At 46.4% G+C, this 144179-nt stretch overlaps 3 protein-coding genes across 3 annotated transcripts; 1 reads left to right on the forward strand and 2 right to left on the reverse strand.

The window, feature by feature from the left end:
* Positions 1-17577: 17577 nt before the first annotated feature.
* chd7 (chromodomain helicase DNA binding protein 7) lies at positions 17578-67255 on the reverse strand. The gene is made up of 38 exons (XM_023818209.2): positions 66925-67255; positions 53115-55106; positions 44534-44928; positions 39565-39712; positions 38713-38850; positions 38558-38623; positions 37787-37842; positions 37096-37210; positions 36155-36238; positions 35908-36045; positions 35653-35774; positions 34999-35242; positions 34661-34837; positions 34422-34565; positions 33522-33792; positions 32984-33194; positions 32475-32670; positions 32212-32379; positions 31744-31923; positions 31497-31607; positions 30607-30812; positions 30006-30205; positions 29277-29436; positions 27903-27992; positions 27477-27580; positions 25638-25767; positions 25466-25538; positions 25326-25383; positions 25008-25239; positions 24713-24921; positions 23848-24603; positions 23555-23700; positions 22634-22864; positions 21823-22251; positions 20942-21169; positions 20569-20709; positions 20004-20108; positions 17578-19893 (listed from the first exon to the last, which is right to left on the reverse strand). Exons 2-38 carry the CDS (start codon positions 54933-54935, stop codon positions 18907-18909), a joined length of 9270 nt encoding a protein of 3089 aa, XP_023673977.2. The 5' UTR covers positions 54936-55106; positions 66925-67255; the 3' UTR covers positions 17578-18906.
* A 5354-nt stretch (positions 67256-72609) lies between these two features.
* rab2a (RAB2A, member RAS oncogene family) lies at positions 72610-91543 on the reverse strand. Its single transcript, XM_023818232.2, has 8 exons — positions 91307-91543; positions 83674-83745; positions 81645-81712; positions 79709-79791; positions 78924-79016; positions 78511-78622; positions 76494-76562; positions 72610-74088 (listed from the first exon to the last, which is right to left on the reverse strand). The coding sequence occupies exons 1-8, from the start codon at positions 91350-91352 to the stop codon at positions 73993-73995; spliced, it is 639 nt and encodes a 212-aa protein (XP_023674000.1). The 5' UTR covers positions 91353-91543; the 3' UTR covers positions 72610-73992.
* Positions 91544-97599: 6056 nt separating this feature from the next.
* On the forward strand, positions 97600-115055 carry ca8 (carbonic anhydrase VIII). The gene is made up of 9 exons (XM_023818256.2): positions 97600-98043; positions 100849-101040; positions 102767-102891; positions 104809-104904; positions 105480-105542; positions 106460-106508; positions 106812-106924; positions 109790-109961; positions 114111-115055. Exons 1-8 carry the CDS (start codon positions 97971-97973, stop codon positions 109922-109924), a joined length of 846 nt encoding a protein of 281 aa, XP_023674024.1. The 5' UTR covers positions 97600-97970; the 3' UTR covers positions 109925-109961; positions 114111-115055.
* Positions 115056-144179: the final 29124 nt, after the last annotated feature.

Consider the following 144179-nt stretch of genomic DNA (forward strand, 5'->3'; position numbering starts at 1 on the left):
AGCGGGGGGGTGGGGATCTCGCTATGCAGGAGCACGCTCCACATATGGCTGGTGTTTACAGAGTGCCTGCAAGGTAACAAGAGCCGCTTTGCACAGGTGGTCCATGTCTGGGCAGTGGTGGGGGGGAGGGGGGCACAAGCCACAAGCAACCTGGAGGCTACCGGGGGGCGCCGGCCACCTGTCCCAGGCCGCATCGAGGAGGTAACAGTCCCCCCCCCCCCATTCACCAGAAGCAACAGGTGAGGCAGGGGGTGCATTTATACATCAGGAGAACGTCAGCTTCTGGGAGACAAGGGATCCGAACAAAACATGGTGCTCTTTATCTCTATCTTAGCTGACGGTGTTTCGCTTTGGTTTTACAGTTGATTTTGTCATTACTGTAAGTATCACATTTGATTGTCTTCATGGCTGACCTAAAATATTTTGTCATGAGATAAAACAAACTCAACAAACAACTCAGTTTTGATAAAATGCGCGGCTGAGGTGTTCTGGCCTTGCTGGGCAATATAGGTGATTGCTGAACGAATCCTGACACGCGAAGTATATCATCGCCACACTACATCTTCATTCCAGGATCCATCCTCCATCTTCCTCAGACCTTGTTTACATCTCCCGGGGCCCCTGCCGGTTACCGGGGCCCGCATCCATGGACACTGAAGACAGGCAGGCTGCTCGTCATCGGCCAGTTTCACGGTCTTACATCACCCAGGCCATCATCCCTGGCGGCTGTGGCCACGCCTCCCTCGCTGCCGTCTCCCCCCCCCCCCGGGGGGCTCCGGGCCTCCAAGGAGGCCACCTTGTTTGCCTACCGTCACGGCGAAAATGGAAAACCTGCTTTCGTCTCTCTCGCTTCTCCTGCATTAGATGTATTATCAGCGGAAGGCGGCTGTAATTACCGCCGTTGTTACTGCTATTACACTGTGCTGAACAAGCTGTCGTAAGATGGATAGATAAATGATTGTTTCTGTTTTCTGATTATTCACCAGTGCAACAGACTTTTTTGTTCCTGACTTATTTAGCTTTGCGTTTCTATAAATGTAAACGAGGATCTATTTATCGCAGGATTTCAGAACCAAACCAAGGAGTGCCCCTAGGACCCTTTGTGGTCCAAAATGGATTGTACCCCAGCAGCCCTGCCCCTGGCACCCAGCATCTATGGAGCTGGTTTGCCAGTTTGACCATATGGGCTCCTTATTGTTCCTTTCTGATGTCTCATTGGTTCCACACATGCTCGTTGAGCTGGCCTTGAGATGCGCTTGCCTAATCTCAATGAGGTTTTGCAATGACAAAAGTGCCTGACAGGATGTTGCCCATAGCGGCTTCCTGTTCGGTTTCCTCAGGCACGTGCTATGGCGAGCATCGGGGACCACGGCACGCCAGCCGGCAGAAAGCCCAGGGACTCGCGTGTCTCAGACACATCCTCTTCTCCTTTAAGCTTTCCCGCTTATATTTGAAGGTATTGTCTGGATATAGGACCTGAATATGCCCAAAATTCTGCTGCCTGAATCATCTAAAGTGAATCAGATGCCCAAACCTGTCACTCATCCATAAACGGAAAGCGAACACTAACGCCTTCATTCAAATACTGAACCTATTTCTTAATATCTTATTGATATCACTGATCTGTTGTCAGACGTAATATTTTCTATAAATGATACAACAGAGCACACAGGAAAGTGTGTCCCATATCGAAACTTGGAACAGTAAATAGTATTCATGTCAGCATGACTATAATTTATATGGAAAAAAACTGCAGCACATTATATATTAATATGTTAGAAACATTAGTACAGTGTTACAATGTATTAAGTTACAATGTATTACAAATGTCTAATGTATCAAAAATCCTTCACACAATTTCACTAACAAATGTTAAACACACTGGCACATATGCACACATACACAAACACATTCACACGTATGCGCATGTACACAAACAGAGCACATTCACGTGTATGCACGTGTACACAGACAGAACAGATTCACATGTATGCACACGTATACACGTATACGCAGACGCAGAATGCATTCACAGGTATGCATATGTAAACAAACGCAGAATAAATTCACACATATGCACATATACACAAACAGAAAACACATTCACACTTGGTATTCGCACCACATACAGACACACAGCATGTGGTCACACACAGTACACATGGCACATACTGTATGTGGCATTCAAATCACCCATATTCATGAAACATAAAATTTCCTTCCTCTGATCACTTAGTTATTTCTAAAGCAGATATTTCATAAATGTGACTAGTTTTCACAACAACCAAATGTGCAATTAGGGATTATCTGGTAGAAACTGGCCATTTTATTTAGCAATTAGTTATTATGGTTTGAAAGACTAATTTATAATGGGGACTTTTATTGTGAGTTAGTCAAGATGGCTTTCAACAGCAGGTTAGTCAAAAGGGGTACTGACTGCAAAGTTTTATTTACTGTGAATTTAGTCTTGATGATGTTAGGGATTAGTGAAAGGTCTTTTATAGTAAACTTGGTCATGACAGTGTTTGGGATTTGTACCTACTGAATACTATAAGAGCTTATCCTGTGAAATCAGTCATGATGGTGTTAGGGATTAGTACCGAGTGACTACTGTACAGGCTTCTACAGGGAAATGAATCACGTGGTCTTAGGGATTAGTACTAACTGAATACTGTTAGGGGTTTACTGCAAAATCAGTCATGATAGTTATTGGGACTAGTACTGTTTGACTGCAAGGGCTTTTACTGTGAAACCATTAATGATGGTGTTAGGGGCTGACAGTGACTGAGTGCACCAGGCTTTTACTTTGAAGCCAGTGACGATGGCCCAGTGGTGAGTGGTCACAAAGGCTTTTATTATCGTGTTAGTCAGCCACCAGGCAACGCCTCTGCACTCCAGAAGGCATCAGCTTGCAGCTTCGCACGCAGACAAGGACGGGGGGGGTGGGGGGGGAGGGCGGGGGGGTGCAATAAGAAGCCTCAGAAGTCAACAGGGATGGCAGGCTATTTCGGAGAGGCACAAACATCCATCATCCACGGGGGAACGGTCCCGCTGGCACCAGGATCGAGGAGCAAGCCCCCAGCGGGGGCCCCTACTCACTGGGCAAGCATTTATCCCTCGCACCCCCCCCCCCCTCTGAGGCCCAAGCCTGACAGCCAGTTTCCCAGGCTGCTTTGCTGGGCCCCCGGAGGGACATCCCACCCCCCAAGCCCACCACACAGACCCACCCTTGTAGCCCAAAACACCGGGCCTCAGCTTCCACACCCCCCACCTCCCCCCGTATGCCGGCTGTGGCATGTTTGCGTACTAATATCCCAGCCAGTGTGATGTCACGGTGGAAAAACACCAGGGGGCCACTCAGCCAATGGCATCGCTCCGCAGCTAACGCTACACAATGCCGCTCGGCGCGGCCGCACGGGCGGGACACGTCGTAAATCTCATTAGCCGGGGCCGCGCGCAGCTGTCGGGGAGGTGACGGTGGGCGCGACTGCGGCTGACAGCCAGGGCGGCAGTGGAGAGGCGCATCGCGGGCTGGGCCAGGCCGCCACTAAGGAGGCCAAGTGTCAGTGTCTATCACAGAGACCCCCCCTGTGGACTCCCACCATGCTCTGCTCTCTCTCTCTCTCCATATTTCATGTGCCAAAGAGCCACAGAGACAGGAAGTCAGACGGGTTGCTGACATGTTACAAAAGGAAGCCACTATAGAGAGTGTCTGTGTGTGTTTCTTTGTTTTTATTTTGAAGTACTTTGAGGTGTGACGCTAAATAATATTTGGCTTAAAATCTGCTTAATTTTATAAAATCTGAACCTTAACAAGCATAAAAAATTTGGCATGTTGAAGCCTTCTAAATTCGATTGAAAATTCAGCAAATATTAATAAATAAGCATAGAAGGTCGTCCCAATTCCTATGGCCCCACGGCCCCTTGAGTGTGAAGAGTAATGTTGGTCACACAGTTACTGACCAGTGGCTGTGACTTTTGCAGAGTAATAAAACTTTACCTCAGATCATAACCGCACAGTATGTACTTAGTTATATTATGTGATTGGGCACAATGATTTTTCAAAATTACATATCATTTTCTTCCACTTTATTATATATTTATATTCATTCAATGAACACAATCATGTTGACAATGTAATAGTGTGTTAGGCTGCTGCTAAATTAGGGCCCATTTTAGAGTGACATCAGTTAAATTTATCCCGGTTGTATCTCTACTTTCTTTTTAACAGATGCTTTTATCCAAAGCGCCATATTATTGAGAGAGCAGAGTCAAACAGTCCCTGGAGCAAAACTCAAAGGTCTGAAGATCTCTGACCCAGGGATTTGAACCAGAGACCTTCAGCATCGTGAACTACTGGGCCACCCCAGCTTCAAGTTACTGGTGTTGTCATGTGGACCCCTGGGTCTCCTGCTCAGGTCCTGTCATTGACTGTCCTGCCTGTCTGTTAGTTTGTAACCTGCAGCCTAATGTACTGGGAAAGTTGCCATTTGTGTTTCGTAGGGCCGCGTTACGAAGTGCGTCGATCCGGGTTTTTGCAGCCAAGCAGCCAACACACAGGAGAAGTGAGTTAAAACCAGCGTGACATGGCCATTACACATGAGACTACACTCACTCTGAATCATTTTTATAACTGTTTAATTTTGGATCTATTCTCGTGTTGTGAGGGGTTCCGCTGGATAGGGCGATTTCCTCCTGCAGTCCAAAGACAAGCGGTTAGGCTCTGTAAGCGTGTGTGGGCGTGTATCCTGTGATGGACTGCTGTCCCATCCAGGGGAGCTCCTGTCATATGTTCAAGACCCCCCAGGGACCCTTTCCAGAAGGATAAATGGCTGGTTGGTGAATGGGTGGATCTCAATTTGTAGTGTGTGGCTCCGTGGGCTTCATCTCTCTGTCTGTGATCAGAAGGTTATAGGTTTGAATCCTATCCGTAGTAGAATTGTCACATTTCTGTTGGATTGCTGAGCAATGTCCTTAGCTGCTACCACCAAAAAAAATCTTCAGAGGTGCCTGATAAAAAGAGTGATCATGTGCTCAAGCTTCATTCCATTTGTGTGTGTGTGTATATATATATATATATACACACACACACACACTCACAAAGCAGAACTTCTTTGTCAAATATTAAAACTGTCCCATAGGAGGAGAGGTTAGTGACATTCCTACTGGACAATCCTTACATTTGGCTTAAGTTATCTGACTAATGAAAAATCCTGCTTTGTGGAATACCCCCATGTGCATTATTGAAAAGTAATTAATTTTTTCAAACATTTTTTTAATGTACATAATCTCACAAATACTGGCAGAAGGAGGCATTATATCAACAAATATATATTTTTTTAATCTTTACAGAATATATCAACAATGTATAGGTATCATCTGACTGTGACTGTAATACTGAAATGATAAAATAATTTATACAGCTAAATGTCCGGACTTGACATTATTTACCTTGAAAGATTGTGAGATTTCCTGTGGTACTGGAGAGCCTGGGTGTGTGAAAAAAAATATGTCAAATGCACTGTAAGAAGCGTGCCCCCCCCCCCCCGCCCCGCCCCCCCGCGTAACCTTGGCTAGTGTCGTATTCTGAGATTTAAGCATGAAAACGCAGCACTGAGGTAAGTAGGGAACTGGGTCAGACCCTGGCCCCAGCAGTCGGAGCTTCCTCTAAGATAAAAATAACAGCGTAAAGGCGCCGTGCATGTGAGGCCGTTTTAAGATGGAAAAAACAAAGCATCCTGTTCTCAGGCTGGGCCACTGCACCAGCCCTCAGCTATGTGGGGCAGGGGGCTAAGATAGACTCCCGTAAACTGCTGGATCAGAATCAGAATCTGTTTAATTATCGCCAAGTACGTTAGTGTGTACGAGGAATTTTGGGCTCATTTTGTCGGTGCAGTTATAAGAATTCAGAGAGCGCAGTGTGGAGCTCCGTGTGTTAGGATGCGGTCCCCGTGATCAGGAGGTTGTTGGTCTGAATCCCCGAGTCAGCAGAGTGATGTCACCCCCAATTGCTCCAGGAACTGGCTGCCCCAGCTTTCGCGAATGTACAGCACTCTGGATAAAATATATTTGATTTTTAAATAAATTAAAAAGACAACAATGAATAAGCTTACAGGAAACTTCAAAACAGAAAACCGTGATCAGGCAAGCTATAAACAAAACATCACAGTTAAAACTGTAAACCCAGTAATAGATCAAAAAGGCCCACAGGTTAGAATCAGTTGAGCCAAGATGTAACAACAGTTATAACCACTGGAAACCCATGCAGTGATGTAGCCAGGAAAGGTTTTTTCAGCGAAAACTAATAATGGCTGTATAGGAGACGGCAAGATGAAAGTGTGGGGGATTGCGCTCGACCGGCCGTGCCGCTAATTTGCATTTGTCAGCCGGGGCCCCGCGTAAGTGGGGCCAATTACCCACGCTTCACTGGGAGCTGCTCACTGGGAGCTGCTCTCCATCTCCCCTCGGCTGACGTCTCTGCGGCTCGATCACATCACTGTCACAAACCATTTTCAAGGGCGGCCCGCGTCCTGCCCGCTAATGTTGATTGCCAGTCTTTTGGAGGTGGGGGGGGGGTGGTTGTAGTAGAGGATATAGAGGAGACTTTCATCACGGAGAGGAAGGGGGGGGTTGTGTACCCGGCCGCCCCCCCGGACACTCCGAGAAGCCAGCCGGGGCACGGCGTGGCACGGGGCCACCGGCCGGCCTGTCAGCACGTCTAACGGAGCCCGGCACCCGCACCTCATTAAAGGAATGTCTCCCAATTAGCCGGCCGCTGACGCCTGATCACCTCATAATTGTTTAGATTAGTCTCACTTGGGCGACCTGACCGTGCAGGATGGAGGTGGCGGGGGGGCTCTGCACTGCACAGGGGCTGCGTCACTGCACTCCAGTGTGTTTGGGGGGTGGGGTCTCAGAACACATACACTCTATATAAATGCTATGTTTATATACATAAAACATATAACATATAATATATATGATATGTAATCCAGAGTGGGGGGAGAGTCTCACACAGTATACAGGATGTGGAGAACATCTCTATATCTCTATCTATATGACAAAGAGGAACAGACTAATAAATACATTTCATATATATATGTATACACACACACACACAGATGCACTGTGATAGCATATATATATAGTACTGTGTGCATACACTGCAACACTGTATATATAATGTATAATATATAGGCGATATGTAATAGATAATATAATGAGTTTCTTCCTGAATTTACAAGTCACACAAATGCGGCCTTGGAAAGATCCGTTTTAAAACCTTGGGTTTTACCTTGCTCTCCAAGGTCTGCCGCCCCCCCCCCCCCCCAGCAGTGGCGTTCTCTAGGCCACAGGCCTGTCTCTCCCCCCCCAGCAGTGGGACCTATTATTCATGTCCAGCATCACAGGTGGCGTGAAGGTGACAGATGACTGGCCCCCAGCCCCCAGCCCCCACGTCCCAGCATGCCTCTGTCCTGGTGGCTGTTTGCCCCCCCCGACCCCCCGATTCCCGCTTGGGAAAGCTGCCTGACCACCATTTACAACCCCCCGCACTTGTTCTCACACCTGCCGTGGCGCTCGCGGTTTTGGACGGTCCTGCGAGCTGCTGGTTTGGGGTGATCCGCAGCATGTGGGCCGAGCTGGGCCAGAATCCCCACTGTGGAACACTCAGGGCGGCTGCTGATTGGTTACTGCCTCATGCTGTCGTCACAGCAACCACTCTCTGAAGTGCTACATTACATCGGCTTTTCTTAGTCCAGTTCTGTCGATCTCTTAAAGGAATACATTCAAATATTCAAAATACTTTTCCCCATGTTTAAACATGGTACACTTCAAAATAGCATGATATTCCTGTTTTGCCTAGTAAGTTCGTTTGTAAATATGACACTGTAGGAAGTCATAAATATTCAAATAAATCTTCAGACAACCGGTAATCAGATGGAAAAGCAGGAATATTTTGAGGGAAACTGGACAGCAGATCATGGTATATTATTTTTTCTTTCTTCTAATGTTGGACAGTTGTGTGGTGCAGTGGGTAAGGGTTCCATACCTCTGAGCAGGAGGTTTCTGGTTCAAAGCCCATGGCGACTGGCATGGCCTTTAACCCAAATTGTTCCAGGTATGGGTTTATTTTATTGAAGCATCTGCTAGATAAATGAATAAATAAAACTGCAATAGGCGCTGAATAAAAACTAAGCAGTTTTACCATTCCTGACAAAAGAAACAGATTATTCTTGGAGGTGCGGCGCTCTGATAACATGCATCAAGTTACTCATTCACAGCTCAGATCAGTGACTCACTGCAAATGTCAAATGTATTCCTGTTCTGCAACTTTTATATGCACTGTGTTCCAACATGGCACTATACCACTCCTGTTTGTTTGGCAATTGCTGTGAAAATCCAACTAAAAAAGGACAGGATTTTATTTGACCTTCACAGGGGACTCTAATTGCCCTTAAATTAAGACCTCAATCATTGATAAAATGATCGTGCTGGGACAGTTTTGACATCACAGTGCTTTGCGAGTCGCAAACAATGCGGCGACGTGTATAATCCCGGGGCATTAAGCTCGCAGGAAAACTCGCTTTACAAACAGCCCTTTTATTTCTAGGAGAACGGACCATCCTACAAGTGGCAGCTCATTCCAGACGGGCTCAAAAAGTCTCTGGTTTACACGTCCAAATGCTGGAGGCTCTGTATCCCCGTGGAACACCGATGCCGCAAATCCCACTGTTGAATAAATAAAGATCCCAGATATACAATTCTGTCTCTTTGTAATGGACAGCTCAATTCCCCACTCTCTCTCCCTCTTTCTCTGTCTCTCTCTCTCTCATTCTCTCACACGCTGACACGCACCCTCCTCTCCATCCTGATCTCCTCTCAGCCAGCTGACGTGATCGGGGGGGCAGGGGTGGGGGGGGGTGGTTGTTGTTGCCAAGGTATCTTCCCTGGAGGACTGATCTCATTCTGATTCATTCCCATCAGCCTGTTCAGTGCACTCTCAGCAGGATGGCCTCCGCGTGCCCTGCCTTGCCCTTTCTGCTGAAGCCTCTCCCCCCCCCCCCCCCCCACCCTTGGTAACCGCCATGTTCTGGGGGGAGGGGGGGTGATGGGACAATGCATGTGTAGGACAGGGCGACCCCCACTCAAAATGTAAAGGAATGATATCACTCAGCACCAGCCTGTGGTCATTTCCGTCAACGAGAGACGAGCACATCGCACCGCCGGACCTCCGGCTGGTACAGCGCGCATATCAGTCCTAGTTCTTTCATTTCCAAAAAAAAAGTGATTATGGGAGTCTGCAAGAAGCACTGGATGCCCAGATACAACACAGACTATGAATACACACCAATTAGCTAATTTAATCCAATAATGGGATTCTGCCTGGCTAAATCAAATTATGGCGCAATTAACTCAAATCAGGTGAAGCAGAAGAGGGTAACCCTGGCTTATATTTGAGCGATTTGTACATTTTAATGGAGTCAGATTCAATTATGAAACTTCATATACTGGTGCAGGTACTGGTAACTGTGTTCAGGTCTTTCTTTTTCATCAGTAGAGGGAACAAAAACAAGGCAAGGGATAAAACAAAACACAAAACAAAATGAAGCAAAACATAACGTGAGCAACAAAAACAAAACAAAATTAAACCAAACGATAACACTAAACTTTCCAGTTCTTCTGTGTAAAACAGAGGTGTTAATCTGTAAGAAGCCTGCGTGTTACTGGCCTCGAGCATCCTATCCCATCGCTGGTAACCACATCGCACGAGGTCACCCCCGTCCCCAGATGGCAGACGCGCTGCGTGGACACAAAGGAGAGGCCCAGGGTCCTGCCCTGAGAAAAAAAACACCATCCCCTCCCTATCCCCTCCCCTCCACCCCCTCCCCCTGGGGCCTTGCAAAATCCAGACCCTGCCCACAAATAGCAGGCCTGAGTCAGGCTGGAGCACTCCTGCTACCCCCCCCCCCAACCCCCCGCCCCCTGTAAGCTCTCACAGTAACAGCATTCAGGTCTACAGGCTGGGGAAAAAGGGGGCGCAGATGCATAAGATACAGGCTTACGCTAAAAATCCACACAAACCTTCCTCACATATTGCTTCCAACAGGCCTATAGCCTGAAATGAAGGATTTAAACTTTAACTATTGTAGCGTTTCTTGATGACAGATACACTAACATGCACTATTCCAAATTGTGTTTTTCCTCTGTTCTGTTTGGTTCAACTTTATTGTCATTACACAAAGTACTCAAACAGCGAAATGCAGTCAGCAAAATAATGCAAAAGTGCGAGAAACCAAACTGTCCATCTATGTTAAGCTCTTGGCAGAAATCGGAAGTCTCTCCTAAACATCAGTGGGAGATTAAGTCCTTTTGGAAAGGACACGCTGTCACATAGCAATGCCACAAAGTCCATCATCCGCACGCGTCCCGGGTCTCTGTCGTGACTTCGGAGTTTGCTTCGGGTTTCCGCCGTTCCTCATCGTCCTCCAAAGACAATGGCTTATATTCATGAAACATTCACCGCACCTGTTTTGTCTTCCTGACAAGAATGAAGGAGAAGGAGAAGGAAACCACCCAGTGGCAAATTGTCCCCATAAATCTTTCAGGGTGTCGATTACGAGGCCCCATGACCCGTTAAAACATGGGTGTGCCACCCCCACCAGTTTCAGGTTCAGGCCCTGAACTTTTATCTGGTGGAGATATTGGCTACATGGCAGATTTTGCATTTTGAAGCACATTCACCCCCCCCCCCCCATGATCAAAGACTTCCTTGTACCCGTGCAAGGATCTTCCCCAGCCCTGAGACCGATAACCATTTCGCCGGGGGGGGGGGGGGGACACATGTCGTCAGCGTTCCGCTCCAAACAGGTACGTGCTGTGTCCTCGCGTCTAAGGCGTGATTAATTGACGGGCGAGTCGCTGCGGATTGCAGTGATTAAAGGGGAGGTGTCTCCGACAGCAGAGTCTTGCAACCTTTAATCATAGGCGATAACTTCAGGTAGGAACCAATTACAATGTCGCCCGACAGGAACCCCAGGCCAGGCCTATGCAAGCATAGTGTACTGAGGCGATTCTAGGATTCGACCCTTGGGGGGGAGTAAAATTTGTACGAAATGTCCACGACAATATAGGTCAAATCGCTAAAAGGATTTTGAAAAATAATTTTTCAGTAGGGCCTGTGAAGAAAATCTAGGTGGATAAAGTCCCCGTAAACAGGACCTGTGCTGTGTATGTTTCCCAGCGGTAAGAGTGAGCCCCCCCCCTTCCTCTTTCTCGCATTTGGATGACCCTGAACACTATGTGATGTCACTCCAGAAAAACATACAAACACAAACACAAATGCTACAATGTAAGATTTGTGGAAACAGGCTATGATTTGTTATAACGCTGTGCTGGAGTCTCCTGGTACCCAAAGGATGCCCCACAAATCAGCCCCCTGCCCCCCCAGGCAGAAACAAAGTGGTTTCCTGTTTTTATAGCTAAGGGACACAGAACAAAATAATAAATGTCTTGTAGTAACTGTGCTGAAATTCCCAGGCTGCTCCTGGGCCTGTAGCTCTAGTGAGACCAAAAACAATGGCGTCAGTCATAGTACTGAACAGGCTCCCGTTATATATGAAACATAGCACAAAAACATCGGCCTATTATTTTCAAATGTTGCACAAATACAAAATTCAGATCCAGCTCTACAATCACGAAGACGTACCAGGAGTTGCCTCTGTCTTTTTTTCCCGGACCAGTTACAGGTCCTTAACACAGTAGTCCACGCGACTCTGCCTCCCAGGCAGTGATGATGAATTATTGAACCGCCCCCCCCCCCCGGCCGCACCCCTGGCGCTGAAGCCGGGCCAGGATGCCAACGGGGCTCAGACCCATCTCACTTTCCTCTGTTCTCTTGGGTCGGGCTCTTGAAACGCGAGTCGCCTGGCGTCTGGGTCCGCCGAGGGCCACACAAAGCGCCTGCACCCTTGTATGCGGAACGTGCAACCTGAGATGGGGGGCAATTAGGTGACGGGGGGGCGGGGCGTGCTGCAAACGGAGGCGGCCAATGGGGAGAGAGAGCTCTTTTCCAGTTGGAATCCTCACACCGGAAGAAGGGGAGATGGCTGCTGGGCTTTGGGACCCCGATTACGTCATTGGGGTGGGATCCTGACACTAGTGGCCCTGGGTTCTCAACAACACCCTTTACAGCTGTTTAGAGGAATGGCTGTTTGGTGGCAGCATTGTGTTTTTTCTCTATTTGTCGGCTCCTCGGGACGTTTTCGTCAGGTTCCTGGCCTTGGCGACTGAGGTCTGATGGTGTTGATCAAAAAAGCAATTAAGTGGTACATCTAAAAAAAAAAACAAGGGGCACCATACAGTTTGCCCTCTGTATCCATGGATTCTACATACGCGGATTCAACCAAATGCGAATCACAAATATTCAAAAAAGAAAACAAAAACAAAACGCTTTGTATTTACTTTCCATATATACTTGTAGTTTAAATGTTGCGTTTTATTCTATGTATTTCCATTTCAGGTCATTAAACAAAAGCAATCGAACTTTCGAAAGAAAGAATATGTTACATTGTTGCTGACGTGTGTCATGTAGTTAATATACAGGTGTATCATCTGTATTTGGGACCGAGACCATGTATTGCAATAGTTATGGGGGAAAGGTAAAACAATAAGTACAGTACTGCAATATACACACAGAACTCGACATCAAATAATAGTTTAAATATAAAATCACTTTATAGTAAAAAGCTTCGCTCTATGTCCGCTTCTAGGCATCTGTCAGTCCATGTGTATTATTCATTATGGACCTCAGACCTAAATGTAACTGGATGTGACTCAGTCAATAAGACTGTAAGACTGCATAGTTAAACAACTATTTACATAGCATTTATATTGTATTAGGTATTTTAAGTAATCTATAGATGATGTATACGAGACGATGCACAGATACTACAGCATTTTATATACAGGAACCTGAGCATCTGTGGATTTTGGTATCTGTGGGGGGGGGGTCCTGGAACCAATCCCCCACAGATACCAAGGGACAACCGTATTTCAGACCTTTTTTAACAGCTCCGTGTGAATGTTTTGTGCTTCGATGTGGGGCAGGTGTGAGGGATCAAGGAGGGTCCTGGTTCAAAATGCAATGAAATTATTTTGGTGTCTGTATATGACTTTGAGTTCGAAATCCTTGCATTCGGCTGTTCAGGATCTTTGAGCGGCGTTAGAGGACAGCACCGTCATTGTTGGTGTTCATTGTTATCATGATGCCCCCCTCATATAGTAGCGGGCACCAGCCCCACACTCGAGATCTTACAAGCCTGGTCTGTCGAGAGCTGCAATTATGAGTGAAGCTGGCTGTAAATTTCCCCCCGTTCGCTCGGATGGGCCCGTAATGGCTGCCCGCTGGAGCGTGTGTGTGGACCCCGCGATGCCGGCCCTTCCTGTCAGGACGCATTATATCAGCAGGGCCCGTTGGGGTAATTGTGTTTACGGCGGGGGGGCACACTCCCCCACCTGCTGACCGCATCAGCCCCCGCCCCCATCATATCACGCCACTCGCCACCCCTCGGCCGGATTTGCAGCCGGGCACACCGGTCTGAAGGCTGCTTCTCCGAGAACGGCTGGACAGGCTCTGAGTGGGCAGCCATGTGTAGGTGGCCCAGGATGGCCTGTTCCGGCTTGTAAATTGAAAAAAATATTAAATATGTTCTTGCTGCTCTGACATTGATCTTTCGATATCACAAATACTGGACTTTAACGCAAAACAACTCAAATAAAAACAAATGACAGTATCACATCACTCGACACGTGAAGAGTGCGAGTGAGTGAAAAACTTGTGTGCAAAGTCCAACAACAATAGCGAGGAAATGCCTAAATTACAGAAATGGTAAATATACAATATATTAATAGGAAGAAGTATGAAAATTAGAAACAAATAAATACTATGAACAGTGTACAAAATAAAAATTAAAAAAACATCATAATATGGAAGATCGTCAAGGCAACACAATGAATAAATTTCTTGTGTTTTGAATGTATTTGTCAAGGGCATACAGCAACTTTCTGTTAGAAGCTCTCTCTGTAATCGTGATGTCACTTTGACCCCTACACAGGGAGTAACTGTAAAGATGTGAGTCTGATATCGTCGCTCACTCTCAAAATTCTGAGGATACCCCTGCACTAACTGACCACTCAAAAGACGTCACTGGAAGTAAGACGAGATCGGATAACCTTCACCGCTTATCTCGATGGGCAAGGTGACATTGCCTAGCTAGCCCGCTACACGATAAGGACCGTAACACGTTTCAGTCACTTATAGGCACCTCTGACTCTCTCCTGAGCCCTTTGTCTGTTTTGGGTTCAGATCCACTTTCTCGTCACTAACCTCAGCATGAACCGAGAGAATGACCCATTTCCTGGAAATGTTACAGACAGAAATCGAGACAACAAGCAACTCAGGGGCTGGCTAAGCCTTGTAGAGTGAGAATGGAGCGTGGATTCATTGCCCAGTAACCTTATAAAAATAAAAGACAAGTCTAATCCTCTAAATAACGTACAAAGTCACAAATCCTCCACACAACGCCAGGAGGTATCCGGCCACACGCATGAGCTCTCATATTATCTGAAAATAAAAAATAGTAAATTAAATAGAGAAATAGAAAATCTGTCAGCCAATATGGCGAGGACAGAGGTACAGCTACATGCCGCCTTTTTCACAGCAGCTGAATAGAAATCATAAATAATTAGCACAGATTTTTTCTTCATATGAGCTTAGTCATATGAATCCTTTACGTGATAATTACCAAAACCGCAAGCAAGCTCACAGTGTACTAGAGCCAAGCTTTAATCAATTAGTCATTGGCCTCCGGTTCATAAATGCTGCATAAGTCCGTTTTAAAAATTGAATTATTTATCAATGTATGTACAATGCTCTAAAACTAGTATTCACGAGGTACATAATGACTGAATAATTAACTGACACGCGATTAAATCGTCTGCACAATAGGCTTTGGCTTGAATTATCAGGCCTGGATGTTTGGCTAATATTTTTACCTAAGGTCTCATAATTTGGACATATTTACGTCTTTTTTAAAATATCTTCTAAAGTATATGGTCACAAACCTCAGACTCAGCTAAAGCTTATAGATATTACCGACTGAAGCTAAGGCTTGTGTTTACAGAGGAGGACAAAATAGGGCAGCTAGCTGAGCTTTATTTGGTGTTATCTTCCATTGCTAGCTACATTTAATACAATCAGCGATTCAGGATGTATCGGGTCTACATGCACCTCTACTTAATATTTAAACAACAAAACGAGACTCATAAATCTTCAAACGGTCACCGTTTGCGCAGTCTTTGCAAAGTTTGCCGTTTAATTCCAGTCTAAAGAATGTATAAAAAAAAACTTAATTCTACATAAAACACAGGACAACATGTGATGTTTCCAAAGGATGATTCAATGTGGCTCAGTGAAGAAGGGTGACACGCCACCTGCCCTAAGGCTACCCAAAATGTACAGTATCCCCCATCATGTTTTTTGGCTGCTTTTGTATAGGGGGGGTGTGTGTGTAATAAGACCACCTGGTTCATACCCAAGCGGATTCTGGGATAGGAATCACTCGCAATCCTGATGGTGAATGAGGATGTTAACCAGCTCAAGCACAATGTTGCCCAAACTGTTTTTAACACTCAGTGAAGATGGATAAATGTTTGAACGAAAGTCAATGTTCCACTAACCCAGTCTCGGAACAAACGAAAGCTGTCTACAACAGTTCGGGGCTGTATTGTCTTTCAGGAGCTTGGTGTTGACCGCTGGCAGGAAGTAGCTTTGTTTCTGGCACAAGCAAGGCAACAGAAGAGAGAACGTGACCTACTTCAGGTTCACGATGTCACCCTGGTCAGTCGAACCAAACAGCAAGGTGCTAGGATGCTCCTCTGAAGCTACAAAACTGTTTCCTCAAGCATGGGTGCTGTAAAGAGTCAAACAGCTTAATCTTCCTACCATTCGAATTTTATCAGCGGTACGGTCAGCTAACTTAAGAGCAGCGATTTGTGGAAAGTCACCTGGGTGACGAAAATCAAGACTGAAGCACTAACACTAGCTTTAACAACTCATTTGCACAAGAGCAGCTGAGGCTATTAGACTGAAAATAAATTCTTTCAAGGTGAATCTCACCCCATAAATCCTAGAAAACAAGTTAGTGGAACAAGGATAATTTTTCATTATTTCAAAACCAGTTGAAGATGGTAGAAGCTGTTTTCCTATAATCACAAGAGGAGACCCTTTGTTTTATCACCCTAAGTCACTTGCAGAATGGAAAGCTAGAGTGTCCATGGGGGGGAAAAAAAAGGAAAAAAAAAAAACCCAGATCACGACTTGCCCATCTGGCCACGGTCACCATCCCTCGCAAGACAGGAGAGAGAGGCGCAACGGTACAGGTGGTGGAGAATTAACTCGGCCAAGGCCCGACAACGGAGCTCTGAGGCACGCTGGCTCGTGCACCGGCTCTGCTCCGGTTCGCTGGCAGGAGTCGCGTGGTGCCAATCTCCACAGAGGGGAAGTGAGCTTGCAGAGAGCCCATATGCCTGGGACAAAAGGAGGCGGGCAGAGAGCCGAAACAAACGCTCGGGCATGAGGACGCAGCACTGCGCGAACGGGCACACACACACACACACACACACACACCCCACCCACCCACACACACACAGGAAAAGCACATCGCAGAGACTCTGCAAACAAACTGCATCGTGACGATTTTACGCAAGGAGGAAATGGATGCGCGCGACCGTCTAGACCATTCATTAGTTGTCTAGACGACAGTTTTTTTTCCCTCTTTTTTTTTTTCGGGTGACCACAGATGGACTCAGCGGCAGTCCGGTCATGGCACCGGAACGTGATGAAGTGAGATTTACAGCTTGGATTCACATTACAGATGGAGCCCCAATATTACTCACTGTCGCAACCAACCTGTCCCTGTTTAAAGGCTCAGGGAAGGGAGGGGGCTATGAGGGTGGGGGTGCAACAAACTACTAATTTGTCTAATAATGGACACAGCAGCTGGCCAAAATGGGTGACCATAGTAAGGTAGCAGAAAGCCATATGCTCCGTTTCCGGGGCAGTCGATGAAAACCTTGGAGCTGAACAGGTCATCCGAGGGATTCTGGAGCTTCTTGAAGGAGGGACATGATGTTCTGTTAGGCAAGGGTTGAGGCGGACAGACCTCGAATGCACGAATGTCCTCAGGGCTGCCGTTTTTACAGTCTACTTCCAAGGGCTGATAAAATCTTGCTCAAAGGTTTGTGAACCGTTTCAAAGCAACCTGCTCACTCTACAGGACCATCTTCAAAAGGGAATCGGTTAAGAAGATTCCTGTGCCAAGGTGGTTGCACGTCCAGCCCAGGACGAGGCCAAAAATTTGCTTTGGAGTAAGTAAATTGAGGCAGCGCAATGTTGCTGAGCAAATCTTGACATATCGAACAACCATTTTAATTCAATGGCCCAAGGACACAAAATGATTGTTACATAAATGAACCCACAAAGCACTGCCAAAACCTCAGAACACACACAAAGGAATGTAACATTTTTAAAAGTCTTTTATTGGAAAATAGAGGAAATTAAATAGACAACGTACAATAGATGGTTTGGACAAATGACCCTGCTCAGGAATAAAGGCCGCAGGGAGGGAGCTAGCTGGTGAGCAACGTTAAATCAGAACGTCGGCATTCAGTAGCCTGGAGCTGGTCATCCAATCCATTAGAGTTCTTAGGGGAGAAACAAATCCAGTGAAAGAATCCAGCCAACTAATAGCAACCCCTAGTCATCCTGTAATCACCGGGAACTGCCTCGTTTCATCTGAGCGACCAACTAGTGCGCCGTGGGTCATTCCCGAAGACAGAGACCTACAGAAAAGACCACATACATTCTGATTTGGTTTCCTAGATGAATATCGTGGGTCATTTTTATTAAAAGCTTCACTACAGTTGGCAGCAATTTACATTTTTATCATACATGGTTTCAAAAACAAGACATCACAGAGAAAAATAAGGGGGAAAAAACATTTACAAGTCATGTCTGTAAACTTCAAGGCTAGAATTGAGGTAATGCTGTTCAGCTTTGTGGCTAAAGTAACAAAAAGTCCTTTCAATAAGAGAAATGTACCTGATTTTTTTCAGTTTATACCAGTGCATGAAGACGAGAAATTGACTGTAGTATTTATTTTTTTTTTTAAACTTTTTGACTTTTTAATTTCATCAATCGTGCCACCACCCTCCCGGCATCGCTTTGAGAATAACCCGACCGTCAGCAGCTGCCTTAGTTATTGCTGTTTCCACAGGCTGAGCCACGCCTCTGCTGGGATTGTCAGCTTGTGAAACTGGGAACAGTCAGAGTGCTGGCATGATATGTATGAATTTCATCCTGATCTTCACAGCAAAACAATAAAAAATAATAAAAGGGTACAAAAAAGGTAAAGTTAAATATACATCTTCATGATTCCTCTCCTGCCGCAGTCACTAATGCCGTTTAAATCTGTGTCACAGGAATATTCAAACATCGCCGCGCATCGATTTCGGCGGTGGGGGTAGGGGGGCGAGGAGCTGTCAAGCGCAATTTTTGCGATTTAATTCTAAGACACCTGCGATAAGGGTGTTCACTCTCCTTGGATAATAAATAATGTGTTGCACAATACTCAGACACCAAGGAATACCCATTGTGACATCCAGGTAACATAACTGCTTCGCTACACTACATTAGACAGCTGTTTTCCATTTCATTGCCTTTGAAAACAAGAAAAAAAATTAAAAAGCCAAAATCTGTATATTTGGATATTTTACTGGCATGTAAACAGTAGGGCTAACCATTTGTCAAAAAGTTTAAAACACTTCTTGAAAGCGGGTGGGAGGAGCCTAGTCATCATCATCCTCTGCCTCTTCTCCCCCATCCAGGGAGTCCAGCTCCTCGGCCGGGCCCAGCTCATCCTCCAGCAGCGAAGACTCGGCAGTCTTGTTCTGGCTCTCGTCCGTGTCGCTGTCCTCCAGTACGTTCTCCCCGCCCTCTGCCTTTGCCTTGGCGCTGGGCTCTTTGCTGGCCGCCTCATCCTCCTCTTCCCCGCCGGGCCCGGCTCCGGCTCCCGCCATGGCGCTCTGCAGTCCGGCCAGCGTGGCCTGGTTGAAGCCGGGTAGGGCCAGCCCCCCCAGGCTGGGCGGGAGGAACATAGAGGGATAGAAAAGGCCTGGGGCCATGGTCGACAGGAGGAAGGGGTTGAAGGCCAGAGGGTTGGTCGATATGCCGGCGGCCGCGGCGGCTGCAGCTGCAGCAGCGGCAGCCGTCGAGTTGATAGAAGCCTCCCCATTGGGCTCGGCCGTGGCGCCTTCGGAGGTCTTCTCCGAGTCCTTTGTCTCGCCCTCTTCCTCGCTCTTCTTCTCATCAGTCTTGGCGACGGACCCTTCCTCGGGCTCAGCCGGGCTGGCTGCCGAGGCTCCGCCAGACACGGCCGTGGCGGCGGCAGCAGCGGCCGTCAGGTTGTTGTTGAACAGGCCGCCTAGGCCAAAGACGTTGGGCAGGCCGGCCATGCCTGGCAGCATGAGGGGCAGCATGGCGGAGGCGTGCTTGGCGTCGCCCCCGGCCGCGGCCGCCAGGCCCGGCGGGAAGCCCATGAGGCCGGCCAGCTGCAGGCTTTGCAGGCTCTGCAGGTTCTGCAGGCTGGCCAGGTCCATGCCTCCGAACAGGCTGCTCATCAGCAAGGGGTTGATGCCCGAGGACGAGGCCGCGGCCGCCTGCGCCGCTGCGCGGGTGATCTCACTCTTTGGTCTCCTGCCTCTGCGTCTGGTTCCCTCCTCACGCACCACCGGCCCAGTCAGAAGACGGTCAAACATGGACTCCGGAAGGAAGCCCTGTAAGCAGAAGATTCACACATGGCGCATTGGACCCCCTATTGGATACCACAGCTCACGCCTCACTAGACACAAAGACGGGAGTGTCAAGGCATGGACACTATACTGACCGACTGCTTGACTATGTCGGTCCAGTCTGGGGATATTGCAAACTCTGGGTTTTCTTCAAGCCACCTTGGCAAGTCCTTCATAGGTGGGGCCATAGCTCCTCCCATCTAAAAGGCATGAGAAGAGATAAGTCTCAGTCCAGTCTTAGTCAAAAATAACCTTTTCAGGTCTCAGTTCTCTTCTACATTCTCATTTATTAATTTGGCAGGCACTTTTTTTCATAGTGACATACAGGTGAGGCAGAAACTATACAACAAGCATACAGTTGTCAAGGAGCTAACTCTGGTAGTGCTAGTAGACTCAGTTTCCAATGAGGGACCAGTAACAAAGACAGGAAACACAGCCACAAACACTGCTTAGAGCCTCACAATAGAAACAGCAAAATCAGTGATCAACCGTCTATTCAGATCAGGCTAGTACTGAGGGTGATGTACAAAAAAGAAGCACCCAGTAATGCCAGGCAAAAGCGTATCAACAGGGCAGTCAATGAAGACAGTGAGCTGGAAAGGGTCCATGGTGAGGAACTGAGGTCAGTTGAAGTGTTTCCGGAAGAGGAGATCAACTTACCTTTTTCCCGTTTCTCCGATTCACCACCGGCACCCGCTCCTCACCAGTCAGGGTATTGATGTCGATCTTGTTGGGATTGCGACACCGGTGTCGTTTCTGTTTGGGTTTCTGGAACGGCGAGAGGAGATGGTCCTCATTCTTCTGGAAGGAGACAAGATGCTCAGGTCAATGTACAATACCATAGTGACATAAGGGGAAAAGCTCACAAAATAGTAATTTAACACTGAATTACTCTACACAATTCAATGAGGAAGTTACTCAATGTTTTGACCATCAAAAGAACCTAAAGGAAATAGCTATTATAGTTGTCCTCTTTCCCCTGTGGTTTTTGTGACCTGCTCAATGATTAAATCCAAGCAAGCAGAAAACCTACTGGTAGAAAACTTGGCATGTCAACAGTATAATTCGGGTGCTGGTTTAGCCACTCAATCAGGTCCTTGTTGGTGGGGGCGTCCTCTCCCACCAGCCGGCTACCATCCTCTCTATTGATGACGGGGATGTGGGCGTTGGGGTCGAGCTGGCTGGGGGATGGAATGTTTCTCTGGTGCTGTGGCAGCATGTGCACGCCATCCACATAAACTTTGGTCACTTCTGAATCCTCCTGCAAGTAACACACAGATCCCGACCTTCATTAGTCTGAAGCACACCTATCCACACCACCCCCTCATCCCTCCTCACAGTTTGCTGCCGGGTTGCATCACAGCTCTCGACGCTACAGCATCTGGCCTCATCTTTATCATCATCCCACACTGCAAATTTTCAGCCCCTTTAGCCAGGTTCTCATCTTGATCTTAGAAATTACATTTACAACTTCACCTTTTGTCCTCACATCGGTTTCGCCCAACTTTTTTGAAAATAGGCCAACATAATCGGCTGAACTTTTTCATTTCTGATAGATCATTTCATCATAATATGCTCCCCACTGACAACCAACAGCGAGCCCCCCCCCCAAATGAGGCATGGCAGCCAGGCTCGAAATTTAGCTCTCAATACCAAGCCTAATGCTTTATTGCTAAAACGAACAATAACAGATGTCGAGAGAAGCTGTATTAGCAGTTTAATGACATTTGCACACGAAGCTCCTACACCCCAGAGCTTATTTTCATTGATTAAAACGCTCATGGTAACAGTTCCAAAAAAATGAACATGATTAATAAATCAAGTGTGGACAAAGTATAGCACATTCTAAACTGAGAAACCTAAACATTTCTTCAGCCCTTGTCTTACATCCATCCATGCGCTCGTTGAACTTACTGCATTCAGTGCTGCCCTCTTGTTACCCATAAAGAGAAGGTCCAAGCCCTCTACATTTTTCCTACGGCCCCTCCTCCTCTTCATGGGCAGGTCCCCCTCCAAGAAGGAGCCGTTCATGAGGTGCCGGGTGGGGGTCCCTGAGAGCCCTGCTTGCAGCAGCTCCATTTGAGTTTTGAAGGCATCAACGGGCGGGTTGGAGGCATTGGCCAAGAGAAACTTGGAGGAGAGGTCTGAGGTAGAACTGGTGGCCTCCTGCAAGGCTTTAGTCAGGTCCACGGCATGCTCATGGCCGTCGGCAGCATGGGACTCCCTCAGCTGCGCCACCATCTCCATCAGGTTCCTGCGCTTGGCTGCCCGCTCCGCCTCGATCTCCACCTTCCTCCTCCGTCGCCGGCGCTGCCGGGGAACCGTCATGCTCAGCATCTCGTCCTGTGGAATGGAAGTTGTTACTTTTGGGGCAAGGAATGGCCCAGCTCTCAGTTTAACCTTCAGCAAGTGGCCTCGAGTTTACTATGTTACTCTCAAGAGTCCTGGCAAACTGAAGAAATTTAGACTACAAACAGTAGAATGAAAAGACCCATTTCTTAAGGCCATAAGAATTCATTGATTCATAATCACCAGCTCCCAACGACCATCATAGTGTTAGTCATTGACCAGAAACTCTGAATGGATGTTTATGAACAATGCTTCACTGATGCCTTACAATCAGAACGGGTTGTCTACATAGCCATTTATGAGGAACTAGTTCTAGCTACGAGGTTTCTCAGCAGACCAGCATGTAGCCCATGTCATCAGCGAGGCCCCAACTTGCCTTGGCCATCTGTGGGGAGAGGGTGACGTCTTCACTGCCGCTATAGCTGGCCTGGCCCACCATGGAGAGCTCGGCGAAACTGCGTCTTTGCAGGGGGCTGTCGGAGGCAGTGCTGGGCACGTAGCCGGGCAGCAAGCCCGGGAAGTCAAACAGCTGGCGTCGGTTGGCGGGCCACTTCCCCTTGACCACAGCCTCACAGATGTTATCCAGGCGGTTGATCATCACCCTGTCCTGCAAAGCAGAGCCAACAAACCTAAATTCAGTTACGGCACTGGAGGCCGCGGGCGGGAAAGCGTCCTTGTCTGCAGACACTGCAGTCAGCAGTGTTTTCTGTCTATCTTCATTTATTTGGTTTCAGAAGAGCACTGAAAAGGCCTAACTGACTTACCCCTAGGACATGGAGGGCAGTAGGACGGGAGGGCTTTGACTGGCAGATCAGACAGACGATTGATTCAATGCAAAAACTAGGTTACATTTAACCACAGTGCTCGTCAGGAGAGACCCTAGAAAAAGCATGTCAGGCTCACCCAACCTACTCTTAAACGTGCCGCAGGATGTTGTTACACCAAGGCCAAAACACAGGATCTGCAGGCTGGATGTAAACATTCTGCACTTAAAGGCTGGCTTTCCCTCCTTCGTTGCAGACTCCAAACTGGCAGCTCCTTACAGCAACCCTAATAGCTGACCCACTTCCCATCTGGCATGTCCCAAAAGATCAAAACAGCAGCTCTGATGCATGGAGCCCAAGCCCGGTAGTGGATAGTTGCATTTATCTAGGGCTTTTCCTTCAAGGATCAACACTCAAAGGCCAACAAATTTAGGATTTTTGTATGCAGCGGGAGACCCTAACTTGCAAGGTTGCGTTTTTGTCATGCTTGGGCACCAAACACACTCAACTTTATACCAGGGGCGTGAGCTCACCTTGGGCCAGAAGGAGAACGAGAAGGAACGCTCGGGGAGGGCTTGTGCGTCCTCGGCATAGAAGCAGTCTCGAGTCTCATCACGGGCTGTGCTCAGAGACGCAATGCTTTCCTCGTCAAAGTTCTTCCCCTGAGAGGCTGGGCCAGCTGCAGACGACAGCACAGTAAGATATGACCCACTGCCTAAAGTAAGAGTTTCTGTGTTATGAATCAGCACACAACACAAAGTTAAGCAAACAGTCCTATAACAAACACAAAATGATTTAACAACCTTTATTTTGCTACATCAACTACCTTCAGCGTGGGAAGATTCCTCAGACTTGTCATCCTCATCCATCTTGTCTTCATCCTCCTCCTCAGAGCCTTTTTCAGACAGCGACTTGGGTTCCGACGACAAAACCTCTGCATTTTCCTGGACTTCTGAGGGTTCCTGGGCCTCTGGTTCCTCCCCCTCCTGGTTGGCTTTCAGAAAGGCACTGTCCCCTGCCTCGAGCTCAGGCTCAGTGGGCTGCTCCTTGACCTCTCCATCGATTGAGGGCTCCAGGTCATCCTTCACTTCTTCCTTGGGAGAGCAGGCTAAGGGCTTCTTCTCCTCCTTAGTTACATCTTCAAGCTCCCCTTCTGCCTGGGTCTCTCCATCTTCAGTCTTTATAGATGGTTCTTTCGGGAGCTCCGGCTCCTCTTCCTTCTTAATAGGGGCTGCTGGAGTGAGGGGCTGATCGGGATGCTGGTAGGGGGTCCCGACACCCTTCACCTGAGCAAAGCGCCGGTGCGCCTCTAGGAAGCTCAGCTCAGGGTCATTGAGGATGTGGTAGTCCGTACGGCTCACGCCGTGCTTCGAGGCACCAATCAGCAGGTCACGGTCGTGCCGGCCACACTCCCACCACTCGGGCAGCTCAGGACTGGCCTGGCACAGGCGAAGGCGTGTCTCCAGCTCTGGGTGTGGCAGCACTTGCTCGCGGATGCGGCGCAGCAGCTCAATGCGATACAGTGTACGGGATGCGCGCTCTTCCGTGATGGGGTCCATGAGGATGGTGGGATCAGGTGGTTCTGCATGGGCAGAAGTACAGCGGTTTAACAATGTGGCTGATGGGAAATCCTGAAATGTGATCTAGTATCTCAAAGCTGTAGGCAGGGGGTGAACAAACAGAACTCATACCCTCCTCCGGCTTGATGGGCATGCGACACACCCTTTTGCACATGGCCACAAAGGCGAAGAAGTACTTCTCCAGGCTCTCATCAGTCTTCTTGTCCAGGCGAGCAAAAGTTCGGAACTGGTTCCAGTCGAAGCGCTGCTTGCGGGAGTCATACATGACGCCAAAGGTCGACACCACGCGATAGAAGTCCGCCTCCTCCCTACGGGTCCACCTGGTGGAGGATAGCAAGCAGGTGCAGAGTGAAAATAGGTACACGGTTACCGGGAGGAGGGGGAGAGAGACAGGAAGATGACTCACTTCTGCCGTCGCTCGGTGATGATGGCTTCTCTCTCGGCTACCATGGCCCGCACCTCCTCCCGGGGGCGCCTTCTCCGCCTGTCCGTCCGGGTCATGGCCTCCTGCCGCATCTGCTCCCGCTTGTATGTGCGCTGGTAGGCCGTGATGAGGCGCCGCAGGCGGGTTGTCAGCGCCGAGCTGCTGGGCCAGTACAGGTTGCCCAGTTCCTGGCTCTCGTTAGCCTTCCTTGCAGCTTCACAGTAAGGACACAAATGTCACAAGTGACCCCCACTTTGGGTGTTAAAAAAAAGTTTTGCTGCTGATTAGAGACAAACTCACCAATGTTATCACCATCAATGACCTCTTCCTTATCATCTAAGGGCGAGTCTGCAAATTCCTAAATTAGGGAGAAGATGGGGGTGTTCAGTACACAACGGCGGTACAATGACGCAATGCAGATGGCCGAGTCGTCCACTCACATCCATCTCATCTTTGAATGCCATCCTTGCCGGCTTGTATTCCGGATCGTCCTCTTCACGGTCAAAGTCACCTCTGTGGGGGGGTTCAGGGGGCAAAGATGGCGTCGGCAGAGATTAGGGAGCGAACAGGAAACAAAGGGAGGGACAGAATGCGAGCGGAGGCCCATCTCACCCGTCAGCGCCATCTGCCATCATGTCGGCTCCCCTCTGTTCAGCAGCGAAGGCCTTGGCGTCAGGCATGCCCACCCGCTCCAGGAAGCAGAGCGCTGGGTCCGCGCGCATGGAGTTGTACTTCTCGTATCCTGAAAGGCCCACAGCAGAGCTGGTGTGAGCATGGCGGGCATGGGCTAAGCGTGGGCCCGCAGTGGGCAAACATGGCTGTTTAGACGTAAACGAGGCTTGTTTTCCCCACAAACAGCACTAGGAGGCTGCCAGAGCCAGCCAGAACCAGAGACTCTCAGAAGGAAGAGTAAAGATATGGTTGTCCTTTCGCCGGAGTTGTCGGCAACGCTCAGATCAGCGAGCACAGAACCCCGTAACAGACCTCCTACCGGCAGGCCCAAGGCTCCATAAAAAAATCCAAATAAAAGGAGCAAGACAAAGGCTTCCCCCATTGTTTGCTGACAATTTCTCTAAGGTCTTATAAGAGACACATCCGCGGGAACCACAGGAAACCGGCTGGCGGCAGGGGGTTGGGAGCAGGGACAGGGAGCCGTGACCGAGCATTTTCCCGCCACTGGCCTCTTTCTGGGGCAGTGCTCGGGGGATTAACTCATTGGTCGGAGGGTGCTAGCTTTCTGTCCCGCGACGCAGTTTCCGCACGCTGCCTCCCCGGCAGTGTAAACAGGCCTAAAAATAAATCAAGTCTGAGTGGAAAGACTGGAAAGGTCATCCAGAGCGCCGAGCGGGTCCGGCGTGCCCTTTGCACAAAGCCGGCTCATGACTAATTTAGGCAGAAAAGCACTGATATCGACACATGCGTCTGATTTGGGGGGGAGGGGGGGGGGGCATCTCGAAAGTAATTTATTTAGCTCGCCGATCACGAAGAAGCAAAAAAAAAGCAAAAAAAATAAATAAACGAGACAAAACCTTGAAAACAATAGCCAGAGTTAAGGGAGGGGGTGGCAGGATCCTGGAGGTATGAAAGAAGTACACCAGTTAAAAGGGAGGGTGGGGAGAGAGCAAAGCACACCCACACAGAAAGGGGAATACACGTTAGAACTACCCAGGCAGAACAGATTTCAAGCGGCAGATCCCGATGGCACACTGCGGGGAGATGATTACCAGACTGGACCAACTTCAGCCGAGCCTACGATCAGACGACCTGTGCAGCACAAGCCCCCCCCCCCCCAATAAACCTAGCCGAACCCTTGTTTTCTACTCTCTCCCACCAGAACATCATATTTCAATTAGGATTTATACCGTGACATATCGCCTCTAACTGCTGTAGAGCCCGGAGCCAAACTGTAATCATGAAAGGGGGTCATAAGTGGCAGCTCGTTCCCCGCGGCCCGTCGGATCCTCTGAGAGCTCCCTCTGTGACCCCGGCTGAATCGGGATTATGATTAGGGGGCTGGCCCACTGTATACATCACTGCCGCACCGCGTCACAGGGGCCCCCTTGGAGTTAACAAGGCGGCCTCCCGCCCGGGGGGGTCTTGGTGCTGACATTTGGTGAAATACTGCTTTGGAAAGAAGCCCGCGAGCCATTTGTGTAGATTAATAACAGAGGTTACAGCCAGTGGCAACGGACGCTACGCTGGTGAGAGGAAGCGAGCATGCTGAGAGCGAGCGCCGCTGTTAGGAGCGCCACTCCAGGCTGTCACCCTCATTTAAAGAAAAACACCCCAGCATCAAGTGGCTATTTAACTGTAGTGTGAAGCCTGAACTACTCCTCCCCCCATGGCTCTGGGTAAACAAAAGCAAAATATCAGGGTGGGCTAAATCCAGAGCTTAAAAGGTATGGTACACCACCACCACCACCACCCCCGAACCCCACTGGGGCCACAAACCATGTTTGAAGACTCCAATCAGAAGGGATTTATCTGCCTCCCGGTCCCACCAATCGGTGGGCACCTCGGCGTGGAACGGCTGTGGGATCCACACGTCGATGTCGCTGTGGAGAAACACATGGAGAGGCGGATTCACTCGGGTGTGGAATCTCAGATCATGACGGCATGCCAATTGGGGAGGGGGGTGCTGTTTTTTTCCCCCCCATGTTACGCTGGTGTGACGTGGATGTAGTGAGGCTGCTGGACTCCCCGCTAACCAGCCCAGCAGACGGGGTCCTGAAGGTGAGTGCTATTACAGATGAAACAGTCCATGTAGGATCTGAATATAAACACGGCAGAAGGGCGGCGGCACACGTCACAAAGGGCTGCAGACGACACGCCCAGAAGAGGTGGGGGGGAGCAGAAGGGGGCGTGACAGGAACCAACCTTGAGTCTGCGCCCTCTAAGATGCGGTCCGCCTGGTCGCCGATGACTTCTTGCCTGAGATAGTAGAGCATGCGGACTCGCAGCAGGACTCTGAGGAGGCAAGGTGGGGGGGGGGAGGAGGGGGGGAGGAGGGGGGAGGCAGAGAAGTTCTTAACTTTGGGACTGTTTGCCAACAGTAGCTCTTGGCATCTGCTACAGTTCATCCATCATCCTGCCAAGGCTTATTAGCCATGCTGTATGGTAGGCTTGAAGCATGACAGATGGTGGCACATAATCACCTCTGCGTGGCGCCGCGCGCTGGCTTCCAACAGGTCTGCCTGGCAACGGGCTGCCGTGCCGCGCGGGCGGGCGGGCGCGCCGAGCCGCGGCGAGGAGGGGAGAGCGGCACGCGGCCGGGCCCCGTTTCATTTATTTCTACCTAATGCAGTTTGTGAAGTTCGGACACGTCCTGCCAGAGCCTCGCAAGTACAGAGGCGAGTTTGTAAACAGCCGAGCAGATGGCTGGCAGCGAGCGCCCGGCTTCATTATCTTGCGAGGTTCCCTCAGCTGCCCGGCCCGCTCCGGCGTGTCTGGAGGCTCGTCAGGAGACGCCACCGCCAGCCCCAGCTTTCTCTGCGACACGATGCCTGGATGGGATACCTGGACGTAGTGTCCGACTCCTCCCCCCCCCATCCCCCACCCCCCCCAAAACAAACGGGCAGAATCCAAAGCCTCTTTTCATAAAGCATCGCGACAGCGTGAAATATCGGCGCCCCCCACGGGTGGCTACGTTCATAACCATTCGGCAAGCAGCGAGGCGGTTGATGAAAGCAGCACATATCAGGGCTCCTTCCAGCGTGGCGTACATGTGTGCCAAAAAAAAAAAAAAAGCCCCTCAGCCCCCTGCTCGCTCACTACCACACGCCCCCTTCCGCCCCCACCCCGCCCCCGGCTCCAGGGCACCAGGCCTCTGTCACGTTATGGAAGTGTGTGTGGAGGGGGAGGGGGGCAGGTGGGCCTTTTTCCGACAGCACACGTTTGGGGACAGACTCCACACACAGTTTGGGGCAAGTTTTGGGGAGCAGAAAAAAAATCTTGAAGGAAAAAAAAAAAACACAAAGCACTTCAACAAGGAAAAAGAAGCACGGAAAGCAAACAAAGGAGTGAAATAAATCGCCCCGCAGGGGCATGAGGCGCCACCTCGACAGCAGCCCGTCACCTCGCACACGATGCAACCCAGACGGCAGTTTGAAAACAGCGGATTTACACGCCGCCGGCTGCTTGACAGGGTGCCAGGGAGGCGGGGCTGCACACGCACGCGCGCACACACACACGCGCGCACACACACACACACACACAAAGACGCGCGCACACAGGAGCACCAGGCCGCCTTACTTGTTGCAGTGGTGCTTCAGGTGCTTCTTGTAGCTGTCCTCCTGCAGCAGCGTGTCGGGGTTGCAGCTCGCCAGCCAGTCGGCCTGCCTCGTGTACGGCTGTGCCACCTGGCTCTTCACCTTCTTCCCCTTGCGACCCCTGGGCACCGGAGCGGACAACCCTGTGGCGAGCGACGGCGAGGGTGAGGTAGGGGAGACGCAGCCACACCCCCTTTCCCCTCCTGGGATGCAGGGGTCAAACGGCCTCCACACAAGCAGGCCGACCTGCCCCAGCCCCCCAGTAACCACCTCTGGCGAATCAGAGCATCTGTACAACACGCTATATTAATCCGTGATTATTCACCCTGATAAATGGGATCTGCCAGCGCCGCATGCTGCCATTGGAGTATCGATCCCCCCCCCACCCCCCAGTATCCAGAGCTCAGACGAGGCCCTGCCTGTCATACATACACCACACAGTCATAGTACCTGTGATTTAACAGACTCGGCCGGATGAGAGTGAGCGAAAGCATTAAGGCGGCAGGCCTGAAACTCGACCGCGGGCCCCTCGATCTCAGAAATGTAGAAGAGGTCGCTCGTTCAATTTCCTCTACACATAATCGTGTAACAGAGTCATCTCGAATTGGGTCATGGCCCTCCAATGTCATTTTTAGCACGGGGAGGGCTATGTGGACAGTGTGTATTCAAGGCAGTCAGCATGTATGGGGGTGGGGGGGACAGCACAACGCACCAGAATGGTTGAGCAGGGCCCGGGTCTGGCCGTCCTCCGTGGGGGTGATCAGGTCCCAGATGAAGCCCTTGATGTTCTCGTCACCCCTGTAGTGGTGCAGGCAGTAAACGAGCAGGGCTCTGCAGATGGTCTCCACATCCTGCTCCTTCAGGGGGCGCTTGTAGCGGCCATGGCACAGGATGTCATTCCAGCGACCCCAGCTATAGGGGAGGGGGGGGGGGGGGGCAAGAGGGAGGGCTGGAGTTAACCTCAAGGTTTTGAAAATGGGAAAAAAATTTTGAAAAACCCTCTGTAATCCTTCACACAGATGGACAGACCAGGTTGCGTGTGTGAAAAACAGAAAAACGCAGTGCAAGAGTGGGAATTAGAGATTACAGGAGGAACAAAAAAAAATATTCTTTGTTTAATCTGAGGATACAAAGGAGGTTTACATTTGGCCCAGCAGACGGGTCTACAGCTTTATTAATATGCAGTCAGTGTATTTTTTTTTTGGGGGGGGGGGGCACTGGAGAAGGCAGAAAGAAACCCTCTGTGCACATCACACCTGGCAGAACCCCCCCAGTTTCCCCATTTCTGGCCCCCGCTGGCCCAGCCCACTCACCCATACACCAGCAGGTTCTTTTCGACTCTGAAGCACTCGCTGCGGGGGTAGCCCTGTGACCTGTCCACTGGCCGCCTCGGCTTGACCATGGGCCGCTCCTCCGAGTCGCTCTCCAACTCAGAGAACTCCATCATCTCTTCCTCCTTCACCGAGCTGTAATGCCGGGTCTGCTTGCGCACGCGCGGTGTGTCGATCACCAGGTTGTTCTGCACGGACAGACACGCGCACACACACAGGACCAGGACTTTAACGTGTGGCAGGATGTTGGGTCTCATCAAGCTATAATTCTCCCTTTTACCTCTAAATCTCTGATAGATTCGGTCTGAAAGGCAATAACTTAACATTAGATTTCACTGACGGTACCAACCTCAGGGACAGCAGCAGAATACTAAAGTATTGAGTATCACGCTGATACTCAAGGCCTTCAAGGTAAGCCAAATGGTGAAACTGGGGTGCAGGCAAAACTCCTAATACTCCTCTATTAAAATAATAATAATAATAAAAAAGGCTAGTAATGGTCGCTCCAAATCCTATTAATGGGAAGGACATTCATAATTACAAAGGGAACCCTAAAGTCAAGATTAAACAATTCCGCCTGAGCCCAATTACAGAAAATATGTCCCTCGCACCACCAGCTCGGGGAAATGCCCACATTAATTATGCGCATATGGTGAATTTACGAGGCTGACGCCACCCAGCGTAATGTAACGTCCCGGGGCTGGATTTTCCCATTTCAGGTTTATGCGTTACGAGGTGAAGGCGTGTAAATGGGAGACCCGCCTGCGTCAAATGTCAAGCAGGTAATGTATGAGGGCGGCGCGTGTGCAATTACGCCGACTGCAGGGCCCTAAATCCTGTCGCCGCCGTCAGACTCACGCACACATACTTACCCTCCCGTGAATGGCGTCCATGTCGAGCTCTGCCTTTTTCGCCCACTTCTGCCAGAAGTCGGGGTCTTCTAATGAAATGTCAGTCCTATTCCCAGATGAAACAAAGCTGGCCTTCGAGGGGAAATGGAAGACGACAGAGTCAGGGTTACTCAACGGAATGGCAGATGTATTCCATATTCTCCAGAAGTGCAACCTTGAGGTTTGAGGCTTGGGACAAGCTTCTCCCAGCCACATCTTTGAAGGGTACCTTAGCGAAAGTGGACCCCTTCCCCTCAGACTCGATGGTGATGGTCTGAGTACGCCTCTGGAGGATCTGGTCGATGTCCTCCTCGCAGAACTTGGAGCCCTCGTCCTCCTCGTCCATCAGAGCACCGTAGGCCCCCTTGCGCAGCAGGTCCTCGATCTCCTTCTTGGAAAGCTGCTGGACCTGAGACAAGGAGGCGCTTCGATGAATACATCAAAAACTCCTATCGAATTACATTCCCGTGAAAGCCGTCCTGCGTGCTTTCACAAACACGAGCAGATCCCCCTTTAAGCAGGGTAATCCAGAAATTAAGCTTTCCGGCGGCTTCAAACCATTTAGTCAACAAAGTAAGGCAAAATGAGACCATTTGAATGGTGCTGACTGGAGTGATCCAGACAAGGGCAGGACATTGGAGGCTGCTTGTGTAAACACACTGGGTCACTTTGGGCATTGTTTACTGCACACACTGACCCCGTTGGCGGCGTTCTCCCTGCCACTCATCGACTGGAGCACCGCCTTGTCCAGGCCCAGCTTCAGGCTGGCCTTGTCGAACATCTCCCTCTCATAGGAGTTCCTGGTGATCAGCCGGTAGATCTTCACGGCCTTGCTCTGGCCGATCCTGTGGCACCGAGCCTGAGCCTGAAAACCGGGAGGGAGGGTCAAAGGTCAGTGAGGCGCACACAACATGAAGCCGGCTTTTAGGCGACGGCAGCCGTTGGCGCGCCTGATCTCACCTGCAGGTCGTTCTGGGGGTTCCAGTCAGAGTCGAAGATGATGCAGGTGTCGGCCGCCGTCAGGTTGATGCCCAGGCCGCCCGCCCGGGTGCATAGAAGGAAGACGAAGCGGTCCGAGTCGGGCCTGGAGAAGCGGTCAATGGCTGCCTGTCGCAGGTTGCCCCGCACCCTACCATCAATGCGCTCATACGGGTACCTTAGTTGGGGGGCAAAAAAGGCAGGTTAGGGTTTAGACGCATATGCATTCTACCGCAACATGCTGAATTTAGCCAGACCATGTTACCCCTTTGGCATAATCCTCCAAGGCCATTCAAACAAATGCATTCAGGGCATCAATTAAATAAAGAGAGGGCAGAAGTACGCAGAGTCCATCTGCGGCCCCACTACAAAGTCAACTGAAAGCAGGCTGCATGTTTATTCAGTCTTTCAGATTTATTTTTTTGGGAGGTGGGTTTGGTCACAGGTCCATCTGGAGGCGGGGTAGAGGCCGGCGCAGCTCCCCGTTGTACCTCCTCTGGATGAGGTAGTCCTCCAGAATGTCCAGGCAGCGCACCATCTGGGAGAAGATCAGCACGCGGTGGCCGCCGGCCTTCAGCTTTGGCAGCAGCTTGTCGATCAGCACGAGCTTCCCAGCTGCCTGGATCATCGCCTGGAGGTGGAAATCTGGACACTCCAAGTGATGAGCCTCCCTGAACTCGTCCAGAATTTTCTCCTCGGCACCTGTGGCAGCCAGAGGGACGTGCGAACAATGGGTGAGGTTTATTAAAAATGCAGATGCCTTCTCTCGCCTGGCATGAAATTCAAGATCGCTGACAGCCCCCGCGCGTGACTCCAAACTCGCGGTGGAATTCTCAAAACGGCGAGCAGCCGAAAGCAAACCACAGAGTGAGGGGGTCAAAGGTGAAAAGGCACGTATTTCACAAACCTTACAGACTACATACATTTTCAGGTGGCAGTTGTGTACAGGGGTCAAAGGGTACAGGACAGGGGGACTGAGGTTGCACTGTGGCTCTTCACCCTCATGCAGAGGAGACCCTGGGCTCTTACCGTTGATAAGGTATGGGTGGTTACAGCACTTCCTCAACTCCATCATAGTGTTCAGTAGGTTGGGCACGTTAGCATTGCCCCCGCCTCCTCCAGCGCTGCCCTTGGACAGGAAGGCAAAGTTCTTCTCTAGGATGGCACGGTAATACTTCTTCTGGATATTGGTGAGCTCCACCTCGATGATGGTCTCCTCCTTAGGAGCCAGGTTCTTCTCCACGTCCTCCTTCAGCCGTCTCAGCATCATGGGTTTCAGGATGCCCTGGAGCTTCTGCACCTGCAAGAAGGCCGATGGCTTCGTCAACAAAATGCACAGGGAGCACATGGCCTAGGGTCTCGACAGCACACTACCATCCCATTAGCGTGAATCCATTCTGGAAAACTCTCAAAGTTATGCTCCACACAAAAGACCTGGCCCGGAAATCAAATTTTGCTTTATACTTTTATACAGTATTTATACATTTATACAATATTTACCCATATAGCTATTTCTCTGAAGTAGTTCAGGTCAAATCCCTTTATTAAAGAATATGACCACAGAGCTGTTGCTTGAACAGGTTCCATCTGGCCAATACGCAATCAGGACTTTCAGCCATGTTAAACGCACGGCCCCTTTAAGCCTTGCAAAGCAGAAGGGAAGCTCTCTTAATTGCTATGCCGTGGCTGGACGACCTTCCTCAAACCCGAGTAAGTTCCTCTTCCATAACCTGCCTACTGCTCGCTTCTCCTCCCAGATGATACTTTTCTAAAATGCCGCCTACAGCTACCGTGGAAACCACACAGCTGGTTTGCATCAGCCTGCCAGTGATCGCGGGGATTGCCTGGGAACCTGTCCTCCGGGGGACGTTTTCCGTGGCTCGGATCACACGACACCTCCGGCCGAGAAGCAAGCAGTTTTCCAGGTACCTGCTCCTCTGTTTTCAGATCTCCGAACTCCTGCATGAAAGTGGATTCTGAAGGGAATCGGTCCGGCTCCAGGAAGTTGAGCAGACTGAAAAGCTCCTCCACGGTGTTCTGCAGGGGCGTGCCAGTAAGGAGAACCTTGTGTTCCTGCAACGTGAACGCAAACATCGGCACATTAAGACCCCGATGGCTCTCGGTGGTCTGGCACAGCGCCTCCCCCGAGCGCCGGGCTCCATGCTGACCATGTCCATCATCTTGAGGCCCTCCAGCAGCTTGCAGTTCCTGTTCTTCAGACGGTGCGCCTCGTCAATGACAACACAGCGCCATTGGATGCTGCGCAGCTCAGGGCAATCTGTCAGGATCATCTCGAACGTGGTGATGATGGCATGGAATTTGTAGGCCCCCTTTATCACGCGGCCCTGGTGGGGGGGTTGGGAAGGGCGTGGGGGGAAAAAAAAAATCCACTTAAATAGGGGCAACCTTACATTTCACAAGTTATCGAGCTCACCAACAAATCTCACTTCCTGATACAGGCCCCTGCCCGGCTTCATGTTCCCTATGTGATGAAAACACAGATTACCTGGGAGTCCCTGAAGTTCATCTCGTAGGTCTGGATGGTGCGGCGGCTGGCCTGACTGCCGTGGTACACCACCACGTTAAGCTCCGTCCAAGTGCGGAACTCGCGCTCCCAGTTGGGGATGGTGGAGAGCGGCGCGATGACCAGGAAGGGCCCGTGGATCCCCTTCAGAAAGATCTCATAGAGGAACGTGATGGACTGGATGGTCTTCCCCAGGCCCATCTCGTCAGCCAATATGCAGTTACGTCTAGATGGGGAAAGTCATGGAGGTGGTGGTTCGGGAGTGGGGGGGGGGGAAATAAATCAGTGGTGGACTTGGGAACTGCCAGAGATTTTGAGCCACATGAAAACATATATTGGGCTATTCCAAACTTTTGCCACATGGTGTCCCCCCCCCCCCCCCAAGAGCAGCCTTGGGTGTCCATCTCAAGAGCGAGGAATCATTCATAACACAGACTTAAAGACAAGTTAAGCAATGAAATTGACAGGAATGAGCACTGTGGAAATACAGAAGTGGAAGCAGCACAAGCAACGAGAAAGAGCAGAGCAGAGAATGCACAGCCAATCGTGTGTCCCACTAATGGCATGCCCAGCCAATCTCACGCCCAGCTAACGGTGCGCCCAGCCAATCGCGTGGCCCACTAATTGCACACATACGTGTTAAACCAGTTGAAGAGCAGCCAGTTGAGGCCCTCCAGCTGGTATTCCCTGAGCGCATTGCCGTTCCGGTATTCCCGGGAACTCTCGGATTTCTGCCAGTCGCTGGCGGGAGGCCGCTCCTGTTTCAAATAAAACAATTCCCATTAGTGGTTTTCCAGAGACCACAAGAACACGGCCCTTTTCACCTCCCTTCCAACGGTCATGCTAAAGAGAAAATTTGGGGGTGGGGGTGGGGGTGGGGGCAGCTCTCACCGCTCGCTTCGGCTCAGGCTCCCTGGCCATAAGCTTCTCAAACTCCTCAATCTTGGTCTGGTCAATGTCCGCCTTCAGCTCCCAAGTGCTGTCTTCATAGGGGAGGGAGCACCACTTCACCAAATAGTGAGTCACAGGCTGTATGGAAGCATAATTGATAAAACACAGAGTACATGTTGTAAAAAAAATTTCAGGCAAAGGGGTTTCCCCTGGCCAGCAAGAAGACACAAATCAGAAGGCTATGTACCTCTCCATTGTCATCAGTGCTTTCAGATACGTCCAGGATGCGATCGACTTCCACGTAGTCTGGATTGAAGGGCTCGTCATCCATCTGTATGAGGTGGTGGTGGTGGGGGGGATGGGGGGTGCGGAGAGTTCCTTACCCACGTTTTGACAGCAGAACCCGCAACGCGTTAATTAAAGTGCTATGTTTTAACGGGGTGACCCCCCGGGAGGATGCACGATTCCTCGGGCCTCTTAATTATTGTGCAGGACTCCATTTGCCGTGACAGAATGTTTTAAGAATAATTGAAATGAAGTGTGAAATTACAATCCGCTAATTAGCAATAAAAGAGGCTTTCGCACAAGGCAGGCCGGTATTCCTCTACGGGAGGCGGCCGGCACAGAAATGAGAGGGGATTCCCTCTGATTTTGGGCAATATAATCTAATGGAATGTTAATTCGATTGGGCATTGGGTCCACTTTAACGCTGTTAAATGTTTAACACCGTCTCCCAGTGCCCATGCAGAAATGATCGGCATGTCATTTGTCGCTTATAACAACAATGGCAGGGAGCTTGAAAATGCTAATGAAAATACTGATGGTATAGTGACAGCAGTCTGTGTTTAATGGAGACGACCTCAGAAACAGAAGCTTCAGTTAAACCGCTACAGACTCTAAACCGGTGCAATAAAACACACAGCTGTACATGACTGACCACTGCTAAGCCCAGTTAGTCATTTTAAGTAACGCTGGTTATAATTAAATATTATAATCACACACTGATTTACTACTGTGATTCTCCTGGCTGGGACTGTGTGGTATACATGTTGCATGTGTAATAGAAAATTAAATCGACACCCTTATGGCCAATTACATTCGCAAACACAACAGAAGCGTGGTATAAACCATAAGAATCGTTCAGTAATTAGTCAGCAAGTGAGAGTGGCCAAGCTCGATGGCCCTTACCTCTGTCAGGAAAGAGTTAAGTGACTGCTTGGCCCTGAACCTCTTGACCTTCTGCTGAATGCGCTTGTCCTTCTCCAGCTCCTCCAGGTCGGCCCATCGGCAGTGCAGGTAGGAGCTGTGGGCAGGGCAGGGCAGAGCTTCAGAGGGGGGCTGACCTGACCTCACATGGCAGGGGCCACAGAGCGGCTAAATCCAGTACACTGCAACCCCCGGAAATCTAGGGCATCAACACTGCTACAGGATCGCTGGCAAGCCTAACCCAGTCACAATGAACACACTGGCACACCTCGAGTTTTAAACATCTAAATATAAAAGCAGTACTTTGTTCAGGATTCTACCCAAAATGGAAAGGTCTTCTGTAGAATCATTCTTTAAAGGGACACTATGGTATACGGCGAAGAGGTTGACCCCAGGACATCGTTTTAAAGAAACTCAGACTACGCCTATATCAGAAGTACCATCATATTTGGCCTGAGGTGCTCAGGATGCAATCGGATTTCAGCAGGAAGCTTTCTCAGACACAATCAAATAATGTTTAACAGACAGGACTGGCTATGGACAGATGCCACGAACCAGGAGGCATTTATGAGCTCTTTAATGTTGCAGTTCTTTCAGAAAGATATCCATCTACCCAGTGATAATAGAACCACATTACACGCTGTGAAAGAGCTGCGAAGAGAGGGCCACTCACAAGTTCTTGAATTTGACATAGAATTCTTCAACTTCCACTTCTTCTCCAGACTCCATCTGTTTGGGATAGCGGTTGGGGGGGGGGGGGGACCATCTGTCACTGATCAAACCTACAGCCGCTTCAGCAAGGGCAACGTCACCCGGCATAACTCTGACATGCACGCCTGCACCCTCGTAATTCCTCAAAAAATATATATAATACAAAAATTATATTATAGAGATATACACCTATATATTGCTTTATATTTATATATGTAAACGCCCAGCACTGGGCGTCCCAAGAACAGCTTAGCGATGAATCATCGTGACTCCTCCTCAACCGCACGGGGCTCCATTCACAATGAACCCGACCCGGAGCTTGGCGTCCCGCCAAAACCGCAGCGCTAAGCAGACGCCAAACGTACCATTTCCTCAGGCTGCAGCCAATTTGCAGCTGCACCGCTCAAAGCCACAAGTATTATTTTTGGCCGGGGCCCTTTCTGGACCTTTCGGGAGGGCTTTCAAAGGCGGCGGTGGTGCGGGGGCCCTCGGTGAGCGCTGGCCGCGGAGGATGCGGAGCACGCCGGGGGCACGTCAGGTTATGTTACACGGCCCTTTTCACTTCAAGGAGCAGGTTCTAAGTGCCCCAAGTGCTGTCACTGAGGGCAACATTACAGGCCTAATTATCTCCTTAACTTTACAAATCTCTGGCAGGATTAGAGCTGTTCCCACCCAAGGCAGTGGCTGAGGAGAAGCACCCGTCTTTAGACGCTGCCACTGGCCCCATTCTCACCTGCTTCTTCATGACCCGCATGCCCATGATCTTCTCCACGACTGGACCTTCAGCATCGGGGGCCTCCTGATGGATAGACGTGATTAAAAGGGGCGGGTCCTCTCAGAGGGGCTGATGGGTAAGGGCGTGGAGGGGACTGCGGGTGGGGGCCTGACCTGAGGCTCCAAATGGGAGATGTTTGATGGGGACTTCTGAGCACCGACGTCAGTCTCCTCCACCTCCTCGTCGGAAAGCCGAAACTCTAAGTCCTCCGTGTAGCGTTTCCGCTTCACCTGCCGACTCGAGCGCCTCTTCTGCAAAGCAGCAAGCTGGTCAGTGAGAGCACAGGAGAGACAGGAGTGCAGGCAGGCATGCAAAGAGGGGATAATTTCAAATTACGACGCCAAAACTAAATTCGATGCAAGCGGGTAAAAACAGGGCAATTACAGTATGCCAAAATACTGGCTCGTGCGTTTTGATAATTTTGTAACCTCTACCATCTGCATCCTGACTTTAGCACACAACGTCCAACGATCAGGGACACCGTGGTGATACGACCTCTTCATAGAAAGACAACTCCACTAACAGAAAAGAGGCAAAGCTGACCTCAAATGAGTATCAGGAACTGAATAGATTCTCGTTTTCCTGGTCACACAATGCACGCACAATTTGAGGTTAAAAGACGCCCTGGTGATGTTCTGCCACACTGACTTCTGGGAGGAGAATCTATGCACAGGCCTTAATCGAACCCTGATTATCATGAAAGATGGTTCACTTTGCGTTTGTTCCATATTAAACAGGGAGGCTCTGCACGAGCGATGCTGAGCCGCGTTAAATGCACACAGCAGGCCCCAGGCGCAGCTTAATGGATCGGCACAGGGGACAATTCCCGGGCTCATGGGAATCCCAGGTGTCCTTTGTCCCACACAGATTCCCCCCCCCCCCCCCACTTGTAAGCAGTCGCTGCTGGTGGGTGGACGACACTTCCTCAGCACCTGGAGTAGTCGCCGCGGTAACCCAGCTGTTACCTGGACGCCCAGGTCGTCATCCTCCTCCGGCGAGGCGGGCGGGGTCTTCTCCGTGTCAGAGTTGTCAGAGGAGGGGTGCTTGCGTTTCGTTTCCTTCTTTTTTGCCGACGCTGTGGCTGTTGTTGTCTCTGTGTCTGACGACTTAACACTGCGATGGTGTGGGGGGGGGGGGATGGGGGGATGGGGAAGGTAGTTAGGCATTTTTATTTTAGATGAGGTCCACACTGGGGCCGTTTACAGACGGTTCAACAGGATTATAGGGGAACTTGGGGGACTCCAAGGCTTTAGGCAATGGAAGCGCATTAACCCAACCTAATAGACAAAAAAAGGGCAGCATGTCATTGGTTAAAGCGTGACCCCATTGAAGCCCCCGTGAGCCGGCCCTAACATCTGGACTCCCCACCCTGCTCAAATTCATACAGGCTTTCCAGGAAAAGATTTAAATAAAAAAAAAAAAAAAGAGCGACAGCTAATACCTGATTACTCCTGGCTTATAATGGGGGGGGGGGGGGGGGGGGGCAGAGGACTGTCACCCCGCCCCCCACCCCTCTCTTAAGTTTATGCTACACATGGCCAGGATCCTCCCCTACCATGAGCCTCGACTTCCAGCATTTATTTCCGCTCTTACTGCCACAAATTATACAATGGCGGAGCCGAGTGCGGGGGGCCCCCTCTCCTTTCATCTGCACGCCAAGAGCAATCAGATTACCCTGGTAACCAGCGGTCACATGACCAGCACCTGCTCTTTTGGCTGCATGCCACTGACTGAAGCCATCTGCTTCCCTCAATCATCTTTCAAACACTCAGCACCTGCGAGGCAGCGTTCTGCGGGTCCACCTTCTCGGGCCAATCGCAGCCCAGCGTTACCACCCTCCCCCCCCCCCACTCAGCCCAAATACACAGGACCTTGCTTGCAAAAAAAAAGGGGGGGGGGGGGCTACTTGGAAGAGGAAGGGGGAAAAAAAAAAAAAAAAAAAAAGAGGGCAAGTTTACCAAAAGAAGCAAGCGGGGACCTGCTTCAAGTAAACGACGGGATCTCTTTTGATTGCTGACCTGTATAAATCGGAGTGCTGAGTACGATTTAATTAAGGGGAGCCGAAGGGGGCGGAGGGGTGGTGCTCATGCTGAAGGCCGACAGATTTAATGTCAGGCGAAAAACGCCTCGCTCAGGCATCCTGACAGTGCGTCGATACCGGAGAGCACCACCCCGGGGAACCACGACTGGGGAGCGTGCGAGATGCACAGATGCGCGTGTGTGACGCATGTGGCATCTCCGAACGTGATGTCGGCTTTAATGTGTCACCCGGCGGGGGGTGATAATCGGAGGCACCCTGACCGCTGAGAACTTCACAAAACCTCAACACCCGGGCAAACGCGTCATAACAGAGGTCTTTCTCCCTTCCCAGGAGGAGAGGGGGATTTCTTAAAATCCCGGGAAACACATTTGTGCACGAAGTAAACAGAGAGCGTCCCTTAATAAACCCACTGCAGTGCAGCACTCTCATCAACATGCTACTCAGCACGTGCGCAAGCCTAACGGGATGAATGATTGACCTGCCCCGCTCTGGCCGGCCGGCTGAGAACGCAGGGCCGACTGACTCCTAAAGACCCTGGTGCCGGCACCAAAACCAGCACCTGTGCCTAAGTGACTGGAGGCCTGGGCACATTGGCAGGCAAACACTGCTGTTTACAGAAAATGGGAGAAAAAAAAAAAAATCGATGGCTGTGAGGCCCTCCAGGTGGCTGGGGGGGGGGGTCCAGAGGAAGATGAGCGACTTCCTTTCCGGCCCAGAGGCCGAGGCGGTGCTGACAGGCGGGGGGGCGGCCGGGGTTAATGGGACACCTGCCGTCACTGACAAGTAGTGTCACCTTCAGCTTCAGCTCAAGCCCCCCGGATCATTCCGCACGGCTGCTCTAAATACCCCCACAGTGCAGCGTGGCCCCAACCCCCGCACTAAATACCCCCAAGGTGCATCATGCCCCTCCTACTCTAAATACCCCCACGGCGCATTGCCGCCATACGCCCCCCCCCCCCCCACTAAATATCCCCATGCATCAAGCCCCCCTCAATCTCAATGCCCAGGGGTGGCTTTGGTATTTGATGGAAAAGACACTAAATGAGAGTATACATACTGGCCCTGCACTCTGACGTTCAGGCAGTCAGTAGGAGGGTACAGCAGGTATCTGAGCAGAACATCCACCTTCATCTGCATCGGGTGGTACCTCTGGGGGCCGAGTGGTACTGTCAGAGCCCAGCACAGCCAGCTGAAAGCACTACACAGATCTGGACTTCCTCTATGAAATGGCTCAATGGAGCTCATCACAAACACGGTCAATACGCATAAAATAAATCATCAATATGTAAATCATGCTGCTGTTTTTGGGACATGCTGTGAAGTTATCTTTAGGGCTCTTGGGCCTAAACCACAAACAGGCCTTCTAATGGGAAATTACACTTTCGGGTAAAGTTATTTGTTTCTGCGGCACAAAGTAAACTAGGCTGTACATGCAGCAGCCGTTAGCCCCAGTGGTCTGCAATTCTGTCAGCGAACAGTCTTGGGTGATATTTTAGCCTCCTCAATCCGGAATAGATGATGCTTCAGAAGTGGGTAGCTCCATCCTGGCATATTCACATCCAGCTCAGAGTCACTTGGCCACCTCACCACCTGACGGGTTCAGTGTCCAGGGAACAGAATTCCCGCTGGGGAAACTGGGAACTTAGGTGGCCGGATGGAAAGTTCAGCTCCCAGAGAGCAACAACTCAAGCTCCCTCTGCATAAGTGATAAGCTAGTTAAAAAAACGACGACACTGCAAGTCAGCCAGCTTCTGACCAGGACCACCCTAAGACTCCTTCCTGCAAGTCTCTAGGCCAGTGTTTCTCAACCCAGTCCTCAGCGGACCCCAGCCAGTCCACGTTTTTGCTTCCTCTCAGCTCCCAGCGCACCTGTACCAGCTATTCGGTGTTCCTGATTGGCTGGGAGCTGGGAGGGAGCAAAAACGTGGACTGGCTGGGGTTCGCTGAGGACTGGGTTGAGAAACACTGCTCTAGGCAGCTAATTTCAGGGTGCCTACTATCACTGCGGCAAACTAGACAAGCACGGGTAAAACTTGGAGGGGGGGCTGAATTTAGACCCTGTGGAATTTTGGATTTCACATTGGCCTGTGGAAGTGCTACTCCAAGCGCAGCTGGGGAGGGAAACCCCTCTATCGTCAAACTCAGCCCCCATCCCACCCTATCCATTCGGCTGTGATGGGGAGGCGGAGCTGCAATCGCCGCGTCACAGGCGCTGCCGCTGAGGGGGGCGGCGCACCTGCAGCAGGTACGGCATTCATCGCCGGCCAGGGGGACAGATGGCAGCGGGCAGAGGCTGGCACGTACCGGTCACCGCTGCAGCCCCCTTTCTGGGATCGACGCTGCTGCACTCGCGTACAATGAAAGGGTGCCAGTTCAAAGAAGCACAGCTGTCTGGCTGCTGTGCGTACAGCAAACAGGCTGCTGCACACATACATGCACACACACGTATACACACGCATGCATACGTGTGTATCTGGGTGTGACCAGGGAGAAGTGGGGGAAAAAAATCAAAATTATACAAATATGCTCCCAATGGGGGAGGAGCCACAGTGCAAACAAACACTGGCATGTTTGTTCTCCGGCCCACAATAGAGCATGATCTCCTGCAGCTCCCATGCCCGTCTCTCACCTGCTAACCGCCACATGCCCCAAGACACCTGCCCTTAAAGCAGGGTTACAGGTATAACACAGAGACCCCGGGAACTTATAAAATCTACGGAAACACCAATAAAAACTTGAAAAAGTGGCCCAGTCACCATACAAATAGAGGATGGTGTTCCCCCATTTCCATGAGATAAATGTTATTAACCGTCCCGTCCCCCCCCACCACCACCACCACCACCACAGATACAGCGTGGCCTATGGCCAGTCGTAATACAAAACAAAGTTTTGGGAAATGTTAAAATTGAAATCAGATGTTTTACAGTTTTTTCTATCCTTTTTTTAAAAGGCCTCTTGGAAGCACTGGGACTGTGGCTGAAATCACAAACACATGTCTGCGGTTCGCGTAATTCGAAAACGGCGGCCAGCGACTACTGCATTTTCATGCCCGGGGGCGCCGCCGGCAAGCAGATGGGGGCCTGCCTGAACAGAAGCCGCCCTGCATTACTGAGCAACGCATCACTTCCCGTCAGCGTTGAGGTGGTCGCCAGCACACTCCCCCCCCCCCCCCCGAGATATTTTCCCGGTGCTGAGATTACCCCCCCCCAACCGTATTCTGACTATCAGGCTCATCAGCATCACCCTGCCCCCCCCCCACAACCAACCTCCCCCACACAGCCTACAGAAGAAGCTCCAGCAGACAATGCTGAATGCCTGGCTCAACCCCTGCGAAGATAAAGGTCTGTCATTAGAGGACTGACAGCGGCATCGGGGGGGCCAAATGTGCGTGTGAGGCGGGGGTGGGGGCACTGACTGATGCATTCCATGGGCAGCTTGTGTTACCTTCACAGAAAGGGCCGCAGCTCATGTGGAGCACCTCACAACTGGCGCTAAGAAAACGCTGCTATGCTCGAAGCGGATGGCCCACATCAACAGAATTTCCTTCCCACTGCCAGCCAATCATGAGACTCGATAAGGAAGGGGGGGGGAAAAAACAAAAAAGTAAACAAACGGGAGCCTGGAAACCGCATTTCCGTCAACGAGCCTGGGCTGGCGGCCATTTGCATGAAGACACACCAAGCAGGAAGGACAACACTGTTCCCTCAGGGAGGAGCCTGCGATTCTTACTTTAACATCATGAAGGAAAAACACCTGACAAGGACAAAGTTAGTGTTTAAACTATAACTATGAAGGGCTCGTATTGTTCAGGTCTAGCTAACGAAATAAACGGCGCCCCCTCCTGGTCACTCCCCAGCAGGCGCCCCCACCCCTTGTCATGTCCAGCTACTCACCTGGGCTTCTTGGCACTCTTGGCCTTGGGGGTGCTGCTGCTCTTGGGCTTCTTCTCCTTGGGTTCCTTGGGGGTCTTGGGGGTCTTGGGGGTTTTGGGCGCTTTGGGCTCCTTCTTCTCTTTGGGCTTCTTCTTCTTCTTGCCCTCCTCGGCAGATGGGTCTGTACCAGGGCTGCCCAGGGCCTCCAGGCAGTCGGCGGCACGCTCCTCACCCGCCTCGGCCCGGCCCTCCTCCTCCTCGGAACCAACCTTGGCCTTCTTCTTCTTCTTCTTTTTTGGCTTCTGCTCACCCTCGGCCAAGAGCCCAGCACCACCCGGAGGCTGGGAGGCAGGACCGGCGGCAGCTTGCATCTTGTCAGAGCCCAGGACCTCGATTGATGGATCTGACGCAGAGGGCTGCAGGGGTGGGGGGGAGAACGCAGATATTGTTTTTACTCTAACAGGCTAACGGTAATTTATCAAGCGCTAATCCCTTTCACAATGCTCCGGACTCATGTTACGTGATCAATCATGGGCTTGGTGTGAGATGGACCATGCCGGGCGTTGAAGAAAACCTACACATCCACAGCAAAATGAGTGTTACATGCACTCTGACACCAAAAAAGGCAACGTGGAGACAGACACCCTGCAGAGAGCAGCACCGCCAAGAGTAGCAGCAGGCAGAGTAGCAGGGGCCATACACCCTACAAACTCAGATCTAAGGACAAGATATGCAACTCAGACTTAACAGTAGCTCCTATGCATAACTTTCCACATGCTAATGAGCACCATAGCTACCCACAGACCCATCAGTCACACCTGAGGTAGACATTCCACGTTACAGTTCAGCTGGGGGCTACAGAAACATGACGATGACAGAGCAGACATGCCAAACGTGCTTGCATGCTGTGGGGGGGGGGGGGGTGCAGAGACTGAGTCAAGTTGCCAAAATGCACCTTAGAAACTATGGGCCGAAGAGGAGACTGCATGTTCAAGGACTCCGGGTCACGTCAAAGCATTCAATCAGGTACGAATGAGAGCAGCAGCGAATGGGACCTGGGTGGCTTTACAATCAGAGGTTGCAACGGTGCTCGTAGCAGAACACCGGGTAGCTGTAATGGCTGGATGTGGCTGACATCATGCCGGGAGCAAGAGCCAGAATCTCATCCCCCTGGGCTCTGCAGCGTAGCAGGGTAAGCCCACATCATACACGTTTATAGGGGCACTAACTGAACCGCTGCATGTTCCCTCTAATCCAGATGGTCTGGATGGCAAACCAGACTGACAGGCAAAGGGCAGGAGGCAATGTGGAGCGGAACTGGGAGGGTAAGAGGACCCAGAAGTGTCTGAGGGCTGGCGGCGGCAGCGACACGGCATTCCCCACAGAGACACTGGAGAAGCAGCAGGGCAACGGAGAGCGTGCCCGCGAGCCAAGCTCAACGGGGAGTAAAAGCTGACACACACTGTAGTCTGGGGGTGGGGGGAGCAGTGAAAAGCTGCTCAGTCAGAGCCTACACCCCCCACCCCCACCTCAAACACCTACAATACGATAAACCGCAAGGTTCTATGAAACAGCCTCACAAACAGCAGCTGTCCCTGCAACAGTACCCAACAGCCCGCAGATGCCTGCGACATTGCAGGTGACGCTCACAGCAGTATCTGAGCTCATGGTGGATGGGCGACAGCCGGAGGAGCCACTGGCGGCCCAGCCGAAATGTGACGGATGCCCCCAACCCACTGTAGAGGCTGGTCACAAGATCACATGATGGCTCTCTGTATCCGAGGGGTGGGGGGGGAGCAGAGAGAGCAGGCAATTGAGCTTTATTATGGCAAACATTCATACAAGAACCAAACCGCCACATGCAGCAAGTATCTCTTACAAAATCTGCCTGGAAGAGGGGGGGGAAAAAAACCACACTACTTTCAATAAGACTCAAACTCAAGGCTTTCTCGTAAGACAAACAAATCTTGATAATTAAAACTCTCTGCTTATGCAGGATATAATGGATACATCACAGAAAAATAGCACCACACCATGCTCTCTGGTGAACTTAAACTGAATGGCACTCATTTTGTGGAGAGTAAAAATGTGACCTTTGGTCCTGAAATAAAATGTGAATAAATGTGACGCGGAGCACCAAGGCCGTTAAATTGTGGCACAGAGGTTACATCAGCCGTAACACGCCCAGTTCTACGTGACCCAGGCCTTCCAGAAAGGCTTCTCATGCGTAACGGAAGCGGAGGACAACCAGACATGTGCCACCCCTGTGAGACTTGCAACAAGTCACACAGGATGCCACAGCAGCAGCAGCAGCATACATGCAGCACTACCTGCGATGTTCTGAGACAGATCTGGACAGCGGGTCGGATCGCGTAACTGAATACTGTGCTCATCGGCACAGACACAGGAAATACGTGGAAATATTAACGATTCAAGAAGGAGAGGCCAAGACACTTTGAGCTGCGCTTCCCAATTTATTCCGGTAAATACGGAAGGTCACGGATTTGGGTTCTTCCGGTGATGAGAGTGGACCGTTCTGCTGTACTCAGGAGCTCTGGAAGCGGAGTATTAATCTCGTTGGCAATGCTGGCCTTATATCTGGCCATACCACAGCGGATAGACAACGTTGACAAAATGCCAGGAACTGTGTTGGCAGATGTGACACCCAGCCAGCTGCCCCCAATCCCAGCAGCAGATGGGAATGGGGCATTATGACACTAATAAATTATATCTGTACTTCAGAAAGGGGGGAAAAAAAACACACACACACAGAGCACTGATATCCATAGTAAATCCAGGCTAACAAATTTGCAGAAGACCCCCCACCCACCCATCAAAAATGGCAAAAAATGAAAAGGAAGTGCGTGCAGAAAATTTAAAAACTACGGTCTGATCTTCACTTAGGAGTAACCTTACTCCTCATTGGTGGGTGCCAACTTTAAACGTAACCTTTTCACAAACCACATCACTGTGGTACATTATGCATATTTCCTGTAAACAGCTATTTAGACAAACTGGGTGTCCTTTGAAGCACACAAGACAATGCACAGTACGCCGGGAAAGCGAAACCGCCTGTCACTGCGAGGGCCTCCGAGCTCTCAGGGCACACGGCCCGCTCTGAAACGAAAGGCGGCAGAGACGCGAGCGGGAGGTACAAGCAAGCGAGCAACAGGAAGTCGGTTCAAGCCATGGTTGAGGGAGCGCATGTGCCAGGGCCCAAGGAATGAGACTGGACAGAAAAGAGAGTCGCCATCCGCTGGCATCGCGCTCGCCGCGAGACACCCCCTGCATCCCTAATTTGACAGTACCACTAAAGCAATTGAGGAGCTAGTTAAGGTTCTGCTCCTCTGGGGGACTGACGGGGAGGAGCGGGGGGCTGGGACTTGACGTGCTACTTAACAGGCAAAATATTCATCCTGTAATCTCCTAAATATTCCAATTAGCGAAGCACTGCTCTCCAAGGAGGCCTTCGGCAGCGGGAGCCCCCTGCAAGCTCAGGCAGCAGATGGAGGGGCTGCCCGGTAGGGCCAGACACCAGGGCCTCTACATCTCCCCAATGTCCCCATTCCCAGAGGACCTGGCCGGCTCTGACGATGGATCGGCAGGTTCACATCTTCCAAGACGGCTCCACAGCAATCAATTTGGTCTCGGAATCACGGCCAACTTCCGGCGTGATCTGGAATCTTACTGCGACCATCGACCTGGTGCCACGAGGGGCTCGGCCCATCACGTGACACACGCGTTGGTTTCACATAGGCCTGAGCTGCAGCTGATATTGGGCCCAGAACCTTCCCTGGCTGCTCATCTCTACGGCCTGAACCGGGTAGGGGGGGGGCTGGGTGGCAGGTGTAGTATTGCAGCCATTCAATGCCACCGTTGCTTTTGGATACCTCTCTGCCTTGGACAGTCCGTAACGAGACGAAGGTGACACCTGCGCTGGCCACGCCCACAACGGGACACGCACGCTGGACGCTGAGCGGTGGAGAGACGCTACCGCTATCACCATATGTTGCAGGTGAGCAGGATGGGCAGGACCCTGCGCCAACCCCCACCCCTCCCCCAAAGCCCTTCCGCCAAAGCAGAGTGGCAGCTGGCGCCCGTGGCCTGCTCTGGACTCCTCCTCCTAGCCATGAGCGGAGCCCCGCCCCCAGTGTGCTCCTCGCAGAGCCATGATAACATTCATGAAAAAACGCGGCACTGCCGCACTCGGCACTCCATGCAAATGACACCCAGGCATGGAAATGTCAGCGCGCCTGGCAACCAGGCCCCCTCCGCACCAGGTGTCCAGAGGCACATGGCCGGGCGGTGGTTTGGAAAGGAAGAGATGGCGGGTGCCACCATTGGTCACCGGCACAGACAGCTCGCTGTTTATTCAGCGTATTCCCCTCCATACCCCCCGAAACTCCTCTGGTGCCAAGAAACACAACCCAAGCTGGTAGAGGGGAACAAAGATGGCACAGGGTGCGAGCGGGGAGTCAGGCTGCCATGTGGCGGATGGGTTTGTGGGGAGCGCCAGGCTGGCTCGCAGGGGACCGAGGCCGAGCCCATGCTCTGCAGCATCACTGGCTCGACCCACCACCCCCCCAGCCCATAGCAGGGCCCACTAATGCATTACAGAAAATTTACTTGCACTCCAGCAGGGAAAGGAAAGGGGGGGCATTCCCAAGGAAGGGCACCTCTAATGGGACACATCCGTACAAGCTGTTCCACTCCCCTCTCATGGCGGCTGCTTACGTTTCTCCATGGGTGTGGTCTGCAAGGCTAATTAGGATTCATTTTGGACTTCCTCAGCTAGTTGCTCCCCGCTTCAGATAAGAGCAGCATTACATCTGCGTGGTATAATGTGATAAGGAAATTGTGGAATAAAGTACAAACATATTGCTCGGGTTCGTTCGGCCTCGGAGAAAAAAAATCCGTCTGCTGCCTTGTCTGCACTGTCAGACCTACAGAGCAGCGATGGGAAGGTGCTTTCGGTAAGCTCTGACTGTGCGCAGCTGCCTGTGATCAGGCACAGGTGGGCGAATAGCAACTTGACACTCAAGCTGTCATGGAGACGGGGAATGGAGCCATTGCAGCCCAATCTGATGGCTGGGGACCAGGCGAAACACAGCAGCCACCACTGACGTCTTTTCATAAGGCCTCTCCCTAACCACCCAACCCAATTGGTAAGAAAACCAACTGACTTATCCACAGCTGTTAAAAAGAAACCAAAAATAAGGTAAAACATGCTGTAAATGGCATAAATAGAGCCAAAGGTTTACCTCCAGTAATTCCCAACACTGACAATGACCCACCCTGGAAGTGGTGCATGGCTTGCATAAGCTTGTACATACAACTTTAAACTCCTCTCCTTCCCTTCGTGTACCATTCGGACAAAAGATCCCACCCCACCCCCGACGAGGGGTGCAACAAGCACCCTGGATAGCCGGGTGCATTCAGGAGGGCACGCAGCTGTGACTAAGCAGCAGCAGATGATCCCGGTCAATGGTTTCCGGTTTCCACAAAGTGCCTACTGTCCAGACCGTGAGGAGAGGTCCGTTTCCAAATCAACACACGTGCAGAAGGGGGTGGGGGGATGGGGGTTGGGGGGATGGGCAGGATGACCGAAAGATCGTCTTTGAAGTCACCTCTAAACGGCGTCAGGGAGAATGAGACCCTAAAAGCATAAGGTCAGGGCTCGCTGAATCACCCCCCCCCCCACACACCCCCACTGAATGCATGCTCTGATGGACAGGTGGGCCCAAACATCCTGAAACCTTTTTTTTTTTTTTTTTTTTTTTTTTAATTCCCAGAGTCCTACCCCCACCAATCAGATCATTAAAAAACGGGTGGAATACGTGATATGCGACAAATCTTGAGAAACAAAGCGGCTAATGACTAAAATAAGGCAACACTGGATATTAACTGCGACTGATGAGGACAAGGTGCAGAAACACGTGGCTGAGCGGCTAAATACCAACTGTGTGCATTTTCACATTTATGTTAATTAGCATTTTGCAGAGCAAATCTATTATCAGCTAATGAATACCATCTCCTGTATTCCGTTTGACACTGCTAGGCATGTTAAATAAGTTTATAAAAGTGACATCGGAATCTACGATCAACTAACTGGTTAGAAAAAACTGAGGAAACACACAAAGGAAAGGCTTTAGCAAACACCCATGTGTATAAACAGGCGAGTAAGAGTAAGGAAGGTAATAAGTCCCTCAAGATTAGTTAAAAACAACGAAATGCAGCAAAATTTCATTCAACTAGTTTAGGGGCTAAACGGCACGTGGGGGTGGCTGGCCGTTTAAACGCAACAGTGCCTGAGCGTCAGTGTGGGGTGGGGGGGAGCTCTGCTCCTCTGGAGCAGCACACCGCTAATACCCCTTGTATTTTTATGCAAAGCAGTGTGAACTAGCTGCAACCAGCCCCAAGGAGAAAGACAAATGAATGTCATAAATACCACAGGCCTACCGACACCCCTGCCCCCACCACTACTACCTCTCACACCAACAAATCAACACCTGAGGTGCAGGAATGTCGACGCACGGCAGCGACACCACCTCCAATCCATCTTCACAAGCAAAGCTACTTGTTGGCTGAGGGGCATGAAGGCTCAAGAGACTCTCTCATAATCTCCTTGTGCGGAGGCCATACAGTTCTTTCGTTTTTCTGCTGCTTGTGGACGGAGAGGAGGTGGGTGGAGGAGGGGAATGCGGCTGAATCAGTCCCCTGAGGTTATAACAACAGTCCAGGGACAAGGCAAGCCAGCCCCCACCCTCCCCCAGAACCTACCTAGTCCAAATGCATGTTCAACATTCAAGTGTAAAACTGCCAATGATAGAAGCAAAGAATGGAATAGCACCAAGTGAGAGCGGCAGGGAGATGGACACATCAAGGGTGCAGCTAAACGAAGCTGTCCTGAGCGACCGCAAGACTGGAGGCCACCACATCCCAAACAGCACGGAAACAGGGCACCATTCACCCGGTCACCCCCACCCGCCCCGTCCTCTGGACCTTGTCCCAGGGCTAGGCCCGGCCCAGCAGACGAGCAAGGAGGGGGCCCATGGTGGGGGGGCTTAGCCGGGACTCACACTCGCCTGGCACTCAGCATGGGTCTTGGCCACACTTGTGGACAGCTTGTACTACGCCCCAGCTCTCTTGCTTTTGTTTCTCTCCCTTTTTTAAAGTGGGGGGGCTATTAAAAATGAAAAGCCCCAACCCCAGTGAGGCCAGGAGGCTTTGGCACCCCTCACCCCTTAACACACAGAAGCGAGTCTGCTTACACCTATACACCTAAACGCAGCACTGCACCAACTCCCAAGAGGACATGAAGCGAGTCCTGAACAATCTGGACATCTGATTAAGTCTTGGTCTCATAGCTCTGCAAAGTCACACCATCACTGGAGCAGCTCAGGGCAACATATAGCAGCCCTGCCATTAAGGGAATGCTGGCATACAGACGTTCTGTATACATAACCCAGGGCCAAGACAGGCAAACGTGGCTGGAAGATGGATCCATAGCGCGCACACACACACACACACACACACACACACACACACACACACACACACACACACACACACACACACACACACACACGATATTACATAAAAACGGGGGAAGAAGCCATGTTTATTTTTAACAAGGCAATACCCTGCAGATTCTGCCGGGGAGACGCTCACAGCCTGACCATGCTTCCCAGAACCCCTGCTTAATATAAACATACAAATCGAGAGCCAGTTGAGAACAATCACAGCATCTCTGCAGGAAGTGCCTGTTTATGTGGGGACCTTAATCAGCGTGCGCGCCCTCACGTTCTAATTAGGCCCCTTTATGTTTGGGCTCAGAAAGAGAGCACAGAACATCTGGGGGGTAAAGGAGAGACTCGACCCATGGATAAATTAAACGACAATGTTGGCTGCCATGGACATATCCTATAAACTTCTTCAAAAAGAGAAAAAAAACAAAGTGAATCACAGAAACTGTGCTCAGCTGCTTTGAAAGTAGCAATTATCTGGCTGGGTGGCTGTGTACATCCTGTGAGGTTTAAGAGGATTTGCACACATGTTCCTGAACGGGACAAAAGTCACATGGCTCCCAAAATCTTCTGGACGGTGGGCAGGATGCCCAAGGCACGTGGTCAAGGCCCATAGAACATCCACCCATTCAGCCAGCAGACGGTGGCCGATCATGGGCAGCATATGAGCTGGAGGGGTCAGCAGGCGGAGACCCCATGTGGACTCTTCTCAAACACTAAATGAGCTGCCAGGAGGGGACAGGGACAGACACCATGTCAGCAGAAGGAGCTTCAGCACGAACTGAGGTGACTTTCGGCCACATGACAAGCCAGACTATGGCAAGATTCTGCTGTAATGCCCACTCCCAATGGAAAAACATCATGATTTACGCTATTAACCAGCACAGAATGGCAGAGGCACAGAATGACAGAGAGTAGGAATGGAGATGGCCTGGGGGGGGGGGGGGGGGGCACAGATACTAACTGGGATGCCATAAAAGCCCCCCTCCCTTCGAGAGGGGGACTCTCAGTCATCCACATCCCATCACAGCACTCAGCATCACAAAGACAGCTAGGACAACATCTGCAAGCATTACCTGTTGTAGAGGCACTTTCTGGGTGGTGGGTGGAGACGTATGCTGCGGTACCCACGGCTGGTGGTGTGGGGGTGGGGAGCTCTGGTGGTGAATGGAGAGGTGCGCGGGTGCTGGCTGTGGGGGGTGCTGCATGGGTGAGCAGGCCTGCAGCTGCTGCTTTGCAAAGGGCAGCTGGTGCGCCAGGGGCTGCCCCGGGTGCTGAGGGACGCCGGAGAGCATCCGCTGGTCCGGCAAGGCCTGGGGGTCCACGCAGTTTTGGCCAAGTCCACTGGGGGCCCTAAGTGGCCCACCCAGTTCCCGCTGACTGGGGGACAGGCCCATGTAGGGCTGGGGGGCTGGCTGCTGCTGCTGGGCCATGCCACGGGGCCCCAGGCTCCTCTGGGACAGCCCCATTGCCCCTGCAGGTTGGTGGGGCATGGCGGGGTAGCCGCCCACCTCCATCGTCATGCCAGCACTGGCAGGGCGAGCTGTCTGCGGGGGCGGTGGGGGGGTGCCCGCCGGGTTTCCCATCGCCTTCAGGGGGGACATTGGCGAGGGTGAGCCGTAGGGGCCCTGAGGGCCAGGAGGAGGCGGCTGCTGCGGCGGCTGCTTGGCCGGCGACTGCTGCTGCGCCGGGTGCATAGCTTGAGAGTTCATCTGTGCCACATGCAGGGGCTGCTGGTGCATTAGGCCCTGCGGCCCACTAGGCCCAAAACCAGCGCCGGGGTATCGGGGCACTTGTGGCATAGGGCTGCCCATACCGGTGCTCATTGCACCGCCGGAGCCACCACCCACCAGTCCCTGACCAACGGCGCCATATGGGGGGTAGGGCGCGTACTGCCCTGAGCTGTTCACGGCCGCCGAGGGTGCCACCGCTGCTGGGTTGCAGGCGTTAAAGCCCATAGCCTGCGGGGGGCGCCCTGGAGCCTGTTGCTGTTGCTGCTGCTGCTGCTGCTGGGGTGAGGGCTGTGAGGGACTGGGTGAGAAGCGGGGGCTGTGGACCACAGTGTCAGGGTGCAGGGGGGGGGCCGGGGCCGGCCTGTGGTGGAACTGCTGCGCTTGAGACGGCTGCGGCTGCTGTTGCTGCTGCGGTGGCTGCTGCTGCTGCTGCACAGGGTGCCGCATGGGGGTGCCGGCCATGCCACTGCCCGGCTGTGGGCCCATGTGGCCCATGAAGTGGTTGGTGGCAGCATTGCGGCCCCCTTCCTGCGGCAGGGCCTGGCCGAAGTGGTTGATCCGAGGCGGGGTGGGCATCTGGGCGTGGGCCTGCATGGGGTAGTCGCCACGCACCATGTAGGGCCCCATGGGCTGCATGTGGCCTGAAGGGGCCGTCTGCTGCTGTGGTTGCTGCTGCTGGAAGTTGGGCCTGGCCGGCTCAGCCCGTGGGCCCCACATGGAGCCGTCCATGTAAGGCTGGCCATGTCGCTCCGCCTGTAGCCCTGTGTAGACTCCATGGCCTGGGCCTCCGCCACTGCCGCCACCGTGGGAGACTGGCACAGGCGCGCCGTGGTACTGTGAGTGTGGCGACGACATACCGTTGCCTGGGCCGGCACTCAGCATGCGCCCCCCCGGCGGTGGCGGCTGCTCCAGCAGGTGGATCTTCTGTTGCTCAAACTGACCAAAGGGGTCAAAGTGGCTGAGCTTGGGCTGCGGCTGGCTGGGAGCTCCTGGTGGTGCCGCTGCCGCCGCCGCATGGTGCATGTAGCCCTGCTCCAGAGTCATAGGCTGGCCCAGTGCATTCACCTGGCTCTCGGGGTAGCCGCACCCACCCAGGCTGTCCAGGCCCTCTGAGAAGAGGGTCGCGTCCTCCCCAAAGAGACTCATCATGCCGGGGTCGGCCATGAGCACCGCCTCCCGTGGGGCTCCGGCGACAAGTGACAGGCGACTCGGGGGCCGCCACAGAGGTGTGTGTCCTCAAAGCCTTTAATCCCTTAGCTAATCTCCCGCATGTCACTCCATATTTCCTTAATGTGTTCAGACAAGGCGGTGTCAGGCGAAATCAGGTTACGGGACCTGGGGGGGGGGAGGGGAAAAAAAAAGGTTAAAATAAAGGGGAAGAGAAGCTCACACTCACCTTCACCTTACTGTTGCTAGCAAACCCAGCTTCCAGCATCGCAATAAAGCACATTACTGCAGTTAATTCAACTCTCCCCCCCCCCCATTTGCCTCTCGCCTCTGTGCCCCAACCCCCAAGGCCCCTGCACCGCAGAAACCCCCCCCCCCCCCAACCACCAGCGCCACCCACCCTCCCTCCCTCCCTTTGCTTTCAAACAATAGGTCACTCACAACACACAGGCACCAACCCCAAATTAATTCATTCTTTACAATCCCTGGTCGAGGCAGAACAAAGGAAGGCAGAGAGCAGCAGAAGCAGCAGCTGCCACACCAGGCAGGCAGATGCAGGAGCACGGGGGCAGGCCGCCCATCTGCCGAGTCTAACCCCCCTGCTCCCCCCTCACCACCACCACCCGAGGAACGCTCCGGTTACCACCGGCGCGTCCTTAACCCCAAAGTGCCTGGCCGGTGTAATAAGATGAGCAGGCAGCATTATCTATGCCCGAGATAAACGGAGATAAAAGCTGGTGGGCCTAAGGACTAAGGGGGGGAAGGGGGGTTGAGGGCACATGGGGGTGTCCTACAGAACCTCTGCCGCCAGGGGACTGAGGAATGTGTGGCCTCTCTGCACTCACATTTCAGCCTGTCTAACAAAGTGTGAGGAGTGCACCCCTCCCCCCACCTCCAACACCCTACCCCCTCCTGTTTTTTTTTTTTTTTGCTTCCAAACAAGGCAGCTCAAAAGAATTCAAATCAAGAACGTCCCTGTCCTCAACTCACTGAGGAAAGTTATTTCCTTTAAAAATAAAAGCTTCTTAAAACAGACGTAGGTGCGCACGGAAAAGGGACTGAAACTCCTCCACAAAGTCCCCTTTTGCATGTTGCCAAAACAAATCGATCTGAAGGGACTTCTCAGACACAGGTATCCAATGCCAAAATGGAACATTTTCATTAAGAGTCCCCCCTCCCCAGTCCAAGCAAATGCCAGTCAGAAGAACATGACGAAGGGTTTTGTAATTTTACAAAAGGACAAACTGCCAGCGTAACGTGACTCGATGTGTCAGCTTTCCCCAGATACCAAAATAAAACACCGCAGAGATTAACGCTCCTTAACAACTGCAACGGAGGCACTGCAGTTCAGCCTCCTGAAAGAATCTCTTCTTGTAAAGAATAGAATTATCCAACATGGACAAAAAGTGGCTGGTTGGCCATGTAGAAAGAAATCGAAACAAAGGAGCCAGCTGCTGAAGGCAGACAAGGAAACGGCCACAGGTATATGGCACGTGTGCCAAGGACCCGTACACATTAGATCATAAGAGGAAAGCACTACAATAAATCATCAGCACGTTGCTGATCTTACAATCAAACAAGGGTCACTTTCAAAATGAACCACCGGTCCTGGCAGGTAGATCGGACAGACTTCCAAAAGGCCCAGAGAAAGCTGAGAAATGCAACACACGCCCATTCAGTCCACCTCCCAGCTCAGGCCTCCCAGCTCCTGGTTAGGGGTGACAGACATCCCTGGACTTGCTATGAGGCACGCCAGGCCTACTTGGTTGCTTAGAAAAAAGGTTCACTTGGAGGGCCTGTCCATAACACCACACTCGCTTGGCTCACAAACCCCCTCCACTATCCCTGGCCCCTCCCCCACACACTTGGGAGAGGGGCCGGCAGGTCAGTTAGTGGGGCTGACGTCGCCGGGCCAGCCGCACAAAGCGGAAACCACGGGAAGGCCATTTGTGGCCGCCGCCCGTTGCCAAGCAGCCCGGGCCATTTGCTGGACGCCACATGGCCCAACGGCCAGCACAGGAGCAACAGCAGCTCTCGCTAAAACACTTAGCCAGCCACACAGGAATAATTAAGCTGCCCTCCTGTCTGTCCATTTCAGCCCCCCCCAAAACGCCACAGCCAGAGCTAAATTTTCTACCAGGAAAAACAAATCAAGGACTTTTCTTTCATATGTGTTAGCTGGTACAGACAGGCAAATAGTTACGGCAGTGAAGAAATGTTTTGAGCCTACAACAGCAGACAGGGCAACTTGCAATTAAGGATTGGGTGGGGTGGGGGGATAAAAGAAAAAAAAGGTTCACCAACAGAGAACAAAGAAACAAAGAACACACACAAAACCCCTTCAGCAGCTGAATGGACTTTTGTTCAGGAAATAGCAAAGGAAATAACCAAAAAGTAAATAGCAGGCATTTCCTGCATCCAACTTACATTAGTGGGGGCTGGGGGTTAGCTGGCCTTCCACTGTTTCTCCTACATGGTGCCAAAACATTGAAGTACAAAGTACCTGCAAAGCCACAGAAGGTAGCAGAGACAGCAGAAGCAGAGAACAACTGGAACATGTAGGGCCCGGCCAAGGGTCTTCCTGCTCCAAGTTCTCAGCCAACCTGTATTGAGTTCTCAGTCAACCTTGCATTCAGGTGGCACATAAATCCAGTGGCGCTCAGTGCCGAAACACACCATTCCCCTGTGTAAGCCAACACACTCTGAGGAAGGCATATTCAGAGGAGCACAAGGTGCAAAAACTGCTGCCTCTGGCTCGCATGGAAGGTTGCTGTGCCATTTGGAGGTTCAAGCGCAAGCCTTGGAAGTTTACACCAAGGCTGTTGATACCTGAAAGAGGTAGCAAATTAGCCTAGCACCACTTCAATGCTGTCATATACTAGGGCTGGAAGACTACCGAAGGTAGAACGAAAGCACAGACGTGAGGTGAACGTGTGCAGAGTCTTGCCGCGGCCGACAGAAGTTGGTGTCTGGCACCTGAAAGGGATGGGCGGTTCCAAGCAGTCAGAGGCTGATGCTGTCCAGGAGTGGGATACAGAGGCAAATGAGGTCTCAATGCCCTAATAGAGTGAATGACATCACCGCAACGCAAGAGGCATCAGCCTAAAAGCAGAATGCCGCACAAAAATGCCAGTCAAGATTCCGGCTATTGCTACCCAATACCAAAAAACCTGGTATCAGAATAATAAGGAATCCCTGTTTTGGGATTTCAAATTAGTGGGCAGGCTAACAGAGGCCTAACAGTCAGCCCTGCAATGTCTTACAGCAAACCAACCTAAACAAATAAGGGACAATTGTACTCGGCATCCCAAATCAGGGTGGACAAACCGTCCCACAAGCTGTCGCAAGGATGATAAAGGCCATCAAGATCAGAATAAACAGACCAAGCTTGGGTGCCATAGTGCAGTCAGATGCTCATAAGACAGAGAGGTGGGCGACCCATTCCATCACAGCTTAGCCAACAGGAAGTGGCGTCTAGCAGCCGCACATACGTACATGATGGAGATCTGGCCAAACAGAGCTTCCCTTCGTCTCCCTGGGAAGCAGCGGCACAAAGCCGGCATTCTCCGCATGCATGCCAACAATACGGGCTTTGTGCGCTAAGGCTAATGACGGGGCGAAGACACAGGCACGGCTAAGGACAAACTAACGGGGAAAAAATAATGGAGAGAGATGGTGACAAAGGGGGGAGGGGTAGGACAGGAGACAAGGGCGGGAAGGAAATTATATTATTCCTATTAACCATCAAGTGATCTTGTGGCAATTATGCTCTCTAAAGCAGACTCCGTTACTGAAGGATCTGAGGGGTGGGGCCTAAATTGACAACATGGGAACTGACATCTATCGGTCATGCATTTCAGGTGCAATGCCACATACACATAAAACTGACACACAGCGGGCTTTGTATATGCACTTCAGCTGTGGCCGTCACTGATTAACTAAAGCCTGCAATCACCTCTGTCGTCTTTGCACTTTAAAGGGCATTTAGACGTTGTATAATTGGGGGGGGGAGGCCCAAGCATCCACAGGACTTGTTTTCCTCCCCCCTCAGCCGGCTACAAGGCCTGCATCCTGCCCTCGCTCCCACAGAGGGGCCCCTCTTCAAAGAGGCCCTTCTAAAGCTCACCACCAGCATTCCTTTTTTTCCCCTTCCAGAGGCTTCCACTGCAGCTGAAAATAATTTATATCTGCTCCTTGCTGCGAGCGCAGCATGTGTGACTCTTGGGGGCAGTGGGTGTGGCAAAGGGGGGGACTTATCCATCATGAATGAACAGGAGCACAAAGACGGGGGCCGGGTGTCACAGGATGCGGAGAGGGCAGAGGTCATGGCGGAGCTAACAGGACATGGAGGGGTTTTGCTGGGATATAGTGACCCCGTCCATAAACAGGTATGGGGAGGAAGACAACACCTGATGCAAGTCCCTGTTTACATGATCTCAATGGAATCGACAGGTTTCTGGAGGGAGGAGGACAAACCTCAGAAGCCGCACTTACAGCTATCTGTGATGGCCTGGCCAGGCCTCCTCACATGCCGGAGAATACCCCCAGAGCAGAAACAAAACAGGGCCGTTGCCAGCACTATGTTGCCATTTAAACACCAGGTCTATGTGCATGTCACAAATACATACTGCTATAAGACCTCATCCAATCTTTTGCCTTCCACTGCACAAACAAGAGCCAAGAAAAAAAAAGAGGCAGAACTCTGACAAGGTCATTCTGCTGCTTACCGTCTGAATTAGAGACAGGAGACATCACAGCACTCCTGTGACATGTCTGAATTGTCAATAGATTTAAATTTAAATGGCAAGGTGCGCATGATTAAAACCGACAGAGTTTATTACTTGAGAACAATCCACAATAATTCACACGAAGGCAACTTACCATCAAGACTTCAAGATATGAGCCCATACTTCCTAGCAATTAAAAAAGGTCCAGCTTTTATTCTACACTCCAAATACACTGATTATGTTCAATTCCACACCCTTCCTGAATTTTTGCAGCAAGGAAGAGGAGAAGCATGTGGCTCTCCACCTGATATAATTACACCAGGCATAGCATGTCTTTGCCTTCTAGTAGGGTTTTCCATGAGTCCGTCATCGCGTGAGGAAGGAGGGGGAAGGTGGAGAAGTCTGCTTGTTTTGCTGCAAAACAGGCCACTGCAGCCCTCCCGCTAGCCACAACTGCGGAGGGGGAGGGGGCTATCACCATGCTTGGCTTCAACTGAAAAGCAAGTTGAGATAAAATAAAAATGGCAGCTGTACATTTACAGGCGAGCAGCCCTGTCCAATCACAGCAAGACAATGGCTGAAATACCGGACAACTGACATTCAGTTCCAGAAAGGCCAGAGTGGGACAAAGTGGCACTAGGGTAGGAGGCACCTTGGGTAACAATGTTACAACCTTTTAAACAGGTCCATTGTACCCAAATCCAGAAAGGTGTCAGGAAAGAGGTGCAGAATACTTGTTTGGTGACAAATCAACTTGAAAAAAAAAAATGTAAAATTTCACATACAACTGAAATGGAATTTTATAATTTATTGTCCCACAACAGCTGTTTCGATATCTGCAATGAGGCTGGATATTCAACTGAAAAAGAAAAATCAAAAATAAAGAATATTTTGGTATGACAACAGTGTGGTTGGGAAAAACAATGAGATGAAACCAGCATGTTCCTTATACCTGAACAGTACTACACCCCAGTAAGCACGAGATGCAGATTGTCATTCAAAGATGCAGTCTTACTACTAGCAGGTCCATAAAACATCCCTTCAATATTCAGATTAAGGCAAACTTGTAAACGCAATGTGCACTGGTCAGCCAATTGCACAGACTTAAATGTGAATAAGAGCATAGTGCCTTATCCACCGTTTGTAAAGACCAGAAAAGACTGTCCAATTGAACTTTTCAACTTTAGACGTTTTCATTCATCTTCTACATATAGATAATCCAACTGGCATGCTTTTACATTAGACGAGTTGAGGGCAAGACTAGATTTAGGTTTAAATAAATGCCCGAGTGATGAGAGGTGCCGTTTCAAACATTTAACAGGTGTAACTGCAAGGATGGATCTGAGGCGCACTGGTGTGTAATGCACAGATGACAAGCAAGTTCAAAACTGAAATGAGTTTCAATGAGAATCGACCAGGACCATACATGAGGACCATGCTGAACACCAACAATTTAACACCATTTAACAATATTCCCTACTTGGAAATAAAGCTTTTCACTACACAAAATAAATGACTGACTAAATTAGATCGACATGATTTTAAGTGCAATCATTGCCTGGGTTGTACAAGTACAGCGAAGAATTGCAAAACAGTTGAATGAAAATGAAATGCAGAAACAGAACCTTAATGGCTATCTGTGTGCATAAAAAGTAATCGCATTGCATTTCCTCAGTGTTACTGTACAGTAATAATGCCACTACTGATCCTGTTTTGAGATCACCAGTTTAAGAAATGCTTACTTGAATTTTGAAAAGTGCCATGGAAAAAACACGAAAGAGTTCGACTAGTCTGATATGTAGGTCATGAACTGACTGACATGAATGCGTACTGCAAGTACTGCCCACTCGCGGTCAGTGAAAAACAGCTTTGGAACAACATCTGCGGTTTCATTCTGAAGGACTGAAGAGGGCTTTTCCTCAGCAAGCCTGCCATAACCATCTCCGCGCTGGATGTGCCTTTATTGCTCACCTCGAGGGAAAAATCAAATAATGTGGCCGATTAAAAACCATCTGAAAACTCAAGCTCAGTTTATACCCCAGACTATATTGATGGCATACACCAGAGGAAAAAAAACTGCTTTACTGCAGTGGCGATGCTGAATGACGGTTTCGCAACCACTTCATGTTTTATAATAAATGTGTGTGTGTGTGTGTGTGTGTGTGTGTTTGCCAAATGCACTTGTGCTGAAAAGGTTTTCTGCTTAGTGTTCGGGGGCCAAGGAGACGACTCCCCATAGACCTATTTCAGCACAGAGCCCTTCGATGAAGTCACAGGCCAAGCGACACTGAAGCCCAGAGAAATCTTCACATCACGCCACCGGCCAAACTCCTTACACCAGTGCCACATGCTACCAGAAGTCAGAGACAAGCAGTCCCCCAACTTTGAAAGATCTAATGCTGAAGCACAGGGCTCCAGCTTCCTCCTCACTCACCAGCAGTGACCAGAAGATGAAACACTTTCATAGCATTTAAGTCAAAATGAAAGTTGAGCAACTAAGCAGATGTGTGAATGAACACACTTTCCCCCCCACACATCAATTCCAAGTCAGTTACACAACATGCCAGAATGAAAGCTAACCAAACATACAAAAAGAATAGACAAATCTGAAAGCACAAACAAAATTTCAGATTTACATTCAGAAAAAAATGGGACAAAAACCCTAATGTACTAGATGAGTTATTCTGATGTCAATCTTTACACAATTGAGGAAATAACTTGCGGATGTAAAATAGAGTATACTGAGATTATAGCAGAACACAGACTTGAAACCTGAAGGTTGTTGGTTTGCAAGCCGTTGGGTGTTCTGCTTCAGTATTCTTGGGCATTCAACATTATTTAATTGAAATAAATGGGTAAAAGTGGAGGGCCATGTAAGAAATTAAGGAAATATACACAAACTACTGGAATTCAATACATCAAACTTCCTGTACACACGCCAATGGTGGCTTGTACTTAATTAGCCGCAAGCTAGAAATCCATTTACATGGAGATTAACCAACTTCGGATGTTACAACTTGTTCGCTCCCTTGGGTGGGGGTTACAGAAATAATGCATTTCCACATGTATGACAGGGCAGCACGCTTCCCGTGGATGCCTCAGCAGCAGAGAGCATGGTAACTTGCCCTGGAAGCATTCAAACAGGTGTCAAAAGCACGAGTATGCGTGTGCCTTAAGACTAACAAAACAGCAAAGCCGGTACAGCAAAAAGCAGATGCCCGCTGATATGGACAAAATCTCTTACTTTCCTCAAATTAAACAGTACACTGTACTCAGGCAACATTAAGAGGAAAAACATAAGATAAGGTGCACTTTAAGAGGAAAAAAAAGGTGAGGAAATGCATTTGACACACCAGCTAACATCCAGGGAGTGGGGCAAAATTTTGTCAATATAAAAACAAAGGCAACAATTTTACATCCAGCAAACAAGTACCTTCCTAACCATCAACAAGAGAATGATTAAGTTGCAAACTGGCTACCGAAATATCTAGGTTTCATAGTACCATTAGGTTGGAAAGTAATTACTCTGACCCAAAGAGCAGAATATAATGCATCACCTGTGTGCCAAGAGAATACCCTGACTTGTTTAATTGCAATTCTGTCCAGTAATTTAGCCTCCACACAAGACGATCACTTTAAGTATTCAATAACCTTGTTTGACTTACTGTACAAGTCTACATTTATCCGACAGTAATGTATCATTTATCACATTTGTTATGTTAACAAAACAAATGAAGAGGAATGCCGCCAGTCTTATTGGCATTTACACTGTTCCCACTGATGCAGTGCTGCTCTACCACATGGGCACAATAAAATAAGTCGATCATATGCAGAGAACAGGAATGTGAAACGCTGAAACATCTATTCAGTTGACTGGACAGTCCAATCACTATGTTTCAAAGCATATAGACGCACACCAAATGTTTTCCCCACCCCCAAAATTAAGGCTGCACAAGACCTGGCTCCACTAACTGGATGTGTGTTTGTTTTTGATACTTATTGCCAGTTTTTTTTTTGGTTTGCCAAAAATAGAACAACAGGATATAAAGGTGCTTTTACTACCTTAGGTCACATTTCGACCTACTGTACACTCCTATGCCTTTCCAAACAAGATCATGCCTCTCCACAGACACATCCAGGCAAGAGAAGCCAAAAATGACCGGAGAATATGGACAGAGAAGGTGAACAAATTCAACACAGAAGTGCTATTTTACATTATGGCACTCCAAAGCGACTTTAAAGTAGAGCTCTCCAAAACATTTAACACTCAGCACTATTTAACTTGTGCTTTTGTATGCTTGACATTCCAGACAAAACTTCATTTTAAACTGTACGGTAGAGTAAAAATGAAGTGCAAGCAGCAAAATACAATACAAAACCAGACCAATGTCATCTACTGAAACATGGTCATGGACAATCTCCATTTAGCTTATCAAAACAGGAACATTTTGACACTGATCATCGAGTGCTTTGCCTAGACACTTATAACCAGAGAAAAATAAGTTTATAAATGTATGAAGCATTTGTGTCTAATGCAGTGTTGTCAGACAGGTTTTATGTGGCTTCTCAAACAAAAACAGCAGAGGCCTATGCAATTTTAACAATCAGACATTTTCCCAACTGTTCCCATACAGGCCTTCAATTCACCCATACCATGGGAAATGAAATAGCCAATGGAATAACCAATGAAGATCTGATATTACACTATTCACAACAGTAGATTTTACATATAAACTGCATAGTTACTGCAGCAGTAATGTACTTTAGTCAAAAACCCACAATGACCAAAGTCAGTTGAAATACATACCCTACAAAACGCTGCCTGTATATCACTATTTTAGCTGGTAAACAGTTTCCAAACAGATACCTATATATTTCATGAGAATCTTGAACACAAGTATACCTTACATATTTTAATAGTCATTCTTCCACATACAAAAGACAGCTCATTAAGTTGCCTACTACGACCCTGCACACACACCACCACTGTAAGTTATGATCCCACGTCAAGGCCTAAAACCAGCAAACACCAGCTCCCATGAACCTTGGATCTCACCCGCTTCAGAGCAGCAAGGCAAATTTTTAAGTCGAGAAAATTGTTTTGCAAAGGTGTTTTGAGGGACAGTCGTTAACGTTAATACTTCGTCGCAGTTTAGAGGGAATTTCATCATCAGCGTCGCAAAGCGTAAGAAGCACTGGACTGGTAGCAGAACAAAATATTTTTCTTGTGCTAAAAGTAAAAAAGGGTAGTTCAACGTTTCTCTTAGGTGTGCTGGTAATGTTGATGCGTTAAAGCTCACGAGTAGCCCCCGGCCTGGCTGTGAGGCCGGGGGACTCTTCATTATCCTGATTCACTGAGTGGCCCGAGTCAAATTAAAGCTGCCATCTTAGGTTAAAGACTTGAAAGCATTTCCCTTTGTGTATCGACGAGGAGGAAGAGCGCTGACCGCAATAGCCGTGGGATGCCGGCTGCACCGAACCCCGGAGCAGGCAGAACATTCTCACTTAGTTTAAAGATGAATGAAATTGAAGAAAAAAAACTTGGCTAGTTAAACGAGATAGGAAAACCGATCGCCCGAAAAGCGAGCGTGGGGTACCACATGTAGATTGCAAAGCGCTCCAATGTGTGACCGGCGACGGGACCACAGCGAAAGGAAAGGCGTAAAAAAAGCCCGACTGGTGCTTTTTACAGATGTCGCTTTAAAAGCAAGCGGTTAAAGTTACCCCAAGTCACAAGCACGGGAGGAAAACGGTGTGAATTTAACCTCAATGATCCGGCAAGAACTTAGACAAAACTTTCAAAAATATGGACATAGACAGCTATTTTAAAGTGATTTCACAGTAAACGGGTACCAGAATCGAGGCGACGGGGGAAGAGACAACTAAGGATTGTGGCCAGTTGGTCAAAACGACAAGAAGCACCTTTCGTGCGGCGACTCCCGTCCATTGTTTTAAAGTTGCTAGCCAGCTAGCCGCGCTAACACGGCGGCCCCGCTAATCATGGCCCGTGTAGAAGGGGGGGGGGGTATAGCGCAGGCGCTCCGAATCCACCTGGCCGCAGGTGCGGAGGCGAGGCGGCGTGCCCTCCCCGTTCCGATTCCGTCTGGAGAACTGGACGGGGGGCCGCGGATGGCCGTCGATGGCCCGCGGCGCTCACTCATTCCCGTCCCGGTCCCCTCACCTCCCCCCAGGCTGACCGCCTGCCTCCCCTGCTAATTACTATCGCGCACGTTTGTGGACGGAGGCCCGGCTCCTCTCCCCCACCCCCCGGGAGAAAAACACCCCCACTCGGGGGGAGGGGGGTTGGGGTTAGTTAACGTGCACAGCACCGGTACCGAACTTAATACTTCTGACCCGAATCTAACCCGCAAAACCACTTCTACGGAGCGCCTGGCCTCGGACAACCTTTCCCATTCTTTCTTTCCGACTTGCACGGACTTTCTCCGACCCGGCAGCTGGCACTCTTCAGTGAGGGATTTTAAAGTAGGTCCCGGCCCCCGTTTCGTTCTCTCCTTGACGGAGATGGAGGGGGTGACTGGGGATGTCCCCGGGGCGCCCCGACCCACCTCCGCACACCCAGCCACCTCGTGTGCCGCTTCACCTCCCCAAGCCCGGCGGTGCTCCCACAAACTCCCGGTCCCTTTCAAACGAGCCGCGTGTCCCCCCCCCCGACCCAGTCCGGTCGACTCCAAACCTAGCTACCGGAGTTCTCTCCTGAAACTGGGCAGCCGGCTGGTCTTTCCTCGGATATCCGTCTGTACTGAGGGGGTGATCCGGGCAGTCCGAGTCGGACGGCTCCCTTCCCGGCGGCAGACCTCCGCATCACTCCGGCTAAACTATGGTAACCGGGCTCGTCGGTCGGCAAGTTAACCCTAACTGGGCTCCCAAAATGGGACAGCAACCAAAGTCTCCCCGCATCGCTGGTGTAAAAGTTACCGCTCGGTAGCCACGTTTCCCCGCCGGCGTTTGAGACAAGTGAGCCGCTTCTTACACAACTTTTCACACGCTTCAACAAAAGTAACTGAGCGCACTCGCCACATTTTCACCGATAACCACCCTGAAAACTAGCTAGTTAGCCCCGGCGAGCGGCTAGCCAGCAGGTTAATGAAACTTTTACAATTTAAAATATATTTTTAAAATATACATGTGTGAAATCAAAGCGGCGGTTGCCGTCCTCACCTCAGTTCGGCTCGCAGCGAGGTCCGCGCGACACCGCGCGCGAGTAGAGAGAAAGAGGCGAGCAGATAAAAGTCACTCACCTAGTATTAGCCGCGTAGCTTAGTGGCCAGGTCACTTCGGGCTTGTGTTAAATAAAGTGTTCTTAGCGTGTACCTCCACCTGTGCGCGACAAAAATCGGCCGAATCGCCGACATGCAAGCGCGTCAGCCGCAGCGTCTCCCGTCCCGTCCTCGCTGACTCTCTCTCTCGCTCCTTTGTGTTAATTTCACCCGATTCAAGTTTAATCCGATCGATCCCGGCGGCCGCGCTCTCGATTCCCTGCCTTCCACAGGCGAGGAGCGCGTTCGCGTCTCGCCCCGGTCACGTGCGTGCGCGCGGACGACGACACCAACACCAGCAGCACCACCAACACCAACCCCCCTCCTCGCGCGGGTGCTGACGCAACGGCGTTATTGTCATTATTATAATTGTCGCGGTAATGAGAGGCACGTACTCACAGACCACAAAAGGAGTGTGCTACCCATCCGGCTGTAAGCAGTCCGAGAACGGGGGACAAGTCCCAATAAGGGGCTAAAAATGTTTGTTTTTGATAAAATAAACCTCGCAGTTATTACATATCATTACACTTTACAACGGCGTTACAGGCACGGTTAACTGAAATTACTTCTGTTGTTCTGTATTCGGTCATGCAGGAGTCGTACATAAAAAGTTTTTTAAATCTGTATTTTCAAGTAATTATTTTTCTTTAAATATTTCCACATTATTTGTAACCATTATACAAGTAGCCTGGAGAATCATTTTGAGTGTGAAGTGTGATTACATCATACTGGAAGCCACAGCAAGGTGCTATCTAATTCAGAGATTTATGGTTGGGGGTTTGGATTAGGCTGTAGCTGGAATTCTCATGTTTTCCACACGAGTTTCTTCCTACAAACCGAAAGCACACTATTCAGCTAAATGTGGGAGCAAATTGTTTAAAACCTGCAAAGGACTGATGTTCCGTGACATGGACTTTAATAAGATCAACTTTATTGATAAGCTTCATTATAATCATGCTTTGCTGTAATAAGCTCTGGTTTACCACAGTCTGATTGCATCTGCCCAAAGACATAGACATACTTCATACACACAGAGACAAATTATTTAATGATAGCAAAAATGCGCAATGCCCATTCTCTACTGCAAGGACCTGGACAAGCTACTGCTGATTTAAAGCAGGCAAAAACCACTATCCAAGGAATCTCAGTCATAAATGTTATATGGGAGTGTGATTATACAGTAATGTTGCCCATGCTATAAAAACACACACTACAGCACCCAAGGCAAGAATACATCCAAGCATATTCCTTATGCTGTCATTACCTAGGCCTATGTAGATGTTAGATTGCCAAAATGATGGTGCAAGATGTGTCACACAGTGCCACTAGGCCGAGTCAGGAAGTGTGCTCAGTTAAATGTGTATGTGTGTAAACACACACACACACATACAGTATTCTTGGTATCTAACTGTACTGGTTAGGAAGTGTGGTTAGGGTCCTTTGTACCATAAACTCAACTGCATCCCGCTGTGCTCAAATTCCCTCTATTACTTTTCAAGGGTGACTTTTTCACCTTTCATTGTCATTTCATTGATATCCATCTACCCACCCACCTACTATCCATCCATCTTCAATGACTACTTATCCTGAGTTGTGATCCAGAGGCAACATCTTCTCTTTATTTTTCTGAGGCATCGTCACCTTCAAATCAACATTGTGACATCTTTTCTCTTAAATTGTCACTGGTTGTAACATTGAAATGCATTTATAACTGCTCAAACTCAGAGGTCTGATGTTGTGGGCATGTCCTTAATATCACAACTGAAGGGACAATTACCTTCAGAGGAGATGACTAGGTATCAAGACATTGTACTGGATAATACCATTATTTTGCTAAACGAACTGATTTTGTTAACAGTTTAACCCTGCTTTATTTTCTTATTACACTTTACATCTTACTTCTACCCAGTGAGTAAAAAAGACGAGAAATTTTACGGTGTTGATTTGATGACATTATCAAACAGGACTATATTTTAGGGCTGCAGATGACAAAAGCATCCAAACAGCTACCAAAACTTGTGAGATATAAAATGAGCAACATCAATAATGATATTTCTTGTTCAGCAGTAAGTAAATGTCCTCACAAAACCCATCTTTTGACTTTTCTGCTTAAATGAGGTAAATCTAACAGAAACGCCGTTATTTGGTTTATTCTGTGCTGAAAAAAAAATTGTCCACTATGCCAGTATACAAGCATTCCTCTTAAGTACCAAAAGTATTTTATCATTTGATTACATTTCGTCTAAAGAAATAAAAGTTAAGAAAACAATAGAGAAATTCACTTTTAACGTGAAAGCAGCTTGTTCAAGGCGATATCATCCAATCCAATTATTTATCATTGAAGGTCGGAGCTGTTTTAGCACTTCGGACAGAACAAAATACGTATGAAATGTGACAAATATGCAAAGGTGGGCACGCATTTTCGGACGACCACCAACTCATGCGACCAGTCTTTTCGAATTTCAGCGCCACGCGAGCGCGCTCCCTTCGCGCCCCCACGGCATGCGCGGCCACGAGCTCCCTGAAATTCCCCGGAGATGCGGGCGACTGCATGGAGCATGCTGCTTGCTATTCAATACCTAACACGCCGGAAAAGTGCTATAAAACACTCGCTTCGGCGCCTGCCTACTTCGAACATACTCGGTGTGTATTAAACTACAGGAAAATCCTGATTCGAGTACATGTTTAAGCGGTTTATCTGTTTAGTATTTTTTTTAAGCTACCCTTCCTGGCTTCGGGCCAATCCAGTTTACACGTAACACGCACCTCCTCCGTAACCCGGATGTCTCTTTCATCATCATTAGTTGCTTATCATAACCTGGCCCGCAGGACTATTTAAAGACACAGGCACCTTCAAGAGCGACGCGCTCCGCCGCTTCGGAAGACGTGGTGGTGCTCTAGCGATTGTCGTCGTCGTGAATAAATCCCAAAACCTTTTAAAGAATGATTTTGTGATTATATGTACGACAAAATTCATGCATTTTTCTCTTTAGCTGTTTGTCTTATTGTTAAGTACCTTTCTTATTTATATTGGTTTTAAAATATTATTAAACGCACTAATTGACAATTCCTCCAAGAACATGCGATGATGTCAGATTGCCTTCTGCGCGTAAAATGGTTTTCTTTTCCTTTCACTTGTTTTTAAACTTTTTTTTCCCCCCCGAACACCCGGTTTGAGTTAGGCGTAGCTTTCACGTAGTCCGATTGATGTCAAAGACAAGTAAAGAATTCCAGAGATACCACGGTGTTGTTTTTTTTTGTCGGGCACATATATATTGCACTACTTACATTTGCGTTTCTTTTTTCGGTAAGCCTCGCCGTCCTCCTTATTCATCTGCTGAAGTCGTATGTGTGTGAAAAACACTATAGAAAAGCTTTGACGTATTCTAGATATCAAAAAAAGAATATATTCATTATTAAAAGTACGTTGGTATCTCCTTGATGCACTCTGTGTAGCACTGATGTATAATACCCTGGCACAAATAATCTTTTATTTTTAAGCCTATTGCTTATTTCTGAAAAATAATAAAACTGTATCCTTCTTGTATTAGTTACCAAATGCCCATCCCCATGTGCAGTAGAGGGACAGAGTGAGCCTGTTCCAGCAGTTATAGGGCATAGGACAGGATGTCAGTGTGTTGCAGAGAACATATTCATACAACCACACAACAAGGGCAATTTAAAAAAAAAACACTGAACTAAACCACAAATGTACGTGAGAGAAACCAGTACAGATATTAAAATATGTAAACCACAAATGCATGTGAGCTCACACACACGCGCACACACACGCACACAGGTGTGAGGATACACTAAACATCCATGCTGTAGTTACCAAATGTTCTTTGGCCAAAACTGAAAACGGGAAGTTTGTTAGCCTTTTAAATGTCAAGTTATACATTTTTTTTTTGCCTTGGATGAAAACAATGCCCATATTTGAAGGGGTTATCAGCATATATACTTACTGAGTCAATCCAGTACAAACCCAGTCAGGTTTCTAAATTAATCTTTGCCACCGGTGTCCATTCTGTCGCATTTTGCAATGTGACACACTTAATTGGCCTCTTAAATGATAAAAAACAATGTGAACTGATGACTTTTCAGTAAGTCAAATGTCTGCAGCGAAACCTCACCAGATGTGTTCCGTGTATGTTCTCAAATATACACCAAAGAGGTGTTTGGATAATATGAAACGGATTCCTGCCACAGCGTGTAACTGATAAATTAAGAATGATAGATCAATATGCACTGCATAGGGTGAGCTTTTCCCCCACACATTCTCTTTTTTGGGACCTAAATATCCCCGAAATGTCCAGGATTTCACTTTGTTTCATGTTGTCGTTTGCTTTCTACAGTCTGAGTACTTTCTGCGTGCATATTTGCGTTGCTTTGATGCCTCTGTTGGCATCCTGTCCCCGGTCTTCTCTTGCTTGCAAAGCAAAATACGGCCACCTTAGCACTGCAGCCCTACAGTATCTTAATCAATCTACAAGCCTATCTTACCTTGTAGAGAGTGGTGTGTGGCTCACTGGGTTAGGATGCTGTCTGATAAAAAAAGAAAGAAAAGAAAGCCGCTAGCTTAAATCCCTTGGTCGGCAGAGCAATGTCACCTCTGGGGTCTCTTGAGCGAGGCCCTTATTGCTCAGTAGCTCCAGCGACCGTCTGATCCTTCATTCTCGTAATGTACCTCGCTTTCAATAAATGTAATCTTTATTGAACCATTTTTGTCTTTAGGTGGACAGAGAGGAAATGGATTTCCTTGAATTTGGGGAAGTAGGAACCAACAAATGTGCCCAAACACCAGGAAATAGGGTTTGGGTGGGGAGCACTGGACTATAATATTTCACATACAAACTATTGCTATATTATCAAGGTATTTGGATAATAGTGTTTTTTAAACACGGTTCCAAAATATGAAGTACCATTTTTTTCTAATTCGTATACTTCACATTTGCAATATTCTCTCATAATTACAGAGTAATAGGAATTTACAAGAAGTGAAATCTTAATCAACAGTACTTAGCCCCTGGGGGGTTTTAGTTAAATTAATACTCAATGTCGTGCCAGAGCATCGTGCTGAACATTACACCGGATGGCTCTGAGGAAAATGAGAGGCAACAGAGCTAAACAAATGATACTACATACACAATGATGTCATCTTTTGTTTTGCCTCATATTGTGTGGCAGAAATGAGACAAACCTCCACCTTCCTCTGTGATGAATCACGCTCCCCCACTGACTAGATAAAGATCAGACACGTCTATTCTGTCATCTATACCTCTACTGCCAGAGGGCACCACCCATCCACACTTGACACCCAAACCATAAAAGTTTCTTCCCCCCCCCCCACCGCAACTGATTTTTAGTAAGCAAGAAATCTCGCCCGTGAGGTGGCTATAAATGGTGGGCAAACTGGGGCTTTTCCCTCCCATAAGTTTCATAATCACTGTGCCATTTATTACATGGAACCAAAAATGCTCAATGAGGGTCTTCCCTGCCTCATGACCACCTTCAGCAAGATCATCTTTCACTTTAAACAGTGGAATCCAGACCCAGGCTTCTAACAAAAAGGCATACATTCTTTAATTCTTATATTTTAATCCATGACAGGATGGAACTTTAGACTTACTAGATAGCGTGTAATAGAGTTGAGCTATAAGACTTGAGTTCTTTGCAAGTAATGAGTGCATGTGTTTATTTACAACCGCATGGATATATGTATGCAGATATAAATTCTCACTCACACCAATACATATCAAACATAATGTGTGCATATTTAAAGGTACTCATTGATTACTAATTATCTCTTACGTTAACCACAGGGATTGTTTTAATTTATTGGTGTACAGTTTAAGTATCAACACAGCAAATAAAGTTCAGGGTCACAAATATACAGGTTTGGCTGTTTTTTTTTTTTTATATCAAACCCTTCTCACAATAGACAAGATGTTCACTGTATAACAATAGACAGCATACACTGCCAGGTAAAGCAAGTCTTTACACAATCGCTCATCTAAGTTAATGTCCATCCGCAGTGAGATTCCGTAGAAAATTAACCTGAAAAACCAAACCCTAATGATAAAAAATGAAGGGTATGCAGATGCATGGACACAAATAACCTCAAAACTGACTGCCACTGCCTCTCCGGAGTTTCGGGATAAGAAGAGAACAGTAAAATATCCGCATGTTTAAGACAAGAAGCTGACCCATCTCTGGAGACGTGAATACGGAACACGACGTTTGGCATTAGGGTAGACGGGGAACGTGGAGCCTGCAGCTTCTGTATGCTGAGCACTTTCGGGATTACGGGGAGAGGCAGATGGCAGGAACGAGACGGGGCTGGCGGAGAAACATAGGTGAGATTTAAAAGAGGGAGTCAGACCGGGCTCTGGACTACAACTACGGAAAGAAGGAGGCATTTTTCTGCTCCACAGACTTAGGCAAACTAAAGTGCGTGTAGCTTGCTCAAGGGACACAGAGACGGTAACTTATATACAAAACAAAAGATGATAAAGGATTAAAACAGTCCTGTTCCATTCCCGCCCCCCCAAAAGGAAAATGGCTGGCAGCTCTGAGGAAGTGCATACTTTATTATTATTTTGTGTATGTTGTTTTAGGTAACCAGAGATAGCTGAGGACTTCCTCTACATAAACTGATTAAAATATTCAGACGGCCTTCGTAGTGTTTCAAACAAACCAGTTTTGAAGTCAAGGGCTTAAAGGACAAAATCAGTTGAATAATTCCAACAGTAATATAAAAAAAAAAAAAAAAAGATAACCAAAAATGATGACAAATTAAATGAAAGTAGGTTACGGACACAATCCTCCAGATGTTGCCCGTCAGACCGTTTCCGGCTCAGGCTGACCGGGTCGCCGGCTGGGATGCAGACCTAGACAGGGATTGTGAGGGACTTGGCTTCGCTCTTGACGGACGGCCATCTAGTAAATGAGTCGATTCGGGGGGGTGGGGTGGGGCTGTCAGGGGTTGGGTTGGAGGTTAAGAAAAAAACGGTTAGTATGCCCAACCAGTCAAGTGGAAGCACGGGGGCTTCAGCAGCAGCCCCCGCCAGCCTGCTGCCCTCCTTGATTTCCCCCCAGGGCGGCGTTGGTGGCGGCGTGCTGAGGTCCTATCTTAATGCCGTTCGCCTGTGGGGGGGGGGGAGGGAGAGAGAGAGAGAGCGAGAGAGAAGCGGATTACTCACCTGTACACGACAGGTTCTGTTCCCTGCATGGCACTCCCCTTTCAAGACACTGCCCACTCTTAGTTTATTCCAGAATTTTTTTTGTCTGGTTTTGAAATTGGTGGGTGGGGTGGGTCAGATTTAACAAAAAGAAACAGGAGGTGTGGAGCAGCTCCCCCGGGCCCCGATAAATTTTGCCTTTTTGGCCAGGGGCCGCGGGGATAAAGGGCATAGGAGTGCTCCGTGTCATCAATAATTTCTGCAATAACCCAAAGACATGGCAGAGCGCCAGCATCTCTCGCACCCGTGTGCCGTGCCCCGGCCCCGTACCCATTCATCTCCCCCACCCCCCCAATCTCCCTCCCTCCTGCGAGTGGACCGCGGCTGAGAAACGCCGCCTTCCTGACAGCAGCTACACAGTAGTCTCTGAAATTAAGCTCTTAAGGAAACTTTGCGTCACGCTAAACCTCAGATTTATAGTGCTTGGCAGAGGGCTTTGCTACGCCGAGTCGCCCTGGGGTTTCTGGCACGGCCGCTGTATCGACATCAGCTGATGCGGTTTTGACTCTCTGCCTCGACTTCCTCCTTACGGAGCACCCCCCCCCCACACACACACACACCGCCCCCAGCCCCTCATTGGCCCTAACAAAAAGCATGCCCAATAGCTAAATGGGTCCCACCTCATCTAAGCAGCCCCGTAACCTTATAAGACGTTATGGAGCAGTTACAGCCTGGCGTCCTGCCAGCAGGGAGACAGCTAGGAGCTGCACTTTCAACACCATTTGGCTTCAGTGGCCGGCCGATAAGAACAGACAGAAATAACGGCACTGAACGAAAGAGAGCCAGGTCTCTAGCCAGACAGGCACGACACTGCAAAATTTCAATCTGGATTCACTCTGCACCAAAAAAAAAACCAAAGTGGTCATAATGATTTCTGCAGAAACAGACTCAGGACACTGCTATTTACTCCCTTCCGATTAGGACTAGGAAGATCCATCAGAACAAGTTATCATTTCATTTATTTTCTTTCACGGGAAGGATTAATGTGTGAATTAACAATGAGCAACTTCCACTGATAAGTTCTGCATGAATGGGACTGAACTGGACTCTCATATAGTTCCCAGGAAGAGTTTAGTCACAGAACATTTCATCTAGCAACATCCAAAAGATGGAAAAGTATTTGGTGCTCTTTGAAGCCCCAAGCCCAAGGCTGCCGGCTGCCAGCTTAGGTACAGAAGTCCAGATCTAGGACGGGCTCTCGCTGTGGTCTCCAGGCTGCATGTACTGTAAACTTTAAGTCGTGCCGAGGGCTTGAGGTCGGACGCATCTGTCGAACAACCTGCCAAGGCACCTGGAAACATTTGGGGTCTGGTTCTGGTTTAAATGGCTACCGTCTTCGTGTGTGTCCTCAGAACCCTTTGAGGAACGTCAACTCAAAATTACAAAGAAGAACACGACTGGCAAAAGGTAATACAAAATGAGGGCCGATCGTGGACCAGAACCCCAGCAGAGACAGAATCTGGCAGACTTTCAACTCAAGTCCAGCTTGTAAGTGTTTTGCTGATGTGATCCTTATAATAACCCACCCACCACTCCAGGTGTCCGACAGATCCCCCCCCCCCGGAAGGCTATTCCCCCTGTGAGAAGCCTCCCTGTGATCCGCTCTCGCTCCGCGATGCTCACGGAATGTAATAACAGAAAGCGGATCAAAAACGGAGCGGCAACGACGTTTGTTTACACGAGCGTCTCTGACCGTCTGCGGATGTACGAGGTCAACGGCAACAACGCCGGAGTTCCACAAATGTCACGGAGCCGGGCGGAGTCTCCCGACGGATTCTTCTGTTCCCCGTGGTGCCGCGTGGGGGGAAAACCGCCCACGGGGGCTGGGCTCTCAGCCGGACACCCCCCCCCCCCACCGATGGAGGAAACGGAGCTGTCAGCTGGAAACCTGCGGGCCTGTGAGGCCCTGCAACGAAGCAGGTCATAGCCTCTCCAGCTGCAGCGGCCAGTGCGCCAGCAGAGGGGATGTTCTAGCCCTTCAGATGTGAGACAGCCGCACCACTCGTGCCACAGCACCAGTCTCTGTTTCAGCCTCACCTGGGACATTAAAAGCTCCTACACAAGAGTTGTTGAAAACACTGCAAATGCACTCACATGGAATTCAGGCCAATGTCTGTGACACAAACAGGTTCACAGCACTACCAATATGAATTATCATGCATGTGTGGTCCGTGGAATGCATCGCAAGAGTGGGAGACAATTCCAAGGCTGGCGTATAGGGTATATTCACTGAAACATGTGTAGTCCTGATGAAAGATTACAGAACGGTCAGCCAGCACGTGCTGGGTTAAGAAGCACGGCAACACCCACCTCATTGTTGATGTCGAAGATGCCCTCCTGGATCTTCTCGTAGATCTCCTTGGCCGTGTTGATGAACGCCTATGACATGAGGTGAGAAATGTGCAATAAATACACGACGCATGGGTGCGAGGAGGGTCAGGGAACGGAGGAGCAACCGGCGGGAGCAGCGGGCGCAGGGGAGGGGGAGGGCACAAGACCAAACTCAAAGATCAAAACGGGACTGAACACACAGTCGCCCCCAGCGAATGAGAACAGCAGATATAAACTTCAGGAGGAATGTGAGCCCAGCGAAGAGGTGACCCCCATCCACCCTCTGCCTCCTCCCTGTGATCAGGGTGAAGCACCCCCTCCCCCACCACAGTTCACCAGTAGGAAAGAGGGGGTGAGGGGGGGGCGTGGCCTCAGCAGTGCCCTGGAAGTGTTTAACCGGCCGCCTTGCCTGCGGAGCTTTGTTTCCTAATTAACGACACTGAGACGTTTTCACCTATAAAGGCCGAGTAGCTCCCCTGAGTAATCAATCCGCTGCAGCTCAATTACGGCGTGCGGGCGGGCGGGTGTGCGGGAGGGGGGGCCGGGATGGCCAGGAAGCGAGCGAGCGAGAGGCATGGGAGGAAATGAATATGCATGGCGTCTAAGTGGGCGATCGAAACGTCGTCCGGGGGCAGGAGGATCGGCGGAGAGCTAATGAGACGAATTAATCGTGTGTGTGTGGGGGAGGGGGGGTGTGTGTTTGGGGGGCGGGGCACGTTTCCCCGGGCCGCTTCTGATCTTAAGCGCCCGGCTCTGGATGGGGGCCAGCCGCAAATTGAATCCGTTACCGTCCGCTAACATGAGCTGGGTAAACCGTCGCCGCGCCGCGCGAGAGTGAGGGATTCCCCAAAACGACGCACCTGCCACCGTGGGAGTGGTGCACAAACCCCCCCCCCCCCTCCCCGCCCCCGTCGTGGTGCCACTGGCATTCCTCCACCACTGCCTTTTTCTGCGGGGGAATTCCCACCCCGCCCACGCAAGGCCAGACACCGTTGACGCCGCTGTATGGAGCGCCACTGCCGGGTGTAATCGCGACCAAGCGCCGGGGAGGTTAGCGGCCCGGCTGCCAGCGGCCGCGTTCCGCAGGAGAAATCATTAACACTTTAACCTCTTACCGTCCGCAGGAAACCTACGAAGGAACAACACAGCTCAGTGGATAATCCTATACCTTATTGATTTGCTGGAAGGGCGTATAGGGAGGGGAAAAATAACATTCCGATACCTTCTGTGCAACGTCTAACCAAAGGAGAAAGCCAGCCGGTTAAGGTTAATTTCCTCATTTACGGGTATCGTAATTGATCATTTCACTCATTCTACTTCACGCTCGAGTCCAACATCAGCTTTGATACGTCGATCCCCAAACCCTGTGATTTTCTACAGTATGGAAATACACACCTTGTTTTCAATTTTTTGCTTTAACTTTGGTGCCAAACTGAATTGACGATAATGGGACAAAAAAAATCGGTGAGCGGCTCACTGCTGCCATCGAGTGGTAGCTGTTATCAATTACAGAAGTCAACATCTTTGGTGCCTTCTCGATTAGCTATTGAACAACTGGGAAAGTCACGCGACAGCTCAGCTACGAGTAAAAATAAAGTATTTAAAAAAAAAAAAAAAGACTCCAGGAAGTGATTTAGGTAACGCTTTCCTGTAAACTTCACTTTGCTGTCTCTGTGCATTATGGTGCTGTGTTCACAGGAACGCGCTATGGCTTTTCAGACCAAGCTGGCCCTCGGCAAACCTACGGGGTTCACACACTTGGGCTGTAAGGGAGAAAATGAGCGAGCCTGTGGTTAAGAATGTCAGCTAAGGCTCCTTCCTGAGAAATGAAAGAGGCTGTGGTATACTGCCCTTTGCGTCAAGAACAACAAGAAAATACCCAGAGAAAGTACTACAACATTACCCAGAGATTCACTTTTAGAAAACCTGGGGAGGTGAGCGTGTTTCCGTCCCCCGAAAATCACCTCAAACCACCCCACCCCGAAGCAGAAGTTACCTCCTCTACATTGGATGCCGTCTTGGCTGAGGTCTCCATGAAGATGAGCCCGTGTTCTCGGGCAAAGGCTTCGCCCTCCTCCTTCTTCACCTCTCTCCGTGACTCCAAATCGCTGGAAGCAAAGCAGGACACCTCAAGATCTCACTGCAGGCTTCAATACCTGTACATTTTCCTATTTAATTCACTGTCCTTTTTTTTTTGATAATGGGCAGCAAAAAAGCATGTTCGAGTTTCAAACACGCCAGGCTGCAGGTATGGCTTTAAGTCCCTGCATACTTTTTAATTTGTTGTTTAAACAGACATCAAAACAAGCAGAAAAAAAACAATTTGCAGGTCTTTCAGATGTGTCAGACTGCGGATATGGCTTTAACTCTGAGTGGGGGAGGGTACAGCGAGAAAAAAAGAAGAATCACCTCTTGTTCCCAATGAGCATGATGACCATGTTAGAGTTGGAATGTTGCCGGGCATCTTCTAACCAGGTCGTCAAATGGTTAAAGGTGTCTCTCCTGCGAGGGAGCAGAGCAGGGAGACCGAAGGGGTGAAGCAGAGAAACCGAGAGTGCTCAGCTTTCATTCTGAGTGGGCCCACCCACACCGCATCAGCAGGTGACATAACAATACTACAGAAAGACGGTCACCCCAAGCAGACGAGCAGAGAGTAAATGAGTCACAGAGAAACACAAGGCCAGAGAAAGCACGGGCGTGACTGAGAGTTGCATCAGAAGTTGCACACTTGTTTGCTATATAGTATGTGAATATAGTATGCAACGTGAGCAGTTTGTCCGAATCCTCAGTATGGATGAGACAGTAGGTGAACGGTACCCATATGACATACTATATTCTGTGAAACTTAGAAGCTTGCAACCGATGGACGCTACATCATCTCAGAAGGACACTGAAGCTCTCTCAGAAATTTTTGTGAAGATGCTGAAGGAATTTAAGTAGAAAGTTGACTCAAATATGTATTTTTTTCATTGATGATTTTTTAACAGTTTTTAAGTTTCGCAAGGGTCAAGCTACATCACTGGTAAACATCCACGTCCAGCAACATGCAAGGCAGTGACCGCAATATGCCTGACCGCATGCAGGCTGTTTTCGTGCATACATACAGTATGTACTACATTAACGTTTCTAATGAAATTCAGTATGTACTATGTAGGTATGCGATTTCAGACGCACCCTCAGTGTCAGTGCCTTACCTGGTGATGTCATAGACTAAGAGTGCCCCTGCAGCCCCTCTGTAGTAGGACCTGGTTATGGATCGGAAGGACTCCTGGCCGGCCTGGGGGCGAGGACACAGGGTAACACAGCTCAGCCGCGGAGGACAGAGAGAGAGAGGCTGGGAGCTGCTGTCCTGACAGCGAGCACACACAGATGGGAGGGGGCACCCGAGACTGGAGGGGGTCTGCCAGACACACTCATGCAGACAGACACAGGCACAGACACACAGAGTTCATATACTCCTGTCTTTGTGGGGACTCGCCATTCATTTCTATGGGCATAACCCTAATCCCAACATGGCGACCTTAACACCTCTCCAACCTGAGCCTTAACACAAGTAACCAAACAAAAGACCAGACGTGGCATTTTTAGCTGTTTTTTCATTGCATTCACAAATTTTTTTTACATTGAGATTTATATTTGGGGGCCTGAAAAATGTGCCCACAAGCTAAAAAGCAACAGATTTTGGTCCCCCCCCCCACCCCCACCACACACACACTCACGCATAAACACACAAACTCTCTCTCTCTCTCTCTCACACACACACACACACACACACACATTCCCCCCTCTACAATAGGACTTCTCAACCCTTCCAGGACAATCCTTGAAAACCCAATTTGGCTGAATGGCCTCACAATACATGAATCATTACCGCGGCGCAGAATAAACTCCTAGCAACCGGGGCGGCGGAGGGCCCCCGGTGAAAGGCCCCGCACCACCGCCACCGCCGCCACCACTACCACCGCCGTGCATCTCAATTCAATAAGCCTCTCCCCGGGCAGCTGTTGACATTAGAATAAATAGGGCCCATTGTAAATAAATGATGAATGGCACTTTTATACCCACCAGCTGGCAGTGGAAAGGTCAGAGGAAGGCCAGCCATGCAGAATTAGCGTGTTGCATCACCAGCACATCCCCCCCGCCCCATGCACATCCCAGCAAATTCCTGACACTGAAGCAGGGCAGGCTGGGATTGGGGGAGGACCCCCACTCTTTGCATGCATTACTGGTGCATACACTACTCCCCGTAAGAGGAGAGATTTAGACGGGTGACACGGAACCGTGCTTTGACGGAACGTGCCGACCTGAAACGGCTACACAAAATACCTATTCAAAATACGGAAAAGTGACATTTGCTCACAGCTTTTGGATTCATGAAAGTCCAAACTTCTGAGGCAATTTGCACCATCTATCCCCCCACTAATCAGGTGGTTAAATGTACTTCTCATTTGCACTTCACCAATGAGAACAATATTTCACCTCAGTGTCTGTCAGCTTCAGACATGATGCCTTTAGTCAATGATACATTTGATTTTGACTTGTATGTTACTCATTATCAGCACTATTATTGGAAACCTACAGCCTCTATTGATTATGCGCTATTTAAAATGGCATGCTGCAGGTATATTTCAACACACTTTTCCCAATAACTGGTCTTCCTGATTAACTTGGATCACTAAGGTTTTATTTGACTGACTGTTCAAGGGCAATTGTCGAAGAAAAATAAAAAAAAATAAAATTCAATGTAAGTAGTGCACTTCAACTCAGATACAGGCATACTGATATGCACTCAAAAATTGCTGACAGTCAAAAAAAAAAATGTCTGCGTAGATGTTATTAAATCAATCAATTCTAACCTGCATGTCAACAAAGGTTTCAAAAAGTTTTTTTATACCTGTACAATGACAATAAATATATTGTATTTTGGGTCTGCATCACAGAAACAACAAAGGCACATCAATGGCACATTGTCTCCACCTTCAGGCCAACAGAAGAACTTCAGTCATACTGGTGCCTCACAAAAGGAAAAAGACTTTTCAACAAGCTGAAAAACAAAGATCATATTGAAAATAAGCAAAGGGCAGCAGCCCATCTGAAAGGGGAGGGGTGTAGTATTACATCAAGACTTACTGTATCCCAGATCTGCAGTTTTATCTGTTTGCCATCAATAGTGATCATCCGTGCACCAAATTCTACACCTGTGGGGAAAAATAAAAGAAAGGTGTGGATCAGGGGGCCAGAGAGACATTGGCACATTGTAGCAGTTAAGGGGCATCAGAACATGTTGGCTAAGGGTTCAAAGTCCAGACACAGCAGGGGCCTGTATCACGAAGCTGGATTTTTATTGGTTAGTTTAATTAGTTATTAGCTGGCAACAGATCTTGGTTAATGATACAGGCTCCAGACGCACAGCAGGGAAAGGGTGCGAGGCCTGAGCTGGCAACCACAGGGTTCTGGGGGCAGAGCTTCCAGATTTTACTTTCCAGACGAATCAGGGACTGAACCGACTTCTGTGTGGGTGTCCTGCAACGGGCAGGAGACCCAGCCACGGTTGAATTTAACGCTACGCTGTGCACCAGGTAATTAACAAATCACCACAGTGCTGATTCACTATAACTCCTACAGCAAATACAGAGAAAAGGCTTTATTGGTACGATCATAAGCCAGAAATCAACAATAATTCTACCTCCGAAATAGGGCTGGGACGATTATTCGACATAATCGAAGATGTCGATTATAAAAATGAATTTTAGTGTTGACGTGTTGTGTAAAACCACGTAAATGTTTTGTAACTGCAATGCACTAAGTGATAAGCTAAACATATTGTACGAGAAAGTACTTCATCCCCTCAGGAGCACGTTAATGTTGTCCTTTTAAGAATCACGCAATAAAGCAGTCTGCTAATAACTGAAGTTTACTGTCCACCTGATGATCCCTTCGCCACTCGAGAGCTACAATATTTTATTTATTGGACCTGCGGCATGCTTTTCATTTACAATACAAAGTTATTCCGCTAATAAGCTGGCTAGTTGTTTCACTGCTGGCACCGTTAAAACGATATCAATTATAGATTGAATTCCGATATAGTTTTGTCTAATATCACCGGTGCCAGCAGTTCCACACTATTTTGTAAGGCATGCACTGGCCAATCATGTAGCACTTCTCCATAAATATTAATGAGACATCACCTACCACCCTACAAAAAGGAAATTTGCGCCCGCCTCTCACACGCGGTCTTCCAAAGTTTGGGAATACTTCAGTCATGACACCTTTTCTGCACCTCTACTCTAGCTGACGTGAATGATGCTGTTTCAGTCGTTTTATATTTTCTGTTTACTTATTCTGACATGTAAGAGTGACACAAATTATCGTTTACGACTACTCTTACACACTGGCCTAAATCGTTCCTTGCTCACTGAAGTAAGCTTAACTATAAGCTACCTTTGCTAGTGTTTGTTAAAAACATTTCTCTAGTTATGAAATCATCCCATGTTTTAGCATCTATTTCAACATTAAAGTCAAGTAAAAAAAACATTAAAGTTAAGTAAAAATTACTTCGGTCTAACAGAAATCCTATTGAATCTCTTATGATTTGCCTTTTTTGTTAATAATGCTCTAATATTTAAGAAATATTTTAATAAATTGAAATGTTAATGAGAATCTCAGATTTGTGTGTGGGGGGGAGAGGGTGAATTGTTGTATTAAATGACTAACTTGAAAATAATTGCTTATCAATAAATTTATCATCAGATCAATCAAGAAATTAGTTGTTAGATTAGTCGAATAATCAAAAAAAAAATCACTAGATTAATCGTTTAAAGAATAATCGTTTGGGACAGCACTACTCTGAACCTACATCTAAAAAATATTTTTTTTTAGCAGGGCCAACAAGCATCGCATGACGTGTGCCGAGATACACTTACACATGCACTGACACACACTTTCCATAGACACAGATAAATAATTGTTTTACATCTTTACATATCTCAGTTATTTTCCTTCAAGGCACTGTCAGAATTTAGCAAGGTTAAAGGCTGAGATCGAAATTAACCAGAGAACAGAAGAGATACATTTCTGCCTCCATCTCTGTTTACCGAGCTGGAGAAGATGCTATTATGAAGAACAGAACGAAAGGAAGATAAAAACGCAGGTGTCTTACCGATTGTGAGGTCATGCACTGGCTGAAACCGCTTATCTGTGAACTGTAATAATAAACATGACTTCCCCACTCCTGCAAAAGAAGGAACCAGTTATTAGAATATGCATCCGAAAGGTTGCATTTGCAGTTAAACAGAAATTTATGGGTTTAACATCCAACATTCATGGACATTCATGCAATGTAACAACTCGTAAAAAAACATTCTGAAGATCGCACTTAATTGGGATTCAACAAGTGAGGATAATGTCCCATATTGTGAACACCATCAAAAAAACAACACACATATATGAATACTCACACACATACACTCGTATATACATAGACACAAACATTTTATCAGAAGTACTAAGGTATGTAGACATATAAACAAAAATCTTGCAAGACGTGTCGAGTAGGGATAGAGTACAACTATGAAGCAACACACAACCACTTCTCCATTTTGCCTGGCGTTAACCTTTGAACTCAGAAGTGTGTTCCATTCCCGCCCTGCACCCCAGGCGCGTTGCTGTCCATTGGACATATGCGTTTACTCACACTGTCCTGTGAGCTTAAAGCCAAACCACCCGTCTACTGCAGCTACAGAGCAGGCTTTTATCCTCCACAGAGCGGCTATATCAACCAGTTTTGTTTCTATAGGACCAAACCAGGCCTTCAATCATTTTCATCACCTGGTCAGTGTGAGAGACCCTTGTCATACTGACCTCTAACCTCTCTAGTAGGGCTAGGCCACATGATCTCAAACCAATATCACGATTAATTGAATATTTTACCTTGATTACGATAAATGAATGATTAGTTTTTGTGTAGCTTTGTTTTTTTGCCTTCATAGTTCACTGACAAGGTTTGTACTGTAAATACGCTCAACTATTAAAACTGGGATATTTTTTCTAATGAAAGTCTATATCTTTGCCGTATGAATTTAAAATAATTGAAGGAAGCACACACAGATTAAACATTTATGGTTATTTATTGAATATTTCGAACAACAGAAATCAAAGCACACATCACTTGAAATGAAAACGTCTTGTGAAAAAGGTCACATTTTAGTTTTAATGTAAAAAGCAAGTTCCCTAAAAAAGTAGAATAGTTTGAATTTCTTGCAAACAAAATATATTATTCTAAATATTGCTAGTGTTGAAACCGATTAGTGGTATTACCTTTGGTGGCTTTTTGACTGGACGTTCTTAATGTCGGTTTTGATTAATTTTCGATTAACTGCCTTGCCCTACCCTGTAGCACTTTAATCTGCACTTCTGAGAGTCTTCGCACCAACTCAGAAGCACAGATGTAGGCGTTTACTGAATCACAGTTTTAAGGTCTAGTCTCAAGACCCATCTGTTGCAGGAACACCTCTACTAGCCTACACCACTGCAGGTTCCCTGAATGCTCTTAAGGCTGCAGCTTCTGCTGACTTGAATAGTTGTCTTATTAGGTTCTTGCCTTGTTTGGAAGACACTGTGTAGCTCTTGCTCCAGTACTGCTTACACTTGTACCTGGGTATTCACTGGCAGCTCAGCAAAGCTGCACATATGCCCGGCAGCACTGATAGTCATGAGTTTGTAATGTGTTATTTACCTCACTTGTACGTCACTTTGGACAAAAACACCTGCTGGATAATATAAATGTAGATAAATGTAAATGTCGAGCAGGAAGTGTCCCTGTGTGTACTTTGAGAGTAGGGTAAAATAAACCATCCAATAGTGATGAGAATGTAAGTAATCAGGAACTTTAGAAGCAGGAATGACAACATAACATTAACGTTTAGACAGAGGGAGGCAGCTGCAGGGAATTGCACCTGGCAGCAGTCTTACATCGTGACTGATAACACTGGTCCATCAGGAAGTGCCGTTTTCTCAGAATGAAAACCAACACAGACTGCAAATTAGAGATAATGGCGGAAATCGCAACCAACACACATCTCAGCTAAGCAGGTGCCATCAGCAGACAAAATACGAGGTGCAGAGGAGCATCGAACCCATGCCCAAAGTCAGGGAGACCCGCAGGAACAAAGGACAAAAGAGGCTTAAGTTCTTCTGCTGGACAATTGCACACGAAAGGTATTCTGGGATACCTGGAAGCTGATTTAATGCAATACGGAAACAATTCATTATTAGTGAACCTAAATACAAGTTTGTGCTCTAAGCTTAAGCAGAAGACATCAATTGTCCCGAAACAGCAGGAATATTTATTTTGATGTATGTGGATCTCCTATTTGCCTATGACATAAAATGGACACCTATGTTTCCCGGGGCAACAGCTGTTGCTAAGCGATGATAATTAGATCCCTTCAATAACATAAAAACAAATCACTGACCAAGAACGCATCGAAAGGTTCATGTCAGTACAGTCATTATGTAAATGATGACTTACCTAAGCTTATCATTATTCTATAAAGAAATTGGATTCTAAAAATCCCATGTGCAACAGCTATGAATAACTAATGAGGAAAATGATTTGCATGCTATGTGCATTAAATTCCGCCGTAAATATTTTTACTCTGAAGTAAATGACTGTAATGGTATATTTATGATAAAGTGCGATCAATATATGAAAGACAGGTAACTCACGGGGCAAAAAATGATTATGTGCACAAGTGGGATTCTAGGACAGCCAGAACGATGGCTCTAAAAATTATTTTTATATTTTTAAAATAAATGAGCAAATAGGTGTAAGAGGGTCCAAAAAAGGAGCAATGATATTAAACTAATCAAGTTAACACCTATTGCTATACTGACACAAAGTAAAATACGAAAAATTATAGTTCTACTTTTATTCAAAAAGTAATTTGATTTACTTTTTAAAACCCCCCAATAAAAATCAGGTGAGAAAAATGCAACCAAACGCACAAAAGAAACCGAGCAAATAGAAACCTTTGAGTGCAGCACATGAGTCATGCGATAACTACTGAAAAATGAGCCTGGCGATTGACAGGCCGATAAGCAGGAGGCCCAGTTTCCATTTAAAAGGCCATTTCAGCCTGGTCACGCAAACCACAGGAGACTGGATACAGAGCTGCTAACACACCATTTTATAAACACATATCTCCAGGCTAAGCCTACAGCTAAGTACATAAACACTGGTGTTACTTATTTGTACAGAAGGGGGAGCTCGAACATCTCTACCACTCACCAATGGTAGTTTTAGTGCTCAAGGCCTTTCTGGTCACTCCCATTTACAGATAATCGCTAACTTTCGGCTTCCAACAGAAATTAGTATTGGCAGGGACAGACTGAAATATCTTCCTGCTACCCCGTCTCTATGTGCCAGGACAGACCATTAATACCTTAATACATAATCAGGGGGCACACATCACAAATTTCTGTGCTACGGGACTTCGCTTGGGTCCCCGAAAGTCGTGTTTCGGGCAGCCTCGTTGGAAGCGACGTTACAAATAAAATTGCTTCTCTCCACATCAACTAACTGGGCACAAGTCGACGGTAAATGCAGAAAAAAAGTGAGCGATTTTCCAATTCCTTCTGTGGCTATGGATTTCTGCACTCGCTGACGGGAGTTCACCGGCACGCAGGGACCCAGAACCTGTACTGAGGTGGTCGTTCAGGGGATGCGGCTGCTCTGGAACGGGGTCACATTTCAAGGGAGCCAATGAGGGTGCGGAGCCTGAGCTATGTCCAATCAGGCGACGCCGCAATCAGACAGAGAAGTGGCAAGGACAGCGCAATGTGATACCCCAGGTACTTCTCCGGCGTCTGCCAGGACTGGTGGTCAGACACATGGCTGCTGAGAGGAGACACATTTCTGCTGCTAAGCCAACTCTAATGATATAATCCTACACCAAAAAACTTGTACTCGCATTAAGCCAAACAGAACTGAGCATGTGCTTCCAAACGACCAACACTGCAATCTCACAGCTGAACCTCACAGTCCAGCACCAGCGTGTGAGGTTCAGTTTGGGGAGTATGAGCAAGACACTGGGGAAATTTCCAGCTGTGCTTTGGGGACTCTGCAGCAGCCTACACACAAAATCACTATTCGTCAAGGAGGGCAGGGAAAAACTGCAGAATCCTGTTATTATTAAATGGTGCAATAATGACACAAGCATTTCCTTTTTTTATTCTGATGCTGGAAATAAAATTGTTAAATGGTAGCTTGCAATGATGCATACCTGCGTCTTCAAAAACAGAATATATTTTATGGAATCCCCACCATAGCTTTCGTTTGAATCAGCAGAACAGCAGCAGAATGACTAAATGTGTGTGTGAATACGCGATGATGATGACGGCTTGGCCTGGATTATCAAATACTTTAGGATGAAATCAGGATGGAACTGCTGTCTAGAGTGACTTCCACTGATCTTTTCAATTGTATGTATTTTTATTGCTGGAAATGGTTAAGCACCTCTCCCCACAGGGAAAAACAGCAAATTCACTGAAGGGATTAGGCTTATTTTACGCTGAAATTCCACACATTCAGCTGGATCTATAATTGCTTAGAGCACTATTGTACTGGCGCACAATATCTAAAAAAATTTAATATGCAATATTTTAGTTCTAGAATATCGGGATAAGCAATAATATCGAGTCGTCCAACATGAGCCCCAACCCACACACACACACCAGTGGGCCACTTCAATTTTTTTTTGCAAAAAGAATAATGTGAAAAGACTTGGTGAACTGGGGGGTGGGCTGGTGCTTATTAGTGGTGCTGCAGTGATTCACAAACCCAAGGTCAGCCCTAGCAGCATACCGCCATTATAACCAACGTTTAAGTATCGCGACACTTTCACATACCATGCAAGGAGTTCAAAAGATGACAGAGAGGTGTGCACATGTGCGTTTTTTAAATTGCGTCGGAAAGGCTGAACTGAAAGCTGAATCATTAATCTGTTATCCTGCTTTGTATGTAGCCCAACAAAGACAATAATCGCCGGTTAGTCACTGTCAGATATGGACACTGGACTCCTTGTCAGATATGACTATATCTTCAGTAAATCGATGATATCGCCCAATCAGGGGACAATCTTAAAAAAACTCTGAAGTCCTTTTTTTTCAATTTCAGTGTCAGTGTAGTTACTGTGTTTTGCCTGTGTAGGGCAGTATAGCTCACTGTAACTGAGACAGCATTATTAAATTATGCAGGCATTTATTATTTAATTATAAACAATACAAGTACCGTTATAAAACTCTCTCTCAGTTCAGATCAGACCACGAAGACTGAACGTTTGAGCATTAGTGAAGCTCATAATCACTAATATGTTAAATGCTGGAATATTTAAACCATACGGGCTGTATGGGCTCCTGGCTTGCAGGCTTTCACCTTTGTTCTTACTTCTGCCCTGGGCCAGATCCAGAGAAAATGGTATTATGCGGGTTTTTAACCCTCCCGGAACATTCAGTTGCATTTACAGTGATAATACAGGCAATCTGAAAAGCCGTTAATAGCAATCATCTTAAGGCACTGGTGGTTCTGCGGCCTACCGCAGATCTACCATATTTACCATGGTGTGAAGCAGTAAAAACAGACCCCTCTGGACAGAACATCACTCCCAGCCTGCAACAGCAAGAGCAGGTTGTTATTTCATTATATTTATGTTACGCGTGTACGCAAAGAGATGCAGAACATAGGGAAGGGTAACAGATTGGGTGTGCTCCTTGGGATCTGAGCCCACAACCTTTTGCGTTGATAGCTCAATGCTCGACTAGTGGAGCTATAGGAGCTGGTGTTACAGGAGACCCAACCAACAGCAGCTCCATGTCTGGGTGAGTGCAGCTGAGATTTTCCTTAAACCTAACACCTCCAATAAGAATGTGTGAGCACCATAAGGGATGACACCACCACCAAACCCTGAAAGTGACAAAATCAGACTCTTCATCAGGAAAGATACAGTCAAACTTTGAAGCCACAGACTACACATAAGACCCCTCACTGTCTTTCTGAGATCTTTGACAAACACCAAGGCATTACTGATACCACAGATAGTCTTCACAGGTTAAGCAGCAAGTTGACAGCAATGAAATGGGAAGCCCCTTGTGAATCGCTGCCTTCCTGACACAGGTTAAGGAAAGACTGGGTGTGCCATCAAGTACTAATTAAACATAACCCCAGACACCTCAGGGAACAATACTGCCTCAGGCAAAATACAGTAATTACCCTGACACTGAAAGTGAGAAAAACGACTTCGGAGTTTCTTGACTGTCCACCTGTATGTGTAGTGGGTAAATCATGGTGTTTCCTTCAAAACCGAGCACAGCCGAGCTAAGATGTGGGCAGCGGTGGCTTAATGGTTAGGGAAGCGCACTTGTAATTGAAAGATTGCAGGTTCGAATCCCCGACCAGCAAGGCACCACTGAGGTACCCTGAGCAAGGTACCGCCCCCAAGCACTGCTCCCCAGGCGCTGAATTAGCTGCCCCCCGCTATGTCACACATGGGTTCAATGCAGAGAACACATTTCGTTATTGTGCGTGGTGTGGTGTGTAAACAATGACAACTAATCACTAAATTCTAAGATATTTAGTCAGGAGATAAAACCTAAGAGACTCAATTTTAGTCGTAACTCAATATTGATTAAATATGCAGTTACGGTGTTTGCCTTGTATGTATGTTAGTGTATGGCAAAATACACAAACCCTCTGCACTGAGGGTTTTCTGTGCATTTTGAGAACTGTCATTCCATCTGTCAACCCCAGGACAAAAGATACACCTTGGCCCTTACAGAAGCCCTGCTGCACTAATTTCCCCAAAGAGCAATGCTCATGCATGTTTTTAAGCTTGATTAAAAGGTGAAGTGTAAATTCTGCCATCGCAATACTTCCAGGTATACTAACATCGTCATATTTCAGAAGATTAATCTTTACTGCTCAGTGACTGAAGACCCTTGAACCATCTGTCATTTCTGATCATATTCAGTGACACGGTACTAAAGAACATGCCAATTTATGGAAACGTCTAAAAAATGAAGGACTTAAGTAAAAAAATTTACAATACGATAACTGGACAATATCTCTTCAGCCAAATTAGTATTTCGGGAGTTTATTAAGTCAAATCCTCCAGGTCCCACTATCCAGGATCGGATACAAAAATGACTTATGCTTATCGGGACAGAAAACGGTCAGGTGATACCGGGCGAGTATGAACTACTAAAAAACTTCTTAAAATGAGAAATAAAATGAGCGAAAATTAGGTATTACACAGTCATTATTGGGCATCACAGGACGGCGGCTGTAGGCGGAAGGCCGGGCCGCAGAGCCGCCTCCCTCCCTCCCTCCAATGACAGCGGCGCCGCCCGCCGCTCGTTTGTTTATCGCTAGCCGGTAAAATAACGAGCCGGAGTCGCCAGTTAGGTGACATTTCCCGGCGGCCAACACAAAGCCGACTCTTATTACCCTCCCAACCCTACGGAGGAAGGGAGGGAGATGCCGGGCAGAAGCGCACCGACGCCGCCGCTCCGGACGGCCCTGCCACGGGCCGTGACACTCCGTGTAAACACCGCGAACGACTGCACCGACTATCAGCCAGCCTCGCAGACACCGCAACCGAGCGAAACGGCGAAGCCCGTCCCGAAAGAGCGTTGTCAGTCCGGCAGGGACGCCGAGACGTTAGGTCGGGCCCCCACCCGGAGTCTCTGCTCCCACCACGTCATTCACTCCAACACTGCGGAAATAGGAGGCCGCTCACCCGTGTCACCGATGATGATGTATTTGAAAAGGTACGCGTAGGCCATAGCAACGAGCCGGTGCGGTCAGCAGTCCTCGCCTTCGTGCCGTGGGTCTCCCGTTCAATAAACAACCCGTAAACGCCAGTAAAAAAATAAGCCGTCCGCTCTGCCGGTCTCTTTCTCTGCGACGCAAAGAAGCAAAACACCTCGGAGCTCCGGTTCCCGACGTAAACACGTAGACACGTAATCCGTCGAGCGTCACACGTAATCGGTGGTACGTAATGCGTGTTCTGCCCCACCTTCGCTAGGAAAGTGCAATTATTGCGCTAGAGGTGTTAATGTGACAATAAATAGTAATAATAATCATTATCATGATATAAAAATTACAGAACCTCGGATGGGACCTGGAGGGGGAAAAAAAAGTCGATTTTTTTTTTAACAATTAAAACTGCACAGTGTCTATTTAAAGCACAAAAGATAGAATTAATGGACTAATGCGTATAAACCTCTATGATACAAACATGTCCAGTAAACACAGGTACAGGTTTGCCTTACCGGGTCTAAAAACCTGGTCACTACAAAATGCTCAATTACTTACTAATAAGTAACAAATAATAAAATAATTTAATTAACTACATATAGTGAATAAGTATGAAAATATTACTGTACCAGGTATTTGGGGTTCTTGATTGGCTAGGAGCTGGGAGGGAGCAAAAATGTGGACTGTCTGTGGTCCCCAAATTGGTTGCAAAACACTGCACTACACAGTATTACTGTGAATCATGTGACGAATAAAACTAAAAGCTTGTAATCTGTTACATTAGAATTCTTTAGTTTAGCATGTTGCATCTTCTCTCCTTGGAGACATGCACACACACACATATATACACTTGAGAGGGAAGCCTGCATTTAACACATGGTCCAAAATATGACGATAAAACTGCAAAAGAGATGGGAGCCAATGAGGTGTCTGCATTCAGTATGGATTTTAAAAGCTGCTTTTACACAGAAGCTGGTATTAAACTGTACCTGGAGTCTTTGAGGTGGAGAAGCACGTGGAGGGGGTGTCATGGCGGCTCAGTGGACAGCAGTGTTGCTTGGCTTCTCCACGGTTGTGTGTTTGCATGTGTGGAGTGTGAATGCTCTCCTTACATTGTGTAGGTTTCCTCCAGCAGACCAAAGTTAGTCTTATTGGTGTATCCAGGATGCCTGTATCTCCCAAAACCTCTTATCTTACGTGCCTTTATGTGTCCCGTGGGCTGGCGTTCCATCTAGGGCGGTCTTTCTCAATCTGGTCTTTGGGGACCCCCAGCCTGTCCACATTTTTGCTTCCTCCCACAACAGGGTCCCAGAGGTTCGGACTAGAAAACACTGATCTAGCATGTGCATTATACTGGCTGAGATAGGCTCTAGCGCCTTTATGGCTGGAAAATGAATGGACGGGTGAGTGGAAAATGCTGTCAGCTCCTATTGCAATGTATTCAACCTACGATGCTCTTTGATTGGTAAGAGTGGAGGTCATTTTGGACATTATACAGGAATCGGAATGGAATTTAAATATGGCTGTGCTCAGCACTTCACAAGATAGGTGGGAATAATCAGAGCAGCTGCCCGGTGCACTGACAATGACCTTCAGCTCAACGCATCAATCAAACAAGCAGTCAATGCACCACTGAACACACCAAAAGTGTCATGTTGGACCCCTCACATCATGTTTCAGCTGCTTCCCTCAGGCACATGACTATCACATGACTAAATCACCAACCGCCAGAAAATCACCCTTCAGGAACAGCTTCTTAGCCAGTGCCATTAGACTCCTTAACAATTTCCCCTGCTTTTAATCAACAACAATGTAACATTGGCACCATTTCAACTTTTACTTTTTCATCAGCATACAGCAGACCCCTAACAAATGCACATCGCACGTGCTGTTTATCTACCAAGTACAATGTCACCTGACTGGCAACTCCGGCTCTACAATGTATAGGTGTATGTCTGTTTGTTCCTATGTCACTCTCCAGCATTACATTATTTAAACTTGCCCAAAGCTCTGTATTTATTACTTACCTTGTACAGTATCCTTGGGTGACTTGAAAGGTGCCTTATAAATAAAATGTATTATTATTATTATTATTACCTTGCATTTATGTCTCTCTGTTACGTGTCTTGTATTTATTCTTTGTACACATTATGCTAAATTGTTAATTGTCTATTGCCATGGTGTAGACACTGTAGGTGTCTGTGCCAACACATATTTCCACCGGCCTTAGTCCTATGGCAATAAAGATTCTGATTCTGAAAATCCAGAGTAACATGACGACTGAGGTGGTGTGGAGATCAAGTTAAAATCTTCCCCTCTGACAAACAGACAGACAGACAGACAGACTTTTCCTAATGACATTTCTGTATTATCCATTGATTTGTTTGTTTGTTTGTTTAATAATTGAGAAATAAAGCAAATAAAAGATTAAAGTCGTACACAAACATATATTTCTGCGTACTTCGCATTAAAGAAGACTTTAAACATTGCAACACAACAGATAAAGTCCAGCTCTCTAAATGTTCTTAAATCCGTCTGCTTTGTTCACCAACATTTCAGGTTCTACTAATCATAATGACATTCTAGATCAGTTCATTTGCTCTTGTTACCCAACAGCAATACCGGCTCTGTCAGCCCTAAATCATCTACTTATTACCTGGCATTTCACATTAGGGATTATAAATGTGTATTTATCTTCTGTGCATCCTGAGACAGTTGTAATCAGGTCCTTACTCAGGGGGCCTGATATGAATTCATATAATCCATCTCTCTTATGTCCAGCCTGGCTCATCTGAAGCCCTCAATTTTATTAAAAATATTAGGAGGATATCTTCAGCTTTTTGTCTTCTTATCATTCAATCATGTCTATTTTCATGTCTTATTTTTTAAATTATCTATCTATCTATCTGTCTATCTGTCTGTCTGTCTGTCTGTCTGTCAGATGGTCATTGATTTAAATCCCGTGGCTGGCAGAGTGATGTCAATCATGTCTATTTTCTGTTTGAATGATCTATCTATCTATCTATCTATCTATCTATCTATCTATCTATCTATCTATCTATCTATCTATCTATATGTCTGTCTGTCTGTCAGATGGTCATTGATTTAAATCCCGTGGCTGGCAGAGTGATGTCAATCATGTCTATTTTCTGTTTGAATAAATGATCTATCTATCTATCTATCTATCTATCTATCTATCTATCTATCTATATGTCTGTCTGTCTGTCTGTCTGTCTGTCTGTCTGTCAGATAGTCATTGATTTAAATCCCGTGTCTGGCAGAGTGATGTCACTGTTGGGCCAATGAGCAAGGCCCTTAACCCCCCACTGCTCCGGGCACAATGTCTGTCCTGCTCTCTGATCCTTACTTGTATGTCACATCGAACAAAAGCATGTGCTAAATGAATGAATGTAATCTTCACATATCTTGTTGAAATACCCCGGAGTCAGGAAGGGGCTCTTGGGCCTGCTGTTCTCACATTCTGCCCCTGGGGATGTTATTCAAGCATGCTTATGCTTATGATGTCCATGCTAGCGAGACACAACCCTGTTTATCTGTCAAACCAAATGAAATACTGAAGGAGGGGAAAATATAGGATTTTCGCTGAACTCCTGCAATACAGCAGTCACTGGCTGTCATGCTTCAGTCTGAATTGTTTCAGCTGACGCAATAACACTCTAAGCATTCATTATGGCAGCTGGATGAATGTATGATGTTTTATTTTCCATTTGTACAAGTGTGAGTACTGATGCATTGGATACTGGTCCATGGAATGTTTCTTTTCACATATCCCATCATACTGTCTTTTTAGTATTTTTTTGTTTATTTATCTGTTTGTTTGTTTATTCATTCATTCAATTGTTTGTTTATTTATTTTGGAGCGGGGAATCTTACCCCAAGGCAGAACAGCAATTTCACTACTCCATCAAGCACATTCAAACTGGCAACATACCAGTCACCAGCACAATGCCACAGACCCCCCCCCCCCATACGTGATATCACATTAGTATATTTCAGGAGTACTTGACTGCCTTTTTTGTAGGAGTGAGGGGGTCATTTTCAGTTTTCTAATTTTTGTTTTTTTATTAATATGAATAATATCAATATTTGAAAGTTCTGTCAAGCAGTATTTAAGTGTTCTGTCTGCTAAAATCTGAAAATATATAAAATCTGAATTTGGAACAAAAAGATCTTATGAGAAATTCCCAAAATGTTCCTTTAATCCTGTTTCGTACTGTGCGTTAAACTTGACGTAGGATGACATCCTTGCCACTAGGCGGCAGACTGCATTGTAAAACACCTCTGTCAACCTATTTTCTAAAACTGTGCATGTGCAGAATGTAGTAATATTTTTACAAATAGTGAAAAAATCTAAAATCTATGCATCTGTGATGCAATAAAGAAGTTATTTCAGTTACCCAATTGTCAGTTGTTCACTTGCACACAGTAACATAACTGATTAGCTGAAATAAAACAAATTAAAAGTCCCCCCCAAATCATAATACTGAGATTATTATGCTTTGTCCTTCATATATGCTTTTATACGAGCGAGTACATGATCGATTCAATGTCCAGATACATAATCTGTTGTAAAAATATTAAATAAATAACCTGTAAGTAGTCCAAGCTAAAAATACATTTAATTGATATTATTCACAGCGGGAGTTTTTTTTTAGAGCAAAGGCCGACTTATAATTTTAAGGCAATTGTTTTAACATTATTTCTATTTTTAGTGGAGTGGGAGTTAGAAATGGAACAGCCTAATTAGGAATATTTCAGCAGAGACTTATTGATTTGATCTGGTCCTAGTTTATATTACAATATAAAGGCCAACTATGGGGAATCTCGAATATACGGTTACTCTATTCAGATTGTTTGCCCTAAGGACTAAAAACTAAACATACAGCTTAAATTGGGGGGTGGGGGAGGGGTGGTATCCAAAATGTTTTCCAGAGAGCCTATCATCCTCAAATACCTATTAACGTAAAACTCACCTTTCAATGAATTACAACATGGATTACTAAACCAAAGCAGTCCTGTTGGCCTATAGATCAAACGGAAGTCTGGTATTATGCATTAAGTGCACACCAGAGAGCTTTTGAATTGTTTCCAAATGGCAGCCACGTTATAATTTCACATTATAGCTGAATTTTTTTTTTTTTTAAATGACAAAACTCCTCCCAAGGAAGTCCAATCTCCGCCCGTGACTTTCCTCGTGTAACTTTTTTATGATCATGTGACGTGTCTCACGTTGAACTATTTAAAATAATTAATATACGCGATTTGCATATTTACATTCCAGCTCCGAAGCTGCAGTTTAATATGACGTCACCAATTACTGGAAACTATCTGCTTTAATGCATCGGCATTGCTTAAACAAACCTTTCGTTTTATTTTTTATTGTTAGTGAGTATGTCATGAAAATAAATCATATCATTGTTCCAGTTTTACTTCTCCCTATCCCACGCTGCCAGACCATAAATTCTGTTTCATGGATCTTTTTGTTGGGTTCCACTTCTCTTATCAGTGGTTTCCTTGTCATAATGGACCTTGTTGTAGAACAATAAGATGTGGTTGCCAGTATGTGTTGCTTTTCACAAAGATTTTACATACACATATTTAGGGTTGCCAACTCTCACGCATCTGGCGTGACACTCACGTTTTCAGACTCTCACGCAAGAAATCCTACGGCAAATTTATATTATTCCATTACAAACCTAAAATTAACTACATCAAAAACGTTGGGGTAGTTTGCAAACGCTACAGACTATTTACAAGGTAATAAAACTCTTACATATATGTAAATCCGTGTGCATACTTGAAAATATCACTCCAACCAGCTAACCGAAGCTGGCAACTGATTTAATCTATTCCAGACTAATTTGACTTTTTGCGACAGTTGTGTAAATATATCCATCTCCTTTGCACCAGCCCAACAGACTTATTATTTTAGGAATGCAAACTGTTTTTGTTGTTCTTTTGTTTGTTTGTTTGTTTGTTTGTTTTGTTTTGTTTTGACCAAACCTCCAGCGAGATATGTAGGACATTTTCAAGTTTAAACTATGTTGCGATGCTATTTTTAAGTCGCCGCTCAGCTATGGGGTAGAGTAGACGCTTCGGTGCAGCCAATCACAAGTAAGTCCGCTCCAGCCTGGGGTGTGGGTCCTCCAGCCATTGTCCTTGTGAGGGATCGGGGATCTCAGCGGAATGGGAGTTCATCTGTCATCTCTATAAACTGCAGGACTCCGCTGACATGGAGGGAGTTACTGAGGGAGGGAGGGAGGGAGGGAGAACAAGAGAACGGAATAAAGAGAGAGAAGCAGCGCGAACAGATGTAGACAGAAAAGTGAGTTGTATTGACAAGGTGGCAAAAAGACGGAGGTGGGGAAATTAGGGGAGCGAGTGTCCAATCTGACAGTTCCTCAGCCTTCATCCTCACTTTGCGAAGCCGCGTCACGACGTCTGAGAAAGTGGGGCAACATCAAGACCCGCGGCTTACCGAGGGAGGGGGGCCGTCGCAGACCTCCCACCGCCCAGCGCCTCGCCTCTTCATCTCCATCGGGGGAGGAACAGGGACCGGGAGTCGTCCGGAACGAATCTTATGCTCATCTTCCTCAAACGGCATTGCTGAGCACCTGTCCCGGATGGCTGACAACATGATTGAAGATTCTGATCACTACACTGAAAAGGATGATGTGCAGTGGGGGTACGAGGAAGGTAAGAAATGCAGCGGTCGTGAAATATCAGAGCTCCATTCTTTCTCCTACTTGTAACCCGAGAACTTCTTAGCGTAACAGGCTTTCAGGATTAAAATTTCCGCTCTTTCATTTTTGTTTTGAAATTTTGTCCGTTTTCTATTGTCACCCGATACTTAATATTGTCAGTCAGTACTTACTACTTAATCTTGCCTCTTGTACTGTCAGGTGCTTTCAACAAAGATCAAAGCATCTTCTGCAATTTTATAGACCGTGGATTTAAAGGTTTTATTCTACGTGTGCAGAGTGCAGTGAAAGTCCGGCTTGCATGATGACCCACAGACTCATAACATTTACCTAGAACAATAAATAAGTAATAATGAGTGCAGTCCAGTAGTATGTGCAATATTACAACGTAAGTGTAAACTGTTGAGTGACAGCTGAAATAGAAAACTACGGGAGTTTAATTATACAGAGTAATAATATTAGTATTTTTAGCAAGCCCTGCATGTCCTTCTAAACCATAAGAAAATTGTATTAAAATTTTATATTTGAAACTTTGCATTTTATTTTCTGTCAGACTGGTAGGCTATTTAAGAAATATCGAAGCAGTATTTTTTCTAAATGGTTAAAGTCTTCTATCCAAATAAATTACGTGAAATTTTTAGGCCTACATTTTTATTTCCAAAGCAAAGCACTTTGGGATTTATCACATTTTTATAACTATATGTTCAAAATTGACATCTTACTGTGAGTCGTGAACCGTTCAATGGAAGCACTTTGTTATCCAGACATCTGGTTGGTGTTCGTCCTATCAAACGTAAATTACTGCCTGTGAATGTGAATATGGCGCTGGCCCTGAGCGGTGACACACGGGTCAGGGATGGAAACGCATCGTATAAGTTTTACCGAACGTGAATCAGCTGTGTGCATGACTGCAAGAGTCCGTCTGCAGTTAAGAAACATAAAAATAGACAAAATAAATAAATCCATATATACATTTTGTGTAACCGCGGGGGGTCCGGAGCCTATCACGGTGGGTACGGACGCAAGGCAGAAACAACCCAGGATGGGGGGCAAAATAAATACACGAATGAACAAACGAAGCCAGAGATACAGTTTTATTGATTTCCATCGCACACGGTTGCTCTACACTTGCATGGCTATGGATTTGATTGCGTGTCTGCATTGTGTTCTAACTGTGCAAGCATTTGTTATAATTGGATTAACATGCATGGTCATCCACGTGAATAATGATCATGTTAAAAAAATCCATGTGTTTTGTGAGTTAAGCTATTCTTCTATTTGCCCTCTATCCTTGTGACTGGCCTAGAATAAGTCGAATTTTTTTCATACAAATATTTTATGGTTATGTTAAACATCCAATACCAAGATTACTGGGGAGAAATGGATGAATGGATAGATGAGAGAGATTGTGTTTAGAATCTTCTGGAAGAGCTTAAGACTTAATGTTTTGAGGAAAAACTTCCAAAGGGCTAGCTTTTCTTAAAAAAAAAACATATATAAATTTTACTCTTCGCCAATACTCAGCCGTGAATCCCCATAATTTATATCTCGAGACATGATTTTCCTCATAATGAAAGCAAATTTTATCGACACTAACATTGGATGTTATGTATTCAGGGGAGTAACTATCCACCTGAATGTCTAGACACTACAACGCACTTTAAAATGCATTTTAAATGTAAATTAGGTGAAAGCTTCCATCAAGAAAATAAAAATCTCACGAGTGTAGGTGCTGACCAGGGGATTTGTATTACTTTATTGCCTCATACTATCTGCAAGATTTATGTCTTTATAATCACATTATTCTCTTAAACAAATAAAAAAGACCTATGAGAAATTTCTGACTATAAAATAATATCAACAACCCTCAGTCATATATTACGTACAAAATAGCAGTGGGACGTATTTGCATCTCCCGTAAAATCGAATGTTCCTGCTATCCAAGGATGCTGTCATAGCAGACGGTACATCCATGTGGGGAAGGCAGGCAATTCGAACAGCCTCTGGCTGCTAGCTAACCGGGTCAGACTTGTCCAAGGTCACTCAGCCTCCCTCCACCACCTACAAATGACAGTTGACCAGATTTTCATGCCGCTAATGATTCAACATGAACAAATCTACTTCCCTCAAACGTCGGAAAGGCTCAGTTCTCTAAATGTATTTATCCTGGACGCATGGTGATACGTCTGTTCAGACTATTTAAGTGAGAAATAGCTCTAATTTATCTTTGCTGGAAGCGCCTCAGGAGATGATTGATGAAAACGAACAGGCATGGCTCCAGCTGGTAAACAAACCTGACTGAAAAATAGTGATGTATGGGTATAAGTTCGGAAAAGCAATACTTTACGGTTAACCAGCTCAGTTCATGATTCACTGACTGGCCTGTGCGTCGAAGCTCACTGGTGAGGGGAGACACAGTTCTGGCCCTTGCAAGCCTCCGTGAACCTGAGAGCGGGCAGAGGAAACATTATGGTCAGAGGGGTGGCAGCATTGCAATCCAGCTCAGGCGTTCAATGACAGGAATGTCTGGCATTTTCCCCTCAGCTCAGGTTTATTCTTACGTGTGGGAAGGAAATGTATGTATTCATTTAGCAGATGCTATTATCCAAAGCAACACACAATTGAAACAGCAGGATCAGCTGGTTTCTGGACCAATTGGGGGTGAAGAGTCTTGTTCAAGGGCCAAATCACTCTGCCAGGTAAAGGACTTGAACCAATGACCTTCTGGTGACTTGCATAGCAGCTGAACCCAGCGAGCCACACACCATCCCAATGAACCGTTCTGCTGTTTGTCTTCTAGGCGTCGAGTGGGGCCTCCTCTTTCCGGAAGCCAATGGTGAGTGTCAGTCACCCATCAACCTGAACTCCCGGGAGGCGCGTTACGACCCCTCCCTCCTGGAGAGGCGACTCTCGCACAACTACGTGGTGTGCCGCGACTGCGAGGTCATCAACGACGGGCACACCGTGCGCATCTTGCTGAGGTCCAAGTCAGGTAAAGCTGGCGACTCCTTAACCCATAAACGCCTCGTGATTGGGTGAGCTGATCCTTTAGATAACTGGTCTGGTCTTAGGAGACGGAGATGCCCCCAAGGGCGTACTCCAGCCTTGTGCTGCCTGAGATAGGATCCAGACCCACTGTGACCTAGCCCAGTGATTCTTAGTTGGTTTAGCCTCAGGACCCACATTGTTCCTTGGTCAGTAAGTCATGACCCAAATTCACTATAAAAGTTGTTGACCAGGGCATGATGAAATATTTTGTTAAGCATACCTCCCCTGAAAATCATCTCACCACTGGGACCCACCAGTTTAGAAACACTGACCTAGGCCAGGAAAACTGAATAGAAGATGGATGGATGGTTGGATTGTTCAAGGCAGCCCATCCAGATGTGTTCCAGCCTGGTGATCAGCCCTACTTGAAATGGGCTTCAGGCCCCTCCCACAACTCTGACCAGGCTAATTGATGAGTGGATGGATGGATGGATGGATTGATTGTTGGGGTACTGGGAATGGGTGACAGCTTAGTCAGGATGGCAGCATGTGCAAACCCAAGAACAAGGAATTCTGCGTAGATACCGAAACATTTGACTTGAAATGCCTAGTTACCATTTGCAGCGGTTCGCTTATGACAGAGTTATATCTTATCCATCCTGTTTCTGGCTTATTCTACTTTTGTGAGAAAGCTGCCTGAGAGGCCTTTAACTTGTGCCATTTAAAGGGAGGCCTATGGTGCATGAAAATGAATTATGAAAATACATAAAAGATCATTCTAAACGAGATTTTATTGAGAGATTTACAGTAGACAGCAGGAAATGAAAAACACTGATAAATCCATAAATCAGATAAAGTTGATTCTCTGAAGTACTCATGTGGATTTATATGTACCACTGTAAAAATGACAGCTTACGTTGCGAATATACTTATAGTGATTTATTGATCACATGATAATTGCTGGGGGGGGGTTGGGGGGTGCTGACTTTTGCATGATACATATGTGGTTGGATTCTGCGGGTTCAGGACCTGATAGCCCAAACCAGAAGTCGACTGCCGGATTGATAGAAGAGAATCTTTTTGTCCTCAACATATCAACTGCCACTGATGCCATTTATAAAGTAAATGTTCTAATTCCAAGCCATCCTGGCTGAACAAACGAGGCAGTAAGTTGGTTTTTGGGTCGGCTAGTATGAGTCTAGTTGGCACAGTCAACACAACCACATTCAGTCCCAGAGCCGGGGAGGGAATGTGATGTCGATTTGGGAATTAGGGTCCTTTATGGGGCCAACGTGGATCGAATTAGGATGGGCCTGAAGGCATAGGAGAGGCATCATGGGAAAATGATCATTTTGGTGCATCGGCAGAGACAGGAAGATGTCTACAAGCTGTGGATCTCAAAGAGATGCTCTAGAAATTCAGTGCAGGCTACCAGCTTCCATATAAAAATACAACGGAATTATATTCAAAATCTCGGATTAACAGAGGCGTATGCAGGGGTGGGGCCACGGGGGCGCTAACTGAGAGCTGATTGGCCCCTGGAGTGCCCCTTCTCCTGTCACTCACTGATTCAAAACATATCATTGGCTATTGTTACGATTGGCCCCTCTGCATGAATTATGGCCCCTCTTATGCCCCCCATCTTAACGAAACCCTAGAATCGCCCCTGATTAACTAGTATCCCCTAGTGCCCCCTACTGGCTGCTTCACGCTGATCTTCCCGCTTTCAGTGGTGACTGGAGGGCCGCTGACTAGTGAGCACGAGTACGAGCTGCACGAGGTGCGATTTCACTGGGGAAAGGAGAACCAGCGAGGCTCCGAGCACACTGTCAACTTCAAGGCCTTCCCCATGGAGGTGAGCCTCACGCCGCTCAAGCAGAGCCGGATCGCTGGCATCATCACCACTGTCATCCCCAGGCTCTCAGCCACACTCCATAGCCGTCAGAGGCAGATCCTTCTCCTGCTCCGAAGAGGCTCAGTGTAGGCTTCAGTTCGCCCACCATTCAAATTACACATTTAAGTGGGACCCCCTGTTGGCCAAAATCAGTCACTACACCCGAGAGGCAGATACCCAAAGATGACTACAGATGACTTTAAATGTGAGAGGAGATGGTGCTTCAGTCATCTCTTATCTCAAGATATAATTTACAGCAGTGGTCTCAAGGTCCAGTTCAACAGAACGTTTTATCCAGCTCTTAATATATTTTCAGTTCATTATTAAATCTGGCCTGCAGATCAATCTTTGGCTTTCTACAAAGAACAAAAAAAACGACGTAGCATCAGTCTGCTAATCAACACTGATGGAGCCCCCCCCACCCCCTACCTTGGCAATCTCCACCACCCCCTCATGCGGCTGATTAGTGGACTGGTGTCGCTACATATTTTTTATTCTCTCTCATTTGACTTTCAGCACTAAAATATTGCCCAAGCGCCCCGCTTAGGAGAAGCCATCCTAGCCAGCAGCCTTCATTTTGGTGTTTTGGCCTAAAGTAACAAAATAATGTTTATGTATCTGTTTGGTTTTTACTGAAGGTAACATTTTGGAAGGTTTCACAAAAAGAAAAACGGTCTTAAGCAATTCCGAATTACTTTAAATACAAGCCAGCTGAGTATTAAGGTGTATTTTTTTTTAACAAACAACCAGTGATCAGTCAAAGGCAAATAAAACTACAGCATTTTTAATACAGTGCTGTATGAAAGTCTTAAGCCGTCAAAGGAAATGCTTAAAGCTGTTTACCTTGGTAACAAACAACCCTCTCTTTCTGCAACACAACATCCTGCTGTTCCTTTAGCATGATTCACAGTGCATCTGATACCATGTTAGTACCAAAAGCCAGCCTGTGAGATATCAGATGAATTAGAGCAGCTGGGTATCATAAGTAGGCTTGGTTATTTGGGGTGGGGGGTGGTGTTGAGGGTGCAATCCGATAACCTGTCTCCAGCAGGTGTACTGGGACACAATAGGGCCCTTGAACCCGGCTCAGCTGCTGACGGTGCTGGTGAAAGCAGGTGCCACCTGAAGCGCGTGTGTACCGAAGGCGGCCTTGGGGCCCGATGCTTTGTTTGCCGTTTGTGGAGAGGGCAGGAACAGCGTGATCCGTAATGCTCCACGCCGTCCGCAATGTAAACAGCCACATAAATAAACTATGAATAAGGACAGCGGCTGCGTGCTGGTGCCCCCTTGCTGTAGCGGACCTTGTATAAAGACTTTAAGATCTATGATGTGATTTTAACGTTTATTTATATTATTTAACGTTTTTTTTTTTTTACGGAGGATGCTGTCTGTTTACGCAAAAAGTATATTTTTTGGCACATGCAAAATTAACCTGATACTTTACAATGGAGAAACAGTTAACATAGTCATTTTTAAACTTTGACCGATTACCAAGAAATATCCTGCTTTATATCTGCCACAATATTTACACCTGCAATATTTAATTTGGCTTCATGCATCCCCCGAATGAACAGACCTTTGTATTTAAATTATTTAAAAATTTTGCCACCAGTATCAAACTCTCCCCTACGCCGTGGCCTGTCTCTATGAATTCCTAACATTTTTCCTCTTCAATTGAAAAGTTCAAAAGATTTGTGATATGAATAACCCGCAGAAAAATTAATAATAAATGAATAAGCACGCTTAACAAAGCTGTTTATTTGGAGTCTGCCGCCTTCTTAGCTTGCACACCAAGAATTCCCGGTGGCCCAGTGACCCAGAACTCCTTCATTTCTGTGGCCACAGCTGGAAATGGATTCGTCTGTCTTTTTTCTGCAGCTGCACCTGATTCACTGGAACAGCAAACTGTTCAACAGCGTTGAAGAGGCTCTGGGGAAGAAGAACGGCATCCTGATAATCGCTCTCTTCGTACAGGTAGTGCCACAAATCCCGTTCAGCTCATATCATACGCCTGGAAAGAAACCACTGCCCGGCAAACACAAGGTGTCCGAGCAGAAGCCTCAATAAAAACTACTGATTTGTCTTAGAAGAAAACAAAAATTCTATGGAAATAGAATTTACATAAAGTCTATGTAATTTGTCTCTTTAACTTACCAGATCTATTTTCAAAACACGTAATCCAGATGCAATTTGTTAATATGAGCCCTATAAGAACTGAGAATATTATAATTAAATAGGGACTGGTATAACGGGGTAGTGCGTGGCTTTGTGTTTTAGGCCTGTGCTTGTGATCAGAAGGTTGTTAGTTCAGAACCCATGGCCTGGCAGAGTGATGCTGTTCTTAGGCCCTTGAGCCCAGCATTTAACTTCCAGGTGTGATGGACACTGGCATGATGGCATAGGCAAAAAGACAGCTTAATATTACTATTAGATGTAAAAGGAACCTTCTTTGGTGTGATTATGGGTATGGATCACATGACCGTTAACTTTTATTATTTTTGCAGACCATGTGACTTTCCTGACTGTTGGTTTGTTTGTTTTTCCCGCAGATCGGAAAGGAGCACCTGGGGCTGAAGGCCATCACCGAGGTCCTGCAAGACCTACAGTACAAGGTGACTTTGTTTGTGTTACCATTCATATGTCGCTAAGGCAAATACCCAGGACGTGTGATGGGGGATGCTGCCATGGCAACCCGAGAATCTGCACCACATTTTAGTGGATGGATGCAGAGAGTGGGATTTCCGTGTGAATATTTGCGGTGTCACCCTTGAGGGTTTACCTGAGGACTGCAGGTGCTATCAAATTGCACCTTTCTTGGGTTCCCCCGCTTGCTAATGCAAACAGTCGACTCCCACAAATAAAGAATCATGCAGCTGCTACTGAATCCAGGATACCGACGGGATGAGGGGGCTCGACTAAGCATGGAGTGGCTGAGACGCCAGAAGTGGTATTAAATATGGTGTGACTGTTGGCGTTAAGCGTGGTGATTCCAGTATTGGGGCCAGAATATAATATTCGCCCTTGACAGCTCCAGGACAGGCTTGTAATCTTATTAGAAGACTGTTATAAACCTTCTGATCATTCTAAAAAGTGTATAGCAAAGTGAATTGACCTCTTATGATGTTATATTAACCCTGAATGGTAAGACAGGAATAAACCTGCAAATATTAAGTGTGTTCTGTAGTCCTGTCTGGACTTTCAGAACTACAAAACACACACACACCTTATGTAATGAGGTCATCATTATGGTACAGACAGACCTTCTAACAAAGCCTGGTGTTCTGATAACAACTGATATACAGCACTGTATAGATGGTAACGTTCTACAGAGAGTAACAGCACACTGGAATTATGATCAGACTGAAGACTGAATTGGCCTTGGTTAGTAGTTGCCTGGATGCTTCTTTCATGTTTGATTTCTGAAGTATTTCCAAACCTTCTGGATTGCAAGAGAGAAATATTTTTAAGAAGTATCTTATTTTACAATTTATTGGTATTTATAACCATTTAATTTCTTTCCTTTCACCAGGGGAAGACAAAAATCATCCCGTGCTTCAATCCCAACACGTTGCTCCCTGGTAAGTAATCCCTTGGACACCAAAATAGAAACACAAAAACAAAAACAATAAAAGTACGTGTGGGATGCGGATGTGAGGCTGTTCTGCAAGGATTTCATCAGGATTAAGACCAGACCAAGAACCAATAAAAAACACCAATTCGCACATCAAAAAGGAATAAGGGGCAGGTAGAACAAACCAACAACCTGTTCAACCTAACCCTATATCCTGCCACTGGCCTGAACCCCGCCCCCCGAACAGAACTGATTGGATGTGACCACCGGCTGAACTCGTTCTGATTGGCTGCTGTATGTCGGTCTGCAGATCCCCTTTTGCGGGACTACTGGGTGTATGAGGGCTCGCTTACGATGCCCCCCTGCAGCGAGCATGTCACCTGGATCCTGTACCGGTACCCATTGACTGTCTCACAGATCCAGGTATGAGCCACGCCACTGACCCTGTGTGTGTGTGTGGGGGGGGGGTTATTGGGTTATTAAGCCGTCAGTCTGGGAGAGGCCTCCCCTTTCAACTGCCTGTGTTCAAGAAGCCGCTTTGAAGTCAACGCCGCCCCCCTCCCTCTGTAACATGAGCTATTCCCCTCCACCCCTTAACATCCATTTGAAGTAGCTTATTGGCAAAGCCTCCAATCGTGATCAGTCAAAGGCAAATAAAACGAAAGTATTTTTAATACTGTGCTGTATGAAAGTCTTAAGCCGTCAAAGGAAATGCTTAAAGCTGTTTATCTTGGTAGTCAAAGTGTATATTTGCTCCGGGAAAAAAACCAGCAGAATTTATCATTAGAATATATGAACCTGAACAGTAACCCATTAACAAGTAACAAGAGTTTCTTCTGTTCTCCAAAAAGTCACTGATATCTCGCTGGATGGCTAGATGAACACCGCTTCAGTTCCCAAACCTCTCCTCGGGGGCACATCGGCCATTCCATGTATTTGGTGAATTTCACCATCAACCCAACAACTGTGGGCTTGTGTCCATGACCAAGGCAGTGGGCAGTGAAGGCAGTGGGCAGTGAAGGCAGTGGGCAGTGAAGGCAGTGGGCAGTGAAGGCAGTGGGCAGTGAAGGCAGTGGGCAGTGGTAGCCTAATGGTTATGGAAGCATGCTTGTGACCAAATTGCTGGTTTGAATCCATGAGCAGGACTGTACCACTGGGATGCCCTGAATATGGTACTGCTGTCTGGGTGCTAAATGCTGTAATAGTTGCCCACTACAGTAAAATCCAGTTATAATGGACGTCAAGGGACCTGGCAAAACAGTCCGTTATATCCAGAGTTGTATGCCCAGAAAACAACTACAGGACCCCATTTACTCATGCCACACCCCAGCAGACACACTTGTGGTATAGATTATTATATTGTACATGTAGTAATCCAACTTTACCTGGCTATTAATAATCCCGACTACGTATCTGCGCTGGATATCACCAGCACGCCAGGCGCCTTGTAGGCGGAGCTGCATGTCCGTTATAGCCGAACAGAACTACAGCTAAAAGCGGCCCTGGGGACCAAATTGTTTGTCCATTATAAGCAAAATTCCGTTATATGTCAGTCCGCTATATCCGATGCTTTCTCTGCATGTTCTTAAAGGCGCACGGCCGGGACCAGCGGACCTCGTCCGTTATAGACAATATTCCGTTATAAGCGAGTCCACTATAATGGGATTTTACTGTATTATGTCACATAATAGCATAGCTTCACCAACATAAAGATCATGTAAGTATTTTCTTTGGCTGCCTAAGACTATTGCACAGTACCTTAGGTATATAGCACAACCTGCCTTTGACTTTCACTTTTCCAGCTTATCATAGATAGCTGCTGAATATCCGCAATAATACAAGTAAGGTGGACAGACATTGTCACATTGGAACTTACAAAGTGCCCGTGTGGGAGATCTCTGTGGACTTTATTGACACAGCTGCTGGGAGCGGACAATGGATGCACTTGGCTAGCTGTCAGTTGGTACCAGCCTCTGATTGCCCATTTTATAATTATAATTTATAATACATGCTAGATGCTAGCGGCTAAGTCAGTAAGCTATAACCCTTTGAATGGGACCGTGAGCCCCAGCTTTGATAAACTTTGACTATGATGTCACCGAAGCGCCCAGTGGCAGTGATGGTTGCCGTTTAGCTGTGGCTCGGGGCTGAGACTTTGCCAGTAATAGTCACGATGCAGTAAAGCCTTGCTGTTTATTTACCTGAAATCCAGGGTGTTTCCCCTCCCATGGTGCATTGCTGTTTTGTCTGAACTCTTTGGCTGGGGTCCATTGTCTAAAAAGCGTTGCATTTTCGTAATGTGTACCTTTTTTTTAACATATTATTAATTTTTTTTAATTTATATGCTATTCCCTCTAATTGTGCTTCACTCACCAAAGGGCGAGACGAAACTACAGTCGCCTGTTTTGGATACTTTGGTTAGACGATCATGTCTGTCTTTTCGAGGCCTGGATGAAAGAACAAAGCAAAGCTGTGAAATGAATGTATGATCTCTCGGAGTGGGGGCTTTTCCGTGGCCTCTCGGAGTGGGGGCTTTTCCGTGGCCTCTCGGGGTGGGGGCTTTTCTGTGGCCTCTTTCCAAGGTAAAGTCTGGCCACCTGCAGGTTTGGCTGAGATACCCACCCCGACAACAGGCTCCACACGTAGCCCCCTTCCTTATCATGCTTTTATTAAGTCGCAGTGAATTACCCTTTGTGGTGAAAGGTCCTGTCATTCCTATTATGGAATGATTGCCAGGAAATGACGTCACCGTTTTGTCTCCATCGATGCATATTGCATATGTCAGGTGTGCGGCACACATAAAAATACACAGGCCGGTCTGTTTTTAAACGGAAATTCCTCACACATCGGTTCGTCTGTCTTGGTCATGGATGCATGAATTCAGCAATAAAAATATCCCCTTAAATGTTTACGATCTGAAGATTGGGCAAAGATACATTTGGCACTTAATCTGTGTTAAACACGAAATCTATATGCATCAGTTTGGAAGCTGCGGCGTTGTGTGGCTCAGCAGATTAGGACGCTGTGCCTGCAATCGGAAGGACGCTAGCTGAAATCCTGTGACTGGCAGAGTGATGTCACAGTCAGGCCCCTGACCTAGGCCTATATCCCCCAATTGCTCCAGAGACTGGCTCACCCTGCCTTCTCGATCGTACGTCACGTTGGATATTAGCGTCTGCCCGATAAATGTAGGTCTGATGTAGGTGAAGTGCTTCGTCCCCGCTGGCTGGTAACCATGGCGACGGTAAGCCCTTATACTCTGACCCTGACCTGGATGAGTCCCCACAGATCGAGGAATTCCGGAGGCTGCGATCTCACGTCAAAGGGGCGGAGCTTCTCGAGGGCAACGACGGAATGCTGGGGGATAACTTCCGACCCACGCAGCCCCTGAGCGACAGGGTGGTGCGGGCCGCTTTTCAGTAGGCCGCCCCCTCTGGACCTCCGGCACTATGCTCCATGGGTAAATATGGGACGTCTTTTTTTTTCCGACTGTTGCTGCGTCACTGGCATTGTTACAACAGGGGGAAGGGTACCCGCGTGCATTTAAAACCTTACGTGTTCAGTGTATTTTAAAGGAGAACATTATAACTAAAATAGCTGTTTCTGTATTGAATGGAAATCATACGATTTTTAGGTTAAATCTAACACTGGATGGATCATGCAGTCATATGTCTGTTATACAAGGAAAATGTGGGATTGATGTTTCTTTTTTCTGTAAAAGCTGTATGTTTTGAGCAGAATTATGTCTCAAACTACATTTGACTTGATAGTAATTTTTTCCGATATTTCCCTATGACGGCATTTTATTCGCCGCTCAACTCACATACGTCTCCACACGCCATGCTGCCGTGGCAGAATAATAATGCCGTGGGTCGTTCTGGAAGCCTCACTTTCGCGAAATAAGGGCAAGAACTCCCACAGGTATTCATCACCGCTGAGCAAAGTAACAGGGCCAATCTCCCGGCGAGGAAAAAAAAAAAAAACCCATTTCTCTTTAATCTAGGCCTTGTGTTTCATGTATCTTGTAGCCCTATCTATTTTAGTGGGCACAGGGGAGCACCTGAAGGCTATGAGCTAAATCGTCATTTTAAGAATAGAAGTAATTTTCTCTAAAACGAGGGCACAGGAATGGAGGGTGTTTTACACACTCTGTAGTAAACCAGAGGTGGGCAAATCTGGACCTTGAGGGAATGCTGAATTTCTATGCTTTCCTTCAGCCTCCGATCGAAATCACTGCTTGGACAGTAAGCTTGTGTATAATGAGGTGGGGGGGGGGGGGGGCATTGCGACTTAAAGACTGCCCCCCTACCCCTTCGGTATCTTGGCACCGCTGCTGCAGATTCTTGCTGGGTGAGCGAAATGGTCGGAGCTGATTGGTTGCTATTTCTGATCATTCGTGAACAAGGTGAACGCTTTTGTCCAGAGCAACACACAACTGAGGAGTCAGGGGTCAGCCAGCATTTAGGGTTAGGGGCCATGCTGGAGGGCCCGCCAGTCGTATTAGCCAAGTCATTCGAACCCATGACCTCCCAGACATGAGCTGAGAAGGCTGAGCTACTGAGCTGCACACTGCCCCCTGTTGGCTGTGGAAAACTTGGCACATCCTACGCATAATCGCAGTTATGACAGGCCTTTAATCAGAACGTCTGAAACGCACATGCTCCCTCTGGTGTTGGGACATTGCAAATACAAGATTATAACTATAAGCCAGTTAACATGTAGAAGGACACTTTTTAGATTTTTCTTTCTCCAAGCTGCTTTAAGGGATTTTAACCAGCAAACAACAAATGTTCCCAGGAATTTGGGGAACATTCCTTACATTATGTTGGATAATAAAGAAAACTCTTTCAAAACATATTTAGATTAAAAATATATATTGCATCAGCAGTCTTATGTAGTACTTGGAACCAGCTACTGATTCTCCACAAAAAGAAAAAAAAAAAAAAATATATATATATATATACACACACACACACACTCCATGTAAGATCTGCTCTGCTGTAAAATGCGACAGGAATGTTCTGTGTGACCCAAATAAAATGTTTCATTTGTGTGAGGGACATGTCAACCTACCAGGTGGCATGAGTGGGTGGGGGGGGGGGGTTCTGACAGAACTCAACCCCACCAAGTCAGCGTCACAGACAGAGGTACAGCACGAAAAACTATAACACACTATAAAATAAAACTATTGTACCTGACAGGTATGTGTTTGCGTGTTTAGATCGATCAGAGGAAAAGTGCTGTTGAGACTCAAATAGATTTTTCTTTCTTTTTGTTCATTTGGTCTTAGTAATGCAACGGGTCATTTAAAAACTGATAGAAAGTGTGATTTTGTACCCAAGTGGATTATTATGGGACTGGCCCATATGATTTTCTGCTGATCCATCCAGGCTATGATTTCAGCCCCTGCTATTGATGTCAGACCTTCAAAGAACGCTCTCCTAGCTCTGCCAAAACCTTAGGGGGATAGTAGAGGTTGGTCAGAAGGGAGAACTAGGTAGGACCCCTAGACACTACATGCTTTCTGTGCTATTCTGCACACTGAGGCACAGAGGGATGTGTGTGGCTTAGCAGGTTAGGATGCTGTAGCTGTGATCGGATGGCTGCTGGTTCGAGTCCCATGACTGAGAGTGATGTCACCATTGGGCCCCCGAGCAAGGCCCTCAGCCTGCAATTGCCCCAGACATGGTCTGGCCCTGTGTTCTTAATTGTATGTAGCTTTAGATAAAAGTGTCTGTGAAAACCCCCTATTTGGGGTGTGGTAGTAACACTTAGTGTTGAACCATTTAATCCTGTTCCTGCTGCCCCCCATGCATTCTAACCCACACTGATTTCAACCTGCCACATTCATTATTAGCCTATTAAGGACCATATAATCCTGACTAAGGTAGGGTTGGAATGAAAACACTTAAGGTAGGGTTGGAATGAAAACACTCTGGCGGGGGGTGCCAGGAACAGGACTGAGAACCACTGATTTAATCTGTGCCAACCAGTTCAGAAAATGATTAAGGGTACAAAAACATTACAAAACATTATATACTAACATGGGACAGTATTAGGGGTCTTACTTATAGATTTAATAACTTAAATTGCACTTGATATGTTGACTTTTTTAATCGTCCACATTACAGGCCCACAAGAAGAAAAAGAATGATCCTTAACCTTACGTTACCTCCTGCCATTGTTTTCTCAGAAATTTCTGGAAGCATGCACATAAAGACAAAGCCCTGCCCAATTATCCACTGCTAAGCATGAGGCTGTTTATGCTTTCAGTGTTAAAATAATTGCAAATTCAGATACTAAAGTCGAAGGTTATCAACAGCTTCCAGTGTATTTGTGCTGCTTTTTGGGCAGGAAAGCCTGGGATTATTTGTAGCAATGAGATAAGAATACTAAGCAGACACAGATGCATCCTGGGTTGGGGGGACACCGGGGAGATAAGATTGGGCGTGCAGTCGCTAAGGCATCCAGCTCTCTGAGTTCCTCAGGATGTTGCTCTGCCAGAACCTGGACATGAACCTGAGTAATCGGGCCCACTTTCACTTTCAGTCTGAATTGTAGCCTGGATGATTTGTGATGGGGTGTAACTCCAGATATAAAATATAGGGATGGGATGAGGGTCCGCAGGTTAGGATGGGATCAGAAGGTTGCTGGTTCAAATCCCTTGGTCAGCAGAGTAATCTCACTGTTTGGCCCTTAAACCAAATGAGACTGGCTGTCCCTGCTTTCTCAATTGTATATTGCTTTGGATAAAAGTATCTTCTAAATATTTAAAATGTAATTGTACTATGACATGGAAGGATGCTGCACAACTGTTAAATAATTCAGATGAGTGCAGGTTTCCCCCACTTTACGAACGTCTGCTTTATGCTGCTTCGTTCTTACGAGAGACCTAATTACCATCTGTTTTCGCTGGCTGAAAGAAATCCGAAGAGGAATTTTGCTTTTATGAAAAAAGGAGGAAAGCAAGAATAGCATTTAGCATTTGTTTATCAGGGAGCCAATTATAGATATATAGTCACACGGTGTATAATGACGTTTCCATCAACGGGTGATCGCATATATGACAGTGGTCAAATAAGATTATAACGGAGCTGAAAAATTCCCTGAAAACTCACCTAGCCGCATCGTAGCCAACACAACGTCACAGCACAACGCATTACTCATGTGTTTGCTGGTGTAAACAAACCTACTTCGCTGCCAGTCGTATAAAAGTATAGCCTGTACAGTTATGTACAGTACATATTACTTGATAATAAACCTGTAACATATGTTAAATTTACAATTATCAACCGCAGGCACATGAGGTCACTTCAGGGACCGTCTGACTCTGCTCTCCAAATTGTATGTTGCTTTGGATAAAAGTGTCTGTTAAATATGAAAATCAGTGGGTTTCATAAGATTTCTGTTGTTTGTTTTCACACTGGATACAAAAAGCTAGTGAAGTTATGACGCTGGCAAGAGAAGCATCTTCCAGGAACATGGAAACAGAGCCTGGTCTCTCTCCAGCACATATAAAGAATGCTGGCCGGACCTCTTACTCTTCTGATGACAATGCTGACCTTTGAATTCAAAATAAGAGTGTCTTTCTGTCTCTCTTCTCCTGCAGAGTGAGGGGGAGAGGAACATCGGCACCACAGTGCCCCCTGTGGACACGGGGTGTACCTCCTCCGAACATGGTTCACAACAGCAACATCGTATTGCTCACAGTCGCCCATCCAGCTCTGCTCTTGGGGCTCTGCTCCCGTGACCTGCTGTTCTGAGACCTGCCAGTAGGGGTCACCAGATGCCTCAGCAGCCTTTTAGAACTGGAAAGCACTCCTACTGTAGGGAATCAGCACCAACGTAACTTAGCTAGACAGCAATAATGTAGACAGAGTGTCGCAGGCTAACAAGAAGCTAGGACCATAACACGGTGTGATTCGTTCTGTTGTTCTGTTGTTGCCTAAGGTTGTCTTGTAGTATCTGCTCAACATGTAAGTATTCTGTTGCAAAATATACATTTTAAGGGTAGCAACGAGTACCTGGTATGACGTATATAGATGGCTTTTTCCGCAAGATTTGAACTTAGATTGAATTTTGTAGAAGTATAGTTATATGACAACCCACTCACATGGCACTGTGAAGCACCAGGCATTTTGTTTGGGTGTATATATTCTACTAAACACGAGATTATCACAGGACTCACGCTGATGACCAGTCGCAAGGTGGGGCCCATTGAGTGAGGAATTCTTATTGGCTGGCTCATGCCCCTAATATTTACCTCACTTCCTCGGAATTAAGAACGGAGGCCTGGCCAATGGCAGAGACTCACAGAGGCTCCGTCTTTATGAACAGGAAGTGGGTGACAAAGAGTGCCATGTGACTTTCCTTGTGTGGTCTCACACAACGTCCCCCCACCAGGGAGAGGCTATGGAGTGAAATACTGGAAGTTCATTATGTTTACACAGGGCTGCCGTTTTCCACGCAGATGAGCAAACAGACATACTCATTCCTGAGTCGTGTTAGGAAACACAGGCATATACGGTGTGCAATAAAGGACAAACTGAACTGCTGTCTGTGCCTCTTATGTTTGTGTTTGATTTACACCCTGCATTATCTTGTTCCTTCTTACAGTATTAAAGTGCCAGGTCTCTCCAAACAGGCAGATCTCAGCTTTGTAGAATGTTCCAGTCAGGTGTCAGGTGGTCAGTTTGCCAGGTGGATAATATTGTTATAAGTCTTCCAAAAGCAGGGCCGGGATACAGTGGGCTGGGACACAGTGAGTTATGATGCAGTGGGCCAGGATGCAGTGAACCAGGGTGCAGTAGACTGGGATACAGTGAGTTAAGAAGCAGTGGGTTGGGATGCAGCGAGCTGGGACACTGGGTTGGGAGGCAGTGAGTTAGGACGCTGTGATTGGAACGCAGTGAAAATTATTATCACATTAACTTTAAAACTGAAAATCCTGCATGCAAATTTATGCTACAAACACCAGAGGGCAGCTTTTTTTTCAAGGATTTATGAATTTTGGTAAAATTTATGAAAAATACTTAACATTCTCAAGACTATAAGGGCATTTCTCAAAACAGTTCATACACATTAGAACACTATGGTTTAGCAGCAAAAGCCTGCAACTTACCCAAAACAATTAACTCACGTCTCAAAAGCAAATCATTCGACCAATGAATTAGTCAGTGCAACCAAAATGAAAAGTACAATCAGCATCGTTTTAACCATGAGAGTCAAAATGCTTAGATATACTGTCAGAATGTTAGTGTAAGTATGCTCCAGATTGCCACGATTCTGAATAGTAGTCGTTTCTCCCTTTCTCATTGTCACTGACTGATTATTTTTCTTTAGCTACTTATTCATATCCAAGACACTAGTTTCAACATTACAAGGCTCTACATTCAGTTCTTCGGCAGGACAAAGCACTCACAAGCACATGTAACTTCTTCAGATCTCAAGACACAGTACAATTGCAAACAAAAAAGTCACAGCACTGTGTAACACAAAAACAGCAAAACAAGAACAACACAATCATCAACAATGCCAGATTACTGCAGTTTATGGAATATATTTTTTAATCATTTTGACAGCTTGATTACCTGTTTTGCATGTGGTGAATAACACGATGATCACATACATATATAGTTTTGGGTGTAAACTTATTACTACGGGATCCTACATAGTCTCTTTTGGCCCACAAGACTAAAGCAACTGAAAATTATGCCAAATGATGACAATTGTACAAAACCATTTGCATATAAGGAGTAAAACATTTGGGAACTTGTGTGAAGCAATGAGAAATGATGTTCTGCTGTGCAGAACTGACATTATAGTGTGGGGATTAAACTCATTGCTTTGCAAATGTTGGTTGTCATTTGAGAAATGCTCCAAAGCAATCGAGAAAAACTAATAGTTTAGTCATTCAACTGACACTCATCGCATGGCTATTAATAAGGACTGCCGATGTTTCCCTTCACGGCTGTTTGTGTTTATATGCACTGAAATAGATGAAATAGTGTGTAATTAAGGTAGTGCATATAATGGAAAATAAATTACTTGCCAATAGGAGAAATGGTGACTGTCTAGGTTTGGTGTATGAGGTGGTGGGGGCACATATTTATGCCATTGATGTGTAAGATAAGAGTGGGGATACGTGCCAGCCTGTGATCACTGGGTGTGAGCTGGGGGGACTGAAGATGCCAGGAAGCAGCAAATTAGCATCAGTTGCTAACCCTTGTCAGTAGGACCAGCATAATTGCATGCTGCCTGCAGTGGCCCTGTGTTCCTTAATGTATTAGATCATAGGCGATTTTACTGGAGGGGTGCAATTGCACCCCCTACCAGTCAGATGAAATGCAATTAAAGGCAATCAGTCACCTGCTGCTTATGGCAGAATGAGAAGTGGCATTTTCGGGCATCATTAGTTAAATTACAAATATGATGAATAATTGTCAGAAGTTGCATATATATCAACACTGGTCAAAGGCGTCACATAAATACCCATAATGCATTTGACAGCTCATTAAAAATAAACATGACAGATGAGCCAATAGGAGTGCTGCTATTTATCTCATTCTTTTAGGACTCTTTAGTCTAGTCAAGTGATAATTTATTTGTTTAGCACATTTAAAAATAGCCGCAGCGGACCAAAGTGCTGTACAATTTGACAAAATCAAAAACATATCAAATAGAAAACAGTCAGCTTGAAGAGACTAAAACATTACCTCAGTTGAAGATCAGACATGTTTCCTGCATATACAACACGGCTTCCGGAGGATTCCAAATTACCCTTCATTGACAGCCGACCCTGGTGATGGGGTGAGCAGGAGACATTTAACTAGTTTCCAAAACACATTTTGATTGTTTCTACTACCCATAATGGTCATCGAGTAATCAAATTTTTGCACCTTTCATCAAGCTTACCTACTTCTTGATCCCTATTACTAAAATGCGTTTCCTGTACATCTACTACAACTACTCTTTTCAGACACAAGGCAAAAAATGCGGCCTATAATTTCATCCTTAATTCTTTTGATGGCATATTTGTCCACCATCAACATAAACCAGAGTCAATAAAAGGATTGGGTATGACAGAAACCGTAGGACTCCACTAACACACAGATGATGGAAAGGGATCAACTGAGATTGCTGTCATTCCTTCTAATAACCAAAAGCTTATTTCTCACAAATTCCGAACGGTAGCTAAAGGACAATGATCACCAAACGTTTAATCATCGGTTCATCCATTGATTCATCACACACATTTATCGAGTGACATACAGGTGAGTCAGCAGGGTCAGCTAGTCCCTCCGGAGCAATTGGGGGTTAAGGGCCCTGCTCAGGGGCTTAATGGAGGTCACTCTGCTCATCATGGGACATGAACTGGTAACCTTCCAGTTAAGAGCAAAACCTAACTTGCTGAGCCATCTCCCCAGGAAAACATATGAAGACACAGTTTTGTATTCGTGTTTTATACCTGTAAGTAGAAAACTTATTCAGCTAGCTAGGATCTTTGTACTGCACACAATATTTATCTAGTGATTCATTCAGTTTTTGAAACATCTGGGGAGTATATAGATAGATAGATAGATAGATAGATAGATAGATAGATAGATCGATAGATCGATAGATAGATAGATAGATACTTTATGACATTATATAAATGTAAAATGTCTCTATTTATTTGATGCTCAGCACATGTTCAGAGGATTGTTTGAACAATTCCCTCATGGCTGCTCTCTCGTAACGACAACAAGATTATCTTAACATCATTTTTCCGCATGCGGGGAGTTTAATGAGAAGCTCTTATTACCCCGACTTCCAACGGAGTGCTTAATTGGCCTGTCGCATTAATGGGACCTCACATGTTGTGCCAAATTAAGTGCCTCGTTCAGTCGATGCGGAGGCCCCGCCTCCCTAATCATCATTAGCGCTAAATTAGGAGGGAATTTGGGGGAGAACGGCAAAGGCGGCAATGGCCGCGAGTAAACTAACAGCACACAACAACAAAAACACATCCATTTCAGCTGTCCTATCCTTCACTCCAAAGACATTTATTGCTTTACTAATTTCAATTAAGATTCAAGGCTTTGGTCATGAGCAAAGTTCTCCAACACACACAGGGGTAGGTTATCACCCCTGTTATATACGGGAGGGGGGGGGCTTTATTGTTCCTGGTCCATCTCGCCCCAGATATTTCAAAAGTTCAATCAATAGCTAGTGAGTAGAGTCAGGAGATCGTAGCTAGTTGGTTAGCAGAACATGCTGCTTCAGTGTCTCCTAAATAAGTGACTGTTTGTGGCAAATAGGGGGCCCAAACCTCAGGGGCCCCACACAAATGTGTGGCTTGAATAGAGGTAAATGGTTATTGCTGTGTATACAGAACACTGCAAACACACACAACACACACTATACGCAAACTGTATATGATTCTCCTCTAGCTGTGGAAAAACTCAAACTCAGACATACACAAACACAGAACGTGACACAAAAAGTTACCCATTTACTAGTCAAATGTGCTGACACACACACAACAGATCAATAGTTAACTGTATATTAGTAAATTATGCCTGATTAACTTACACGAAAGCTGTTATTCTTTAAATGACTTGATGTCCTTCCAATGCCATACCTGTAGGGGGCGAACCAAGACAATCTAATGAAGAGGATGGCACCACAAGCCCATCACACACATTCCTTTCTTTCAGGCCTGCCAGTGCTTGGTGTCCTTGTTGGGGTAAAAAGGCTGATTACTGTTATCCTATCAGCATGATGCCTCAGCCCATGGATATAGTGCATATTTTGTGGTGATGCATGGCTCCGCATGTCAGGCCTTGTAATAGAAATGTTGCTGGGTTGAATCCCCTGGTCGGCTGAGTAGCCACATCTCTGTCGGGCTCTTGAGTGAGGTTCATAACCCTTCTAAAAATGCTCCAGGGCTGCCGGTTGAATGTCTGACCCTAAGCTTCACTCTCACCTCTATGTGTGTATTTGTCTAAAAAAGGAGAGCATGATGGGATATGAGAAAACTAGCACATTCCAACGTATGTATATAAATGGCAAATAGTTGGCATCGCTTCGCTTCTGTATCAGAACTTACATTGGGCACTCCTGGAGGAAACTGCAAAAAACTTATGCTAAAAAGGGATCAGGGCTTGGATGGGACTCAGTAACAACTTGGCTCATCTAGATGTGTGGTTTTCAGTAACAGGAGACGTCGTGCCTGCTTTGTACGACATCGAGACAGTGTCTGTTCCCTCCTCTGGCAGGGATCCCGATTCTCATTCTTCTCTCATGCAGTTATTGTCATGTATACAAAAATCACTCCAGTTTCAGAGGTAAAAGCTTGGCTACTGGGCCCAAATGGATTTCAGTACAGTTCACAAAGGTGTATGGTTACTTTAGTCTGTCCTCTCGCGCTCATAACATGCGCCTATGTTCTGGAAAACTGATATGCTTCTCTGAAATGATTATGTCTATGATAGACACACTTCCCTGGTCTATAATCCACACAAACCGCCCCAGTCATCATGAATTGCTCTTTCTGTTCAAGTTCTGCTACAACAATGAAATTAGACACGCTTTCTGAATCCCCTAAACCCAATAAACAAAAACTCTAGACTAGAAGCTAAAGAAACTATTAACTCTCCTGACAAGGAAATTCTAGAATGTTCCTTTAATGGCATTCAGTTGCGTCCTGATGCCAGGCCAGATTTTTGGAAAGCAGGGATGGCCCAGAGGTGCTTTTTTCACGCAGAGATGTGACACGATACAAAGCAGGAGAGCAGGTGACAGATGCAGAAACAGCAGCTGTTACCTTGTAGGCATATAACCAGTCAGTAGGGGGCGCCATTGATTTCAAACTCCTACCTACCTACACACACATCACAAAGAGTCGTGCCCCAGAATTTGAAACAAAGCAACCCATAAACTGAAAGAGCTTTTTGTAGCTTGGTTAAACCTGAACGCTGTCATCTGTGGAGAGGGCAGAAGACAAGGTGGGCAGTGGTGGCTTGATGGTAAAGGAAGCGCACTTGTAATTGAAAGATTGCAGGTTCGAATCCCCAACCAGCAAGGCACCACTGAGGTACCCTGAGCAAGGTACTGCTCCCTGTGTGCTGAATTAGCTACCCCCTGCTATGTCACATATATGGGTTAAATGCAGAGGACACAATTTGTTGTGGTGTGTTGTCAATGATCACTAATTAGCAACAGTAGACATGATATGGTTTTGTCTCTGCACCATGTTCTTTAAGTTCAGCCAATGATCATTACAGATCAGTTTGGCACGAGTGTGAAAAACCATGTGACATGATTTTCATTAAATTTATTGTATTTTCAGTAATTTTCAGTCTTCAGTGGATGGGCATGACCAAAAACAGCCTCGACGTTCTCCTGTGGTTGCCACGATGAACGGAATTCTTCCTGACTTATTAGAAGTATACCCATGGGCCCTGAATTCTCGACTCATTTGTAAAAAGCCAAAAACAGTTTCACAGCCATTTGTATATGAGACACGAAGTCCAAAATATTCTCTACAGTGTAAAGTCGAGCCTCTTTCCCAGAACTTTCAGCAAAGTGTGAAGCTGACAATATGGTACCAGGGAAGAAAGGCTGAGATAGAGGCATTACTACCCCCATGGCCCAATTTTGAGCATGTTCCCAGTGAACAGTTCCATGTTTGCCCACAAGGGGGCACTCTGGATGCACCCAGCGCCTCGCATGTGAGACAAAGGCCACATCTCGCAGGGCAACTTCTTTCTGGGATTAACCAGAACCGTTCGTAAGTGAAAAGCAAATATCAGTGACAATAGAGCCTGTCTCAGTTGACATTTCTATTATCGCATTTTTCCCTTGATTTGCTGGATTAGATTAGTGTTTGTTTAAACGGGTACAAAGACTGTCCTCAGAAAAACGCCCTGTTTGATTTAGTAATTTGTGTAATACCGAACCTATCCCGAAAAACATACAAAACACGCGCTCAGCCAAAGCCTGACTCCACAGTCTCTGCCCTGTGGTTGATGTAACACGGCTCTTGTACCACAGCTGAAATGCTATTCCGCTGAATCGTTTCTGAATAATTTACCTGTCAAGTTGCATTGCTGAAATTCATGACATATGTTTGAGCACCCCGGTGGTGAACCCGAAAATGATTGCCCAACTCTGTGGAGGTTAAATGTGGAGAAAAGAGAGTTGCTGAGGAAGATGGTATGTTAGTCAAGGCCAACAAGGTTTTATAAGGGATACATTTCAGGCTAAAACCCCAAACCTTCTAGTATGATGTAAGGCTTTAGACATATTAATTGCATAGTTAAAGTGAGAGTCATTTTTTCCCTTTGTTGAAAACAGGGCCAATATCAATAGAGCAATTATGGGTTACAAACCTTACTCAAGGGCCCAATGATAACATCAATCAACTTATACTGGGATTTGAACCTACAACCTTCTAATCACTCACATAACAGCCTAAACCACTGAACCACACAACATGAGCCCCCAAGCTTAGCAGCTTGTCTTGCTTGTATCGCTATTTGATTACTATGTTTCACTTATATGTGACCCACTGTTGAAGTGAAGTAATCTGTACTCTGCGTCTGATACAACTCAGGCACCCTTTATGCGAGCGGCTATCTTTGTGTGAGATGTTTTTGTTCTGATTTACACTGGCCCCGATGCACTTTCACTTTGTGTTTTTAAGCCACGCTAATATGACAGCAGCCCTTATCACTGTTACTGTGTAGCATCTGCCTAGGTTTTTCATAAGCCTGGGTCAGAAACAGTGCGTGATGTATGGCTCTGTGGGTTAGGATCAGTGTGTCTGATCAGAAGGTTGCCAAATCAATTCCCAAAATTGTCCAAAATGTTTGTGGGCTTTGAATAAGAGCATGTGTTAAATAAATGTAAAATGCTCCACAAGTACAGCAGTGTGGAGTAGCACAGCAGACCTTCAAGACAACAGTGTGCACCACTGCATAATAGTGGCGGTGGGCAGCAATTTGAGTTAGGAAAGATTGTGTTGTGATCAGAAGGTTGCTGGTTCAAGTCCCAATGTTGGAAGAGTGTTCATATCCCCACTGGATATTTTACATCATTGCCACTAAATAAGCATAGCTGCTTTTCCAAAGATGTCAGTTGTATCCCTGTTAATTTCCTCTTAGTTGAAAGGTCCAGTGCGGGCATTTATTTCCTAATGGGTTCAAGGGTCCTGTATGCCATTTGCTCCTGATGAACTGCAATATCACAAACTGATCTGTTGCCATAGCCAAAAATTAAATAGACTCAGCATGGTATCATTAATTAATTTACATGAATTCCAGAGTTTGCTGATAGCCGTTGGTAAATTAGCTTCACTGCCAGCCCACGCTAAAACAGTAATAAACAGACAGCTTCGGTTCATAAATGAGACCACCTCCAGCAATAGACACATATTTATGCATAAATAATAATAGATTGACAGTGAGCATTAGTTATACAAATGTCAGGTGATTGATTATGGTGGTGTGAATGGCAGTGTTTGGCTCAGTGAATTACAGGCTTGTAATCGGATGGTTGCAGGTTTGAATCCCTTAGCTGCTAGACTGGTGTTGCCTTTGACCAAGATCCTTAATCCTATTTACTCCTGGGGAGCTGACCCTATGAAATGACCCCAAGCTTGCATTCACCTGTAAATATGTCTCACAGAGACCAAGATTTACAAGAAGACAAAATATATGAGAGGAGAAGATATATGAGAAGACAATTTCCTTCAGGAGAATGAAACATCTCCATTCCATATGGACTAGTTTGGGTTCAGATCCAGCCCCAGCTTGGTGCACGGTGTGTTGGCCTTTCTATGGGTCCTCAGGTTTCCTTAATAACTGGATGAGGTGCTCTTCAGATACCTGTGCTTGTGCTTATTTTATGTCTCGCTGTGAGTGTAAAAGCAGTGGACCTGATCATGTAAAGATGGAAGGGAGGAAATAGACCTCAACCGTCCTGGAAAATCATTTTAGGGACTAAGATCACAGAAAAATTATAACCAGATTACAGCTTGGGGACTATGACCAGTTAATCTCTCGGCATTTTGGGTTTGCAGCATAGGTATTTGAATTAGGACTTAATGTTTTAATACAGCAGATTTTACTGTGTGAAAAGGCACAAATTCAGAAAAGCAGAAAAAGAAAACATTTTTTATTCTGGCAGAATATATATAAAACAATAATAATTTTAACTGGCTCATTTCTCTACTGACTGCAATGCCAAATCTCCTTGAGAAAGTCAATGTTTTCTTTGAGTTATTTTATTAGCGTTATATAACATAAGCGTTATACATTTTGAATTTATCTACCAGTTAATGATTTCTTTTAGTTATTTTAACAATTTTATATGACACAAATATGTGCTAAATTTTGAAATATTTTGTCTCCCAGTCAATGTTTACTTATAATTTTTTAATGATTTTATATTACATCGACCCTTGATTAATACTTTTGTCTCCCGAATTAAAAAGAATTAAATGAGGTGTAATTAGAAAGATCCTTCCTCTTTCACATTTTTAGTAATTTCATCATGCTGGAAGGGCGTGTCTGTTGATTTGAATAGTTGTCTTATTAGGTTCTTGCCTTGTTTGGAAGACACTGTGTAGCTCTTGCTCCAGTATTGCTTGCACTTGTACCTGGACATTCACTGGAAGCTCAGCAAAGCTGCACTTATGCCCAGTCGACTCCTCAACAGCTGTATGTTTGTAATGTGTTATTTGCCGCACTTGTACGTCTCCTTGGACAAATGCATCTGCAAATAAAGTAAAATGTAAACATGTGACTCAGACAGTCATTGACAGTCATTCTGCATCAACAAGTCCTTACCTGTCTGTGGCCAACAGGTGATCCGTTAACTCGTGTATCTCTTTGGACAAAGGCGTCTGCTAAAAAAATTGACGTGAAATGAAAATGTAGGTGTGCTTGAACAGCGATTAGTGATAAGGGGTAGGACTTCTATCTAAATGGTTATAGGTACACATGACGATACGGTTGCATGACAGAAATGCGGTAAGTGTCCCTGGCTGTTCGGGTACAGGGCAGGTCCAGGTTGGGCTGAATCCATCTCTGGACAGTGACCCTGGTCTTTTGGTCTTTCATGGGGCGAGCTTGATGTATCTCCAGTGTGCCTGGCCTGAACAGGGTCATGGAGGTCAGGAACCTGACAGGAGAACCGGCAGGTTTGTTGCTTCTAGGGGCTCACTCAAAAAGTCACTTCACCCCAAGCAAATACAGTCAGTCGGTTGTAGCAAGCTATCTGGATAGCAGAACACACTACTTCGGCATCCCCAAAATAGGGAATGCGTTTATTTGATATTTAGTGTAGTGACCGTTTTGCAGCCAACAGGGGGCGCCACACAAATGCACGGTTTGAGTGGTAAACGCCGCTCCTAAGGGACAGGGAGCAGGTGTAAATCAGCACGGCTTCCTCTCCTATTCATTTAAAATACTCCCTGAGACTGCTATCAAAGAACTGCTAAAAGGCTAATTTATTAGCTCCCCGTGTCTCCCACACTCACGACTGCCACCGTTCACCGCGGAGACACGGACACAGGAGTTCGTACAAATTAACCGTCCTTGGGATGACGTGCACACCCTCATGGCGCTGTTTGTTTAGAAATAATCGAGCGCAAGCCTCAGCTGTGAAGTCAGGGCGCCCCCAGTGGCAAGACAGGAAATAAGATATTAAAGGAAAACACACTTCACACGGCTCATTAAAGGCTAGACAAAGAAGCACCCAGAAAACAACTCAGATTTCCTCTATTTTACACCACAAATTGGTAGCTTAGTCCGGATGACAAACAGAAATAATTCATTCACATTGATGCAAAACCGTCCGTACATAATCTCTCAGGACAGTTGAAAGAACGACACGTAATCATTTACTTTCAGTTTGATCAAATTTCATTTGTGTTTCACTTATATAAGCAAGTTTTTTTTCTTCTTTTAATTCATCGCTACAGATGAGGAATTAAACCCACAATGTGCGTAAAGTGGGTGTGGCCATGCCAGGGTGGAAGGCAGTCAGGTGACTTCACCTGGACCGTATTACTGGCTGCCGTATACGACTGAGCTGCCCTGTAAATGCACCTGATGCCTGGTCCCACCCCCTGGGCATAGTTTGTGTCTCTTCTCATGAACCCCTTTCATTTTTGATCCTCCTCCCGGCATTTGTAAACTTTTGTTCCCATTCCTAAATGAAGTGTCCTGTCCACTTACAACATGATTCTGTCTGCTGTAATTTGTTTGCCCCCATAATAAATACCGATGGCTGAGCTAAGACAGCAAGGGGGGATGTCTGGCTCAGTGGGCTATGCCTCTGTCCTTTGTGGTCAGAAGGTTGTTGGTTTGAATCCCCCCCCCCCCCACTGGGGCTTTCTGAAATAGTCCCTAGCAGCATATGTGAACATTCCAAGGTACTTTGGCGAAAGGCATGTTGCCAATTGTTACATTATACCATGTTGCAGAGGTAGAGGGCTTTGCACAAGACAGACAGTAAAACACACTGGTTGCACACATACAGCCTGATGTGCGTGTGCACCAATCACAGCAACTGCAGTGACAAGGTGTCAGAAGCTCAGGAAGAAGAGACTGTAAATCTGAGGACCACAGTGACTCGCATGCTGCCATCTTGGGCCTTTCTGTCGCTTCTCCCGGGCTCCCATTTGATCTCTCTTCTTTACAAGAGCATAATTGCCCAAGGAGCTCGATGAATATGTAAGAGAGGACTAGACAGCCTGGCATTACCCGGGAACAAAGACCACCAGCTTCCGCAAGTTTTCTTTGGGGCCGTAATGCACTCCTTTTACATAATGGTGCGCTCCCCGTGATTGATATGTAAAACCGAGCCACTCGTTGCTATAGCGCAATAACATTAGCCACTGTTGTTTTTGCAGAAACTTGACCTGATAAGCATAAGAATGCACAGTGCCACTGCTTACAAGTCGGGGACACCCTCGTGAGACGGGACACACACCAACATAGGCTTTTGTGGCGGAAATCGGCCTGCTGTTTGATTTCAAGAAAATGCTTTACGATCGCCTGCTTGAGCCCCCATGCTGTAAGTGATGTGATTGGTGCTGAAAAGTCCCCAGAGCCATCGCCATTCCTGCTAGGCAGCAGAGCATTATGGGGACAGATTGGAGTCGATACCTGATTGTGTGAAAGCAGGGACCCGGAAAATGTCTGGTTATTGAGATCCCGTCCGACGAGGACAATGTCCTATTCATTAGCTCCTGATAATGCAACCTTAGAATTCCGACGCAAATTCCAAAGTCGAAATCCACTCAGCAAGCTCTCCTCCTGGCTTCTTCTGGCGGTTTCGCGGCTTGGCGGACCGCATCCGACCCTGCTTCCAGCTGCCAAGTCATAGTTAACTAACTCTCTTATTCATATCACGCACGCAAAACTTCAGGCAAGGTGCGTGCCTTTAAGAACAAATGACTCTCGCCACCCGCAGGCCACTAAAACATTAACAGGTGTCTGCAATGCGGAGTGGCAACTTTAGAACTACAGTCTTGTTTTTACTGAGGTCAAATTTCCTGGAGTTTGAAAAGCCAGAGCAACAGTCCTTTAAAGGGGCCTGCAGCTTCCCGTTTGTAAAACAAGAAACAGGGGCATGTTTTCAAAGCCTAATACACTTGAGGGGCTGTTCGTTCCCAAAATAACATTCTGCATTGTAAAGTCGGAAAAGAAAACCTTCTAGTTTGTTTTGGGTACAAGACAACCTCCGAGGCTGGGATAGCAAGACGGCCCACAGTAAGTCAATGTGGCTGCTTCATTAGCCAGCCAGTAACAAACACCCAAACGGGCCCAGAATTTCATACCTCTTGGAACCATAATGACTCCAGGCTATCATGGGTCTCTGGAATGCTGCTCAAGCCAAGCACAGCAAAATTCCAGCTTGGAGTAGAAGGGTTTAAGGCCAGCACGGCAGTAGAAGATGTGTGGCTTAGCAGGTTAGGATGCTGTGATTGGAAGGCTGCCAGGTCAAATCCCAGGTCAGACAGGATGACTTGGGGGCACATCCAGGATTTGAACCTGGGACCTCGCCTACCAAAAGAGAGAGAATCATTTAGAGAAGAGCTGCCCGTAACAGCAAAAACATTACAATAATCATGATGAAGATCATCATCATCATCATCTGTGACAGGAGACTGTAATTTCTTAAAAAATCCACATTTCACAAATATCTTTTTGCCATTAGCCTGTTTCATGCCCCCAACTTCACGCTAAAAGTAACGTGACCATCAACAGCACCTCAATGATACAGCGACTCTGCAATGATGCAAAAACTGAAGGCAAAATAATTCTTCTCTCGTTGCTCTGCAAATAAATTCAGCACCTTTCCCAGGCGTGATTCTCAGACTTTTTACGGTAGGGGCATAAGAGTGGCCATAATTCATACAGAAGGGGGCAAGCTTATCATTATCCAGTGATATGTTTTGAATTATGAGTGTCAGGGGAGGGGGCACCCCGGGGGCCAATGCCCTTGTAGCTCCGCCCCTGGCCCAGCCTCGTGTTTTTTGCCAAATAGGCTGTCAGAATAATCTTGCTGGAAATTTTAATGTACCATGTTAGTCAGATTCCTCTCGGTAAACACGGCGTAAGTCCCATACAGTCAAATGTGTTTCTGTTGCATTTTTGAAGGAATGGGATCTAGGTCTGGGGGTCGTACACTGGATGGGACGTCAGTTCTTTGCCAGATGTGCTCACACAGAACAATCGCATCCTAAAGGTACATTAGACTCAGAAAACAGAATATCTTGGGGGGGGACCTGGAGCAGGCCCGGGGAGGACGATGAAACACAATTTATATTGTACTTATTTCTAAACATGCCTTCAGGACATCATATGATAGGCTGTCCCTTTAAAAAAAAAAGCAAGGTCAGGTGGTGAATGGCGCAAACTGCCAGTTGGGGGCCTTAATAGCTCCATAGTGACGTTACTCTGCTGAGATATGAAGCACTGACCTTCTGATCAGAAGCACGACACCCAAACCACTCCCCCAAATTTGGAGGCAGAAGTTATCGAATGGATTCCAGAAGGTGTAGGCATAGAAAGACGACACTCATCCAGGATTTGAACCTGGGACGTCACCTAGCAAAAGAGAGAGAATTGTGCTCCAAGCCATAAAGCCACAATGCACGTCAAAAGCCAGTTCACATGTTCCTACTCAGATTTGCTGTGATACAAGCCATGGTATTCTGTCCAGGGTGTCCCTCTGCCTCGTGCCTTATGGGTCCTGTGCCCCTGTGACCTTGTACCGTATGAATAGTTAAAAGATGGCTGTATGGATGGCTAAATGGATGAGATTACTGCACCTACGTAATGTGCTTCTACACTTCCCAGGGGGGATTTCACCGTACTGCAGCATACGATGACTCATGGGGAACTCCGGAATGTCAGTTTGAGAAGTATAAGGAGATGTTCTATAGCCTGTCTCTTACAAATACCACAGCAGTACATGTCCAGAAGATAACCAGCAACACATGTGGTGGGTGTTGCTGCTGTGATCTGCCAAGCAATCTTCAGAGCACATAATTCCTACTGTTCCTTGACATGTTGCTTGGTGATGGAAGAAAAAAATCATTTTCCAGAATTTTCCAGTACAAACGAACAGGATTGCTTTTTATATATATATTGCAGGGCTGCACTTTGTTGTTTTTAAAGTTTAAATTAAAATGGATTTCTGGATACTTTAACTAGACTTCACTTTTTCCCCTTAAAAAGATCAGTTGTCAGTGTGCGCTTGATCAGATCAAAGATACTCCACCAGAGAAGATCAAAGGAGCAGAAAAAATTAAGTTATTCAGAAACACTCTCAATGCAATCATTTTGTGCTACTTTGATAGCATCCGCTAATTATGACTGTCTTTATAGATCTGCCATATATGCATTTTATTATATAAAAAATAATCTTTTTATCCTACCAACCCGTGATATTTTATTTTTGCATTTTTGACAAGACATAATCTGCTGGGCCGTTACTGATAAAGTCAACTGGCAGCTTTCAGAGTGATAATTCTTTAACATCGCGCTTTGCATCTTTCGAGAGACAATCGGAGAATGATATCGCCGGTACACTTCGGCTATCTGTAAGACACATCCCACTCAGAAGCGTACCTGACATAAGAAGACGCAAATCTCTGCATTTGCAGAAAAGTAAATCACTTCATATGGCATCTCCTCTGCGCTTAAGTTTGACCTCTCAGCTTTTAAAAAATATCCGTGTAATGGATGAGTTTAAGCAGTGAGGTGACTGACACAAATATATTAAATAGGCAAATGTCCTTGGAGTAGTTATTAAACAGCCTGAAGCATCCATCTGAATCACTACCCACGTTATTTGGCAGATGCATTTAACCAAAGTGACGCACAATTGTGAAAGCAGGGTCACACAGTGCCTGGGGCAATAAGGGGTTAAGGGCCTCGCTCAGGGGCCCAACAGCAAATTTACTCTGCAAATCCAGCAACGGGACGTCACTTGCAGAGCCAGAAACCACTGCAACCCACCCTCTGCTTAACAGAGGATACATGCTTCTTGACGTATGGCAGGTCGATGTATAGCTGGACAGCTTTGCTATGACTCAGAAAACAGGTTGAGCTGAGCATCAGGTTTGCCAAAGGAATCTCATTTGTCCACATTTTGGTGTCTTTCGATAGTAATTCGCTCATAAGATTCGATTTAGTTTTGGAATTTCCCAAGGTTTGTCTCTCGGCAAGTCAATTACCTTCTGAAGGCTGCTGAAGTGGAGTCCTTCTAGTAAAAATCATCTTCTCCTTGACTTATAAAGGCAAATTAATTAGCATGCCTCTGTGCCACTGTGATGACAGAATGTCAAGTGGAGCGTTGACAATGTAGCCTATCTACTGGGAGAAATAGCTACTCCATAGCTATGACTGCCTGATAACATAAGGGGAAGGATAGCAAACACCCAAAAACATGTGATTTCAAATTGAAGGACACTATAGAAATAGCCATTGCAATTTCACTTTACATTTATTTAGCAAACACTAGCATCCAAAGCAAAGCACATTTTTGAGAAAGCGGAGCCCTGGGGCAGTTGGGAATAAGGGTCTTGCTCCGTGGCCCAACAGTGACATCACTGTGCCAACCTTGTGATTTCACCCAACGACATTCCGATCGCAGGTGTAGCATCCTAACCTGCTGAGCCACACACCAAACAGTGTTAAACTCACGCTCCTCTAAGCCAGGTTCAAACTGGCCACCTGTGGATGCCCAACCTTATGCCCCTTCAGCTTCAAACTCTGCCAGCAGAGCTACCGAAGGAGCTCGGGATGGCCCCTCTGCAGCATAGTTCCTGCTCTCCGAGATCTACTCACTCCCGTTTCCTTTCAGTTCCGCAGAGCCGACCAAAGACCCCTTGGGCTGTTGCATTTCAGTCTGCGGTCCCAAGGTCATGGAACAGTCTTTCAGTGTCTCTAAGATCTGCTCCATCAACTGACATTTAAAAAGCAACTCAAAACATTTTTGTTTAAGCAGGCTTTTGGGTAATATGACTGTGGTTTTATTTCTGATTTATGTTGCTTGGATTTCTGTGTTTTATAGTCATATATGCATGTTATTCAGTGCCTTGTGACCTTTATCTGTGAAAAGTGCTGTATAAATAAATTTACTTTCTGTTAATTGTTTGAATTGAGGGCAGAGTTTTAAGAAGAGTCACAGGACTCACTTTGCATCAAAATGAACAGGATCAATGCTGCACAGCTGGGCCCTATTTAGAAACTATATTGACTGTTTTAAAATTCAGCTGCACAGAAAGGCACAGGGGCATCTGGGGATTTCAGTTTAGGTCTGATTTTCCAGCCTTTTCTGTTTGTAAAAGATTAGAGTTATTTTTTTTTTAAGCTGTACAACAATTTGTATAATCTTCCCCTTCTCTACTCCCCCACCCCCTGAGTTCTCACAACACACCATGCTTGAAATTAGACATTAAGCTTCACAACTGAATGAATTTTCCTTGCAACATACCTCTCCTCCATACAAAGTTATACGTATATGGAGGAAGTATGGGCCGAGTTACTCTAACCGAAAGCCGAATGTAGAATTCCTGCCGTTCATTCCGTGTGAGAATGATAAGCGCATTTCAGGAAGGCTGAGCTGGTCTTTATTTCTACTGAAGCTGCGAATGTTTTTGTACTGAAACAAGACCACATGGTTTGCTATTCACTGTATCTGAGCTCATTGTCCAATCCTGGGCCTCAAACATGAAGCTGCTCTATGATAGCGGCCTTACTATCCATTTAGGGATACTCATTTAACAGACACTTACACAAAGTCATGTAAAACCAAGAGAGAGCAGGGTCAGTCAGGACCTGAGGAGATTGGGGTTAAGGGCCCTGCTCAGGGGCCCCATGGTGACATCACTCTGCTAACCACGGGATGTGAACTAATAAACTTCCTATCATGGGCACAGAGCCCTAACCCGCTGAGGCATACATCACTTCTAGCATCATCCTGCATGTGTAGCCCGGATTTGTAATTTTTTTATTACTTTAAATAGATATTTTATGGAACGCTTCAGCAAATTGTACAATACTTTGAACCTTTATAAGCACCTGCCTATGGATTCTGATATCTGTTTTCATTTTAGGAATGTATGTTATATTGGCCAGCATACATTTTTGGTTGTGGGTATGAAAGCTTATCTTTTAAGTTTGAACTGGCAAACAATAGCCATGTTTTCATGCCCATACATCATTTCACAGTGCATTTTACAGAATTTTATACATTACAACAACAACAACAAATTTATTTTTGTATAGCGCATTATCACAACATTACATTGTCCCAAAGCGCTTTACAGCATCCCCACCCAAAGCCCCCAGTGAGTAAGCCATAGGTGACACATTATCCATCTACCTTTTATCTTGCTATTAGGAGTCCACCGATCCACTAGAGGGCAATGTTTTTTAACAACAATACTTTCTATAGTTTTTGCATATCATTTATGGAAGGGCCCTATCTAAACAGAGGAAGCATCTTTCTTATAGGCCAGAACTGAAATGTCGGTACTTTTATGAATCCTGAATATGACTTCGCTGACCACATAAGCTGCACTCATGTGACTCTGCTCTTCACTCCCCGCTCTGTTCTTGGGTCCTGACTCTCAGCCTTTCAGACAGGCACACTTTGGACACCTATAGCTAGGTCCTGACATAATCAGGATGCCTGGGTGTCAGCCAATGACAACTACCGACCAAGCACCCAGTACCTAGAAACTGGAGATACAGCTTTTAAAGCACTGTCCCACACATAAGTGTTTTTTCCATCTATGTGTCTTTGTGTGTGTATGCGCTTGCACTTACATGAATAATACGTTACACAGGGCTCATTTTACAATGATGGGTGCCCACCAAAGCAGCCGACTACCTCATCGGGCTGCTTTCCGTTCCATTTATAAATCAACATTCTGAACACGAGCGATTCCATCCGAATGCATGATAGATGACCTTGACAGCGGTAGTAAAATAAACATTTCTCAGAAAATAATATTCAGCGCTGCTTCAGGGTCATTTACATGGAAACAGTAATTGCACACAAGTTTTGTCTTTCCAATGGAATCGTGTTGCTCATTGTTCTGGGAAAGTTCTGGGCCTGTGCCGCTATAATCACACGAAGAATACCTGGAGTAAAATAAAGGATAAATAAATGCTATTAAACTCTGTCATGTTATCTTCATGCCAGATTATTTACCAACTGTAAGAATCACCATGCATTTCTGGCTATTTTTTTCCCCGTAAAAAACCTCTCTTGAGGTTTGCAGCACTTAATTTGAAATATGTTTCTGCGATAATTTTTCCTCATACTGCAGCAAATAATTTGTTCAAAATAATGTGCTTTTATACAAAAACAAACAATTTTCTTCCTAATAGAATGGAACTGATGTAACACTCAACGCTGGATCTGAAATCATCTCTGGACCAGGTATGAAAGACCATTAGAGGGAAAATGTTTTATTTTATGCCAAAAAGTAATGTAATGGTTTTTGGCTACAAAGTGCTACAGCTATTATGTTATTTGCTATGACATCCACAAGGCTTGTCTGATCAGGAAAGTTGCTACACTTTATCTTCTCTTTTAAAATTCATACATGCCGGACACACATGGAAATGTCTGGAACTGAAAAACGAAACGGTCATCATACTTGATGTCATCAACGGGTGTCTCTCACTTTTCCAGTAATTTCCACCTACTCATCTATGCATCATAATTTATACAATGATTGTGTGATCAAATACAAGAGATGCCATGAATCGCTCAGAGAAAAGACATCAAATTAATTTACATAAATACACAGCTTGAGTGGTGGCTCTTTAGCTTTGGATCTGTGCCCGCAATTGAAAGGTTGCTGGTTTGAATCCCATGAATGCCAGGAGTGATCTTACTCTGTTGAGCCCTTGACCTGCAATTGCTTCATCCTGGGTGTGACATTAATCTACATCCAGCCCTATAAGGAGGTCCTCCAACTTACAGGGAGAAACTTGGGGGTTGGTGGCAGGATTGTCACTCCAGCCACTGGTCCATTTGGACTGGTGTGGTGCTGAGGTATCAGCTGCACTTGGGATCTCATCCCTGAGGTGGTTCTTCGTGTGGTGGATGCAGCAATGCACTATAATCGGCATGTTCTCCTTACCTATGTGATTATACAGCTACACATGTCCCTCTGTTAGAATACATTGAACTACATAGCCCCCCATACAGTGGCATTTTTTAATAACCACTTCTGCAGAGAGAGAGGGGAGGACAGCATGGAGATTAAATAACCTTGAAAAGAGATGCTGGATCTTCATAAAGCAGCCAGAACTATGTAAGTCACAGGGGACAACCGTATAAAAAGACAAGTCTTATGGAATGACTATTTGAAGATTGTGGTTTGAAATGATCTCCACTATTGTTTTTTGGTTTGTAGTAATTCACGATTTTGCCTCTCGGTCTGTAGGGCGCTCCTGTCAGTAACTCGTGGTAGTAGCCCTTCCTGAGCTTGTTTCGGAATCAGCTGGAATGAGGTGCAATTTTTTGGAAGGTATAAGAACCACGAGCCATGATTTTGGCAGTCTGTGCCTTCTGGGGTTTAGGGTCTCTGAGAGTCAAAACTTTGGCTTGTGTGTTGAGCAGGAACATTTTCCTTATTTTTAATTTCTTCATTGTTTTTAATTTTGACTCAAAAACAAATGGTTGAAATAAGTATGGATTGGCTTTCATGTTACTTGGCTCACAGTGGATGGGTGGGTAGAAGTGTAGTCTTATGCATCTGGGGTTGTGGGTTTGAATCCCAGCCCTACCTTGTGTGTGAAGTTTGTGCTCTTTCCCTCTGGTGAATGTATTTCCTCTTGCAGCCCAAATACATGCACTTGGGTAAATGCCCCAAAATGCTCCATCCCTATCCCTCCCTGTGCTTTGTACTGCCTGGAATAGGCTCTGGAACTGGATAAGTGGCTGGAATATGGGGTATAAGGTGACCTCTGCCCCGAAGCACAAAAACCAATATACTTCCAGAAAAAAAGAACACCCACAGAAGATGATTTAATATGTCTCTCAATGCCTGCAAATACCATTTCATTAAGTCATGTATTGAAACATCCTTAATATTGGGTATCATATTTATCAAATGACAATTATTACACTACTGTCCAATTATGCATAATGCTGTGCGATTATATACAATTTGCATGCATTAAAATTGTGAAAGTGAAACTTCATGCTTTGGTCCCTGTTTTGTTTCACTTTGTGCATGTTTAAATTTACTCCCCCCCCCCCCCCCCCCCAATGAAAATGTCCATATATATACATATAAAACACCGAAGCAAAAACATAGAATAACCCTCATCTGATTCTCTGCAGACTTGTCACCAGTGTAACTATTTAGGGTATCTGAGACAATGTTTCCCAAATGCTAATTCCCATCGTCAGTTACAATATATGAAGGATGCAATGACTAGTAAAGACCTCCATTGAGAAAGATGCAATGTCCTGATTTCCTTTCCAGCGGAATTCATTAATTAGACCTTGGGAAAGCACTGTATTTGTTTTCTTTATGCAATTTTCAAATGCAGTAAAGAAGCATTCCAGACCATAAGACACTCATGTCTTTGGAACTGAAAGGACATAATTGGGGAATGACTCAGACTCGCTAAAACCAGATCTGTTCCAAATGTCTCTGTTTTGTATTTGTTGCGGAACAACCAGAAACATCAGCTTTTTCCAATTACTTTCTTTGCAGAAATATGTCTGACTCATGTTATACTGAAATAGATTAATTCAGTTGTCAGTAAACATCACTCATGATTTACAGCTCTCAAGTTTAATCTGGCCTCTTGACAGGTGTATTTATCCAAAAAGGCTAGCATATCATATTTTAAGTCCCTGTTATAGAGACATATAATTTAAGGAAATAACTCCAGTTAAGTGCTTTGGTCAATATCACAACAGGCCTAGGGCTACAGAACTAGGTCAGAATCCCACCACCTGAAAACTATGCTACAAATGCTGATCAGGTGACTCAGGTCACATGATTTCCACTATTCAAGCATCTGCAATGACTGCAACTTAAGCATTTTTGCTTTTAAATGGAGAAAAAAATGTGTCATTGTATTTTTCTCTTTTATGACATTGAAAATGCTAATGCCTTGTGGACAAGAAAAAAAACCAATAAAGGTTAAATATCTGATTAAACAATCAAATAATAATTATTCGATGATTATAAACGGACCACAGGTTTAAATGTCATTGGCTCATGGTCCACTTTATTGCATTTGCATTTTGCATTTTACTTTATTTAACAGACAGTTCCATCCATAGTGATGCACATGTGAGGCTAGTAGCACATTACAGATGTTTGGCTGTCAAGGAATCCACTAGGCATAAATCCAGTCATGCTGAGCATCCAGCGAATGCCCAGTAACACGTGTGAACACTACTGGAACAAGAGCTACACAACATTTCCCAAAGAAAAGTAAGAACCTAATAAGACAAAGTGCAGCACTGAGATCATACTGGGAAGGTGCAGTGGTGTGATCTAGTAGAGATGTTCCTGGAATAGGTGGGTCTTTGGGGTGTTTCTTGAAGGTGGGAAGAAAGTCTGATGATTGGATGTGAGGCAGCAGCTCATTCCATCGTCGGGGAAGCACACATAAGAAACGCTTCTCACATGGTGAAGGGAGTTCCAAGCGACGTTGGCTTGCTGACCAAAGGGGGTGGGAAGGGACATAAGGAGGTCTTAAGGGGACAGATTGGTGCCAGTCCATTTATGGCTCTGAAAGCCAGAACCATGGAATTGATCTTGATGTACGTGCCAATAGGGAGCCAATGAAGAGAGTCAAGCAGAGATATAAGAGAAGCGTACATTAGGTAACCCTTCTGAAGCATTTCTAGGCTAGATGACTGTAGGGCAAGAGCTTTCTGCACATCACTGTTGTACTGAATTGTTGTTTTTGCATTTGTGGCCTTGTCAGCTTTAACAAGTCTGGTCATTCTCTTCTGACCTTTATCATTGCTATTGGTATTTTTTGCAAGTCTGAAATACAATACTAAAAAGGCCAGGCATCCCTGTGAATAATTAACTCGAACTTTCTCAACTGTTTTAACGCTTTTACTTAAAATACTTAGTCATCACCTGATTTTGTCCAGTCTGAGGAGCTAAGCAGCTATGATGTTCCTGATGTGCAGTTTCTTCTACCAAATTGAGATGTAACTATTTAAAATGACAGTTTGAGTATTACAGACAGTCATTGCCAACTTCTAAAATCTGCTTGAATGAATGAATTCCGTCATTTCACTTAATAAAGTTGGTTTCCCACAGAGAACAAACAGAAGTAGTGTATAAGGCCTTGGTTTGTCCCATAGTAAATGGAGTTTGTTTTGCAGACGTACAGTGATCATCAGCTGCTGCTGCTGCCAATGAATCATTCCCTTGACTCTCCCTCCGGCCTTTCATCTGAGCACATCGCACATCTTTGTAAATGTAAAATTCGTAAATGTGCCACGCTCGATTTGCACAATTAATCTTCCACCGAACAGGAGTGTGGAGGACGCCGGCGTGAGGCCTGCTGGTGCCGCTGCCCCGGCGTTCCTGTCACCAGAGCCGGCATCACGCAGAGTCGTCGGTAGGGGCTGACAGGGAGCCGACAGTGACTCTGAAAAAGCCTGAGACAGAGATTCCTTACAGACAGAGAAAGGGAAGGGGTAGAATTTTGGGGTATGTTCATGCGTATCCTGTGGTTACCCGGTGGTGGAATGAGATGCGGAACCACATCCATTCATCAGCCTCCCTCCCCACCTTCAAGAATGACTCAAGACCCATCTGTTCCAGGAACACCTCTACTAGTCTACACCACTGCAGGTTCCCTGAATGCTCTTAATGCTGCACCTTGAGCAATAGTCTTGGTAGGTTCTTGTTTTGTTAAAGCTTGTTGTGTAGCTCTTGCTCCAGTACTGCTTTCACTTGTACCTGGACATTCACTGGAAGCTCAGCCTGGCTGCACTTATACCCAGTTGCCACCTTCACAGCTGTGTGTTTGTAATGTGCTATTTGCCTCACATTGCTTTGAAGAAAGTTATATGCTAAACAAAGTTCTGTAAATGTAAATGTGATGTAAATGAATGCATTTTTGGCTTGTTGTGGGAACAATCATGGACTCTTTGATTCTGGGGAAGCCTGGATTTTTCCATGGAACCTCAGAGAATTCTTGGATGGTTGGGCCTGGATTATGTGTAGCAGTTCTTTTAAAAAGATTTTCTTTGCATTACTATTATGGGCTGGTGCATGGTCCCAAGCTGAGTTATTTTTAGCTCAGCTGCGGACAGTTAGGGTGGTGTTCTGAGTTTAACTGCTGTTTCATTTGGGTCTCAACTGGCTTGGAGCCCTGGCATAAAGGGATGCAATGGGGGCGCCCTGACCCACACTGCCAGCTCACCATAGAGCGCCACCTAGCTGGAGTCGCAGGACCGTGGAGGCCGGGTTATGGTGATTACAACCTGAGTGGCATGTCCACAGTTGTGTTGTTTCAGCAGCCCCACTCGAAAAGTCACATTTCCCCCCCATTAATATTTTTTTTTATGATGCTTTTACACATTTTCATGCACCCATTTAGACATTTTCATGCTCCCCGGTCGCCCAGAGGAGAATGGGGGTCCCCTTCCAAGTCTAGGTTCCTCTTAAGGTTTCTTCCTGCTAGAGGGAGGTTTTCCTTGCCACTGTCGCCTCAGGCTTGCTTGGTGGGGGTTCGGGCCGGTTTTATGTAAAGTGCTTTGTGACAATGACTGTTGTTAAATGCGCTATATAAATAAAATACATTGAATTATATTCAAAATAAAATTTTATCCAAAGCAACTTACAGTAAAGTGAAGGGCTACAGTTTGTCTGTCCTGCCTGAAATTACACCCATGACCTTTGAGTTGTTAGTGAAATGCTGTGCTACAGGATGTTTCAAAAGCTAAAATGAATAGCTAGCAAGTAGGGCACAAGATCCTTGCTAGCTAGCTGGTTGGTTAGCAGAACATGCTACATTAACATTTACTAAATAAGGAACCCATTTATTTAATATTGAGTGTATTGACTGTTTGTGGCCAACAGGGGGCCTCACTGCAAATGCAAATGCGTGTTTGGGCAGTGGTAAACACCACAGCTGCTAAGCCCTGACCTCTACAGGTCTGTCCAGGGTGACCTCAAAACGCCCTGTCCTAAAAGCCAGACTGTACCATTCCACATCTGCATTAACAAAATTTGCTTTCTGCAATATTTTTGCAGATGTTGTTGACTATTGTAGAAATGATGCCAAAAAGACGAAGAACTGCATTAGGCATTTTGGTTAAAATAGAAAATTTCATAGCTTCAGATTTCCCAGCGTTTTCTTCAGATTAATGGCTTCATTTATGCGACCCGAGTAATATGAACTGAGCCCTGGACGGAAGGTGCCCATCTTCTCTGATTCTTATTATTAAATTTCTATAACTACAAAAGCTTTAAGTTCATTTAGTCTTCATTCAAGCTTGTTGTTAGTTTATCTAAACAGTAATAAGTTACCAGTGTTAAGTTTGTAAAAACCACTACGGTTTAATGATGGTTATTGGTGAGTGATGTTTGTGAGGTTGTCAGTCAACTGGAAGAGGAGGTAAAGACCACATGTTGACTGCAGTGCATTGCTGCACCCACCACATGACCAACCACCTCAGGGAGGAGCTCCTGAGTGCAGCCGTGCAGTGGCTCATACCTCAGCACCACACCAGTCTGCATGATTCCTGGGGCAGATCCATAGCCTCAGAGCCACCAATCCGCCCCCCGACTGCACCATTCCAGATCTGCATTAACAAGGTTTGCTTTCTGCAATATCTTTTGCAGATGTTGACTATTGTATAAATGATGCCAAAAGTCAACTGGAACAACTGATATATGAGTTTTCTTGTACATAAGCAACAAGAAAATGAGAAAAGGCTGGAGAACAAAGATGTCTGGGAGAGTTTTATTTATAAATTTAGGATGCAATATGCCATGAAAAACTAACAAAGCTAGCAGTCACCTGGCTAATCTTTAGCATGTTATACCCATTTTATTGCAATAGACACGATGCCTTCAATGCAAGTAAACAGATGTAATACATTCCATGTGTAAACATTCATCTGTTTTGTATTATTACGCATAAATATATCTGAAGTTCTATACTGCATCTTAGCATTGAATCAGACTCGGCGTGATCATGTTGGTGCATGAGAAAGTGTGGAGGCAATCTACGTCTGTTTACATCTTCACTGTCATCACGGAAATATTTCTGGGCTGGTGAAAAAGAAAACCAGTGTTTTTGTCTGTCTGACTGGCTGAGGAAGCTTGCAGCCTAAATTTGGCTGTATGGACAGTTTGCTTTAGAACATGAAATGCACCGTGTTAGGGCCATTTTCACTACAAAATCAATGTTTAGCCTGCTTTTGTAACTGTAGTGTGATTTACAGGCCCACTGATGTGTATTTTAAGGGAAGCATAACTACTTTTATTATGCAGGAAATGATATACGATTTGGTTTCATAGTGAAGTTTTGTGCTTGAATTCAGCCCAACAACGGAGATCAAATGAATAACTTTCACCTGCTCATTTAATATGTTACCCAGACAGCAAACCTGTTATCAAAGGTAGAATATTAAACTGTACATTGTGCCAGAATGATTGATTTACATAATAATTTCAAAGAAGTGTAATATCGACTAAAGCTAGTCTACATTTAGCAGTAAATGTGAATTTAGTCATTAGGCTTCAGAATTTCAGCTATACAAATATTTTATGATTTTGCCATCCAATTTCTTCAACACACAGTAAGAAAGACTAAAGAAAAGAAAACAAATTAATTTATTTTTTCTAAATGCTTTATAACTGTGGTGTTTAAAATAATAATAAAAATGTGCTGACTTCATGTTTTTTAAAAGGTTCTTTGTTTTCCTTATATAGACATTTGTTGAAACAAATTAGGCAAAATGGCCAAATAAAAGGTACAACTACAGTTCCCCTCCTGGGATTTGAAGACCACAAAAAGTAGACCGTGAACATGAAAGAGAGTGGCTCCCTGGACAGATTCCTGTTGAAATAGAGAAGAATGACAACATTTGTATAGTTCAAGATTTTTTTAAACCTTTTGAGAAAATGGCATTATGGGATAATGACATTAATGGCGGAAACTTCTAGTACCCCAGCATCTCACAAATGTCTTCCATGAAGAAATTCACAAGGCGCGCCCACTGAGCAGGTCATTACCCCAATGTTTACTCATGGAAAACCAAGGATTATGACTGAAACCCGATGTCTTTTCTTCTTTCGTCCTTGCTAGAGTAAAAGAGTAGCGTTAAGCAACGGATGTCTGTGGCAACCTGATGGCAATTGAGGGTGATGGTGACATCACAATGAAAGTAGAACTCTGAACACGATTATACTTATTAATTGATCACCTGTTTACCACAGACAGATAAGGATTTGGGATGCAGAATGAATGTCAATTACCTTCAACACTAACGTGTCAGGTTCAGATATTTACATTACCCTTGGTAAAGACTCTGGTGGCTGTTGCTGTGCTTCTCTCAAAACTGATGCATGTAGCACATTACAAATATACAGATGTCAAGGTATCAACTGGACATAAGTGCAGCAAGAATGAGCTTCCAGTGAATGTCCAGGTACAACAAGTGTAAGCAGTACTGGAGCAAGAGCTACACAGTGTCTTCCAAACAAGGCAAGAACCTAATAAGACAACTATTCAAATCAGCAGAAAAATGATACTTATATACGATATGCATACATGCCCACAATGCCATATGGATGACGATTTTGATTCTCAGATGCAGCTGGATGGAAGTCTAGTACATTTATGTGATGACGACAGATGAACAAATTATAAGAATAAAATCCAAGTAGAAACACAATTATGATTGCCTACAGGACCCAGGACTGTGGAGGGTTGGCATCCTCAGTGCCGCAAGTTCTCAGATTCAGAGAACAGAGACAGCAAAGTTACTTTCCAGTTGACAGACCTTCAGGAAATATTTGTGGTAAGCAGAAAAACAGACTCTTCTGTTCACTGCAAAGGCATTTCCTGATGCAGGATTATTACCAACAATATCAGTTCTTTTTTTTTTTTTTCGTTTTACAATGTACTTCAATGACATCATCCGCTGTAATATGTTGCTTTTTTAATTCAAGCATGATAACATCATTTGACCATTATTTATGCGCAGGTTCATATTAAATAAAGACCAATGGTTTGAGGTCGCCTTTGTTTTCCAGCAGGAATGGGGATCGGGACTGGAAGCTATTATTTCATTCGGTCTGCTGGGAAATGAGTATTTAATAAAAAATATTGTTTTAGTAAGATTGTACATTTTTGAGGTTTTTGAAAAGTTGTATTATTACCAGGGTAATGCAACATTCAATATCAGTGAATATAATGAAAATAAATCTATATAAAGACAGTTAATCAGGCACTATATAAAGTCAGTTACTGAGCAAACGGACCCTGCTGTATTACCTACAGATCAGCTAAAACCAGAGTTAATGACCTGTACCTTTCCCTTACTGTTAGAAAAGCTACTGTTTACCAAGAAACAATACCTATACGGTATAAATGTAACATTAAAGTTCAATAATATATCTCACATTTCTCATCTCTACATGTATGCACACATGTAAATCTTCTCATAACAGATGGCATTGCCTGCTTTTAATAAGCTGATAAAAATGATTAAATCACAAAAATCAGTATAATCTATTTATGGGTATATGCTGAAAACATATGAAACATGGGAGGTGCCTCTCAGTTAACAGTTTAATTGTCCAGATGACTCGTTTTCGCTATTCTGAGTCAAATTAAAGACTCAGATCATTTAGGTTTTTCCTTGGAAAAAAGACAAGAAGTTACGATGTGACACCGGGTTTTTTATTTCCATGGTAACACTGAGATTAACCAGTGTTTCTAAAGTGCAAACTGACGCTGTTTTATGCCTCTGTCAGATGTCATACCGAATGTATCCCGCTTTCTCCATGTGACTGTAGTGTAAATGTGAGATTCTATTGTCGATTAAGGTGTTACCCTTTCCACTCTCGCTGTTTGGAGAAAGTGTGCCGTTTTGGAAAATACACACTGCCAGTCTGAAGATGTTACGTTACACAGAAACGGCAGCTGCTTTCGTACCGGATAAATCTGGTTGTCACTGAAGAGTCTCTGCAGTCACCTTGATGTCCACATTTTTTTGCAAATGGCATTTCAAATGGATATATTTTATCTTGCACATATAAAATGGATACATTTTACCTTGAACCCCCCCTAGTCACAATGACTCTACCCCAGTTTCCCCATATTCACATACATTTTTTGTACTGATTTATTCCACCTTTACCTCCATCCCATGCAGCTTCTGTCTGCGGGTAGACGGTCTGCTGTTATAATTATGTGTAGAATGTCAGGTGTACATAATTGAATAGTGTCTTACTTGTTATCAGGATACACTCACATACCAAGGACAAATTCCGTGTATGTTTAACACACTTGGCCAATAAAGATCTTTCTTATTCTGATTCTGATTACCACACAATACCTCATTGTTGTACAGAACTGACTGGAGTTGTTGTGTTGTACATACTGTAGCAATTTCAATATTCCTTGCCCTGAGATGCATTCTGGAACTTCTTGCGCATTCCACATCTGCACATGCACAATGTATATGTATCATCTGGACTGTATGTGAGCATTATCTTGCCTTAACTGTGTGTGTATCTGCTGTATGTACTGTAATCGAGCTACTGGCAGCTGGAGACAAATTCTCTGTGTGTATGTGATCGTACTCAGCTAATAAACTGGGTTAATGCTACCAGCATTTATCATCAGGAACTGCATAGATCACACTGGTTCTGATTGGTTAGTTAACAGATGAATTTCCTTCCTTCCTTCCTTTCTTCCTTCGTTCCTTCTACCGTCACCCATCCAGCTAGTGGCTTACATTTCCCTGTAAGTTCTGATTGTGTGAACATTACTAATTAGCAGGACCAGCATTTCAACGAGCAGAAACACAGAATGTGTTCTGTCTGACAAACAGAAATCATAATAGCTGCTCCCCTGAAACATGAAGCGCGCGTGCAAACACACACACAAGCACGCATACACACACCCTCACACAA

The sequence above is a fragment of the Paramormyrops kingsleyae genome, chromosome 4 (genome assembly GCF_048594095.1).
Source record: "Paramormyrops kingsleyae isolate MSU_618 chromosome 4, PKINGS_0.4, whole genome shotgun sequence".
NCBI lineage: Eukaryota > Metazoa > Chordata > Actinopteri > Osteoglossiformes > Mormyridae > Paramormyrops > Paramormyrops kingsleyae.

Excerpts from the sequence above, each read along its gene's own strand:
- chd7 (XM_023818209.2), bottom strand. The coding sequence starts at position 54,935 with ATGGCCGACCCCGGCATGATGAGTCTCTTTGGGGAGGACGCGACCCTC. Across the intron at positions 30,206-30,606 it reads AAGAACCTGCTGGTGTATGG|CTGGGGTCGCTGGAATGACA; the intron begins GTGAGTGGGCTG and ends CCTCCCCTATAG. Across the intron at positions 27,581-27,902 it reads TTAGAGGGCGCAGACTCAAG|CGACATCGACGTGTGGATCC; the intron begins GTTGGTTCCTGT and ends GTTTCTCCACAG.
- rab2a (XM_023818232.2), bottom strand. The coding sequence starts at position 91,352 with ATGGCCTACGCGTACCTTTTCAAATACATCATCATCGGTGACACGG. Across the intron at positions 81,713-83,673 it reads AGTGCATGACCTCACAATCG|GTGTAGAATTTGGTGCACGG; the intron begins GTAAGACACCTG and ends TTTTCCCCACAG. Across the intron at positions 76,563-78,510 it reads CGGCATCCAATGTAGAGGAG|GCGTTCATCAACACGGCCAA; the intron begins GTAACTTCTGCT and ends CTCATGTCATAG.
- ca8 (XM_023818256.2), top strand. The coding sequence starts at position 97,971 with ATGGCTGACAACATGATTGAAGATTCTGATCACTACACTGAAAAGGAT. Across the intron at positions 106,509-106,811 it reads TCCCAACACGTTGCTCCCTG|ATCCCCTTTTGCGGGACTAC; the intron begins GTAAGTAATCCC and ends GTCGGTCTGCAG. Across the intron at positions 106,925-109,789 it reads TGACTGTCTCACAGATCCAG|ATCGAGGAATTCCGGAGGCT; the intron begins GTATGAGCCACG and ends GAGTCCCCACAG.